The 130,637-nt window shown below is 39.2% G+C and overlaps 1 protein-coding gene and 1 long non-coding RNA gene across 2 annotated transcripts; both read right to left on the bottom strand.

Moving 5' to 3' along the window:
• Nucleotides 1-20,991: 20,991 nt before the first annotated feature.
• Nucleotides 20,992-70,676, bottom strand: UGT8 (UDP glycosyltransferase 8). Its single transcript, XM_045537366.1, has 5 exons — nt 69,748-70,676; nt 30,640-30,782; nt 28,794-28,870; nt 26,212-26,431; nt 20,992-23,180 (listed from the first exon to the last, which is right to left on the bottom strand). Exons 1-5 carry the CDS (start codon nt 70,567-70,569, stop codon nt 22,817-22,819), a joined length of 1,626 nt encoding a protein of 541 aa, XP_045393322.1. The 5' UTR covers nt 70,570-70,676; the 3' UTR covers nt 20,992-22,816.
• A 34,953-nt stretch (nt 70,677-105,629) lies between these two features.
• Nucleotides 105,630-125,031, bottom strand: LOC123627771. The gene is made up of 3 exons (XR_006731481.1): nt 124,992-125,031; nt 116,660-116,725; nt 105,630-105,718 (listed from the first exon to the last, which is right to left on the bottom strand). It is a non-coding gene; the product is annotated as an uncharacterized LOC123627771 (long non-coding RNA).
• Nucleotides 125,032-130,637: the final 5,606 nt, after the last annotated feature.

The following is a 130,637-nucleotide window of genomic DNA, read 5'->3' as shown; positions in this document are numbered from 1 at the left end:
TTTTAACTCTTCTGCTGGCTTATATTATTCTAGTTACAAAGTAAACATTACTATGTAACAGTTTTTGAAAGCTTATTATGTGCCAGGCACTCTGCTAAGTATTTCATAAGCATTATCTCATTTAATTAGGCAACAAACTTATTTGTTGGGTGATAATATTGTCCTTTAAAAATGGGAATGGTGTGTCCCAAAGATTAAATAATTTGCTTAGGTTACACAGTTAGTTACTGTCCAATGTGACAACATTTAAAATATCTTACAAAGAACCAAAAATATATCAAGATAAGGTAAATTAAAATAATTGAAGAAAAATAAATGAAGGAAATTTAGAAATGATAAGCACAGTGGAGTCAGGAGTGGGTTTGGCAGGCTCATTCAAGGCCTTGAAGTGAAATGAAAACCATAAATTTGACTCTAAATTTATCAGCAACCTACACAAAGAAGAAAATACTACCAGTGACAAGATTCACAGCATTCTGGGAAAGTCTAAAATAAAAAAGTTGTTCAGTAATGACATAACTATTACTATTTTCCAAGACCAAGCTCAGAAAACAGTTTCTATTGATTCTATAGGACACAGATTAATTTTTTTTTAAAAATCCCTTGGACCAGTGATATTCAAACTTTATCACTTATAGTAATTATCTATTTTTAATTAATAAACTTTATTTTTAGAGCAGTGTTATGTTCACAGTAAAACTGTGCAGAATGCACAGAGATTTTGCATATAGTCCTGTCCCCAACCCCAACCCAAAGATCCTCCCCACTATTGACTTCTGCATCCCACATTTGGTGCATTTGTTACAATTGATGAACCCAAATTAACACATTATTACCTAAAGTTCATAATTTGTATTAGTGTTCACTCTTGGTCTTGTACATTCATTGGATTGTAACGAACGTGTTATATGACTTGTATAAAAGTGTCATGTGGAGTAGCTCCACCTGCTCTAAAACCCACTGTGTGTGCCTGGTACCCCTCCCCTCTGACCCCTGGCAACCACTGATGTTTTTATTGTCTCCATGGTTGGGTTTTTTTCCCCCCCAGAATGTCATAAAGTTGGAATTATATAGTACGTAGCCTTTTCCGATTGGCTTCTTTCATTTAGTAATATGCATTTACGTTTCCTGCATGTTAATGATCTAACTATAAGTGTAGAACCCTGGGCTTCACTCCCAGAGATTATGTTTTAGTAAGGCTGGGCTAGGGCCAAAGAATGTGCATTCCAGAGGATTCTGATACAGAGGTCTATTTACTGGCTTTTGAGAAATGACTGTTCTAGAGATCCTAATACTAAACCCAGGGTGCTCTTTCCTATAAAACAAGCCATGCTGATGATGATATGCCACATACAATTAGGCAAAGTAAATTATATATGTTACTGATATGGTACAGTTCCAGGACTCAGTTTGCTGATAATGTGGCTATTTAAAGATAGATTTTAGAGTATCTAGGTTGTGAGCTAGAGGCCCAAAGGATAAAATGAGAATGGCACATGTGCTTTGTTTGATCAGCACAGTGTTTTACAAACCAACCAACCAATCACATTTGAATGAATGCCTTTGGGGGGAGGTATGAATGTTATATATAAAAAATGAGGCCAAGCACGGTGGCTCATGCCTGTAATCCCAGCACTCTGGGAAGCCAAGGTGGGAGGATCGCTCGAGGTCAGGAGTTCGAGACCAACCTGAGCAAGAGCAAGACCCCATCTCTACTAAAAATAGAAAAATGATCTGGACAACTGAAAACATACATAGAAAAAAATAGCCGGGCATGGTGGCGCATGCCTGTAGTCCCAGCTACTCGGGAGGCCGAGGCAGGAGGATCGCTTGAGCCCAGGAATTTGAGGTTGCTGTGAGCTAGGCTGACGCCATGGCACTCTAGCCTGGGCAACAGAGCGAGACTGTCTCAAAAAAAAAAAAAAAAAAAAAAGAAATGAGTCTGTGTGTGTATATATAATGTTTTATGTGTGTGTGTGTGTGTGTGTGTGTGTGTGTGTGTGTGTGTGTGTGTGTGTGTGTGTGTGTATACTGAGTCTATGTGTGTGTCTATACACACAAATTCATTGACCTTTGCCTGAGAGATCCGCTAAAGGCATCTGGGTTTTCAACCCCAATTGCAGCAGTGGTTTCCAGATTGTTCATTGCACAGCTTTGGGTTCCACTGATGACATCAGGGCTCCCATCTCAGTTAAATGGGAGTCCCCAGGTTGGACTTCTCTTTTAATTCATTTTATTTACTTGAGTTGTGTGGAAAAATCCCATTTTATGAAAGGGTTCTGCTATGTAAAAAGAAGTTTGAAAAATCCAGATCCAGTCGAATGGATGGATAATGTAATCTTCATGCAGTCCTCTGCTATTATTCATCTCAGCCAAGCTTTTGGAAGCTGTTGAAAAACAGTAAGGTCAAGGGTATACTCTTGGGAAAGACCTTGAGTGTAGTTGCTTTTGCTGCAGGAGTTAAGTGCAGTGCTGGAAGTTTCAATGGGCAGTTGCACTGGGAGTGGGCTGACAACTCTTATAAAAATTAAGAATCCCACTGGGCACGGTGGCTCACGCCTGTAATCCTAGCACTCTGGGAGGCCGAGGCGGGAGGATCGCTCGAGGTCAGGAGTTTGAGACCAGCCCGAGCAAGAGTGAGACCCCGTCTCTACTAAAAATAGAAAAATGAACCTGGCATGGTATGTGTCCCTATAGTCCCAGCTACTCTGGAGGCTGAGGCAGGAGGATCACTCGAGCCCAGGAGTTTGAGGTTGCTGTGAGTTATGATGACACCACTGCACTCCAGTCCATGTGACAGAGCAAGACTCCATCTGAAATAATAATAATAATAGTAATCCTGAAAAGGGCATATGCCTGGCTACAGGGGCTGCTCACTTGTGTTATAAGGCAAAAGAAACACCCAGGGATAAGAATAAGATTATCATCACGGAGCAATTGAGAATGTGCTCTTATAGGGCAAACAAGCGTTTACATCCAAGCTATGATGCAAAACCACAACTTAAATCTTATAAAAATGCTCAAATAACCACGCATAACACAAGATAAGCCTGCCTATAGTAACTGCCACATGGTTTAAGTTATAAATAAAAGTTCTGTCTGATATGATAACTTCCATTTTAGAATATTTTATTTGTAGCGCCTCTTTCTGCCAGGAAATAGATCATTGGAGCTATTTTCTATTAAGACCCCATTAGATCCTCATGATAAAACGAATTCATTTTCGTACAAGAGAATACTTACCCTCCAATTGTCTGTCGCAGGGGAACATTCATCTAAAGACATAAAATATGTATGGAGTGCATTAAACTGGGAGAAGGGAGAGAGGCCAGAGCACAGCCCGATTTTTCTTCCTTTGGAAGGCATCCGACACATCAATAGTCGTTCCTACTGACTTTGATTTGGTCAGTAGTGCTGTGTTACAATGTAAATCTGTATACATTGGTAACCAGTGGATGTTAATCAGTGCCGTGTCATCCTTAATAGTCTTGGTCCATGGATTCAAAGACTGAGAAAACCTCAGGAAAGGCTGTACTCTTGGATTTCGATGGAAATTTCTGGCAGGAAGGGGTACCGAATGCAGCGGCAGTTGATCCTAGAACAGCAAGTGTAGACGTAAATACAGCCTGCAGTTCCTCAAATGATGGCCTGAGATCCGTATTTGTACTAAGCAAGAAAACAGCATGCATTTTAAATTGAAATCTTAATGAATTCATAATTGGGGTGAAATAAAGAGTTATCTTTTAAAAATTCAGTTAAACTAACTATATTCAGACTTATACCTAATAAAAAAATAGTGATAAAAGCAAAGCAATTATGAAACATCATTTAACGGTCTATACAAGCCAGAAGCACTACCGTCACCACCCCACAAAACCCACTGCACAAAACCCAAAACACTGTTTGAAAAGCAAAAGGCAAAATGAAGGAAAAAATGAGTAAACTCTTTGGTTTTGTTGTTTATGTAAAGGAAAACAAAAACTTAAACAGATTCTATATGGATATTAAAGTCTCAGATGTATATTTTGTTCTTGGTTTTATGTTTGTTAGTATTTTATTTTTTGTTTTCATTTTTTTTTTTTTTTTCCCCTGATTGGCTTTGTGCAGGAGACTGGCGTTAGTAGATTTAATCTCACTTCCTGTCATAATAGTCAGGCCTCCAATATGACTGAGATTTATGCTATGAAATTTAACTCCATCAAACCCATAGGAAAACAAAAACATAAGATAATTGATGAGTAAGAAAATTATCAATAGATAACTCTCAAGAGTTTAATGATTTTTACTGCTCTTTTACTTTTTATTAGTACTATTTTCTTTTCTGCATGGATTTAGTGCTTGTCCTTTTAGTGCTTTCTACCTTTTATTACTGCTTCATAGCTTTTATGAATACTATCTTTTTTCTGCATGGATAATAGAGAACGAGTTTCACTTTGGTTTCAACGGGAATTCTTTGTAAAATAGATGTTCCAGGAGAATAAATCTATTGTTTTAAAGAAGTATATCTATATATGATTCATTGCAAAATTCTTATGCCAGTCACCAGTATATGGTTTATGCCATTGTTTAGGTTTCTTTCTGTTATAAGCAATAACAACAATGATGATAATAATAATCCTATATTTAACTTAGATATATGAATTAATGGATTAACTCACACAACTAATAAATCCAATCCATGGTTTCAGGTATGGCTGAATCCAGGAATCCAGAGCTACTGAGTCTGAAGCTCCTGTCCTGTAGGTTTAGCTCCTGCTGGGTGTGTGTTCTGATACCTGCACTTGTCACTTTGGGCAGGAGATGAGTCCCTCACATGGGCTAGCTTGGGTCACACCCAATCCCTCCCACTGGAGGAAAGGATTTTCCTTACTCAGACTACATGGAACCCTGCAGGAAGGAGAGGCGCCATTGTCCAAAGAATGGGGAGGCACGCTGGATAGGAAAACATGTCCACGCACACACAAAGATGCCCAACACACACCGTTTTCAAATTTGTTTTCATTGTGGCTCTTGATATCTCAGTCTAAATTATCAAATTTGTCTGAGTTTTCAGTAAGAATCCGTCAGTCTTGTTGGGCAGCGTCCACATTAATTTCCACTTACGGGAAATCCACGGGCCCGAGGTTCTGATTGTCCCTGACATCAGTGGGTCTTAGAAACATTCGTTGACATTGGCTGTGGTTTACTACGCCAGCACCAATGGCTTTTTTGTATTCTTTTAGTTGTTAAAACACACCTAATTTTGCAGTATTAGACAATCAACCAAACATGGACTCATCTCTACCCTACCAAATTATGGGGAGAAATAATCCACAGTAACTGGTTCTTTTTGCTATGAACAACATACCTTTTAGGTCTTTTTTTTTTTTTTACTTTCTCTCTATGTTGCCCAGGCTGGATTTGAACTCCTGGGCTCAAGCACCTCCTACCTCAGCCTCCCAAGTAGCTGGAATTACAGGTGTGGTGGTGCCGTATCACAAGCAAATGATATCTATTTATTTAGTGATTATAGCCCCATGAACTAAGAAACAAGTATTAGTATTTGCTTGTAGCTAGTTTCCAATACTCAACGAGAACAAAAGGTTACAACTGAAAACTTCTGACATATTTATACAACTATGTTGAAAACTGCAATGCTTTTTGAAGGATCAATATAGACAGATATGAATTTACATGGCTTAAAATTGAATGAATTCTTCAATGTGGAAGATTTCTTAGAAACAGCCTAAATAACTTGTCTCTTCGAAGGAAGTAAACAAGGTTTAATTTGTCTCTCCATTGGATGTCAGTATTGTACCACTAAAAATATCACCAGCATCTTTACCTTGCAAAAAAATAATTTGATACTTTCCTGAGAAACTCAAGTCAAACTGTTTGAAGTAATTTTACCCACAACGTAACTACTGATAGCATTGTTTTTGCCTGGTGTAAATGCCTTTGTGATACGTCTCTTTCAAAAACAACAGAATCCAGTTGGCTCAAAAATGAATGCATTTGAAAAACGACTTGAAAATGTCACTACCACTTTGAATAACCTTCAAAACCATTTATGAGAGGTCAGTCCTCTGGGTTGGTGCACAAGTGAGGATGATTAATTTTTTAAAAGGATAATAATTCAATTTTAAAAGATACACAGTTACTCACCTTGTGTGCTGCAATAGCCTATTTGTTCATTTTGGAGGTGGCTGGCAGGAAGCTACACAATAATTTCTGAAGCTGCAAGCGGAGGTATATATTAAATAGCATATCATAATATATTTATTAAGGACTAATGCAAACCACATTGAGTTATAGGAAGGAAAATGTACTCCCCAGTGCTTAGAATTTACTGAACACCAAGAATTCAAATGAGATTGTTTAGTGAGAAGGAGGAGGAATTTCCATGCCTACCTCCCCAAACAAATAAATCACTGCTTATTTCCTGGGAATGTTTGCAAACCCACTAGGTTTAATGATATGAGTAGTATTTATAACTGAGTTTATATTCATATGTCTTTTCTGCTTTGCTTTTCGAATGTATACTTCAGACTAGGACTGTGAATACCAAATATATGTTCAAGATGTAATACTAGGTGACCGAGGGCAGTTGTCCTTGAATTGTTCTTGTGAGTTTTAAGGCAGCAGCAGAATTGTTCCCCTGCATGGCTTGCTTCTATCCATCCATAAACAACACAAAATAATCCCACGGGAGAGCATCTTCGAAACCATCCCTATTCCACTCCAGGAAAAAAAGGGTCAGTGGACTAAATAGAAAAAGGAAGCCTTTCTTTCCCGGATTTGCCAGGTTGCCATCTGCTTAGGCCATTTTATTGAAATCCTTTTTGTTGTTGTTTTTGTCTGGTTGCTACTTGATAAGATGTTAAGAGACTCACAAACTATGCAACCACGTAGTTTTCCTTGGAAAATGGTGCTACACTGAAAAAGGGAATCTGGGTTTTCAGAAGTCCCTTTGTGATTTATTTGAGATCGAACATATTTAGGGGAGATTTGAACATAATTACATTGAAATGAGCAAAGGAGCATGCAAAATGGAAAAGATAAGACACCTAGACTTGATGTATGAATATCTGGGTATCAGTTTATCAGATGACAAAAACATATTAAAAGTCATAGCCATTCATTCCACTAATATTCATCAAGGTCAGTGATGGTCAAAGCCATGGGGCAGTATAAACCCGAGCAAGACGAAAAATGACCCCTTAAACAAAAGAAAACTCTTGTCAAACATAAAACTTTCATGTGACAAAGTATCAACACATGAGAGTGAAGAAAGCATTATATAATAAATAGTGCTGGAATAATTATTAAAAATTTGGGAGCAAATTAGTTCAGGCAAATATTTCACATCAAACGTGAAAGTTTATTTTTATATGGCTTAAAAAAATGTTACAAATGAAACAGCACACGACTAAGAAATTAAAGCTAAATATTTATCAACATTCTAGAGTGCAGAGGTGACTTTGTAAGTCTGAAAACAAGAAGAAAATTCATAAAGGAAAAGATAGATGAGAAAAAATTTAAATTATTATGCAAAAACATTGAAGGGCAAATAATATAGTAAGAGATATATTTGCCAAATATATCAAAGTTTATGTACAAACTGAAGAACAAATTTGAATACTAATAGACAAGTAAATACATATAAGTATCTTTTACCAAGGAAATAAAAATTGAAATCAAAATGAGATGCAAATTTCACTTAGCAAACAAGCAAAAAGAAAACAAGTTTAATTTCTAATAATGATGTGTTGTAGAAAAACAGGTAGTAGTGATAGGGTAAACTATTGAGGTCTTTTTGGAAAGCAGTTTAACAATACCTAACAAGAACCGTACAATGTTCTTATCCATTGATCAACTGAATGTCAGTTCTAGGGTACTCTCTTAATAAAATAATGCAAACATTGCAGAAATAGAAAACACAAAGATATTCCTGAAAGCATTTTCCATAATAGTAAATAATGGGAAAAATATACAACAAAAAAAATTGATGCAATTAACTTGGCATACTGCAGGTACTCAGTTAATATTTTTTGAATGAATACAAATGAGAACTGGTCACAAAATTTTGACCACATAATTCAAATATTTCATTGCTCATTTACGGTGTAATTAATGCACTGGAGCTAATCTAGTGTAAAGAAAACATATTTCCCTTGAGAAACTATAGTATATATTATTAGGTTCTCTGTTATTTCTCTGTCGGTTCACAGGGCTAAGTCAACAATAGCAAAGTGCAGGCTAAACATTTAATTTAATCAACATAGACACATTAATGTAGGTAAATGAGGCTAAGAAAAATGAGTCTGGATTTTAAACACCTAGAGTAATTAAATTAACTGGATAATTAACGAAATCCCAATTTCGCTTGTACTATGTGGACACAGCCTTGAGAAATATAATTGTGACTTTTTTCCTACTCCTTGGTAGAATTTTATTCCAAAGAGTAAATAAAGCATATAGATGGTCATATAAAAATCAAAGAATGTTGGGATTCAAAGGGAGCCTGGAGTTCACCTAATCAAATATTTTTATTTTAAAAATAAGTTTGAGGCTTAATGATATTAAATAATTTGCCCCAATATCTGTTAGTATGTATTTGTCTGATAACAGATTTTGATGGTCTCTGACACAGTGTTTGTGCTGGAGATAGAAACTTGCTGACTCAAGGTATAAGTGAGTCGATTTATTAAAAGTGTAGATAATTTTGTGCCTTACAACCTAGTAAAAAACAGACTTCATTGTTTGCTAAATTATTTTGCTTAAAACACATATAAATTGGGAACTTAGGTCAGCAAAATTCGCTGCCACTAATTATAAAGACATATTTACTCAGTAATTCAAAAACTATGGATAAATGGTAGTATTTAAAATTGAAAATATATATACAGATTATCTCTTGGTTTTCATTTACATTCTCTTACTAGTCTACATTTAACTTGTTTACCTCTGTAAAGAAAAAAAAACAAAAAAGTCCACATTACTGAAATTCAGCTACAACACGTGAGTATGGTATTTGCACTCAGAACTGGAGCGAGACGTAATTGCAGAAGGAAATATATTTACCATATAAGCCACCCAATAAATTGTTTTAAATTTTACTCTCTGCACACATTTGTCATGATAAAATGTAAAAATCTTCGGTAAAATTTGCTGCTTTGCTTGTCTGTCTTCCCGTTTGATCTGAACCAGTTTTAAGGTATTTTTTCTGGAGAAAATGAAATGTACTAGATTTCTCCATTTTGTCCCAATCTCTAATTTACATCACCGTCTCTCAAGATTATATTCAATATTGACATCTTAGAAACTTCGAAAACGATGAATAAATAAATCTACATTTCGCCACTAGATGTCACCAAAGACCAGCTCATCAAGAGTCATCGACAGACATTTGACCTCTGGATTCTGCCAAAAACACTACTCATTTCTCAGCATCATCAGGAAATGATAATTTCAGTAAAATATTCATCACAATATCTAATTCCTCAATCTTGTGATAATGTGTTTCCATATGCAAAAATGTCTCAGAAGTATGTAGAAATAACTCAAATATATGTTAATAGAGAAGTCACTTTACCAGTTCAAAATTCCTCATAGATGTCGTTGACAGGCATTGACAACTTCAGAGTTATTTTATAATTAATGCATATATATTTTTGTAATACTTATGCATATAATTTCTCTGCAGTTTTCATTAGAAGATAAGCATAGGTTGGCCTCTGATGTGGGGAATTACAGCACTATTTGCAGCTGAAAGTGTTCATGTCATTATAAATATTATGAGCCCCAAGATGGAGAATTTGATAATCAATTTACATGTTTAATTAAATGAAAGAATTTGAATATATACTTTTCATTCATTGTGTTTATTCCCACGAGAAATAATGGAATAATTTGCTTCATAAGGTTTTATGAGCAAACTTCCATGGCTTTGAATAATTTCATTTGATCATCTCTTTTCCTTGATTAGGGTGAGGGTGGTGAGGACCTGAATTGGCATACTTCAAAAAAAGGTCAGGAAGAGAAAATTAATAACAACATAATTTAACTAATCAATACCTTATCTTAAATATGTATATTTTTTCATACTGTGGATCAAATAACACTTTAGGTATAAATATTTTCCCTGAATGTGCTTTGTAGTATCTTTTTTTCAAGATATAATGTAATATAATTAGCACCATTTGTAGTAAGTATTATCAGTCTTCTTTTAAACACTCATTAATTATCCCTTTGCTCTCTAGGACTTGAATGATGTTTTTTTGTAGCTCTTTCAGCTTAAAAATAATCTTTGTGTTTTGGAGAATGCATTGACTATGCCTAGGGTGCAACAGTACCAGCCACTGTTTTTCTGCCACGATTTTCATTCATCTTTATTCGTTGCTGAATCTCAACCACAAATCTCCAGCCAGGCTTTCTTTCCTAAGTTCCATGTCTGTCCATCCAAATGCCTCCTAGATATTCCCATTTGGAGAGCTTAATGGCACCACAAAAATAAAGAATTCCAGAGTGGAATCTGAATAACAAGATTAGATTTAGGTATTTTGTTGTTGTTTGCTATTGCATTTTTTTGTTATTGTATTGTTATTGTATTATTTGTTCTGTTAGATTTTTTTTTTTTTTTTTGCTGAAATCATAGAAAAGAAAAAGATAAGTGTGGATACAAATAGGTTAGAAGTGGCAGGAATATGAAGGAACACCTCTTTATGGGCATTATATTTTTCAGTAAGTAAAAGAAGATCATCTGCTGAAACCAATGAAGGTAAATTGGCAAATTAAAAAAAAAATGCTAGGAGGAAAATGGTGATGGTTTGAGATTGCTAAGGAGAATAGCAGAACGAATAAAATGAGGCGTCCAACTAAGATGCAGATGTTGATTTTTCAGGAGCTCCAGTCCATGTGGCTGTCTGATTTCTGCAGTGTTGTTTATCTATCTAGGTGCAGGAGTTGGAGAGTGGAGAACGGAGGTGGTTGGCTTGATCCAGGATTGTACTTTTGCTACGTGAGTGTAGCAGGAAAGTAGAGGCAATTTTGTGAGTCTACACAATAGAATTGTTCACTTAGAAATCAAAGGCCCAGATTGATTAGCAAAGAAAATATATCCAGGAGGAACCTTCTAGATTAGGAGCAGTTATGAAACTGAACACCAACAGGATGCAGAGGGAATGGGGAATGGGATGATATTAGGAGGCGGAGGACAGAGGGTGGGATCCTAGGGTAGGGCACTGCAGAAGTGGGGACACTCTGGGTGACAAAAAGCCCCAGGTTTGGTGATGACTGAAGGAGAAGGAAGGAATAGGTCAAGGGCTTTGGCAAAACCGAGGACATTTGACAATAATTTATCAGATTCCCCACCTAGTCTTGGAAGAACTTTAAAGATCACAAGTTTAACCTCCTTAAACAGAAAATTATCTTAAGCTATAACTTCCAGTCAATCTTGGCCAAGCAGCTGTAATCCTAAGTGTAAAATAGTAACCCATAATAGAACATTCTCTGTGAGTGATTTGCTTACCTACTCTAAAGCAAGTATAAAAGAAGTCAGTCAGCAGTACTTTTTGTTTTTTATTTAATAATTATTTACATATTTTTTTTTTTTTTGAGACAGTCTCGCTTTGTTGCCCAGGCTAGAGTGAGTGTCGTGGCATCAGCCTAGCTCACAGCAACCTCAAACTCCTGGGCTCAAGTAATCCTCCTGCCTCAGCCTCCCGAGTAGCTGGGACTACAGGCATGTACCACCATGCCCGGCTAATTTTTTCTATATATATTTTAGCTGTCCAGATCATTTCTTTCTATTTTTAGTAGAGACAGGGTCTCGCTCTTGCTCAGCTGGTCTCGAACTCCTGACCTCGAGCGATCCTCCTGCCTCGGCCTCCCAGAGTGCTAGGATGACAGGCGTGAGCCACCATGCCCTGCCTCTTTGTTTATTTTTATTCTTTTCAGAAGAATAAAATAGTTGACATAATTTAGGGAGAAGGAACTTTTGATTCCCTCTTGGACAAAAGAACTTGAGCAAAACTCCTAGAAGGAGGAACAATAGAGGATGTAACAAATGTTCCCTTGGAGTTGACGTCTCAGCTACTTTTCACTGTGGAAGTGTGGGACCAATTTAAATTCACCCACCTCATCTTGTGTTGCTCAGCCGGCTCTATAATCGTAAACTCCCAGACCTGCAGCCAATCCTGGTTTTTAAATCCCCACATAGGACATGCTTATAACTTTGACTCAAAGTGTACAAAAGTAATTCATGTAACCAAAATGTTTGTACCCCTATAATATTCTGAAATTTAAAAAGAAAAAAAACATGCAAATGTAGCTCTGGGATTAATACAGAACCAAAATAATTCAAAAACTCAATATCTGTGCTTGGAATTTGGAATCTGTTAGGTTTACACCATCAGCAGCAGCCTTTCGTGGAAGAAAACCCAAGGCTGTTTGGTTCCCCAGCCTGGTTTTCTCACTTTCTCTCCAAAATGAACAAGGATAAAGAGAAAAAACAGTTTCATTTTCCTTTATCCTCAAAGAGTTAGGAGTGTTGCTTACTGCCAGGGTGAGTTTGTAGCTAATCAAATCTGAGTAAAAGGAGTTATAGAAGGTTCTGTATCTGCAGGGGCCCCACACACAAACCTGAAACTTCCTCTAATTTTATTACTGTACAGCCTGTGTGCTTTGCCCGTTGGCAGAGAAAGGATATTCAATCTGAGACTAGAGATAACTAAGAAATTAGTAGTCACATGCCATGAGTGCTTCCTTACTGTGCTCGGTCCTTCAGCCACGCTGAGGTGTGGTTTGCCTGTCTCTTGCCTTCCACACACCTGGGAAGCTTTAGAAGCACATTTGATTTGAACCTCTGGGGCCTGGGTTTTGTGTTTGGAATGTGTGCTTTTGCGAAATGGAGATTAATAACAGTGTAATAACTGCTAAAGTAAAACCAAAAATTATGGGAAGAAACAAGTACTGATTGGGGTAATGTGCATGGCTACATTTTAACTTTCTAAAAAAATATATATAACATTGTTACTATATTTCCTGCATATTAACTCATCACTATAGTAATTTCCCTTTTTCTACCAAAGACAACATTATGTTGTAACTCATGCACTTCCTTTTAATTCATGACCACCTCGATAATCATAATCCTTACTCCGCCACTGTTATTCTTGAACACTCTGTTGATACTTCTAGGTATTTAGTTTTCTTTACCATAAGTAAAAAAAAAAATGGTTTGTGAATTTTTGCTTTTGCTGAATCCTTTTATTACCAGGATGTACTCTTTCGTATTTTGAGGGAAAACCATTCTCTTTTATTTCCCTCAAACTAGCTAAGAAGCTGTATATATTACAATATTTTGTAGATGTCCTAATCCAAGACCAAGTAAACGTAAGAGCAGTATTATTCTTTTGTCTACCTGCAATTTAGCTTGAATGAAAGCCTTTACGTTATCTCAAATGAACTGTGATACAAGAAGCTTGACACCAACCATTCTGAAAGTTGTGCCACGTAACCAGGTGTTGAACACTCGGGCACATAACAGGCATCTCGGGGAAAGTTACTGGGTAGCGAATGCAAAGCTAATCATGTTTCTCTGTGATAAACTGAAGAGCCACAGGCAGACTGACGTCAGCTAGAAAGCAGGTGTTTTGCCCAGTGGCCACCTCTCCTTGGCCAGGTACAATCCCATCAGGGCAAACTACTTGCAGTTTCCTAATGTGCCACACTCTTACCTAACTCAATGCCTTTGACCCCAGGGTCATGCCTTCCAAAAATTACCTCCGTGTGCTTCTCTGCCTGGTGAACTTCTATTTATTCTTTAAGATTCTACTGAAACAATCCCCAGGTAAAAACTTCCCTCCTCCTTCTGTGCTTCGATGGCACATTGTCTATACCCGTATCACAACACGTATGTATCTCATTGCTTACTGGAACTGCTTGCTTGCTGGCTTTGACCCCTGGATGTCAAGGACGATGATGGGTTTTCCATCCTTGCATCCTCAGCAACACATACAGTGCCTGGCACTTCAGAAACACAGAAAACAATGTTTGTTTGTGTTTTAATAAAGGCAGTACTTAGAGCAGTGAGATCAAGAGCATGACAAGAATCCTGACAAAGGAATATTATTTGGTGCTGTGTTGTAGATGAAAAAACAACATATAATTTTGTGTAAACTAATACATTTTACAGATGACACCCAACTGAAGAGCATAAGATGTCAGTATGTTCAAAATTGATAGCAAAGTGACGTAGACATCTTTTGATATAAAATTAAGAAATCTGGGGCTGGGCACGGTGGCTCATGCCTGTAATCCTAGCACTCTGGGAGGCCGAGGTGGGAGGATCCCTTGAGGTCAGGAGTTCGAGACCAGCCTGAGCAAGAGCAAGACCCTGTCTCTACTAAAAATAGAAATTATATGGACAACTAAAAATATATAGAGAAAAAATTAGCCGGGCATGGTGGCGCATGCCTGTAGTCCCAGCTACTCAGGAGGCTGAGGCAGGAGGATCACTTGAGCCCAGGAGTTTGAGGTTGCTGTGAGTGAGGCTGATGCCACAGCACTCTAGCCTGGGTGACAGAGTGAGACTCTGTCTCAAAATAAATAAATAAAATAAAGAAAGAAAGAAATCTTAGAAAGATAGAAGGTAGGAAGTGAATGTAAGCAAAGTCAGTCAAGGTCTTGAGATAAAAAGACCATTAGCCAGATGGATGTTTTTTTTTTTTTTTATCACAGTTTTAGGAGAGAAAGAAGATCCAATGAATCTATTGAAAACTGCAGTATAAGCAAAGGAGACTATTCCATTACAAATGCTTATATTAACAAATGAGGCAAATAGAAAACAGCGAAACACTGAGTTTACAGTTTAACATAGAAACATCACGAGAATACAGATTACAGAATGATCGTTGTTAAAGGAAATGATCAGGTAATTAGAGTAGAATAAAGAGAGGAGATGAACCAGGTGTTGAGGGAAAGGTGCAACTGAGTTGGGGAAGAGTGGTGCAGCCGAGGTGGGAGCTAAAAATGACCTAGGTGTGTTTGAAGAACAGAAAGGTCAGCCCAAGGACAACATGCTGTTCCGAAGGGTGTAGATGCTTTCGTTGGTACTGAAATTTGAGTTGAATTATACAAAGCTTTTTATTTCCATAGATCTTCAAAACTTTTTCTATGGTGCTGATAACCATGCCAATGGCTATTTAACTTGCCATGAAACAGAGAGCCCTCTAGGAAAAGAGGCATCGGAGCAAGAGCAACTGGAGCGGTATGATGCTTGCAACACGAAGATGTGCTCTGACCTGGAACTAGCAAGAGCATCTGGGCTGACTGGTAAGCGGGTCCCAGGGCTGGAACGTCCATAATGGTCAGGGCACAAGTGGCCCTGAACTATGTTCTCTATGACAGCCCAAAACAAGCAACTCACAGTTTTCAGTTTGTAACTGGAAACCAAAAGGAAAGCTTATAGGACCATCTGAAAAGTAACAATAAACATGGCAACGCATGCTACACACGATGATAATTAGAACAGTAAAACTGACATTCAGTTTAATTGCATGAATAGACGAGTTATGTATGTGGAGGCTATGGAAAGGCATGTGATTTAGTCTCCTTTTGTACCTGCTAAAAATATTTTAGGATGACACTCTTAATACTATTACATTTGAAAACTTGAATATTAGAAAGTGATGAGGTAAGCAGGAAACTACAGGCTACTATTCACTTAATAGAAATAAAAGATTAAAGCAAGATAAATTGCATGAAATCTTTAAGAATCTAAAATATCTCTAAAAACTATACTATTTCCCTCATCTGCTTCTTTTTTTAGTTTGGCTCTGTTGTGTAATTTGAAAACATTTACCATAAATATTTAGAAGCAGTTTCTGAACCAGGGACGAGAGGAACAGCCGACACGCTAGATCTGGCATCTGAAAGCTGATAGATTCATGGAACACACAGCCATGAAATAAAATTCCACACAACCAAATTCCAAATGTATTGACTTTTAAAATTGGAGAATGAAAAATAAATAAATTGCTGTCATTTCCCTCTGATTTAAGAAAATAAATGACAGCCAGCAGAGGGGTGTTCTTCACCTTATGTTGTGGCACAGACCTGAGAGGTGATTCTACCTCCTCCTCCAGTGGTCTAGCAACATTCTCGAGGAGTTCCATTGTCTTGAAAGCAGGATCACTAGAATATCTATGACATAATAGACTCCATGTGCCCATAGATGCCTACATATTGCCAAAGTGTCGCATTTGCCAAATCCCATGGACTTCTCTGGGACCTACTTTCAAGACCCTTAAAAGTCTTTGCTTGATTTTGCCCTTGCCCACCTTCTCTCTGGTGAAAATACATAAGTAAATAAGCATCGTTGGAGGACACACCCATGCAGTTCAGATAAGTCTCCCTAGAACATCGCTGAACTCTGTTCAGCGAATAAAAATACATTGTGAAAAGCATGAAAACCATCTGAGCTGGTTTTTGATCTGAACCTCTTACTGCTGCTTCCTTCCCAGGTGGTCGTTACCTTTGCTGCCCCCACACCTTTCTGTTTGTTGCTGCATGAAGGGACAGTACTGCTGCGATCTGACGTCCCAGATAAGTGTTTGAATACCTGCCCCCCATCTGTACTGGGCTTCTCTGGTTCTAGCAGACAGCTGACTGCAGTTCCAGCATCTTCTGTTAACATTGAGGGTATGAGCAATACTGAGTGAGTGAGTGTCAGAGAATCGGAGCCAGCACACGATTCCTGGTGCAGAAGGATTCTGTGGGCGCACGAATGATGGACGTATGAGGCGGGCTTCCACCAGGGAAAGGAGAAATGTCTACTTTACAAGCTGGTTGCATAAGAATTTTAACTGACCAAGTGGGGGGTAAGAAGGGGTATGCGTGGCTGGATAGTTTGGAGATCACTGAGCCAGATTGCTCATGCAGTGCCACATCCACAGGGTCACACGTAGGAAACGCCATCTGCACATTCATTGCTTCTGATAGACCTTACACCCTAAAGGGCATTCAGCTATGCACGCATAAAAAGAGTTTTTAAAACAGCTGGGTATTTTCTCAATTTGGCCTCTGTAATTTGAAATAGTCGAACTTCCTACTATGTTTACACATTCTGTTAAAACTCCAAAGTGTCATTAGACACACAGGCACAATCTATGCACCATAAACTTGAAAATGGCAGGGGAACTTAGAAAATATCTAACAAAGGTTACTAGAAAATCCAAGAGAGGAAACCGAAAGCTTGGACTCAAGGAGATGGGAGAGAACAGGTAAGGAAGGAAAACAGGTGGTGTAATCTCAGTCGCACGAAATCTGGAACTGGACAGTGACATGTTCAAGCTCAAAATTAATTGTGCTTTCACATATAGTGTAATTGGTATATCCATTCCCTTGGATTCACGAAATTTACTCAGAGGTACCATGTACATTTCTTCCTTAGCTTCATTTTCTTTGAGATCCCAAATGAGAAACTGTTACCTGTTAGTTGTAAGAAAAAAAGTTATTTATACCTACAATTTAAGTAGTTTCAATTTCTCAATCTCAATTTTTTAAAAATTTTAATTAGAAGGTGGAAGTGCAAGAAAGAATATATCCAAAGCAATAGTTTGGTTTTATAACAATTACACTGTATTTATTCCCGATATTTTCACAAGAAGTGTTACAGCAGGTACATCTGACCAAGTTTCTAAAACTTGCTAGTTCTTGTCCTCTTTCTTTAAGAGAAATAAAGTTTTTGTTTCTTAAAATAGACTTGAATAAGTTCACAATACTGCCATTCTTTAAAAAAGCTGAGAAAGCATTTTTTATTTGTTTAAAATTTCTAAGGAATTGTGTGGATAATTTAAATACTAACTCCATACATATAAAGAGTATTTAATATTATACATTGTTTCTCACTTTGATATATAGGTTTAAGCATTTGCTTTTTCTGATGGTCAAAACTTAACTCTGTTGGTATTTTTAAGCACTCTAGGAATCGCCTTCTTACTCATAAATTGAACCTCTTGTTACACCCAGAGGGCAGAATTGGGATTGGAAGCAGAATTGATAATCTTCAAGATATCATAGCCTTGGGCTTTTCTAGATGCCTGGTCTTTGCCAGTTTCTTTGACTTGTCAACAAAAGGCTTAGGTCACCCAGTGATATCACACATCATTGCTAACTTGAAATTTATTGTTGGATGTCATTTATCCAATGTATTCGCATGCCAAAATTGCCATTTTCTGCTAAAAGGAAGGAATGCTCATGGACCTTGGCCAAAGAAATTCATCCATTCAAACACATCACACACGCTAATGCAGTGCTGTGCTAAGTAAAAGAGCAATGAATCCCTTAATTAAAACATTGTCTATTTGGGTAAAGAATCTCAACCAAACTCTTCTTGGTTGCCTTGGTTTTTGTTTATTTTTGCCCTAAATAGAAATATGATCCTAACACTAGGACTCATGTTTAGCAGAATTTACCTCTTAAAAGTGTAGATATTAATACTATATTGACTCAGTGGAACTCAAGTCAATTCTGTTCTTAATAGGCAATGATCACTTACTGTACAAAAAGGGTTACTGAAAAAGCTAAAACTATTTTAATTGTAGATAGAAATTAACATAGGAATAAAACATTTTGGTTTTTTATTATGTCAAAATCTTATGGGGGTACAAATGTTTTTGGTTACATGGATCACTTTTGTTATACTTGAGACAGGGTTATAAGTGTGCCCATCACCCACATAGTGTTCATTGTACCCCCTTAGGTAGGTTTTCACCCATCCTCTCCTCCCCCCTCCCCCCTCCTTGATTTCCACCCAGTTTTACTTCCCTCTGTGCACCTGTGCCCTCATTGGTTAGTTCCAGTGTAATAGCCAAGTATATGTAGTGTTTGTTTTCACATTCTTTAGATACTTCACTTAGGAGAATGGTCTCCAGTTCCATCCAAATGGCTGCCAAAGGCCTTAATTCATCTTTCTTCATGGCTGAGTAAGTACTCCATAGTACACATATACTACATTTTGTTAATCCACTCATGAATTGATGGGCACTTGGGTTGATTCCGCATTTTTGCAACTGTGAATTGTGCTGCAGTAAACATTCGAGTGCAGGTGTCTTTTGATAAAATAACTTCTTTTCTTTTGGGTAAATACCCAGTGGTGGGGTTGCTGATCAAATGGTAGGTCTACTTTTAGTTCTTTGAGTAATCTCCATAGTGTTGTCCATAGAGGTTGTACTAATTTTCAGTCCTACCAACAGTGTTCCTTGCTCTCTGTATCCATCCCAGTATCTATTGTTTTTGGACTTTTTAATAAAAGCCATTCTAACTGGGGTAAGGTGATATCTCATTGTGCTTTCAATTTGTATTTCCCTGAGGATTAGTGATGTTGAGCATTTTTCATATGTTTATCAGCCATTTGTCTATCTTCCTTTGAAAATCTTCTATTCATGTCTTTTGCCCACTTTTTAATGGGGTTGATTTTTTTTTTCTTGCTGATTTGCTTGCATTCTTTGTAGACTCTGGTTATTAGCCCTTTATCAGATGGGCAGCTTGCAAGTATTTTCTCTCATTCTGTAGGTTGTCTATTTGCTCTGCTCGTTGTTTCCTTAGTTGTTCAGAAGCTTTTTAATTTAAGGAGGTCCCATTTATTTATTTTTGTTGTTGTTGTGATTGACCCTGGGGTCGTCTTCAAAATTCTTTGCCTAGGCTGATATCTAGAAGAGTTTTTGCAACATTTTCTTCTAGAATTTTTATGGTTTCATGTCTTACATTTAAGTCCTTTATCTATCTTGAATTAATTTTTGTGAGTGGTGAGAGGTAAAGATCCTGTTTCATTCTTACACGTGACTGTCCAATTCTCCCAGCACCATTTATTGAACAGGGCTTTTCTCCAGTGTATACTGCTATCTGCTTTGTCAAAGATCAGTTGGCTGTATGTGGATGGTTTTATATCTGGGTTCTCTGTTCTGTTCCATTGGTCTATCTCTCTATTTTTGTGCCGGTACCATGCTGTTTTGGTTACTATCATAGTATAGTTACCCTTGGTTACCCTTGTAATATAGCTTAAAGTCTGGCAAAGTGATGCCTCCACATTTTTCCTCTTGCTTAAGGTTGCTTTGGCTATTTTGGTTCCTTCTGATTCCATATGAAGCGTAGAATTATTTTTTCCAGATCTGCAAAAACTGACATTGTTATTTTGATGGGGATTGCAGTGAATTTATAAATCACTATAGGTAGTATGGACATTTTAACAATGTTGATTCTACTGATCCATGAGCATGGTATGTTTTTCCATTCGTTTGTGTTATGTGATTTCTTTCCTCGGTGTTTCATAGTTCACTTTGTAGAGATTGTTCATCTTTTATCTTGGGTCTTTCATTTTTAAACCTTTTATTTTTTAAGTGAAGTCACTCAATTTTAATAGCATTTTGGGATTTGGTGAGTAGCTGAGCTTTGAAAAAAGTCTCTAGCTTTCTTCACCTTCAATCACAAACATTAGCTCTTTCCAATTCTGGACATCCAAATCCTGCCCCTGTGTCTATGTGGAGGGATTATGAGAAGTTGCCACTCTGGAAGAAAAATGTCTTAATTCTCATTTGTGTTTGACATGATAAATGGCGATTCAAATACTTAAATGGTTGCAGAAACTTTCTGAAAAAAAAAATGAATATATATACTTTCTTGAAAACTTTACTTTATTAGAGAATCTAGCCCAAGTGTGGAAAATTTAAAATCACTGTTTATCAAAACTGGCTAACAATAAGCTTACTAGAAAAAAAACAACAATGATCAGTAAATACCTACACTTAACATTCTTAACCCTGGGACAGAATTTTAAGGTCCAGCTTGATGTAAGTTAAATCCCTCGGTTTAATAATATAAAAACAGTCTCACATTTTAATACATTGTTTTCACACTCATATACACATACAAAAGTTGGGAGGCTCGTCTTAGAAACACGTTTATATAATGTGAAATATAATCTGAACAAAAATTTTATTACAACACTTCTCTATTTTAAATCATGTTTATTATTTAAATTTGTATCACAGTGGAGATTAACTTAGGCTTAATCATCCAGTCAGTGCCTACTGTCAACATCATCAAATTCCAAGAAAGTAAAATCAACTCATTCATACACTCCCATTACCACCCCACCACTCATTGCCTGTGTTTTTTTTTCCCTTTTAACGGCAACATTGTGATAAGATTGTGAAAAGGTATAATGTAGGCTTCTATGCATAATACCATTTCTTCAAGTATCAGAGCACAGTACATTTGTCTGCACTGCATTATAGAAAACTACTTGTGACGTTATTTCTATGTATAGGAGAGTGGCTCCTGGTGGGTGCGGAATGACATTGTCACAGTGTATGACAAGGATTTACAGCATTCTAGAATTTTCACAACTTTTCCAAGTTAGTGAATGCCATTAGGTAAATGTTGTACTTGTCTACTCTCAGCTGTCAGATGCGGGATTTCCGACTACAGATAAATAAAGCATACAGGCAACCTATGTAGTGCAAAGGCTAAGTAAACAGAATGACGTGGAATAAACTCAGTGGCCAATTAGTACGTGGTTCAGCAGGGAGGTTCTGATCTGATGTCTGTGGCGTGCATCCCTGTTCTCAAACAAATACTGTCACTATTCCACGTCAGCCACGACAACTGGAAAAGGCTGCTGAGGGGGAAAGTAGGAATTCATCTTCATAAACCACTGGTACGCGATTTCTCTGTTGCTTCTGTATATCATGTAGTCTGATTTGTTAAGATCTCAAACCTCTCTAGACAAAGCAGGTACCAATAAGAATTGCAAATATTCCATTTAAAAGAATTAAAAGTTGGCACCTATGTAACATAGATTATGTGGCCTGGACAATAAAAGGGATGAGGAACATGGTGTTTTTCTTTTAAAGTTAAAATTTTGGAAATGAAACACCTGAACATTCCAAATAGTTACACAAACATTCAAACAATGGCCCTGTTTAAAAATGCCACATAACAATAATCTTCAATACTTTGAACAAAAGTCAGATTTGCATTGTCTTAATTATACATTAACATCATGTTACTCATTAAAATGAAATAGAAAAAAAACTATAAAATTCTTCCATAGGAAAATTATCAGTAGTGGGAAAACAAAAGTAAAATGTGACAACCAATTTATACAATTACTTAATTACATATTTTCCCCTAGAAGTGTCCATGGTCTGTAAGAAAAGGAAAACAAAATCAGAAAAACAAAACAACTAAAACAAAAAGTACAAAAAACTGTGCCATTTATCTTTTCATTTTCTTCCTCTGCATCCAGTTTTGAGGGAAAAATGTTCTTTCATGGTAGCGTTCAGAGTTCATATATATTAAATGCTAGAAGAGAAACATTTGGATCCTATCTTTCTATTTCATTCTTGAACGTGTGTTGTACCCTCAACAAATATAACAAGCAGCCACTAAAAATTCTCTTAATTAGGAGACACGCACACATACACACACAAATCTTATTAAGAAAACGAAACCATTCCTTATCTGGGATACACACACATCAAGATTTAAAACTAAGGTCTGACGTGGTCACTTAGGCGATTTAAATAATTAAGGCTTCTAAAAGGTTCAGTGCCGAAACTCTCTGTATCAGTATTTGAACAAAATGCATTTTTGCATTTTAGGTTTGTGCTTTTATAGCCATCTTAATTCCACAGAATTTCATTAGTAAGATCTGATAAGGGCGTGTTAGGAGTGTTTACTGCTGTTTTACTTTTAGTAGCTGTTAGACTAAATAACAGTGATACAAATTCAATGACTGAACAGATTTGTTCCTATTACCTGGGTTGTTGGCTCATTTCACCTTCTTTTCGTGTTTAATGTGGCCATTTCTTTTGTACTTGCCATTGAGGATCCCATTGTGGTAATGTCCGTTAACTGCGCTATGCTTACTTCTAGACCACAGGCTTTTGATTTTTCTGTAGATAAATTTTGTCACCCGGGACAAGAGGAAGTAAAACAAGGCAGCACCAAGCAAAAGCACAAAGGCAATGTCCAGTAAGAAATACTGACAGAAAGAGATTTGGTGGACCGTGGCCCGCAGGTGCTGGGCTCCATCGTGACGGAGAATGTAGTCTATCCAGTAGACAGTGCGATTGACAGGGTGGCCCGGCTGATCCTTGTGAATTTCCGAAAGTTTCCGGGCTCTCTGACGGTAGCTGTGCGGTGAGGGCAAAACACAGAATGATCATGTTTATACACAGTTCTGTATTTGTGGATCTCTCAATTTGAAAATGGGGAAAATCAACAACGATCCTTTATTAAGCATCTAGCGTGTACGGACATAGTATGTTTCAAGCTCTTAACACTATCTTATGTTAACCCAATAAAAGGAATTTTAAACTAAAGGAAATGAAAATCAGAGACTAAGTTGATTATGAGTAAAAAGTTAAGATTTGAATTCAAGTTTTTCTGACAGCAAACCCTATGCTCTTTTTACTCTATACCATGCATGGTCTTTCTTGCCATTTTTTTTTTTTTTTTTGAGACAGAGTCTCACTCTGTTGCCCGGGCTAGAGTGAGTGCCGTGGCGTCAGCCTAGCTCACAGCAACCTCAAACTCCTGGGCTCAAGTGATCCTCCTGCCACGGCCTCCCGAGTAGCTGGGACTACAGGCATGTGCCACCATGCCCGGCTAATTTTTCTCTCTACATGTATTTTTACGTGTCCATATAATTTCTTTCTATTTTTAGTAGAGACGGGGGTCTCACTCTTGCTCAGGCTGGTCTCGAACTCCTGAGCTCAAAGGATCCGCCCGCCTCGGCCTCCCAGAGTGCTGGGATTACAGGCATGAGCCACCGTGCCCAGCCGCCATATGTTTTTAATTAAGGAGTCTCAACCTGCAAGGGAAGTAAATTGTTTAGATTCTTTTAGAATTCATTAGATTGAAGGATGGAGTAAAATATGCAGAATTTTGTTCTACCACTATTTTTTTAATAATGACATTTAATTTTGTTTCGAGTTAAAATAACATTAAATAATGGCAAGAGAATGAATATTTATTAAACAGATAAAAGGGGGTTGAGAAACACTACTAAGTATGGAGACACATATATGCAGCGTATATTATAGGTATGTATGCATATATGTATAAAGAAATCACTCTCTTAAATGGTTAATTCAAAAACCAGTTAAAGATAATCACAAAAGTGACAAAATGTAAACAATTTAAAAATACGTAACTGCACATTTGTGTGCCAATCTTTGACAAATGACCAAAGCCCCCTTTGCATAAATCCGTGATTGGGGCTTGTATTGTTCAGACCCAAAAAATAATTGCTAACTGGAGAGATTATAAAATGTTACTATCACAGAAGATACAGCTCTTGAGTTGTGCCTCGGAGGAACAAAAGTCTGGATGTGTGAAGCCTCGATAGGCCAAGGGATGAGTGTGGACTAAATCACTGAGGTGGGAGAGTGAGAGTATGCCCAGAAAAAATTCCTTTGTGTGAGGGGTGTCTGTTTAGACATTAGACTGGAAGAAGACGAGTTTTGCTCATGGGTGTTTTGAATGGTAAGATACGTAGCTTAGTTGGAGCCATTAGAGGAGACAGACGGGCTGTCAAGCCAGAAAGGACGATACTGATGGTGGAAAATCCATTCAAAAGACCTCAATAATGGCCCAAGAGAAACTGCCAAAAAATGGTAGTGGAGTTAAACAGACAGTGGGAAATGCTGGGGTAGAAGATTCGGCAGGGGCTAAAAGTGAAGGGAGAGGGAGGAATCGGATGTCACTGCCATGAATGGCTCACAGAGGAGTCGATTTTTTTTTTTTTTTTGAGACAGAGTCTCACTTTGTCGCCCGGGCTAGAGTGAGGCCGTGGCATCAGCCTAGCTCACAGCAACCTCAAACTCCTGGGCTTAAGCGATCCTACTGCCTCAGCCTCCCGAGTAGCTGGGACTACAGGCATGCGCCACCATGCCTGGCTAGTTTTTTTCTATATATATTTTAGTTGGCCAGATAATTTATTTCTATTTTTAGTAGAGACAGGGTCTCGCTCTTGCTCAGGCTGGTCTCAAACTCCTGACCTCGAGCGATCCTCCCGCCTCGGCCTCCCAGAGTGCTAGGATTACAGGCGTGAGCCACTGCGCCCGGCCCAGAGGAGTCGATTAACAGGACACAGACACAGACACACACGACACGGGGCAGGCGGGGAAATGACTGGGGCTGGGGAGGAAGGAAAGGCGAGGTCCACGAAGCAGCTGGGAAATGAAGCTGGCGCCACCCGATCGCAGCACCTGATGAAGAACCAACTAAGGTATTAATGACTCATTTGCTGACACTTTTTTAAAAATAATTTCCCTCCAGACCTACACATTAAGCTTTATCAAACACAAGAACAAATCTGAGCCCCAGTGAACAAAGGTTATCAGGAGTGAGGGAAAGAGCAGGCCCGGGTGCTGACTCCCAAGTGTCTCCTACAGTGACATCGGATGACAATGCAATTAGCAGGCCCATTTTTTCCTCTCCTCAATGCCTCACAACAAAATTGGAGTTATATAATAAACCCAGTTTATTATATTCAAAGAGTGTCAAAACCTCACCCAAATGTTAAGAGGTCACCCTCACCTTGCTCTGTAATTTATCGTGATTTCTAAAATGGCAAAAGAAACCAGAAACTTTCTATGATTCCATTTTGTAAGAAAATGCTTATGGGGTAAAAAAGGCATCTGTAAAACACAGAAATGAAACATGGTGTCTAAGAAAATAAAATCCAACCTTCCATTTTAGCAAGCATGGAGGAGGAGGATAAAAACAATCTTCGTCCTCAGGTACCTTGATGTCACTGCACATAAACAGATTAAAGAGTTCGTTCTGTGGGGACTGTGACTTCTGGCACTGTTGAATAAATGACGCATATGGAATCCAACAGGTTCACTTGGACCTGGATCACTCTGTAGCACACAAGCCCACGAAGCCTCTCTCTGCTTACCTGAGTATCGATAAGGACTTTCATCAGTCAGACCGTTGGTCCTACCTAGGAGAAGGCTCTAAGCCAAACTGCTTACTAACCAGTCCAATTTTACAGAACTCTTGTGTTCGGAGGAGGTCTATGGATCCACTCCACAGATAAGTTCTGAAGCAGAATGCTTGTCCTTTCAGCACAGCTGGCTTTACAATTCAAAATTCCTTCTGATGATATACTGTGATGTATATATTTATCTGCTTTAACAATAACTAAAACCTTACCTGGGATCAGTAATGACTTTCACCAATGCGTCATAGAGCTCTTCCTCAGTGACTGTCTTCCACTGGAGCAATATCCCCATGCCTTTCGCCTGGACTCTGGTCATCGTGTCATAATGGTCTCCAAAGAGTGGGATGCCCACGACAGGGACACCATGATACATAGTCTCAAAGATACTGTTCAAACCACCATGGCTCAGGAAGGCTTTGATATTTGAGTGCCCTAGAGAAAGACAGGAAAGAAAACAACTTACAACATCATTACTCCAGAGGAGAGATTTTCTCCAGAAATAGTGCAGATTAAAAATTAAAAATCGATAATACAATTACCATAGATTTCAGAGACAGGAGTTCTAAAGGCATCATCTCACTGATTCCTGTTCTATGACAATTAAGTTACTTGGTATATACATAACTACCTGACTTGTATATGTCAAGTAAAAGCCATTTATAGGTAGCTGAAATGTATAGCTTTAAGTAGTAATTTTAGAACTTTCTCTTGAACACAATCGCCTGACAAACAGCATGTATTTAAATGGGCAATAATTAATAGGAAGCCAAACAATACCAGAATGGAAACATATGCCACTGAAAGAGATATCTATTTCCTGACTTCCCAAGCATTTATCTATATTAAAGTCAAACACACTTTACTAAAAAAATATGTAAAAATGTAGGGCTGGATTCCAGAAGTCCATGAAGAGTTAATTTGCTTCTCCAGGGAGGAATGTTAAATAATAATCACTATTTATAACATTCAAATTCCATCAGCATCCATGTTTCACAATTTTATGGCTCAGTTTTACATTTTAGGTATACAAACAAGTAGAGACATCCATAAAAATCAGTTGTGAGAGATGGGACATCACGTAACATCTAGTTGCCATGGGAATAAAAGGGGTAATTTGTCAAAATTAATGAGGTAGTTTAAAACCCATTTTTGTTCTCCTAGTAAACAGCCTACATTTCATAAAAGGGATTCAAAGACTTGCATAAGAAGTATAAGAAAAAATGTACTCCACATGGGAAATGAATTATTGGTCATAAAGGAATTAGAGATTGCAGATATACAAATCTTTTAAAATATACACATTCCAGGTACAAAACTACGTGTGTGCATCATGATCCCAGCGGGCATCCCCCCTCTGAAGAGGAGGGGAGTGGTGTGAGGGGAAGACACTGATTTGGTTTCTATTTCCCATCTGGGGGGAATCTTCTGATCATAATTGTAAGCCATTAGAGGACACAAGTGTCATGCCCAGAGTTTACAGGGACATTCATCTTGGAGAAGTCGGAGCACCGAGACAGTGAGGAACTTGGAGGAGCCATGGACTTGGGGGGTGTTGAGCGTGGACCTTGCTTAGCACCCCACAGTAAAAGACAAGCAAACAAACAAAACGCATATGCAATAAAAATTTGGATGCTCCTACGTTGTGTCGCACGGTTGCACTGAATAGCTGACAGTCAAGTTACCTTATTTAAATTTCCTGCTTCGTTTTTACCTTCTATGGAATCTGAAGTCATAATAGTAAAGACACGAAAGATTACAAAACATACAAGTATCAAGAAAGGTAAATTGCCTTGTGTTCTTTTTTCCCCTCAGTTTTATCATTTATAGAATATTTATACTACACGAAAAGAAATTATATACATAAATAAAATTCTTTACTGGTTTTTAGTAGCATCATTGTAGCTTCTAGAAAAATTTTAAAAGCCTATTCTTAAGAGTGCAATTTAAAATTAAAACTACTTTTATATAATATTAGGTGTTAGTATTATGGAATTAATGGTGCTAAATATTGCCAAAATCAATAAACCTTTTTATAATTTCCTTAATAAATATATTAAAGAATGGCATATTTTCCTAGAAATTTAATGACTAAATCTTTACATTTTTTACTATCTATGCTTATTGAACATGGAGTTAAATTAGTTAAATTCAAATATACTTAAAAGATATGCATATAAAAATTATTTTGAGTTGAGGCCTATAATCCCAAGAAATAAATCAAAATAAATAATGCTTCAAAAATGCCTGGTGAATTAGGAGGAAAGAGGCAGATGACCCGATTAAAATTAAAATAAATCAATTGTTCCCCTGGCCTTCTGCTTCTCTTTGGTTTCAGACAAATGAATAATTTCTAATTTCTCTTGGTTCTCAGATAAATCTGTAATAAAGCTATAACCCAAATTTGCATTTTCATTGTTTTAATTTTATTACTTTTACCTGATTAGCCTAATCAGGAATAGCTTTATTCACTACTAATTTATATAGTTTATTAAATATATTTTCCAGATAGTTAAAGTTGGTGACTGGTCTAAAAAATTTAATACATAATCCCAAATGATTACGGTTTTACAATAAGTAAAGATCTGAAATGTCGGCCTGGAATTTAAAAGCTGAGATATTCAATAAAAATAGAATGACCAAAAAGCATCAAAATGCTGGAAAAAAAAAAACCCAGAATGACTATCATAAACTACCTACATATTGTACAATGTTCTCAAGTAAAAAAAAAAAAAAAATCACATTTACATAATTAAAATCTAACAGCCAAGTAAGTACCAAGATGTCACTGACTTACCAAGCAGGTCATTTTGTGGTAACCATTCTATGAGCTTAGTGTTGTTTCCTAGATTCTTTGGTTTGGGTCCAGAAAACCTAAAATGTACAACAGAAAAATAAAATCTTTCAAAAATCAAATCTTATACTATGGGCTCTCTGGTTAAAATATCAGATTTAAAATAAATGTTACATCATCTTTTGTTGATAATCTTAAGAATAAAGCCATGCTTCAGTAACAATAAAAATTTGACTATATTTCCTTTTTAGAGACAGGGTGTCACTTTGTCACCTAGGCTGGCGGGCAGTGACAGTGCACTGCAACCTCCAGCTCCTGGGGTCTCAAGCAATCCTTCCAGCTCAGCCTCCTGAGTGGTTACTAGAGGCATGCACCACCACGCCCAGCTTATTTTTTATTTTTTGTAGAGTCAGGGTCTCGCTTGTTTCCCAGGCTGGGCTTGAATTCCTGGCCTCAGCGATCCTTCTGCCTTGGCTTCTCGAAGTGCTGGGATTACAGGTGTGAGCCACCACACTCAGCCTAAATTCTAATTAAAAAAAAAAAAAACAACTTTCATGGATTGAAGGATGAATAAGAAATGATTTGCTTATACAGAAATCTCATTTTCCACCGGCTCGTTTCACCTGTACACATACACAGAGATGACAAAAAAGCAACCAAACAAACCAATGCCGGAAGTCACTCCCCACCATCACGGAGGAGCTGGAACATGAAGGGCCAGGGAGGCCACCACTAGGCAGCCGGTGGCCCTAATCCTTGCCACCCAGAGCCTGGGCGAGCACACAGGTATTGAAAGAAGGAAGAAAGTACTCTCTATTAGCTTGGCCCCAGAGATGGGAGTTCTGTGGAGCAAAGAACATAATCAGGCTGTTCCCTGTGTCTCATCTTTAAAAGACAAACCATAAACATGCTTAACAATGGAAAGAATGACAAAAGAGTCCGAACTGAGCACACACTGTCCTAAATAAAACAGGAGAGGCGCTTTCTGGGTTAAATCTAAGAGAAGAAACCCAATGAGACTAGAATCTGAAGGGAAAAGTCCTGAGCAGTTAGAATAAAATATGTATCCATTTCGTAGGTCAGACTAATTCTTGTTCAGTTATTACAAAGGGAGAATCTATATTCCTTGCAATGGCTTGAGAGACACTTTATTCTAACTGTGGTAGAAACTGTGGGACCCATGTTTTTCACAACTCTTCCCCTAGAGCCCAACAGTGGTGGTATAAATACGTGCTAAATGAAGTGTTCAGGTCTGATTTTTGAACACCAGTTTGGAAATTCCAGAGACAGACATGTGTTAGTGCCTCCCGAAGGAAGCTGGGATCAATCCATGGGTCGATCTTAACCAATGTTAACTGCTAAGTTACTGTGTTTTTAAAAGCCTGGTTTCTTAAATATATCAAAAGTATTTGTGAAAGAGACAAAGTGGATGTCTAACAGAGTCCATGAAATATTTTACCTATTTATTCCTTCATCCATCATTGTCTACCTCATTCCAAAACTGATTTGAAGGAGTATATAGAAAGGCATACAATTATAACTAAAGTTTTTACCATGACAATAAATAGCAGAGTAACTGAGGGTAGAATATAGAAATGTATCCAACACAAGGATACATCATCCGAAATCATATCTTCTTTTTATGCTATAAGTCACAGGTCTCTTTATCTGTCATAGTCTTATGAATTAATTCCCAGATTTCAATACACTAAGGAACAAAACGAAAAGTCAGGGGCATCCTGCTAATTTTGCCAGGGACTCCGCGTGCTATTCTGTAGTGGGACCTGTGAGCTAACCAATGGGATACTGAAAATCAACAGCAAAGGAGCCACCTGCATTAGTACCTTACCTCCAAATCACCTTCTGAGGCAGCCTCCCCAGGGCTCCTGCCAGTTTGTGAGCGATGTCTTCCGACAGATACTTGACGCCGGCTCCAAAAGATACCAGGACAAAGCCATGCTCAGTAGCACCATTTACCCACCTTTGGAGATCCTGTAAATCGAAACATCGCAGTTAATTTTGTGAAGAACTGCATAGTTCATAATCAGTATCACCATCGACAGCACACAGTTTAAAAAAAAAAAAAAAAACAACTTTAGGTAATTTTCTTAAACAATTAGAAAGATGAGGATATGGTATTTCGCACTAACTGCTTTTGTTTAAAATATTTCATCTGACAACACTAACTGAAACAAGAAGAGCATATGGTTTACTTGGTGAGATCAATACGTAATAACAAACCAAAAAAAAAAAAAAAACAACTCAGTAGCTAATGGCCTAAGTCTCAGACAGAAGTCAAAAAACTGAAAATGATGTTTGATGCATGGTCAGATAAATATGTATGAGGATACAAGCAAAAGACGTGGATTGAATATACGACAAATCAGTCACACTGGCAAAAATCAGTGTCTTTGACAAATTTTGGTCAATATGATTTATTTGTATTGAAAATGAAATCAGTTCACTTTAAGGGACACCACCTTGCTTTATTTTATTCTACAAGCTTGTTTTGTAATGGTACAGCTATAACACAAGGCACAAGCTTGTTTTTAATGGAAAGTCATCCCTTTGAATGAATCTTTGCCAAAGACACTGAGCTTCAATTCCCCATAGGAAAACTAGGAATAATAAAGCCACGGCACTTGGAGGAACATGCTAATTCCACTGTAAGGACAACAAACTTGCTGTCCATTTACACGGACAGCATGATACACCTAGTGCCACAACACAGTCACGAAAGCAGGGACCTGACTCACTCTGTGTGCACAACGTGCAGAGTGAGCTGTCGTGTTACAGCAGCTGAGGGGTACCCCGCAATACGGAGAATCTTCCCAACAGAATCCCTGTGCAGCTTAATTAAGCACTTAAATGGAACATTAAGCCTAAGTTTTCTTTCCTTTTTCCCCTTTCTTTTTATCACATAAAGAAATTTGTGTTACCTTGCTGTATTGCAATCATTCCTAGCAGGGGATGGGGAACCGCATTTTATGCCCCAAATTAAGTAGTGCCGCTATGTGACCAAGAGTGGCGATGGCATAGCTACATCCTTCTAGCTACTGAGTAAAACAGCCTGTAATCATTTGGTAACGAAGAAAAACTGACCAAAACACTTTATAGTCTAAGAGAATCTATTTATGGAGGGTTATACACACTACCTCCAACTTATGATTTTTCAACTTTACGATGGTGGGAAAGCCATACACATTCAGAAGAAATCGTGTTGAATTTTGACCTTTCCCGGGGCTAGAGACAGGCGGTACCCATACTCTGTCTCAAGATGCTGGGCCGCAGCAGTGAGTCTCGGGTCCCAGTGTCGGTCACACCATCACGAGGGTCAGTGACCAATACTCTACAGGGCACTGTGTTGCCAGGTGATTCTGCCCAACTATAGACAAATGCAAAGTGTTCTGAGCATGCTTAAGGTAGGCCAGGCTATGCTATGATGTTGGTATGTTGGGTGTGTTAAATGCACTTCACCTTCAATGCATTCAACTTAACAATGGGTTCATCAGGACATAACCCCATTGTAAGTCAAGGAACATCTGTATATAAAACAAAGAGAGGCTGTATCAACTTTGCATTAAAGCTTTTAACTTATATTCTGCTACATTTACCAAGAACATCACAGGTGCTGACAATTTTATGGTGTTATCTGTGGATTCAAAGTAATGAACAAGAGCAAACTGATTTAAATTTTTAATTGCATGGATGTACGTAAATATAAATGCATGGTAGAATGATTTGAACGCATATGGTGTATTTAAATACCATACATAGCCTTTACTGATGCGGAAGGGAACAGAAAAAAAAATTGTACTCATCATGGCTTCCTTCGGGAAGAGTACTCAGTACCTTTAGAAGAGGGCTCAGAAGGAGGAGTGAGGCCCCAAGGTGATATCCGGACTGCTACTTCCTGGCTGGAGGGGCAAGGCCAGAGCACAGGGAGGGAGGGACGTGACCCTCCCACGATCCCTAACCTTCCCATGTTCGGTGGGATGGATGTTTTATGAGAACATCAAGCACGCTGGGTTTTGGGTTCGGTTGAGGAGGGCGACATTCAGGAGGTGTGAACAATCCAACAGCCAGAGGCTGAAGGGCTGGTAAATTCACTGACCTCATGGCAAAGACTTTGCAAACGGAGCTTCACAAAAAGTATGCCTGGGTCTCCAGTGGGCTGGGAGGTATCTACATGGCCTACGCATACACAGATGGTAGTTTCTGGAATTTAAGACCTCCTCAATTAAAAAGTGCAAACTGACATAATAACAGCTTTTCAAAAAAACCTAATAAATATATGCAATGTAAAAAAAAGTCTCAATTCCAGAAATTTAACACTAAAAAATAAAGGCACTTTAGAATCCTCCTGCCTCTGAGTAAACATCAAATTAAAAAACTGGGCTAAGAAAGTTTATTTACAATAACAACAAAAATCCGTAAAAACCTAAGAGTAAACCTAACAGAAATATACAAAATGTACATGAAAATACATGAAAACTATGCTAAAAGACAAAAAAAGGAAACCTGAATAAATGGAGAGATGTAACACATGCCTGAAGAGGAAATACTAATCTTATAAAATGCTTTTTTATAAAATTTAATGCATTCTCAGCCTACACTCCATGAGGATTATTATGGAACTTGGAAAGATGAGTCTAAAACTCATCTAGACAAAAAAAAAAAGTAGAAAAAAGGACAAGAAAATTTTGAAAAAGCACAGGTAGAGTTTGCTCTTCTGGATATTAAAATGTACTCGAGTCCAGAGCCATTGCAATGAGTCCTCAGCGTTGGCAGAAGGGACTGAACAATGAAGGTGGCCGACAAACTACCATGCAGTTAGGATCTGAGAAACTTCATCAGCAGGGAAAGGAGTCGCCAGCTAACTGATTTAGGAAAAAAACGAGGTTCTATCCCTCCACTAGTATAAATCACAGACGTATGAATGAAAAAGTTAGACTGAATTAAAATATATGAAATACTTGAAGAAAACACAAAAGAATACTTTTATTGCATTTGGGTGGGGAAGGTCTTCCTAGGGCAAGCCACAGACCCCAGAAGTCATGAAGAGAAGATGGTTAGATCTGACTACAAAACAATTAAACTTCTAAAGTATGAAAGACATTTTAAAAAATCAACATAATAATAAACAGACTTGCAAGAATATTTACAACACATAGAATAAAGGATGAATACTACAACAAAATAGTGCAGGGGAGAAAACCCACTAACACTTGGGAAAACAATTCATGGATGGCAACTAAATTGCATAAATATAGAAAGATGCTTCACCTCACGTGACTAACCAGAAAAACACAAATTCAAATTGTTTTCATATAGTCTATACAGTACTCTATTAGATGATGTCAATATACTATCACTTAATTCATTTTACCTTAAATAACTGAATTTGACATTTACCTTTGAAGTATTACTGTTTTATAATTTTCTTTCAATGGTTTTTGTTTATCTGCTAGAAGGACGAAATATCTTTTCTTAAATGGCCTCTGGGTTTATGATTTTATTTAAGCAAGTCTTTCTCACTTCAAGATTATCTTTTAAATGGTCCGTATTTAATTTTAGCAATTTTATAGTATCAGTTCTTTCATGTTTTAAACTTTCATCCACGCATAATTTTCTTTGAAAAGATCTGTCCTGGTGGCAGCATGTGACCCAAACCTACTCCTTTCTCTCCCCCAAGAGTGGGAGCCAGAGGGCTCTAGTGCAGCCAAGAAACCAATAACAAACCCTATGTCCTCTGTGAGCCCCACCACTCTGATGGAAAGAACGCCTGGATGCTGAGAGAATCCTACACAGAGAGGATGAGGGGAGAAGAAGGGGGTGGGTGCTGGGGTTACTTTTCTTGTTCCCAACGCCAACATCAATAGGCATCCTTTCCCATTTTAATGTTTCTGATAAATGAATGTTCTGCCTTGGTAAGGTGGGCTGCAAAGAAAATACTTACTCTGCAAAATCGAGTACATACAGTAATAATGAACATTTTGACACAAAATGTTTTAAAAAAACATCTTGGGACATCAAATGTGATCTCTGCCTACTGCTAAGATAGTTAACCAAGACTTACTAAAAAAAAAAAAAAAAATTACTGGAAATATAAGTCATCATTAAAAAAAAAAAATGCGCCAACCATTGTTTTCACTGATTTGTTTGGCTGGAGGTTTGTGTCAAACCCCAATTCCACAATTTGCTGTATAACTTTAGTTGAGTCGCCTACTCTCTCTGAGGCCCAGCTTCCTCATGTCTAAAAATGCTGATAATACTTTACAGGGACATTGTGAAGATTAAATGAGATTAAATACATAAAAGTGCTTTGTCAAATAAAAACTACCCAGTTCTTTTCCCTAGCCAGAATGTCTGATAAATAATGCATAGATTGTGGACTGAAATGATATCCACTTTGAGAAAAGGAAAAAAAAAAGTCATTCTGCACCAAAATATTTTCACTCAGTTATATTTTGTTCACCATGTTATAGATTCTTCAGAATACAGATGGTTAAAATACATAAATGAGAAGTAGTACAAAAAATATTTTACATGTACCATCAAATCTAGCTGTCAGTTTTGCAGAAAACTCAACTGAATTCCCAGATTGGGGTTTAAGCAACAATTAGCCTAAAGAAGCAATAGAGAGATCAACGTCAAGGTGATGATTCTATTTTTTAAAATCTCAGAAGATGCTTTTATTAACACAGTGAAAGTTCAGGAAAATGAAATAAGCACCTAGAAGGATGTATTCATTTCCACTGAGATTCTGCAGTACTTGCTTTTCTTTCTCATAAAGCTTTTAATTGTTACCAGTTCTTACAATGAAAAGTGGTAAGCAAAATTTGAAACCCTGATTTGACTTTGAAAAGAGTTAAATTTTCAAGGTTCTTAAGACCTTCAAGAAACTGCACATAGGCAGCAAGAATATCCCAAGGATATGATCATGGCAAGGTGCCGAGGTGCTACGGAAGCTAACCACTGGATAGAAAAAAGGACAGAAATACTAAACAAACAGAGGTGAAACTCTCACCAGAAAAGAAAAATATTAGTCCATAATGACATTTAAAGTTTTTTTAGGTTAGACAAGGAAATTGAGAATCCAGAAGTTTGGGGAGAATGGAAGAGATTTGAACATACTTATTTGCCATCGAGAATGAGAAGAGAGGTGTAAAGTAGAGAAAGAAGAGACCCTCAGTACTTACTTATTTTAATAAATTAAGAAAGCTAAGAGTAATCTAAATCCTTAAAAGTATAAACAATAAGCAAATTGCTTTATTTTTCCATTCAGTTAATTAGATAAGTAAGACTGTCTTTTCCCTAGCATGTAAGAGAGTTGATTGGGCACTTTAAAGAAATGTCTCATTTTTACATTCAAGTTTAACTACTAAATTGTGATCTGCCTAGACAAAGTAAAGGCAGGCCTGCCAGCCAGTCTACCTGTCTGCCCACCCTCCTTCCAGAGAAGACTAAAATAGAAACAACCAACACTTTCTTTATGATAATCACAATGTTATATCATAGGGACATAGAGACTGATAAAGAATATTTACATAGCTTCGAAACCTGATCGATTACCAAGGTAAAATTAATAATGTGACAGGGAAGAAGCCTGGGACATAACACCTTGATCAAGTGATCAAAGTGGACGTCATCAATGATGGAAGACGTCGAAACCATGCACCACGTGATTGGATGCAATACGCAGGGCACAGCATTGCTTCTATGACACTGCTGCCGAGGGTGCGTCTCCTGAATCCAATTATGAGGAACATGAAATAAGCCCAAACTGAGGGACAGTCTATAAAACAGCAGACCTATAGTTTTCAACAGCATCAAATTCATGAGTCAAAACAAACAAACAAACAAACAAAAAAAACCACTGAATAAACTTTCAAGGAGGAGTCTAAAGACACATGGCAAATAAAGGCAATGCATGATTCTTAGAGGACACTGTAAGAGAATCTTGCAAAACTTCAAAGAGTTATGAGATTTAGGTGGTAGTCATACATCGTTGTTAATTTCCCAATCCTGATGCTCTGAATTATGGTTATGTAGGAGAACGTCCTTGTGTGTATGAAATGCATACGAATGTGTTGGCGGTTATAACGTATCATATAGGAAAATTACTCTCAGGTGGTTCAAACAGAAAACATCTTAGAACTGTGCAAATTTTCTATAAATGTGCTATTATTTTAAAAAATGTATTTTGAAGAGATTGTTATATTACAAAAGAAAGAAAATAAAAGGAATACAGCTTTCAATTTGACAGTTACACATGAGAAACATGGTTTACAAGCAACAGCCAATACCACCCATGAACAAATACCACTACCTGCAATAAGCCCCCATAACCAATGACGTTTGTTTCCAAACAGCTTACGGGGGCTTCTGTTTGCCTTTAAAAGCTCCCCCTTTCCCGAGCCCCCCCAGATGGGCCTACGGTCCACCCTAGCATGTGTATCCCCAGCATTGCAAACCCTGGCTATTCTTAAATAAACTCTGTTTTGGACAAAAAAAAACAAAACAAAAATACTTCAGAATTTTGGGATGCAAATTAAATCAATAAAATTTTATTTTATTGTGGGAAATAATCTAGATAGTCTATTAATTTTAAGTTTTAAATTTAAACTTCTCACCATCGATTTCAGCATCTGATTAACACACTGAACTGAAAATTAAAAACAAAAACTACATACAGGGAATTGGTAAGTAGTCTACTTGGTAAAAACAATCTAGGGAGATATATAAAGAATTAATCATACCTGAAAATTATGAAGCTGTAGCAAAAGACACAGGAATTATATTGTGAGGCAGGTTGTATTTTCTGCTCTCAGAACCTCCCCATCACGTGGGACTATGTCCACACTCCATAAACCTGGACTATGTCCACACCCCATAAACCCGGGCAGGTTCGTGACTTCTCTGATCAATGGAGTACAAAAGCAATACTATGTGACTTCCAAGGCTAGGTCATAACAAAGCGTACAGGTGCCAGCTGTTTCTGTCTGTCTTGGAACGTTCACCCTTGGTATCCAACCACCACACCATGCTATCAGTGAAACAGTGCAATGCGGAGAGGCCAGGTGCAGGTGTGGCAGCTAATAGACCAACTGAGATTTTAGCGAGCAGCCAATATAAACCACCAAACTTGTGACTGAAAGAGCTTGAAGATGACCCCAGCCACTAGCTCTTGAGTCTCCCAGCTGTGGGTCCAATTTGGAGCACAGAACAGTGGTTCCCACCCTTCCCTATCTGAATTCCAGACCTAGACAGAGTGATTCCCTATCTGAGTCTTGTATAGGCATAGTGAGTGGTTGCTTAAATGTCACTAGGGTGATTTTCCCAGCTCTAGGGACTGGCATGTCTCAATGTATCTTCATTCGGTTCCTCTCTGAAGAGTCACAAATGGATTTTAAAAACAAGACTAAGAGTTCCGCAGGAAGTCCCTGGAATTCTTTACTCAGAAAAGACCAGCAAGAATAGAAAGTTAACAGTCGCCAAACACCTACTTTGTAACCTTAAACACATCAAGTTATCTCTTCAAGGTAAATAGGGAAATGGCGGAGGCCTAATGAGACCAAAGAACCTAGTTCTAAGCCATGAATCTGTGGTCCTCATCAATATTTCAATAGAGAAAATGTTAATATTTACCAGGTATTTTTCCCAAATCATTCTGGTACTCACATTCCTTTCTGAAATCTACTGATATTACCAAAAGGGACAGAGTGCAGGGCCCCTTTTTTAATCTGCAGGCATATTCATTTCATTAATAATTCAATCAGTTAAACAGACTTTTATTGGTCACCTTCTACGTGCCAGGCACTTACTTGGTGCCAAGAATATAAAAGAGCAAGATATGGTTTCCTGCCCAGAAGTTCATAGTCCAACTCAGACTCAAGAGCTTACTGTCAGCTTATGAACATTACCTTTGCCTTATTTCCCCGTGTGCTGGGGAAATGGAGAGTCTGAAAATAAATCTCTGTAAATTATATCCCAGTTTCTCTTGATTTCAGAGTTGAATTTCCAAAGGAATAGTTTGGAGATAAGCAATTAATAGTTGTATGCTAATATTTCTAAACCAATTAGAAATACACACACTCAGTTCAATTAAATAAAGTGGCAAAAAGCCATTGCCAATTAAAGAATCCTTTTGTAAATTAAAGAAAATTTCTCCTTTTCTAATATTACAATACCAATATTTGGTGTTTCCAGAATATAAACCTATAGGAGGAAATAACAGTACATACAGAATTTGGCTAAAACAAGTCTAGTTCATAGCATTTCCAGAGTCGATCACTCAAACAGATCCTTCCAGGCCAATGACGGAATCAGAGTACACCTGAGTAAGCTTCTCCCAAATGCCTAACGCAGTACGTAGACAAAGACCAAAATGTGCAGTAAGATCATATCCTATGACTATGACCTCATGGATGTTTCCACTAACTCAAGTGTTTCTGTCTGGTGAGCATGAATAGTATATATGGTCAAGAAGGCAAGAGAAGTCTTTGACTAACTTTTGTAGGGTGAGTGACAAGACAACCTGTAAAACCAGGAACTGTGCCTTCTCTTCCATCTCACTCCCCATTTCCACAACTATTCAGGAAGTAAACTCCTCTTGTGCCAGAAAGTCAATGACCCAGAAGGGTGTGGGCAATGGTGCGATGATTCTGGGATGAGTAAGTTGGTCATCTCAGGGTAAGCGTTTATAACTGGGGCAGAAACACGCAGAGCCGTGGTCACTGTGCCTGCTAGACTGTGTACTCTTCCGTGTACTGCCTTATGTAAAGGCAATTTAAAAACAAATCTCATTCTCTGCCTGGATAGACAACAGGATGATCAGAATAAGAGAAAAATCCCAGTTAGACCCAGCAAAGACTATATAAATGAAGAATAAGTATCAGTTATCAAACATGGTTGTTTCAGGCTGCTAGGACCCTCAGCCTCCCTCCAGGCACTGCTATGACAAGACCGTTCCTTTCTCACATTATATATGACAGAGTCAGTTCTGTGAACCTAAAATTTGGATTTATCTGCGCTTCTACTATTCTAACACCATGACCTTTTTCCAATAATGCTATGTTCCTAGAGAAGTTTGTAGTAAAGTTATATCTTTGAATAAGCAGCCCAAAATATGCTTTCTCACCAATTTTTTTTTTTTTTTGAGACAGAGTCTCACTCTGTTGCCTGGGCTAGAGTGAGTGCCGTGGCTCCAGCCTAGCTCACAGCAACCTCAGACTCCTGGGTTCAAGTGATCCTCTGCCTCAGCCTCCCGAGTAGCTGGGACTACAGGCATGCGCCACCATGCCCGGCTAATTTTTCTATATATATTTTAGTTGTCCAGACAATCTACTTCTATTTTTAGTACAGACGGGGTCTCGCTCAGGCTGGTCTCGAACTCCTGACCTCGAGCAATCCTCCTGCCTCGGCCTCCCAGAGTGCTAGGATTACAGGTGTGAGCCACCACACCCGGCCCTCACCAATTTCTTTTTAACTCCTGGGCCCTCTCATAAAAGTTCACTGCCTAATCCCAAACAATATGTTTAAAAAGTCTTATTAAGTAATCTCCACTCAATGCCCAGTGCTCATGTTCTCAATATTAGTTTTTTTTTTCCCTAACTTTATTCATGACAAAGATCTTAAAATTTTCATTGGTCCAACGACCAACTGACATCCAAGACCCATCTGTTTCTTACCTCCTACCACACCAGGTCACTCTACACTCTTAGCTGACGCCGTCCCTGCCCACTCTGGTGACTTTGTTCATTTGATTCCCTGCGTGACAGGACTTCCATCAACCCAGCAAAGTGAGCTCAAATGCCACCTACCACAGCAATTCTTGTCTGACCACGCCAAGTTTAAGAATTTATTCTTTATTTCTCCTCTTTGACAGTACTTTATAGCTCTCTTATGGTACTGTTCATATTTGAATGAGTTGTAAAATTATTTGTATACATATATCATCTCCTTTAGGAGACGATAATTCCTTGAATTTCAAGGCACCCAAAACAGCGTACTGTCCATAATTCACGTACATTCAATAAAAATGAGCTAATATTCAGTTTTCATTGTTTTGCTAAATCAAACCAATATAAAAACCCAACTTATAAATGAGTTTCATCCAAAGGTTCATTTGTAAATTGTCTTTTCAGAAATCTATGTGTATTTTCCCAAAATGTTATACACGGTAACTTAGGATAACTGAAGTTATACTTCAGCATTTCAGGTACATTACAGGTTAACTGTTAATTTAAAAGGCATCTGGAAGATGCCTTAAGATCTTTGGGACCACAAGTTCATGCTGTCTACCCCATTCCTGAGAACCAGAGACTGACGGACTCTCTGCATACACTTAACAGCGAGCACCTGGAAGAGCATATGAATGCGAGTTGTGTTTGTAGCAGAGGGCAGGAAGGAAACCCGTATCAGAGCATTCTAGCTTGACAGCAGAGCCATGTATATATGGAAACCCAGCAAGTACTTGCTTTAATCTTGAACTTGTCTTAAATGTCACATAAAATTAAAAGGGCATGTGGTGGGACTTTTATATTTATAAAAGAAGTATGTCTAAAGAAAAAAAAATTAAGTAACATGAGAAAAGGACACTTCAAGTGTTCTCAATTGAGGAAAAATAGAAAGAGTCAAGTGTAACTTGTCAAGTCTTTTCAAGTCAAGCTGTTCACACATTTTCTTGATATACCTAATTTTATTATATTGCTCCAAAGGAAAATTGGTTAGAAAAACTACCCATCAGAATGAAAAACTAGAAAAATAGGTAACAACATATCCCTTCTGAATTAACAGCTATCTGGAAAACATGTGCTGTCAAAGATCTCAAATATCTCATCAAGTTCTAAACATCGGAGTTTAAGATTGGGCAATCTGAGAATAAAATTACAGAAGAAATGTCGAGTCAAGCAGAGATCAGATTTTTCCAGGATCAATCGAGTCGGCAGCTTTTGAAAAGGTTAGTTTCGGGTAGGAAGGTTTATGATACTGAAAACGCCCTTCACAAAAGTCAACAATTGGCTGGGTGCAGGGAGAGAACTGTGGTAAGGGCCTAGCTAAAAATAACAATAATAATTAGTAACTGTCCCTCTGTTTTCTTCTCTATAATTGCCACTCTGGAGCCATATAGCTGGTGGTCATGAAGATTCTTGGCTTTCTCCATAGATCACATCACCTTTGAAACCCAAGAGTAGTTTCTGAGATACCTTCCAGTCTCGCATCCCAGGGGAACAGCTGAGCCCCCAGTCCAGTGGCTCAACCAACTGGTCTTGTGACCCCACCCAAGAACCTGGTCAGCAAAGAAGACAATTTCTACAACCCCATGGTTCCACCCAGAACCCAGCCAATTAGCAGATTCTATTGCCTACACCAAACTGTCTGTAAAAACCCTGTCTCCCAAATTCTTGGGGAGGCGGGTTTGAGAAATTTCTCCCATCTCCCCACTTAGCACTATGGGGAATAAACTCTTTCTCTGCCGTTAACCCTGATGACTTGGCATACTGGCTTCCTCTTGGGCAACAATATCAGAGACGGGATATGGAGGGATGAAAAAGAACTTTTCAGACAAAGGGAACGGCATGTTCAATGGAAAAACGTAGTCACGTAGTCAGAAAGGTGTGGCAGAATAGAAGGAAACCTTGCACATCTCAAGAAGAAAAACCTTTCTTTGGAAAAGCAAGAAATAAATACGAGCTGCTAAAAAATGGGCTCAACAGTTAAGGAAAAGAAAAAAAAAAAGCTCTGAATTTATGAGTTCATCCTGGATTCCTGTTACCTGAAGGTTGATTCTGAAAAACTGAATAAGCCTCAAAATAGATTAAAAACCAACCACCAAAAGTCAAAAACGTCACCAGGAAAGCAATTCTTTTAATGGAACAGGAAACCATAGTCAAAATATTGGACTAAGTATCTCATAAAAAGTAAGAAGGCATGTATATCATTTTTAAATAAAAATCGACAAATTTAACATATTTGTAAGTTGTAGTGGTGAATAGACTGTTTCAAAGAATAAGAGCCTTTAAAAAATAGCTTGCATATATAAGACGGATGGGAGGGTGGGAAATTCTCCAACAAGTGCTATTTGTAACAGGTTCTGGGAGGACATGCAGATGGTAAGAAAAGGGCTCCAAGGCCAGCAATTTCCAGTCATTGTGAAATAATACAACTGCCAAAGCAACAAATGTGACTACACAGCTGGAGTCACTGCAAAGAATGTGACCCCTGGGCAGAGGGGAGTCAGTGACCTGACACAGGCCAGGCCCTCAGGGCAGGTGCAGAACCATTTCAGCTGGGGAATCTCTGCATACCAACCAAGTGTGGTTACAAACCCACCGGCCCAAAACATCGCTGCATTTCATTAGCAGTTCACACGTAATTTTAAATCGGTGTTTATCGAATTTGAAGAATCACACATAATTCAGCACTTCTCAAAGTGGAAAACCACCAGGTATACCAGGGACTGCATACTATAAAGCCCTAAGGCGAATATACTATCCTGAAATGTCCGCTTCAATTCATAAATAAAGTGTAAGTATTTTTTAAATAATCAGACAAACAAAGGGACATCATTGTGGCAGACACTGCTAGTTGCTTGACAATATTCATTTCCTCCACTTCCTTAGTAACAGCTTCCAACTTTTAGCCGGGCACACTGCAGCCCAGGTACAGACTACATTTTCTAGTCTTAGCTGCAGGTGTGTGGATACCTGATTGGCCAATGAGAGAGAAGTACAGTCAGCCTTCCCAGGGCCAGAACCAGCAGGCATCCTGCCGAGGGGGAGGGCCGCACACCAGGGGCTGCGGAGCAGGGTGTTGAAGGAGCCTGGGTCCCCTCCAGACCACCCTGGATCGCCCACCTGAGAACCTCCTTTATGTGACACAAAAATAAACTTCCACTGAGTATGGCTACTTACTCGTTTTCAGTTACGTGCATGAAAACATCATCCAAAGTGATGCAATCACAAAAAAGAATGAAAAACAGGAGACTTTAAATAAATGTCCGTACTTACGATTCACTGTATATGGCTTTCCCAGTATCACCTCGGTGAATGCATTTATTCCTCTGTGGTGTGTAGGTGTGAGAAGCACCGCAATGTAAATTGTTAATATAATACAAACCTCCGGGTCATTTGGTTGCTTTAAAACTAGAATATACTATCCATACTATATCGGCAATCTCCAGTACTGCAGGGAGAAGTTGCATCTGAAAATCCAGTATCATCCCCAGCATCATTAGTTTAAAGAAAAGCTAATATTCTGTTGTCCTAGTCATTTATTTTACAGCTGAAGAAACTGAAGCAAGGTATTAACTGCCAGGGGCAATCAGAAGCGGAGTTAGGATTGAGCTCCAGTTCTGAGTTCCAGCCCAGTGCCCTTCATTCGAAAATTTACCCTGGCCATATGCTCTATGAGATGATGGAGACTATTTTAATTCCTCAGAAGGGTAAAGTTACACAAATTGAAACAACTCATGTTTTTTTATTTGCTCAATGAAAACGATGTCTGTTGTATTATATTCCCCAAAGCTACATTTTTTCCTTCCCTTTCTTTTGCAGTACACTAGAAAAAGGGGGGAAAACAATGATATATATAAAGAAATCCTAATCAATTTTGTAACTGGTAAACACTTTGTATTTCCTATTTATTCTTTTATTTTAAGAAAATTTGCTTTAGTGCATAGCTATTAATTGACCTTCAGCACTGCCACGGGACTTTTACAAAATATGCCAGCTGCTTATCCCTCAGAAATATATTCTTCTTCAATTATGATCCATGACAAAATTGAATTAAATTATATATACCCGAAATCTCATTTTTGTGCCATAATGGTAAGATTTAAAAAAAAAAAAAATCCTTTCCCCCAAATTGTTGCGTACAGCTTAAACCTCATTCATTAAGTACCCTGAATCTGATTTGACTAAAAATATATAAAGAATAAAAAATAGATTATCTGCGTGTCTGAGGTCACATGTAAATGATACTGCTGAACACACATGTTCACACCAGTTACGGCCCTCCTTCCTCAACACAGGCAGGCAGGGCATATTCTTAATTTCTCATACACTTTGAGTACCAGCAAAACACACAAATGTTAGCACATACTGATCCGCTCAGAGTAAGCTCAAAAGCGCTGGAATGGCCTTCCACCCTAGGCAATGAAGAGGAATACAGCAAATCATAACAAGGAACCCTGCATTATATATGAAAGGTCAACTAGGCAAGGACCATAGAACAAAGGCTGAATTAATCGTTGTTTGGATTCTTCGGGATATAAGAAAATCTCCCCGATTGGCAGAGAAGACCCTGAACTGACACCAACCCCCATAAGCCAGAACACTGCATTATCCATGAACTGAAGTATCTGTTTATATTCACAAAATGTCGTCCACAGTTCTGCCAATGGACAAGTGAGAACAAGGAAAAGGGAACGGAAGGATGTAAGGGGCAGAGACAGGGTGACATGCAAGGACCAGCAGACTGAGCTCAAATTCCGTCTTCTGCCAGTCCCTGGCCGTGTAACCGTGGGCAAGCCACTTAGGCTCCCCGGACCCCACGTTCCTCACCTGCAAACTGGAGACAAGAGCAGTCCTTACCCCACAGGGATGGTATGAGGCCTAAGAAAGCTAATTCACAGAAATCGCTTAGAATGGTATATAAAAGCACTCAGTGGGCATTAGCTATTATTATTTAACTGTCATTGTTAAGTAATGACAAAATAGAAAATCAGAGGTTTGTGCTACAGACCCTTGGAAAGGAAGCGGTGGACATCTTTTATAATATCTCAGACACTACGCCTGGGGACTATTTATGGATTAGACTGTACTTCATGTAGTTTATAAATTCTCTGCAAGTTATCAATATGACTTTCTAAAAAGGACAAATTATTTACCACTGAAATTGTCAATCTGTTGCTAGTTGTGTACGGTTTCACAGCCAGAATCACACCTCTAGAATGAAGAGGTCAGAATCAATCCCAGGGATAGTAACAGGTTTCTTTCCCTAAATCAATAGTCACGTTTCAAAACTCCAGAGGATCCTGCTCTGTCTCAAACTCCAGAACTTTTGCAAAAGGCTGTCCCCATGACGGTGGAAATGTATCTCTGCAGGGCAGTGACTCTGACATGAAGCCAGCAAATGACCCAAACAACAATAGGAGCAAGTTTGCCTGAAACAAGTATTTTCATTTCCGGGCATTGAAAAAAACATCACGATCACGAATTGTGAGCATCGAATGGCACAGAGATGTATTTCAAGGAGCCTGCCATGATCTTTTCTCGCCCCTGGTTTTGTGAGAGATTTAAGCCTAATGCCTTATCCAAAGCATCCATTACGTGCAATGAATTGACTTCTCTTGAATGTCCCTGGAAGTGGCACTAGCTCTGTACCTAGCTCTGTATCTTGAGGAGAACAGAGAAAACACTCATTCAAATCATTTTCTGTAGGGCTTAGTTTTCCTGTGAAACCCCGGTTGAAAGAAATAATTTTCTAGAAGTAGCATTTCTCATTAAGATAGAAATTGAGTCACATGGCACTTTTGATGATCATGATGATGGTAAGTCCACTGTTTTACCAAATTGTTTCTATCACATTGATTGGTGTTGAAGTGTTTTATTATGTATATACATATATAGTTCATCTAACGTAGTTTAAATTAGTAGTTATCTTTTTTCACAGATTTTAAACAGATAAAGTTTATGTTTTCCTTTTTTCCAACAAAAGATATCCGATTGCATGCAGGGTCTCTTTTAATTAGCAATAAAAATAAATGCAGATTTTTTTTTCCATAAAAGGCACTTTTGTCATTCATCAATCCCACAGGAATCTTTCTTTAAAAATCGTATCACACATAAATTTTGCCAAACAGTATATCTAAACATATCTGCCAGAAGCACTCCTGAGCTAATTCACTTTGAAAAATCAAAGGTGAATAGATATTCTGCAGTATCTCTTATTATAGATACCAAATAAGGCGACAAAAAGATATTGTGTCCCTGTGCATACATCTGTTTAATTGTTTACATCCGACACCTGCTCAAGAATGTACATTCTTAGAGGAATCTTGTTTCATTCTCTCTTCTCCCAAACCTGGAAGAGACTTAGCTCACAAAAAGTGAGCACTCAATGTATATTTATAAATTAATGGTGTCCTGAAAGATGTAAATTCTACCTATTTCACTTGTATATCTTTGCACAACTCAGAAAATACGTGTGTGATTCATATTAAGGCACAATTCTAACAGATCTAGCCTGTGTAGAATTGTTTTTTTTTCCCCCTGGCAGATGACACTTTAACTTGAGGTCATTGGTATATATCAGGTATCTACCACTTTTGTGTAAGCAGGTTTTCCTACAATGATCATAAGAGAACTTTTCTTCTTATCTCTATTTTTTTATCCTATATAAAACAGGGGCTTTCATTGTAGTTGAGAGTTACCATTTGTGGGCCTTTTTCTAACAATGTGATACATAAGCACACCTACTATTATTTGTGTGTGTAATAGGGCATGAGCAAAATAATTTAATCATGCTGTTTTTGAGGGATCCGGAAAACTCACAAAAAATAGTACTACTCATTTTCACTACTTTTAATGGTTTAGCCTATTTGGATTCTGAATGAACCCTACAGTGTCCAGAAATAGTGGTTAGGAGCACAGGCTTTCAAAAACACCTGGGCTGGATCCTTCACTACATGACTTGGGTGAAGTTACTCATCTTTTCTTACCTGATAAGAAACATGAGGATGCCAATAGTTCTTGTACCTCACAGGATTGTCATGAGGATAACATGGAATGGTGCACACAAAGCACGCAACGCTACGCCCCCTTGTGGTAACCATTCACCAACTGATAACCACTGGCATTGTTTTAAAGGGTCCTTGGTAGTGAAACTCAGTATTTATCCCGATTCAAGACATTTTACCATAGCTTGGTAGTAATTTAATGACCAATATTGTTCATTTATTTTCTCATTGAATTTTCTCTACAATAAACAGTCTGAATCCCCCTGCTCCTAAGTTTCCTGATTTTTTTCAATCCTTAAAGATGGTTAAGAAGTCTACATCTCTGTGCCTTGCATGTAGTGGGTGTTATGATTATTTAATTATAGTAGAAGCTAAAAAGTGCCCGTAAGGAGCTATTAAGCAGATTAGGAATATTCAGACAAAAAGACAAACGAGTAACTAGCAATGTCATGCGTTCCAGCAAAGCTGTACGTGAGAATGATAACCCAAGAGGCAAGTGGGCCATTTTCAGCTGCAGAGGGGCCATGCAGAGACACATGGTCACCACCACCCCATGCAATACAAGCCTTGCGGATACGAGGCACTCAACAAGCATTGAATGAAAGGACATACAGAATTTTAACAGGCATAAAGGAAGGAATAGGACATTTTAGGCAGGAAAAGGATTGAAAAATGCATAGGTCACAAATTATAAATTGTATTTATTCATCCATTCAGTACATGTTTATGGAAGGCCTATACTATTCCAACACCAGGTATACAAATAATGAGTGCTCATTATTTGAAGATTAATTGTTCATTGTTTTCAGTGTAGATTAGACTCAAGGAAAAAGGGCACTGCACCTCAAGGGTGAGGCTTGGGAAACAGGTTAGTAGGATCCGTAATTGTTGACACATGAGGTCACAGCGGTTTGCAGAAAATAAAAGTGGAAATAAAATGGAACAGAAAAATATGGATGACATTTCCAAGGAGGAACAACCAGTGACTGTTGAAACTACAGAAAGAAAGAAGCATTGAAAGAATTTAAGAAATTTGTGTTTCATTTCTGATGTATCATGGCTTTCAACAGATCTAAATAGAATCCTGGACCAGATGGTTTCACAGCCAAATTTTATCAGACCTACAAAGAATTGGTTCACATATTGCAGAAACTGTTTCATAACATCAAGAAGGAAGGAATCTTCCCCAACCCATTCTACAAAGCCAGTATCACCTTGATACCAAAGCCAGGAAAGGACACAACAAAAAAAGAAAACTACAGACTGATATCCCTTATGCATATAGAAGCAAAAATCCTCAATAAAATTCTAGCAAACCTAATTCAGCAGCACATCAAAAAAATAATCCACCACGACCAAGTGGGCTTTATCCCAGGGATGCAAGGATGGCTCAACATACGTCAATTCATAAATGTGATTCACCACATAAACAGAAGCCAAAACAAAAATTATATGATCATCTCAATACTTGAAGAAAAAGCATTCCACAAAATTCAGCACCGTTTTATGATAAAAACTCTTAAAATATGCACAGATGGAACATACCTCAAAATTACAAAAGCTATGTATGACAAACCCACAGCCAACATCATACCGAATAGGGAAAAGTTGAAAGCAATTCCACTCAGAACTGAAACAAGACAAGGATGCCCCCTGGCACCACTTCTATTTAACATAGTGCTGGAAGTCCTAGCCAGAGCAATCAGGCAAGAGAAGGAAATTAAGGGTATCCAAATGGGGAAAGAGGAGGTCAAATCAAACTATTGCTCTTTGCTGACAATATGATCTTATATCTAGAAAACCCCAAAGATTCCGCCAAGAGACTCCTGGAATTGATAAAAAAAAATTCAGCAAAGTCTCAGGCTACAAAATCACTGTACACAAATCAATAGCATTCCTATATACCAACAACAGTCAAGCTGAGAATCAAATCAAGGACTCAATATCTTTTATAATAGTAACAAAGAACATAAAATACCTAGGAATATATTTGGCCAAGGAGGTGAAAGATCTCTACACAGAGAACTATGAATCACCGAGGAAGGAAATTGCAGATGATGTAAACAAATGGCAAAACATATCATGCTCATGGATTGGCAGAATCAACATTGCTACAATGTCCATACTACCCAAAGTGATTTACAGATTCAGTGCAATCCCCCTCAAAATAACAATGTCAGTTTTTGCAGATCTAGAAAAAATAATTCTACACTTCATATGGAACCAGAAAAGAGCCCAAATAGCCAATGCAATCTTAAGCAAAAGCTAAAAATCTGGAGGCATCACTTTACCAGACTTTAAGCTATACTACAAGCGTATAGTAACCAAAACAGCATGGTACTGGCACAAAAATGGAGACATAAACCAATGGAATAGAGAACCCAGATATAAAACCATCCATATATTGCCATCTGATCTTTGACAAAGCAGACAGCAATATACACTAAGGCAAAGAATCCCTATTCAATAAATGGCGCTAGAAAAATTGGATAGCCACATGCAGAAGATTGAAACAGGATCCATATTGCTCACCACTCACAAAAATTAATTCAAGATGGATCACAGACTTACATGTAAGACATGAAGCCGTAAGAATTCTAGAAGAAAATGTTGGAAAAACTCTTCTAGATATCAGCCTAGGCAAAGAATTTGTGAAGACGACTCCAAGGGCAATCACAGCAACAACAAAAATAAATAAATAGGACTTGAATAAATTAAAGAGCTTCTACACAGCCAAGGAAACAATCAACAGAGCAAATAGACAACCTACAGAATGGGAGAAAATTTTGCATGCTATACATCCGTTAAAGGGCTAATAACCAGAATCTACAAAGAACTCAAGCAAATCAGCAAGGAAAATAATCAAACAACTCCATTAAAAATGGGCTAAAGACATGAACAGAAACTTTAAAAAAGAAGATAGACTAATGGCCAATAAACATGAAAAAATGTTCAACGTCACTAATCAGATATGCTTAAAATCTTAGTTTCCTGACCATCTGAGAAACTGATATAAAAACTGCAAATGCATTTATTCATCCAACAGAGATTCACTGAGTACTTACTGTGTATAATGCCAAATATATACTGAGCTCAGCACTATCAGAAAGAAATACAGTTTGAGTGATTTCTCTTTTGTTTGTGAAATAAGACCTTTCTCTAAAACAATGCCCTGAAGCTATTTAATGGCTAGGTATTATTAACCTCTCAGGAAGATGTGACAATATAACATTTTTTTCGAACCCCCACAAACTCCTCTTTATCAGTACCAAAGGGAAAAACCACAAGATGCATGAACAACTTCTCCTTGGTACTACGTGGCTCAGTGCTTTCCCTCCCTCCTCAAGGATATTCCTGCCAAATTTTCCCAACTGTCATTCAAGTAGCTTATTTAGGTACTTTATCCTTCTCCAAACCTGTGTTAATTATTACAATTTAAACTTATGTTTACAGCATTTCTTTCTGTCCTCCTGAACACAGGTGCCTAATTACCTAGAAGCAGCCAACGTCTTACATACAAACATTGTTTTTATAACTTAATATTACATAAAATAGCAAGCACCCAAAAGGCTTTATGTTCAAAGCTCCAAAAGTGATTTCCCATTTCGGAAAAACAAAAGAATCCTCTAAAGATGTAGCCGTTTCAATTTTCGTTCTGACTGAGGCACGATACTGATCAGGGATCACACAGCTGATTTCAGAAGCCCGTAGATAATAATGCACAAAATAAAAGCACCATATTTTGCATTAAGAAGTATTTTTCTAAATGCAAGAGTAAACGGTGTCATTAAATGATTAATTCCACCCTATTTATTTTTCTATGGCTTAGCCCTTTAAAGGGCTCTAAAACAACACGTTATTTGAAACAAATAACATTTTTCTCATCATCAACAGAAAGTCAAATGGCAAACTTAAATCCTGTTGCTTACAATCTAAAACAGCCGGGAGAGAAAAAGGTGAAATAAGTAGAATTTTATTTACTGAAGTGATGAGTGCTGGTTTATTCAGCTGTCTGTGCTGGGTGATTCCACGTACAACCGCTTACTCAAGTGAAAACAGGAATAGGATTCAGGAAGCAAAATATTCACAGCTCAAAAAGACAGTTAAAAGAACAGGTTTAGCTGAACAGTCTTATACTGGAAAGGATACATCAGTAAAATTCTAATCAAAAAACTATAATTATATGTTCATCTTGCTACAAGCTAAGAAACAGCTACTGATCTTTGAGTGCCTGGTACGTGCTGGGCAAGGTATTAGATAAGGTGCTGTACTCACTCTATCATCCCATTTAAACTGCAAAACATCACCGTAAGGTAGGCAGTTTCTCTTAAAAAATGAGAACACCATAATATAAGCTCAGAAGTCTCAATATCTCAAAGACATAAGTGGCTAAAAAAAAAAAAATCCAACCAAGGTTAATGTAGGCTGAAAAAACTCATGATCTTTCAGGCAGACATTGCTGCGTCTGACTTTACTATTAACATGAGGGTCCTGTCAACAGTTTTAACAAGAGGAGACTATTGCTCAGCATACAGGTAGCGCTAACTCCTACCTCTACCATCTAACTGGATAATAAGCCCCCTTTTCTCCTTTTGTTGATGTTTGTTTCTTTCCCTTTAATCTGAATGTCCAAGCACTTAAACTATTAAGTTTCATCTTATAACACTTCAAATTCACTTTTAAAACTATCGAGTTATGTTGGTTTTATTTTCAGTGCACAGGTAGATGGAAAAATACAATGTCTACAAATATTTCCTTTTTCTATCAAAATGCAAAAGATGATGAGAAGACTAATTCAGGCAATGGAGAAATTTAGACTTTATAATTCCTTCAAGTTTAATTGTGTCTGTTTCGGGTTCTAAAAATTTAATAAACAATTTTCTTCTCCATCCTCCTTTTTCACAGTATTTACTACAATCGTTCACCATGTTGGATACTACAGTCACTTTACTACAATGGTTAATGTCTCATTTTATGAATCAATAAATACCAAATAGACTAGGGGTCTACTAATATCATCATAATCCTGGTCAGATAAATATATTTGAATAAACCTATGTCTAACATTCATTGGAATTTGTAGCATCAAATGTTCCTATTTTAACATATTATGAAAATTTTCTAATTCTAGCATTTTTTTTCAGTTTAGTAGTTTGTTTTATTAATAAACTAAAACATAAAAGCTTCTGTGTATTAGTATAGTTAATATTTTTTATTTTTTTTAATTCTAGCATTTTTAATTATGAAATAACTTTCTCATTACTTCTATGAACTAGAATCTATGAATAGGTCATTCAGGGAAATCACCAGACTCAAACTTAACATAATCAAAATTCCAATTATTGCTTTGATTATAGGAATAGGAACAAAGTGAGACTAAGCAAAAAGAAAGACCTCTCACATGGTTGGAGGAAAGGGAGGGAATAAACTATTAATAATAATGCTACACTTTAAGATAATATTATCTGGCCGGGCGTGGTGGCTCATGTCTGTAATCCTAGCACTCTGGGAGGCCGAGGTGGGTGGATCACTTGAGGTCAGGAGTTCGAGACCAGCCTGAGCAAGAGTGAGACCCCCGTCTCTACTAAAAATAGAAATTATCTGGCCAACTAAAAATATATATAGAGAGAAAAAATTAGCCGGGCATGGTGGCGCATGCCTGTAGTCCCAGCTACTCGGGAGGCTGAGGCAGGAGGATCGCTTGAGCCCAGGAGTTTGAGGTTGCTGTGAGCTAGGCTGACGCCACGGCACTCACTCTAGCCCGGGCAACAGAGTGAGACTGTGTCTCAAAAAAAAAAAAAAAAAAAGATAATATTATCTATGAAATATTATCTATTCATAGCAATGCCACCAACAGCAGGGCTTTTGTAGTTCTTTCTGCAGCAACTGATTATCAATTGACAAAGGTTCATTACAAATTATTAAACTTTAGCCTTTCTAAAGGCTATTAATGTTAGATATTAAATTTAGATTTTGCCTGCCAGGTCTTTTTGAACATAGCAACATTCAAAAGTTCAGTAGAACTTCTCTACAGAAAGTACCCTAAGACTGAAAACCATAACTAAAATGCCAAAAAAAACCCAAAGCTTAACTTTTTAAGCTGAGACTAAGGATGTCCTTTCGGTGATATTTCCTAGGGTAAATCTTTGAATTAAATAAAATCCAGCAATATATGACCTTAGGGCAGCATATATATATTTTTAACTTTTAACACAGATACACACAAAAATCTCTTGTTTACCGATTCTGGATGGCAGCTGGGATCAATTTGAGGCAACTCTTATATGTTTATTCCTCCTGAAAATATTATAGAAGTAGAAACCTGAGAAATTTTTCTCTTCTAAAGAAATATCTCTTTACATAAAGACTACGGATCTTAACAGTGAAAATGAAAAAAGCACTATGTCACTAAACTGAAGTCAACGACTGGTGTCGCATGCACCCAGTAAGCAGCCATCACCCGATCCCAGTTCCTTGCCTTCCACACACTGCCCCTCTCCCCCCAGCAAGCTAAGCTGTGTCAGGAAGAGAAGACCAGGTCAGGCAAGCAAGGGAAGCCAGCCTACTGTGTGCCAGGACTTAGCACAATTTAATCCTGTTAATTTTCGCAACAGAATTATTTTTCTCATTTTATGGATAAAGAAGCTGAGGTTCAGAGAAATATTAGTAACTTGCCCAAGGACCTACAACTAGTAATAGTGAAACCACGATTAAAACAACAGGTTTGCCTCGTGTGACAACCTGGGTGCATTCCAGTTCCAAGCGGCCCCCTTAGGTCAGTTCAGACAGAGATGGTTTCCAAAAGGAACTATACTCAGTTGCTATGGGAAAAGTCAAGGGACAAGGAAAAAAAAAAAAAAAAAGGCAAAGCAAAGAAATGGGAAAGATTTCAGGACGTATAATCTTCATTCCAAATTAATTAAAGCCCAGCGAGGACGCCTTTCCAGGCACTGCTTTCTGGACATATAATCCCATTCCAATTCTGCCTCAGTTGCACCTAAGTTTAATGGGCATGTGAATGGCCTTATGTTACACAAGAGAGCCGGGGACATCAGAATGCCCACAAGGTCAGACTTGGAAATGGCAGGTTCTTCTAGTACCATTAAAGGAGGGCATAGTTAGTACACCACTTGGCGTGACATCTGGAATAACGCCTGACAGTGAATATGTATTTCCTAACAGAATTGATGAATGAAGGAAATGAGTAAATGGAGTCTAATAGAGAGAGTCTAAGAGAGTCAGAATTGCTGTCCTTTATTTCCACTGCGAGTTTTCTTTCACAAGTAGAAAGGGCACTGGGATCCCAATCAGCTGGAAAACTTAGAGACTGCATGTAACATCCTTGAGAGCTTTAAGGACGGTGGCATTTTATTCTGTGGCCTCGGCATCTAATGGAGTCCCTTGCCCATGATGGGCACTCAACAAATGTTCCTGAACAAGGGAATGAATAAGCCCAGGATGCGAGTATGAAGGACTGGGCATTTTCTTTAATAAGGATGAAGCAATAATCTCAGCCAAGATCCCCATCAGATTGGGAAAGTGTAGAAATCCTCAGTGAGCTTGGGATGGAAGCTAGAAAATCTGCTGTAAGAGGTATGCAAGAATGACAGATCTGAGTAGGGACAGGCCACAGTAAACCTATAAAGCTTAGCGTAGTCACAAATGACAGAAAATTCATCACCCAAACAAGCAGCTAGTGGCAAGGATTAACTTTCTAGAGAACACTCAGCAAGACCAAATCAGAAGGACCTAAATGTCGGCTGTAACAGCAGCAGGAGGAGGAGGTCCTTGCTCCCTGTCGCAAGAGAGAAGTTTACAAGTTAGAGAGTGTACAGTGTCTCTCACGTGGGGACCTTCAAGAAATTAGTATGGAAAGAAGGAGAAAGGAAAAGAGAGAGGGAGGGAGGACAGATGAATGTCCCAAAATAAGTCACCTGGCCTGCAGCTCTCCTTGCTATTCCTTTCAAAGAGCTTTAGTCACGGGGTTCCCCAGAGGGTCTTGTGATGAGGTGGTGGTCTTCCCTAGTGAGAACTTCCTTAGCTCAGATCCAGAAGTCGGGGATAGAAAACTTACAGCGGAACATCCTTAGGACCCTCATGTAAACAGCTTGCAAAGGACCCTATTCCTTGCTCCCAGGCCTTAATGCCATACTTTTTAGCACACTATGTTCTCCTTCATAGCACTTCTAAATGTCAACTATCAATAATACCATTAGTAGTTTAATGTTTATCTCTCTCATCAGAATCAAGCTTCTTGAGAGAAAAAAAAAATCAAGTCTGTTTTGCTAAATCCTGTGTTCTCAGGAGCTAACACAGTCACTGGATTTAAATGAATAAATGATCTAAAATTTTCCAAGTGTTATTGTCTGATCGGATCATAATGACAAAAGGGCATTTTTCTTCTTGCTGTTTTTAAGTAAAGAAAGCAAGCACATTCTATACATATATGTATATTCTATGATAAAACTGATTTTAAGAAATCTGCCAGAGGTTTAAAGTATATGGTATTAATTTGGCAGGAAAATATGAGTTTACATTATGTTAGCCTATGTTCTAACTTTAGCCCAAACTGTTCATTTTGCAAATGAATAAACTGGCCCTATCCTGAGGAAGTAGTTTGGGATCTCTTCACCTAAGTACAAACACATTTATCTGAAGCCTGTTAGGAACTGCATCATTCTGGGACTTTTAGTCTGCATGACAGCTCAGGCCTACTGTTGACTGAAGTCCCTATAAAAGGTGTTCTGTCCCTTGATTACACAGACATGTATGAGACAGGAACTTAATCATGTTTTGTGGCATTCTGGTAGGTTCATGTCTTCAAGATCTATGACACTCGGTGGTCCGAGAGGACTATGCCTTTTGAGTTACTTATATTCTGTTAATATTTATTCTAGAAGGGTCTCCTCTCTCTTCTGTCAGATTAAATTGTCTGTTTTCCTTGCTTTCAGCAGGCCTGCCTCAAAAATTTATTTGCTGTTTTAATCTCCACGGGCTTTGAAATAAAATAACCAAGCTGTTTAGAAGGTTTATAACTGGAGTAAATTAACTCTGAGTAAAGACAACTTAAGGTTAGCTTTGTGAGTCCAGTATATGAAGGTTAGTTCCAGGACATCTTGGCATTTATTTTGGTCTGGCAAATGTCTTTTTGACTAGTTACTTACTAGCCCTTGGATGACATCCAGATAAATGCGACTTTCAGAAAAATCCTGTTTGTTATTGGAATTAGCAGGAGAAATGGCACCAAAACTCCAGATCTTTGGTTTTCCACTGAACGATTTCTTAAAAATGCAGCTCATCTTAGTAAACGTGCTACATTTTAGTTAATAACGTATACTTCTTGCAAATTCTGCAATAAATCCATCACTTTTAAAATAATGCTCTCTAATTTATAGATACTTAATAATCTATTGATTTTCAATAAATGTTTTTGATATAGACAAAAATACTAATATTCCTCTCCTTTTTACAAATAAGAAAGCTGCATCTGGAAAGTTCAGGTGACAAATCCCACGGTGGCAAAGCCAGTGATTGGCAGACAGGGGACTCAGACTCTGGTCTCTTGACACCAGGACTCTTCTGACGCCTGCTCATTCAGGCATGACAGCATGAATTGGTGGAGCAGAGCTAGCCTACAAAGGCTAAAACTAAGTTTGCCCTTAATGAATGTAAGACAACTACAACTTCATTACTTCTCAAACTGTGTATTTCTAAACGAGGACACATTTTCAACAAAATCTGTACAGTTTAAACATTTTAAATGCATTAAGTGCATTGAAGTATTCTCTGCACACCTTAACTCCTCAGCATGCCACGTGTCTGGCCAATTTTAGTCTCAAACTAGAAACAGGAAAGTCAAATTGACAAGAGAATGTTAAGCGCCGTATCAGGCACGGTGACATTGGCTATTACCTGTGAACTCACGATAACCGTGAGATCTGGGGCCACAAAAAGCTGAAAATGCTGCCTTACGACCTTCCTTGGAAACAGTTTGAGCCTTTAAGAGGATAATCCCCCATGTGTGTGGGCAATAAAGACTGGTATCAGAGACGCCCAGAGTGTGCCTCCCCATCTTCTGGAACCATCGCCTCTCTGCCTTTTACTAACCAGACTAATTAACAGCTGCTACTGATTCTTCTGACTTGTCACTAGACCTCCGATTTCAGCATAAAATATTCACTACACCTGGAAAGGTAATACGATAAATTGCTGTCAGCCATGAACACACAGCAGTGAACGAATTTCTTTGTCCTCCTTCTTCGCTACCACTAACTGCAGCAGAGAGGTTTAGAAACAAGGTGGTTTTAATTTTAAAAAAGAAGGGGATTTTGGAGCACCCCCCACCCCCCCAAAGTTGACTGAGGATGGCAGTTCCCGGCCACAGGGTTCCGATGAGCTGTGAAAGGAATCAGAGGGGAGGGCAGGGGACAGTGGGTGGGGGCAGGGGGCCATCTGTTGAAAGGGAGCAGAATAGAGGAGTGAAAACCGGAATTTGAAGGGCCAAAGACAGACTTAATAATCTTAACCAAGGCTAGCCATATTTTAAAGAGATTATGGAGTCCTGTGAAAAGATGATATTGATACCTATTACTCCTAGCAGATTAAAACATTTTTTAAATATTGCCTGCTTTACACACTCATTACAAACGCCTACTAATGAAACCACTAATGCGTCAAGATTATTTATTTATGTTTCTCAAACAAAAATGGTATTGTATCAACTCCACTGGGTACGCTTTGTCCTGTCTGATTTTCTAATTAGCAATTCTCAGCATGATTAGATGCTAAATACACAGCTGGGTAAGGCTTCAGCTGGTAGGAACCAGTAGTGCCTAATACTGACTTTTAAAAGAGAATAACAGAAGTACTCAAATACTGGATATACAACGCTGGAGGCCCGATTCAGCTGCAAGAAGTAAGGTTATCAATATAAACACTGATTATATACAATATGTGAACAAAGCTAATAGCTATGTAGTATCTGTCATCTCTGTTGAAAAGCTTTGTGGACTAGATAGAAACTAAGCCTAGCCTAAGTAGCTTATTCAGTTGAAGCCACACACAGAATATATTACACATGATTTCCATTAAACTGTAATTTAAAAAGACTTAAAATTTATTACTAAGCAACTCTAGAGGGATACGTTATACCATCTATCTTAAAACATTATCAGAAGCCCATATATGTTTTGAAAAATGAACTTTTTGCATTCAGTTGGAAATAAGCTGTACATAACCTAGCACATATCTTTTTATCTTTACCTAACATTCTTCTTCGTAACCTCTAACACTTCTAAATAGCTGAAAACAACGGAGAGTTTTCTATCTTCATAACAGAAAACTGACCCAAATTACACATCAGCATAAATTTCTACTCTTTAAATCTGTAAAGACCTAGTAAACAAGCCTCATTTGAAGTTTTATTGACAAAGCAAATTACTTAAAATGTAATTGAAATAATTGTAAGTTAAAAATGTTATAATTTTTTAAAAAATTTAACTGTACCAAAATGAAATAAAACCATGCAAAGGCTTGAAGCATTTTCCTATAATTTCAATTTTTGCCTTTTAGACAAACATTTTATAAAGTCTTAGTCACAATTTCTCTATCACAAAAAGCTGAAAGATAGAATTTTTTTAAAAAAGAAACCAAATTATGTATGTGCCTTGATGTGGTTTAAAGTTCTTTTTATTTAATAAAATTACAGTTGAAGAAAAAAAAAAATCTTTCAACAAAAATGGTAATTTGATTATATTCCCTAGGGAAAAATTCACTTTCTGTACTGTGCAAAATAAAATGAAATGATGGCTTGAAGTTTTAATAATTAGTCTTTTATAAAAGAGGTATTACTCGTCTTAATGCTATTTCTAATTATTGCTTATGGTTTAGTAGAAAATCTAAGCTTCACTAGTACATAAATTACAAAGTTGATCCTTTTCCACGCCTGTCCCTTGTCATCATCCTTTGCAAGACTTCACCTGTATGAATTATCAGACGTCTGACTTTGGTTCTCCCAACCTAACTGCGTGAGAAATGAGAATGTTTTAAGAGGAGTCTGTACTTTAATGTTCGCATAGTGCTCAAAATGTTCTCTTTCACACCATCACTGAAGTGGAAGAAACTTTAAAAGCCAGTCCGAGCCCCACCGCTGACCTGCCCACGATCGTGTCATAAAGGCAAGGTGATCTTCCCAAGTGCCATGCGCTCACCTGGCTCCCGGTGAGTGCTCTGTCAACCTTGCCAATGGTCTGACGCCACGGACGTAAGTGGATTGTTAAAGGAGAATATGAATTTAGTCTTTTATTGCCATTTATCTGCTTGGCAACAGCTAAAATTGTTCCAATGACATATGACGAGGGTTTGTGTACCCAACTCAAACAAGGAAACGTCTGATTCAGCAGCAATGATAACAGGTGGGCCTAAAACCCCAATTTTTCTACTTATCCTTTATTTGTTAGGTCATGACATCTCAGAATTCTTGGAGACTCCATCCACCCTCAAACAGTGGATTTGTTGGGGCCTCTAAACTGCTCTGTAATTAATTTCACTTGTTTCTTTCCAGGGCTTTAACAGGATCTCTTGGAAGACAACCCCATATCTGAATACCCAGCCGTGACCTTTTCTATCAATTCCATGCTAACATATTCAAATGTCCATTTGACATCTGCACTCATATAGCCACAGGTTTCTCAAATTCAATATGCCCCAAACAAAACAGTGTATCTTCCCTCAAAAACCTGTTCATCCCCCAGTCTTTCCCATCAAGGAAATGCCATCCACCAGTTGCTCAAGCAGGAAAATCGGTTCAACCCCACCCCTGTCAATTCTATCTCCCAAATGGACTTGGAATCATCTTCTCACCGTCTCGCAGCCACCAACTCACCTCTGAGCTACTGTGACAGCCACCCGACTGATCCTGTCTCCTCTCTTTCTCTCTTACAGTGCTTCCTCCTCAAAACCACCACAGCAATCCTTCCCAAAAGCAGATGCCACCATTTAAAGCACATCTAAAGCCTCAGGAGGAAATCCAAACCCTTTGCGGTGCCCAAGGCCTTGCATGATGCGACCCCTGCTCACCCCTCCAGACTCACCTGAGCCACCCTGCACGGCCCGGGGCCACCAGCTCCTCAGCCCCACTGAGCTTTCTCAGGTCCTCAGAGTGCAAGGTCCTTCCCACTCCGGATGGTGTCTGCCACCTGGGAGGGCCCTCCACTGGCTGGCCCCACCTTCTCCGGAGGCGCTACTCTTATCACCTGAGAAGTCTCCTTGTCTCTATCACTGCAACCTGGCGTTTTTTGTTGTTGTTGTTGTTGTTGTTGTTGTTTTTCCCACAGCACTTCAGCACTGCAATTATGCATCTTATTAACTTACTTACATCTTTAATATTTCCCCTATTAGACTACAAGCAGCACTGAACAAAGAAACCATGACTTGCACTGAACATTGCTAGCTCAGTGCCTGGTACCTATCAGGCACCCGATAAATCTGCGTTAAATGTATAACGAAATGGCTCGCTAGCCTTTGTGTGAGTTGCCATCTCCTTCTGATTTGCAAAACTTCTCCCTGTCACGTGTGAAAAAGTTCTACAAGGACTTTGCGGGGGGGGGGGGGGGGGGGGGGGGGGGGGGGGAAAGAAAATGTCAAGCTGGTTCAGCTGTTCCTCTCCATGGCCTGAAAAGGTAGTCAGAGGATTTAGTTAGCCTCAAGGGTTTAATAATATTTATCAAGACACCTGAGTTGCTTTTCACTGATGAAAGGTCTGGAAATTTGCAGAGTAACAACAACTGTATCTTATTTTTGCAAAATAAATTGGGTAAGTGCATCAGCTTTTAAACTTGAAATTAATAAATTTAAAACATATATATTAAGGCCCATAATATGCAGAATGCTACAGTACTGGGTATGAAAGTTGATGGGAAATAGAAGTTGGCTGACCTGAGGTATCTGCTCTCAAAGAGTTTTGCTTCCTCTTTCTTTCTGAAAGATTTAAAATTTTTTAGAACCTAGTGTTTTTCTCAAATATTTATGGAAATGAAATATTTTCAACTGCTGTACAAGATCTTTTTCTCTAAATCTAATTCAGTATAAAATAATTCAATTCAATAGACATTTATTAAGTAGTTGTTATAGCCAGTGAAGTTTATTTTTACTGTATTATATATACCGGGGGAAAAGAGAGCAGAAGAAAATCAAGGGAAGATAATATGCACACCATGGCACTAACTTTTCCCTCTTCCATTTGAACACGGTAGCTCTACCAAAAAGCCACCCTGTCAAAAGCCACCCACATGAAATACTGTCACTGTAAGTAAATGGCCACTTTCCCAGGGAGTCTCCTCTGAAGCAGACAAACATTGTAGGAAAAAAGATGCCATGCCTGTCCATCTCTCTCTTTTTCTCTCTCATGTCGCATGGCACTTTTATCTCTCACAACACTTTCTAGAATGAATGCTCTGTTAATGAACTAATGAACTGACTATATTTATAGTGACAGAATCAGAATTCTTGAGTATCCTACTAAAAGTGGTTCCTACAAATAGCAATAAATGCTGCTTTACAAAAAACATACCTTGACAAAAAGCCAAAGGCAAATGTTGGAGGTGAATGAAAATGGGAAGAGCTGAAAGATATTAGTTCTAAGGTCCTGACCTATTACGAGCAGGGCCGCACATGGACAGTCTATTTAGATCTGTATTTTAAAGCAAGAGTTGATAATTCCCCAGCATCATCTTAATTTCACAAAAGGGAACTGTAAGGTAATGAGCTATCCAGATATATAATGAAATCCAGGGCTTTTCTAGTTCTTGAAATCTAGATACATGCACATTTATTTTGGTGCATTGACACTGAAAATAATTTTCTAAAATAGAGAAAATCTGTAATTACCAGAAAAAATCTTTCTCATACAAAATATATTACATATGGAATTACAATGTATGGATCACATGGACTGCTGGAGTTTACATCAATGGTTGTCAGAGTAGACAGTCCTCCGACCATTAGCATCACCGGGAAACTTGTCACTGGGCCCATCCTAGACCTACTAAGCGGCCTACAATCACGTATGAACAAGAACATCATGGGACTCTGGTCTACAAAATACTGAGGAACGTGAAGGAGAATACAAAAGGCACAAGGGAATATATGACAAAAACACAGGAAGAAGTCAGGAGAAAGATTGGGTTGGCTGCTGAGTTTGCACCCTGCCTCTTAGAAGAAAATACCAACTTTTTTCTTTTTCTTTTTTTGATATTGCTAGGTTGGCCAGTCTAGTTCATCAGGGCATATGTGCGGAGGAGAATTTGAGTGGCGTCTCTGCTAGGAAGAAAGCCGTCTTTTATTTGCCTCGAGTTCTGCTTAAACTCGCTCAGGACTGAGCAGCACAGAACCAGAGAGTGGTCCGCACGCGACGCTACTCCTGCAATTCTTTCCACCCTAGAACAGATATTTCTGCCAGTTTCCGTGCACTTCTTCAGACCCTCCAGACATTAGGGGCCACCTGTCTCACTCAGCTGTCATCTTCCTTCTCCTTCAGTGAGAAAAAGGATGGAGGAAAGGCAGACACCAGTTTCCAGGTGGAAAGCAGAAGTGCGCACGGTCAGCTGCTCGAAAGAAAGAGGTGAAGCCACAGATACCCCTCCTCACCCCCCCACACCTCTCCCCACTGCCCTGAAACCATCACTCTATTTGCCACGTGGAAAATAAGAAGTTATCAGTGATGCAGCAATTACGGCTCATCGTAAGTTACCAGAGTTATTAATATTACAGCAACAGTAAGAGCAACAACCATCCGCACCAGCCGTTGCCATGGCGCTCCCCAACCAAACCCTCGGGGGTGACCACTGCTGTCCTCATTTTAATGAGGCTTTCTTTATCCAAGAGTCATATGAAGACCAAGATTAAAAGCCAGGACCATTGGCTGGAAAAGCCCCTGTTTTTCCACTTTGCTGCTTTGTACAATAACCTCCGACACCTGGAATGTCGGTGTAAACTATTCCCCAAACAAAACCAGGAAATGGGTGGTTTGTCTCAGCGCCACGGATGCCTCACAAGTTCACGCTCACTCCGTTGTGTCTAAAATCTGCACCCGGGAAGAGATTGGACATTAGCAGTAGCAGTTTCCATTTCAAAAGCAGAACTGTTTGGCTTGGGATGAGAGTATTTGTGAAGACTCTATCATGCCAGAAAACTAGTGCCCATGGCAATTTAACTGAAAAAAAATTGTCATCTGTAAAAATGATCACTTAATATTTCCCTTGAAACTGCCAGTGTTTGAATTAATGCCTAAAAGAGCAATTCTCTAGGGCATAAAGACTTAACAGTGTGGGGGGTTGGGAGGGGTTAAAAATCAGGCCAGGTCCCGCAATGTCAATTACAAACAAGTTTGTTTCACTCTATTTGTATATTTGGGTCTCCTATCGTATCTGGAAGTCCTTGTAAGCCCATAACGCTGGCAGATTCTGCTAACAAGCTGTTTAAAACAACAATGCTGCTTAGAAAATTAACGTTATCAGTGAACTGAACAGTGAGTTATTGATGGTTGAGTTACAGTGCCTGAGTTACTTCCCGGATAGATTCACTTAGCAAGGTAATCTGGTTTCTCACTACAAAATAAAGACGAAATACATGATCAACCTACAAAACTTCTGCAAAAATACCTGCAAGAACATTTTACATAAACGAGTTCCCACTGGGAATCTATCATTTTTGCCCAACTGTCATGTTGTGCTAAATATCTGAGCTCAGAATTAGTAGCTGCAATTAAATTACTAGCCTCTTCCAAACATTACAGTCCTCAATTTTTTGATCTCCACATAGCTAACAACATAGCATAGTATTACTATATCGATGATGACATTCTATAAAAACTATTTGTGAATGATGGTATCCACAATAAGAAACCAACTTATAGACAATATATGTTTTGACTAAGTCAAGCTTATTTAAAAACTGGCATTTTATTTATTTATTGTATTTTTCCATCATATCATATAAGGAGTTTATTTGTGCTCTAAAATAATGAAACATCAACATGCACGTTTCCACTTCATGGGTTGTGAACAACATAGAACTTGGACAGGAAAGCCTTTGGCTTTGGTGCTTCTGTTTCATGGAAAAAAACTGGCATTTTAATCAATATGGTTATAACCCCAACTCCAGCTGTAAATTTCATGAGACAACGTAACTCAGAAATGTATCTGCTACAACACTGGATCCAGCCTTTTAGCTCCAAGGACTCTGGCTCCATAAGCCTAGAAACTTCATTCGTCAGTACTGAAATCAGTTTTCAATCATCCTATGTAATAATAAGTAATGGCTTCTGTGTGAATCAGTGAATACTGAATATGGAAAGCCATGGTTTTGTTTCTGGGATTCATTTTTTTTCCCCATAACCTGACCTGCTAACAAGTGGTGAACCTAATGAATGTGTTGCTCAATCTCTCATTGTTGCCAAGACCTCCCTCTGTGAGGGAATCCTGGCAAATGGCAAAATGACAAACAGCGACTATCTCATGATCTTGTCCCTGTTCCCATGCTCTTTCTTATCTCTGTTTACCTCTTATCTGTATCTCTCCCCAGGACTGTTTCCCTAAGTTAAAAATGTGTCTTTACAACTGTGAAATGAGGATGCCCTTAAACACTCCTAGTGTGGCAATAAAGCACGCCTGAGGGACACTAAATCAGGGCCACGCCACCTCCGGACAACTTTCAGGGCAGCAGAGGCTGGGCTGACTTTCACTGGCATCCCCATTTATGTGCATACTTGGAACAGAGCAGAGACCGGTGTAGTTGAGCAGGTGCAACATTAGAGTAGCTACTTCTAATTCATTAAAATAACTTAGCCTTGGGTTTTTGGTTGCTTAACCAAATGGGATGTTATGCAGACACACGTCTGGAATACACAGATAATGGTTATAATATTAACAACATTACTGCAGTAGCTGAATCACCTATTTTTTTGACTATTTCCGTTTGATGCAGTTCATTTAATATTCAACATCTATCTAGTGCCAACCATTTTTCAGACACTCAGCACACAAAAATGAGTAAAAGTGGGGTACCCACGCTTTACGGCACCCACATTCTGGTCAGGAAGAGAGCCATGTAAAGAAAAAACAATGGTTAAGGTACAAGCTGTTAGGTGCTAGCAGAGTTCAGGACTGTCGAAGCTGACAAGTGTCAGAGGTCAACTGCCTGGTGGGCCAGACCACCTCGGCCAATGGGAAATCACCTAAAAATTACCACCTGAAACATTTTAATTTTAATAACTGACAAACTTCCTACATAAACCTGTACTATTCTGTGGTGGTATTATTGTTACTACCTTCTAATAAAATTACTAAAAGCTACAATCAATCCTTTTAGATGTTATTATTTCATTCACATTTAATATTTAAAGGACTTATTCAAATAAGAACCTCTTTACAGACCTCCTTCTTGACCAAAGTAACAATTTTTTTTTTTTTAAATTTGTATCCATGTTCTCTGTCAGCCTGCAATGACAGAGCAGACAAGCCACTACATGGATATGATCCAACTCGGACCCCTTCCCCTTAATCACACCTGTTCAGACCCAACCTTCTAGGCAGCCAAGACAGTGTGAGAACAGTGGTTCCTCCAGGCACATTTCCAACACGAATTTTACAACGATTCTATTATCCAGGCACACGCTGTGTCTTCACTCCACATTGTAATCAGAACCATTTGCATTTAGGCTGATTTTTATTACTGAACCTCCAAAGCATAAGTCAGAGTCCATCTGATTTCATTTGACTCTCATATGAAGCCCCCACAGTCTTTGAGATGGCAAATAAATAAGATCGCGAGACCACTGTCTCTGCATGCTTTTTTTTTTCTTTTTGGTTTATTTGCACATATTTTATTCCTCCTTTTAAAAAAATGTTTATTTCAAAATATTGGAGGGTACAAGTGTTCTTGTTACATGGATAAAACGTATTATGCTAAAGTTGGAGCTTTCAGTGTCTGCATGGTTTTTGTGCACAGTTGTGTCTACATGACTAGAATGAGTGACAAGGGATGCAAGGCATCTTGACAAAATACCTAACCAAGAGCAAAACAGTCCACATTACATCTGGCTTTGCGACACACTATCTGTGTGGCCTGGGATGAGATCTATCTACCATGTGAGAGAGAAATGAATGGACTATTCGCTATGTCTAGGTTATGTATTTTAAAGGAAAGAATAAATAAAATGGAGCTGAACTAGATGTTCTCTATAAAGTTTCTGTAGCCTGAAACATTATGAAAGCTTCTAAAAAATGTCTTTTCTCTATTTCTTTCATCCTGAGTTGTGAAATTCAAATCCCACTGTCAAATCACCTCTAGACATCTGGAAAACTTAATCCATTCTAATGTAAGACACCAAGACAATTAACAATTAAGCTGTTATTAGTGAATCATGTGCTCTAAGCAGCTACTTGCTGGGCTCCCTTGTTTTAGTGCCACAACCGTGATCTGTATATAATACAGGCATTTGAGAAACTCATTAAACCTTCGAACCATGAAGTATAGTTTATTATCTCAGATAAATCCACTAGAAAAATCTCGATAGGAACACATGTGTTCCTAAGCATATAACACTTCACCAGAGTAAGGAATATCTAAAAGGATAAGGCATTATAATTCTTCAAATTACTCCCTATTCAAGAACTATAGAAGGCACACCGAAATGAAAATAGCCCTTCACACTTACAATCTAACAGACGTTCAATGATAATAATGTACTTACCTATGTCCAGGTATTACATATAACACGTGCACGTGCCATATGTGTGTGTGACCCAATTGGCGCAAAGCAACTGTTGCAAATAAAAAGCATACTTGCAAAATAATCACTACAGAAAGCCCAAAGAGAAAAAACAAATAGGAAAGCCCAGAAAGAAGATTAAGCCGGTGTCAAAGGAGAGATTACGGCAAATCAGTAAACATTCTGAGTAACACCTTACGTGGAGCTCCAGAAACCATTAAAAAGATGTTTTTAAAATAAAACAAAATAGTGACACTACTTAGGACATCAGTGGGCACAGGGATCCATGGGAGACAGTTTGGATCGTAGGAAAAAAAAATTCACATATGTTATGCATCTTATTGAAGGGAGCAGGATAGGAAAAAAAGGTATGACATACTACTGTATACTTAGACTGTGTCATTCAAGTCGCTGTAACTCAAGAAAAATGTACAGGAACTGGAGGGAAAGAAAAGGCAATCAGAACATTCCTTTTCATCACTGACTCAGGCTTCAATCAGGTGACTGAGGAGGAGATGTGGCACTCGGAAAACAAGCGAGGCCGGCAGAAGGCAGTGCTACCCCTGGGAACGGATGAAGACGTGGAGAGAACAACGCTGATTTACATAATATTACAAATGACTCGCGTAAGGTAAGGACAGACTGGCTTACCAAATATTTTAGAAGCTGCTTCTAACATCTGATCGTGGCTACCTTTAGGAAGGAGAGTAATATATTACAAGGTGACTCTGGAAGAGAATATTTAAGCACTCGCAATGAGCTTGGACAAATTCAGGAATGGCTGAGATAAGCTGAGATTAATCCGTATCTGTTACAGTCGATGTCAGGGAGGACAACCGTGCCCTTACGGCCTCTAGCGGCTGCACTGACCTGAAATGCCACAGTGTACAGGCCATCAGTCTGGCCACTTCTGTCTCTCCATGCCACATGGCATACGTCAGGGTGCTGGTTCCTAAATATAAATCTAACGTCTGTATTAGAACAGTCTACGATCATTTATTTCCAATCACCTTATTGCCTCATGAGAAAAGTTGGCCCTGTGATTGTTCTCAACTGATACCTACGTGAGAAAATCTGGATTTACCCTTCATCAAGGCTTTGACAGAATTTTTAGTGCACAGTGACAGAGCTAGAAATAAATGAACGATGGAGCAGAGTTGTTGTGAGTGGCTAATTTCAGAGGTAACAGCAAAAACGGTTTGAATAGAGAAAATCCTACACCAAGCCCTAAGCTTCTTGGTAAATGGCATCAGAGGTTGGGGTTACGCTGCAAAAATTAACCTGAGTGTAGGAAACCCACTACAGTAACAGATACCTTATGACTTCTGCTAGTCTGAGATACCTCATTCAAAAAACAAAAAAAAAAAACCTAGGTTAGAGCACAGAACACTAAGGGATTCACTGATGGCTCAACCAGCAAAAAAAAAAAAAAAAAAATTTAGGTTTGACTCAGAGAACAGACAGATTCTCTTAAAGGGCCATTAATTCCATGTTTGAAAAGAAACTGCAACAGGACACGCTTTCTGTAGAGCGACTGCATTTGCGTACTAAATTACATTGCTCACTAAACTAGCTGGCACCCTACTTTGATCGGAGTTACCACCTCATTTCCATTGTTGGACATTAACTTTCTAGTAGTCAAGACTTCCCAAAGAACCTCTATTTACTTGGTTTACAGTTATTTGAGTTCACTGAACTTAACCTAAACATAGACACCTGTGATTTTGCTACTTGGGATAGAATATAGGGGATGCTGTTTAATGAAGAGCAAAATCACACTCATTAAAACTAGCCAGCTAACTGTATTCTCCTCACATGCTATAGCTATTACTGCTTAATCACAAATCTAGGCCGGGTGTGGTGGCTCACGCCTGTAATCCTAGCACTCTGGGAGGCCGAGGCGGGTGGATCGCTCGAGGTCAGGAGTTCGAGACCAGCCTGAGCAAGAGCGAGATCCTGTCTCTACTAAAAATAGAAAGAAATTATCTGGACAACTAAAAATATATATAGAAAAAATTAGCCGGGCATGGTGGCGCGTGCCTGTAGTCCCAGCTACTCGGGAGGCTGAGGCAGGAGGATCGCTTGAGCCCAAGAGTTGGAGGTTGCTGTGAGGTTGCTGACGCCACGGCACTCACTCTAGCCCGGGCAACAGAGCGAGACTCTGTCTCAAAAAAAAAAAAAAAAATCACAAATCTACTTCCCAGCCAGTCTACAGACCATACGGGAAAGGGGCCTTGTGGCATTACAGAAATGCTCATTCAAAGCAAGAATGTGTTCCAGGGAAGTGGCAAGGCCACAGATAAAGGGCTCTTGGTGGGCTCTGTGTCCCAACTGCTTTTTAGAGTACTGTTAGTTATTGACCTACAACCAATCTGATCTCTTCCAAAAATCACAATTGACCTTCACAGTTTAGAAAAATGACTGAGGAGTTCAGCAAACCTTACTTCTGGCAGCGGGCCGGCCGGCTTGGTCAGGATCCCCCCCACGTACACGACGTTGGGCAGGGTGGGCCGGGGGAACTCGAGCGCCACGTCGGTGCACAGCATCCACAGGCTGGACCCGTGGACCAGGTCGTACATGGACCTCTCGGGCAGCAGGTTGTGCTTTTGCATTATCCTCTCGTATTTGGGAAGGACCAGAAAGCTGACCCCTAATCTGGAAATGAGGTAAACGCCAGTGTTTTTCATCCTTTGCAGCAGGGTCATGCGGTCCGTGAGCAGCGAGTTAAACTCCGGGACGTAGGCCAGCGGGGCAGGGGCCCCCACCTCCGCAGGGTACCAAAGGCCGGTGGAAAATACGGCATATTTGACCCCCAGAACATGAGCTAGCACAAATCCGCACATGTCGTTAGGGTCCACCAGCAGCAGGTCAAACTTCTCCTTCTTCAGGCTCCGGATCAGGGCACGGTTGCCGACCATCATGTCACAGTTCTGCGTGTAGTGATCCAGGATGTCAAACAGCTCGATGGCCGTCAGCCGCCCGGAGAAGATATTCCGCATTTTGGACTGCAGGAAAGCGTCCGAGGTGCTACTGTTGAAGATCCCCGGGTAGCGCTGGAGGCTGTAGTGGTGGGACGGGGCGATGTCCCTGCCTTCCGAGAGCAGGAACACTGCGCGGTGGCCTCTCTCGTGCAGGGCTGAGGCCAGCGTCTTGAAAATGTATATGTGGCTTTCGAACATGATCGGCGGCACGATGATGATTTTGGCGGCCTTCGCCATCCCGACCGCACTCCACAGGAGCATGAAACAGGAAGTGTAAGCCTTCATCGCTGCAATGACAACCAGAAAGCCACTTAGAACAGAATACCACGCTGACCACTCACAACAGTCACGCAGGTCTTGTTCCAAAATACACGATGACCTGCTACGTCGTCTAAAAAGCATCGCTTTTAAAATTACCCTAACATGTGTTGGCATTACCTCTTTGCTTTCGAAAGATCAGTCATTTGAGTATAGAATTGGAAGCAAAGTTGATACGAACTGAAATATATTAAAAATGGATCTGTTTCAGAGCATCAGTAAACTAGATTTTTAAAAACTGGAAATAAAACTTCTATAAGGTTGAATGACAGATAATATCTTTTCTTTCAATAATATCTATGAAACATCTGGTTATCTTCTAATTGAATGTCAATGTTAATCCTAGGAAGAAGATCCTAGGATTTTTGATTTCCAGGTACATCAGCATGTGTGTCTCTCATTTAAATCATCATATTTGAGCTGTTACCTTTCCAGTTAATCCTAAGGTACACCAAAGAACGATTGTTTTAGCAAACAATTCTTTTAAGTGGAACTTCAGTCGTTCTGTAGATAAGATTTTTTTTCCAGAGGAAAAAATAATCTTTAACATGTATTCTCCCTTTACCTAAATACCATAGGTATACTGGCAGTTGATATTTATGTAATTTATATCAATTTGCTAATGCATTCCAGGGCACAACCTAGAAGAGAAACTTTTAATAGAAAAGTTCCAGAGGGTTAAATGTATCTCAGTAAACGCTTATTGAAAGGGAGACTGATGAGTCACCGTGTCCCAGATGAGACTTGCTATGCTGCACCTGTCACTCAGGGCCAAATGGCAAATCAGATGATAACTGTACACTTGAAGGCTGATACTTCTCCTACCCCTTCATGTTAGCAGAGTATGTTTAACAGTTAAAGTCATTACAGTGTGTAAACAGCCCCTAGTCCACTCAGTATAACTAATACTTAAACTGTAAACTAGACCCCAAATGGAGAAAAGATCTAAACAACTGCCCATGCAAACTGGGCATTTTTATTTCAAGGAACATCTCAGAATAGATTTACATCTACATCACCAACTCACTACCTACTTTTACTCATTATCATGTATTAGCCATCCTATCTGCACACATTCTACCATCTAAATACAGATGTAACAACTACACCTTCTCAGCATTCAAATATTTTAAGCAGCCTAAAGAGATCAATAGCAGACAAAATGATTTCTACCAACATCCAGACTGAACTATAAAATACATATACCAGATGCGTTTTTCCTCTCCTACTCCAAGTTTCAAAGTATTTCTAGATAAACTGAAATAATACCATCAAGAATAAATAAAAGTAACGCACATCATAAACATATAGTTAAATGCTGCCTGCATCATTACAAGGGCTTTAAAAATAAATAAATTTGGAGAAGACTCTGTTTCTGTAGCAAAGTTTACTCTATAATTACAAGGTCAATGAAGGAAGAAAATTAAGCAGCCAATCTTGGAAAAAACCTTCCAAGCCTTTATTCTACTGTTCTACCTCACCTACATGGCTCTCCCATGTTGCCTCCTTACAATGCTGAAGAAGAAAAAATTAGGGATTGTACATGGACATGGTATGAATTCCAGGCAGAAGATTTATGCAGAAACAAACATTCCAGCACCGATGGCCCACGGCGGCCACTGCTTGCCTAGGTGACAAGATACACTTAATAATGGCTCAATGGTAGACAACTGCTCTCCCCACTGGGTTTCGGGTCTAGTTGAGAAGACAGTGGGGCCCTTTGTTCACAGTTCCTCACATGGTGACACTATGATGGGGTTGGCTGGGACTCTAAGTGCAGTACCACCCAAGCAATCAACAAAATCATGAATCCCCCCTCACCCATGGCTTTCAAACCCAGAAGGCTGGTGACAACTTAAGAATTCCCCTACTGATTTTATTATTTAACATAACTGTCAATGTTCTATCTAAATGTAATAGGAAATAAATGAGGTGTGAAGACTAGAAAGCAGTAAACAAAATTAAGATTTGGTGCATGCCTGTAGTCCCAGCTACTCGGGAGGCTGAGGCAGGAGGATCGCTTGAGCCCAGGAGTCTGAGGTTGCTGTGAGCGAGGCTGAGGCCACGGCACTCTGGCCTGGGCGACAGAGTGAGACTCCGTCTCAAAAAAAAAAAAAAAAAAAGTTACTGAGGATAAGATTTTCTTCATGGAAAACTCTGATGAATCAGCTAAAATCAAGGCAAACTACTACGAAAGGTCAGATGATTCTTAGTTACCACCCACACACATACACACACACACACACACACACACACACACACACACTCTCTCGCAGCCCAAAAGCTTTAATCAATGGAGTATTATTCAGCTCTAAAAGAAGAAATGAGCCATCAAGCCATGAAAAGACATGGAGAAACCTTGAATGCATATTACTAAGTGAAAGAAGACAATCTGAAAAGTCTCGTGCTGTCTGATTCCAACTGAATGATTAAGTCTGGGAAAGGCAAAAATATGGAGACAGGAGAAAGATTCGTGGTTGCCAGGGGTTAGGGGTGAAGGAAAGATGAACAGGTAAAGCACAGAGCAGCTTCAGGACGGTGAAACGACTCTGTATGGTACTGTAATAGTGGGTGCATGTGGTTGTACCTTTGTCCAAACCCGTTAAGCGTACAGCACCGTGGGTGAACCCTCTTATACACTATGGGATTTGAGTGAGAATGACGTGTCAGTGTAGACTCACTGACTGTAACCGCTCTGCAGCAGGTGGTTCTTGTGGGGGCCAGGAGTAAATGGGAAATCTCTGTACATTTTGCTCAATTTTGCTGTGTACTCAAAACTGTTCTAAAAAATAAAGTTTATTAACTTTTTTCAAATAAGGTCTTTATGCAAGCAGCCCATAATATTTATCTTATAGTTTATTATATAGTTATTTTAGTTTTATTATGATTTATTGTAATTAGATAATATAGTTAGCTATAATATGTAATAATATAATTACGTTATTATAATAGCCCACAATACTATTTATATTTAAAGCAACCTAAAATAAAACTTAATAAAATAAACTAGGCAATAAAAATATGTGGATGAATCAATGCACCACAAACAAATACAATGGCAAATGATATCCTAGAAAAACAACCTGAAACACACATAATAGATATTTAACTTCCATAAACATTCTCCTGAATTCATCAGTGCAGGAAAGGATTGTTACTAATTGCAAACTTTGAAGATATGTTAAATTCCCAGTAACGGGGGATTGGTTAAATTGTCATTCACTGATACAATGCAGGCACTAAATAATCTTGTAAGAAGAATATGGCATAGGAAGACATTCAAGATTCACTACTGACTAAAAATTAAGATAACTAAACATTATATGAAGCATGTACCACTTTGCAAAAGAGATATATGTATACATACATAGGAGCAGTAAACCAAAATAACAACGTATTTCTCTGGGTAGCATGAATTATAAGGAATTTTAACTTTTTCCTACTGGGTATTTACAAAGTAATCCACAGTGGGCATGTGTCACTCCTATGAAATAAAAATGACAAATATAATTTTAAAGTAAGATACGATGAAGAAGTATCTCATTCACAATAACAATAAAGTATATAACATGCCTTTTAAATTACCAAAACAGGATATTTGTTGGCTATACTAACAAGTATGACCAGACATTTTGTCAAGATATATACATAAGAATAATTCCTAAATGTATAGAAATACTATTTTATTTTAATGAAAGACAATATTCTAAAAAAGTCAGTCCTCCCCATATTAGAAATAGTTTGAATGAATTTCTTTCCAATCCCACTGGATGGTTTGTTTTGTTTGAAATTTAAATCGGATTATACTCACATTCACTTAGAATTGTATACACAAGAAGAAGCAATACATTTTTGACAAAGAAACAGTAATAATTTAGGACATCCATGTAAATATTAAAACATATATTGAAGGCACAGTAATTGGAAACTATGGAACTAGCCCAAGAATACTAAATCAAATCAATACCGCAGAGAAAGAAGCCTGTAAGAATTCCTTGAATAAATATAAACATAATACGGGATGAAGGAAGTACCAAATAGATGAGGAAGGAACAACTTACTCAATATTCAGTGTTAAAAATTGGCTCTATATTTGAAAAATAAAATCACTAAATTTTTACCATAGACTATCTCCAAAGTAAATCAAATAGCATAGTGGTAAATGTTTTCTAAATAAAGCCATTAAAAGTGTTGAGCTTTAAATAATTATCTGGAAAGAGAAAAAAATAGGTATAAAGTAAAGAAAAAAATCACCTTTACAAATATTAGATTTGGTTACATAATCATTAAATATTTTTGAAATGTTTAGAACACCTGGAGCATAGTTTCCAGTTCAAGATGGCGGATTGAACAAGCATGGCTCCATTACTTCCCTCCCAAAGCTCTGCTGGAAATTTGAGTAAAGAATAAAAAATGGGGCTGGGCGTGAGGGCTCATGTCTATAGTCCTAGCACTTTTGGAGACCAAGGCAAGAGGATCACTTGAGGCCAGACTGGAAAACCTTGTCTCTACAAAAAAATTAAAAGTTGGATGGGTGCAGTGGCACGCACCCATAGTCCCAGCTACTGAGGAGGCTGAGGCAGGAGGATCCCTTGAGCCCAGGAGTTCAAGGCTGCAATGAGCTGTGATGATACCACTGCACTCCAGCCTGCATGACAGAGTTAAAACCCAGTCTCAAACAAACAAACAAACAAACAAATAAATAAATAGCATATAAAAAGGAATAAATACATAATAGTTCTGAGTATTGGTATGAGAAAACAAGGTATTGGCAGGACTACAGCTGCATGATTGAACAAATGAACAAATTAGATTTTTCTTTTATACAACTGGCATGGATGTTATTTTTAATGATAATGCTCAGCCCTTGCAAAGGCATAACACAGTCGTAAGTAGCTGGTGAAAATGTAAATTGGCGCAAATGCTCTAAAATACAACTGGAACGTTACTTTACATTTACGAAACTACTCCAAATTCAAATACCAACACATATGTACAAACATATTCGCTGCATAAATTTCCAACAGCAAACAGCCAGGAACAACTAAGAATCCAACAGGTGAAGATTAATCAAATGAAGTATAGTATATTTTACAAAGGAATATTACCATAGAACCATCAAAAATGTTTTCAAAAGAATTTTAATGAGAAAATACTTGTAGCATAATACTAAGAAAATAAAAGGCAAATTATGTATATAATATACACATATGTATATATAAAATGATTATAATGACAACAAAGTAAATATCGATCAGTAGTAAATCAGGATTGTCAACTTGAAGGGCTTTCTTTCTCTGCTGATATTTTTTCTGGATTTTTGAAAATTCCTACCAAAAGTATGTAATTTTTGCAGCACACCCATTCAGCCGGTGAACCCCGTGAGTGGGGGCCTTACTCCCACTCTCCCTTTGGAGTAAAACATCAGTCCCTACTTGCTGGTCTCCACGTACCCCCCAAATGATCACAGTCAGCCCTGGGCACCCCCACAACTCTCCTGAGCCCTCGTGAAGGGCACTAACACTTCCCTCTGTTCATGCCAATCAATGCCCTTTCCCAGCACGTATCTGACTGGACTCCTCTGTAACACCAGACAGGACTGACGCCCCCTTCCTCTGAATTCTCTCTTGGCTGCTACTGTTTTACTGTGCTTCACTGCCAAAATCTTGAAGAAAATCCAGAATTTCAAGAATCTACACAAATTCATTTTTGCGCATCAATCCATCCTTTATATTCAAAACCATTTCTATGCCTGTATTCAAGACAAGAAACCAAGAAAATTTTAATAGGTGTGCCCACTCACCACAGGGAAGTCATTTGGCATTTAAATGTGAATTAATTTGGGCAAAGTAACAAGAATATCAGGATATTAGGGTGGCGCTTTACTTAAATGTTGCACATGCAAAACACTCATAGGTAAAAGTGATTCCTCCAAGGCCAAAGGAAGAGAGCTTTTTGTTTGTTTGTTTTGTTTTTCTGGTTTTGTTTTTTGAGACAGAGTCTCGCTCTGTCGCCCTGGCTAGAGTGCAATGGCATCATCACAGTTCACTGCAACCTCAAACTCCTGGGCTCAAGCCATCGTCCTATCTCAGCCTCTGGGTAGCTGGGACTACAGGCATGCGCCACCATGCCCGGCTAAGTTTTCTATTTTTTGTAGAGACAGGGTCTTGCCTTTATTCAGGCTGGTCTCAAACTCCTGACCCTCAAGTGATCCTCCTTCCTCGGCCTCCCAGAGTGCTGGGATTACAGGCGTGAGCCACCCTACTTGGCCCAAAGAAGACTTTTAAACCCTTAGAGCCCCAGAAAAAGAAATTAGATTAGCCACGTTGCTCCTGTGCATACATATCAATGATTCACATATGCTGAAATTTGATACAGGAACACCCCAATATGCCCAAAAAAAGCGGGGCGGGGGGACTACCTTTGGCCACCACCTGACAGGATCATTCTCTGGTTTTTCCTGTTTAAGGTCAGATCATTAATAATCCTGAACTGGAAAGCATTCATAAGGATGAGCCACATAGGGAAAAAATGACAAGCACATACAACATAAACTAGTACAAATGTTTTTGATAGTCTATCATCCCGGCAGCTCAGCAATTCATCATCAGTCGTTTTAAAAAAGAATAAATCAAAATGTTTTCGCAGTAAAGGAGAAACAAAATAAGGGCTAATGGGAAATGGAAAATCATGTCTGTATACGGCGAATCGGGCCATTTAAAAAAACAAAGGGGACGATTTAGTCCAAAGTGGATTATGTGGTCTGCCGAGCTCAATGGATGAGGTTCTCAGTACTTTTAAGTTCCCCTAGCATGTAGTAGTATGTGGGCTACAACAACATGAGCAAATGTACCAATCACAATTGCCACCAGAGGTCAACTTTGGTACTCTACCAAATATTGTTAGAGAAACTTCATCTCACTTCAAAGCACCTTCTACAAGTAAGCCTTGGAAAATGCCATCCAGCCATATAAAAAATAAATATAAATCCAGCAAGATAAATACTGATCGGGCATCATTACTAGAGCTTTTAAGTAAGTTTTACTTTAGAAATCTATTCCTCTATATTCCCCTAGTGTAACCTAAGGTCCACTAAAGTGGGGACTTTAGCAAACTTTGGTGACTGTTTTATTCCCATGGCCTGACCATGTAGTCCGTGTGCAATAAATATTTCCTGAGTGACGGACTGCAACTGCCATCCTGCACCAGGGTGTGCAGACGGACCACGTGCACCTTCACCAACAGCCCTGTCTTCTGCATTTAATTTCAAATGAATGAACCTTCTAATTACATCAGTTGCTCTACCTTTGAACAAAATTATAAATCAAAAGCGTTTGCCTGAGACTCCGAAGTTCCATGCACACCCTGACTACAGACAAAATTTCTGGGGTAATGGGCACTGCAGCTGGAGGAAGAAGGTAGCAAGTCAAAGTCAGATTTCACTACAGCTTTTCCTTGAATCTGGGCTCTGTTTCCATCTTGTTAGATAACTTACACATTCATAGCAACGTTCTAAATGGACCAAGAGAACTGCCGTTATAATCAATAACTACCAGACTATGAAAGGAAACGAGAACTTGTAGGAGGCCGTGCATGGGCACATGGGCAACAGCTGTGGCCTCTGTCGCCCAGTAATGGAATCCTCAACTGTACTTTGGCCCACAGCCAAGAATACGAAAGACCACCTTTCTCAACCTCTCTAACAGCTAGTGTTACTCATATAAATAAGTTCTACTAAATGAGAGGGAAGCAGAAGGGCCGTGTGTAACTTCTAATTCATGCCCTTGAAGGTTCACCGTTCACCTGCCTGAAGGCTGGAATGAGGACATGGTAATGATTAACCCTGGCCCACGCGGGCAGCGGAATAAGCCAGGAAAGATGGAACAACAAAGACACGGGGGTCCCGACACTGTGGGACCAGAATACTGGCCCTGCTTGTCTATGCTCCAACTACCTTTTCCAAGCCACTGTATTGTGAGTCTCTGCTGACAGCACCACAGTCACTTAACCATCCTGTGGTTTTCCTAGAATTGAGGGGAGTGTTCCCATGATGTGAAACTTCCAGTGCTGTAACTGGGCAAGTCTTGGGCAAACTGGGACACGTGCCATCCTATAGTCTGACCCTGTCTCCTAACATACAACTGTCAATAAACAGCAGCTGTTTTTAATCACTATGTGTCCCCCCCCCCATTATAGGCTTTATAAGCATTATCTCATTTTACATTGAGATCATACAAAGGCAAGAACAGTTGTCCCCATTTTACAGATAATGAGGATAAGGCTGAGAGGATAAAAAATTTGGAAATAATCAACAGAGAGAATAGACAACCTACGGAATGAGAGAAAATATTCACAAGCTATACATCTGATAAAGGGCTAATAACCAGGATCTACAAAGAACTCAAGCAAATCACCAAGAAAAAAATCAATCAAACACCACCATTAAAAAGTGGGCAAAAGACATGAACAGAAGCTTCTCAAAAGAAGACAAATGGACATATGAAAAAATGCTCAACATCACTAATCATCAGGGAAATGCAAATTAAAACCACAATGAGATATCACCTTACCCCAGTCAGAATGGCTTTTATTAAAAAGTCCAAAAACAACAGACGCTGGTGTGGATGCAGAGAGAAAGGAACACTTTTACCCTGTTGGTGGGACTGCAAATTAGTGCAACCTCTATGGAAAACACCACGGAGGTTCCTCAAAGACCCACCATTTGATCCAGCAATCCCACTACTGGGTATTTACCCAAAGGAAAAGAAGTCAGTTTATCAAAAAGAGACCTGTACAATTCACAATTGCAAAGATATGGAATAAACCCAAATGCCCATCAATTCATGAGTGGATGAATAAAATGTGGTGTATGTATACCATGGAGTACTACTCAGCCATGAAGGATGACTTAATGCCTTTTGCAACAATCTGGATGGAACTGGAGACCATTATCCTAAGGGAAGTATCTAAAGAATAGGAAAACAAACACCACATGTACTCACTATTAAATTGGAACTAACTAATGAGCACACATGTGCACAGAGGGAAGTAAAACTCATTAGAAATCAAGCAAGAGGGGAGTGGGAAGGAGGAGATAGAAGAAAAACCTACCTAACAGGTACAATGACTACTCAAGCGTTACAAGAATGATCCATGTAACCAAAAACATTTTTACCCCCATAGTACTTAGAAAAAGTAAAATTTGACAAAGATGTCTAAATTAATACACTTTTATTCCATCATAGGAAGAGAAAAAAAGGTAAAAAATATTGTAACTGTGGGCATACTAGGGGAAAACTCAGTTTTATGGCTACAAAATAGCCCATATTTTAAGCATTTCTCTTTCACCTCTAGGCAATACCTGGTGTTCTGAAGTTATTTATGACGGGCTATTTGCAAGTAGACCACTAAAAGCAAGGAATTCCTTAAAATTACATTGTAGAATGGGAATATCTTGATTTGAGGCGTGAGAAGAGATAATTTAGAAAATTAAGGCCACTTGTTGGTTAACATGCCCACCTCCAAAAGAAAAATTGCCTAGCACCTTTAACTAATTAAGAGTGCAATCTGGGTGAAAACCTTACACTGGGAGAAAAACTTAGGGTGGTTGTCAGCCGGTAATAAAGATAGGTAACCCTAGATATTTTAAATCCACCAATTTACTAAATCAATGGTTTTGATTCATTCAGAAAAATTGAAGAAACATATTTATCTGTATGGGAGTGCACAGCTTAACTGCAGAAATAAAACTGAAAACCGCTGACTGCAAAGGAAAAAAAAAATTTGGTTCAATTTCACAAATTTGACAACATATGTTAATCCAAAGCACCCTGTCAGAAGTTTTTGGTCAAAATTTCTAAATCACTTTTGCTTTTAAAATATTGTTTTGTCTACGAAAATCATTTGAAAGGGCGTGATGAAAAATATCCTATTACTAATATTACATATCTTGTACTAACATATCACTTTATGGAAAATAAGATTGATAGAAATCTCTAGAAGTATCACACTGGCAGGCTTTTCTTTATACACATGAAATATTAAAAGGAATACATCATTAACAATACCATTCAAAAAATTCATTTTGCACCTGGGACTTTGAAGCGTGCCAAGTGGTATACAGAGAGACCTCTTGCAGGAGTGGTCAGAGAGAACGCTGCTGCTGCTGCTGTAGCAATTCCAAGCTACCTGCACCTGCCACTTCGTCCGCACTGCGAGTAGCTGCAGTTACCTCTTTCCAGACATCGGTAGTGCAGGTGGTGAAGCCGTAATGGGAAACTCAACCCTATCTGCTTATCAGTGACAGCTGGCTCAGACCCACCTGGGGAGTTTCTCTGCAATCATCAGGTGGGAAGGCAAGATAAAAACAAAAATGTAGAGAGGAAAGGACAAAAATGGGATGATATGGGTATCAACAGACATTGCACTCAATACTTTACATATACGATGTACCCAGTTAAATGCTTGATGATGGTGATTAAATTGAACTATTTAAAACAAGAATTGGATCACCTAATGTAGTGATTCTCAAATTTTAGCGTCCAGAAAAATCACCTTGGATGCTTACTAAAAATTCAGACTCTTGGGTTTCTCCCCAGACTCTACAACAGCCTGTCCGCTGAAGAGACCCTGGAATCTGCATTTTCAGGAAGCAGCCTCTGGAGGTGTTTGTGCGATTCTCCCACTAGACTGACAGCTCAGGATCTAGTACCTGCTACTTATGTGCAGTAACAGAAATACAGGTGAGGAAATGAAGTCAATGTGGGTCTAAAATATCAAGACCTGAATTGGAGCTCAATTGTCCTGGGAATTCAGAAAAGCGTAACGCACAGCCGCAGATCCCAAGCAACTGAGAATAAAGAACTAAACAATCCCAGATAATTTCATTTTAATTTCTAGTTACAAATTACCTGGTCTCTCAGGAGCACACGAACACAGTTTGAGTACTTAATAAGGAGTAAAAAGGCATGGTAGATCCTTTCATTTCCATTGTTTAATAATCAACTTCCTCATTATCACTTAATTATACAAATTATAAGCTAATTTGAAATCTGTATTAGTGTTACTAATATATTTAGATTAGATCATTAAAACCAATCATCGATGCGTATTTAAAATTTTGCTTTTTTGGATATGTACCATCTTTGGTAACCTAAGACTGTCTTTTCAGTTAGCTCACATTTCAAGTAGTTCAAATTATGAACATATTTTAAATGACTTATAATAAGAGGAAACATAAAAATGACTACGGCATGCATCTATGGATCCCCAAATCAGTAGCCTTTGTAACTTAGGCCGAGTCATTTAATTTCTCTGTGCCAAGTTTTCTTCACCTGCCAGGTGAGACTATCAAATTAAGCGATCTCGAATACCTCTTACTATTCTAAAACTTACTGAAAAAAGGGTTTAAGAATAGGTTTAATGAGATTGATATGATTTGGTTCGTGAAAGCAGTTAAGACCAGATCAATGGATACTAAGGGGAAAAATTAAAAGAAACAGAGTTCACCTGGATTTTAAACTTCAGGTTACAGAGAATGTTCAATGTGAAGACAAATTTCATAGAGATCCTGTTAAAATACAAGTCGTGATTCAGTAGATCTAAGGTGGGGCCTCAGGTTATGTATTTCGGAAACGGGCTCTCCAGGGGATGTGGTGAAAGCCCCTTTTATGAATTAATAAAGGGTCGAAAGGTGGGAACTGCGGGAGGGGAAATATACACACGTAACCAGCCGCTGCCCCCAGCCTGCCTTCCTGTACCTGCTCACCCTCAGCAGTCTCATAGCTGACAGCCATGAAGAGTCTTGGCTTCCTTCATTGCTCCCACAGATAACACCACCCCTGTGCGACCCAAGGCTAGTTTCTGAGAGCTCTTTCAGGCCCTGCATTCCAGCGGAAGAGCTGATCCCCCAGACCAGTGGCCCAGGCCAAGGGACTGACTCCCCTGGTCTTGCGACCCCTCTAAAAACTGACTCAGCAAAGAAGACAGTCTCTACAGCCCTACGGTTCTGCCCCGAACCCGGCCTGTTAGCAGACCCAATTGCCTAGCCTTTCGCCTGCCAAACTGTTTTTAACACCCCTTTTCCCCAAATTCTCAGGGGGAGGATGTTAGAATTTCCTCCTGTCTCCTTGCCTGGCACTCAACTTTTTCCCTGCTGTCTCAGCGTCTTGGCTTCCTCCTGAGCAGCAGGCGATGACCCTGCAAGGCTGTGACAGTGGGACACAGCTGGTCACGAGTGGCACTTTGAATAAGCAAGGATGTGCAGGAAAGCCAAGCAGTGGAAGGAAGAGTAGTAAAACGTGATCAATAACAAGGTCAAGCAATCAACAATACTAATAACCTATTGGAAAACAAATGATTTTTTAATCACACATACACACACACACACAAAAATGTGCTTAAAATAATGAAAGGGCCTAATAGACCTAATATGCATTTTCTTTTAACAGACTGATACATGGTAGATGAGCCAATCTTTGGACGTATGGCTACAGTCCAACTCTGCACATTACAATCACCTGGGGAGCTTTTGAAAAATGGAGATGCCTGCAAACCTGCTACCCACAACCTAATTCAATTAAATCAGAATTTCTAGAGCCGAGGCCTAAGTCTTAGAATGTTTTGTTTTTCTTAATGTTCCTGGGGGATTACAGAATTGAGAACTACTGAGCTACCCCTACACAATGTCATAGCAAAATACACAAAAACAACAACTAATTCAACCCATTGGTGTGTTTAAAAAATAAATGGAGGAATGTGTGTTTTCACTGAACTAAAAATATCTGTTTATTTATATTATGTTTATAATATGGTTATATCAATAAGCAAATAATAAGCAAAATACAGTATCATGAGTTTTGGCTATAAAACTAACCAGGACAGTGTTAACCAGGAAAGCATTTTGAAATCTAAACTGAATCTTTCTTTTGTCTTTAAAATGATCAGAAATTTTTTATTACACGAGAAAATGGAACTGACTTGATATTTGTGTCATAGGTCAGTGGGTCTCAAACGTTAGCATGCACCAGAATTACCTGGAAGACTTGATAAAACACAGACTGTCAGACTTGCCCTGATTGTTTCTGGTTCTACAGATCTGGGATGGGCCCAGGAATTTCCATTTCTAACGAGTTCCCAGGTGACGCTGATGCTTCTGTTCCAGGAGCCACATTTTGAGAATCATTGAAAAAGTTAAAGGTTTGCAATTTTAAATGCAAATTTTCCTTTTTAACAACAACAACAACAACAACAAAACACTGGTATGAACACATTTTCAGTCTTTATTGCATGCTTAGTTTTAAAATGCACATATCCTGCAGAATAAGGTGAGCGTTTCTTTTTCTGCAATTCCCCAGGACCAGCGTGGTACCAGTTCTTGCCACGCATCTGCATCATGTGATCAACACTCAGCCGACAATGCGAAAATTCTTTGTTTTCATGCTGATCTCTCATCCTTACACAAATGAGAAAAGTTTCATAAATCATACATCTGAGATCGAGGCATTAAATTCTGACACTATTTTAAAAGAAAGTACTTAAAGCTTTCTTTAAAAAAAAAAACCATACTTGATGGTTTAAAATGTTGATAATTCCCTTTTATCGGGATTTTTATCAGTGAATACAGCAAGTGAATCTGGAGGAAAAATCCAGATCAAACTTTCCTCTTCTGCCACGAAACACACTCACACGTGGGGGAAACAGCTCTTCAAGACACTAACACTTACAGACTTTTAAGGCTACAGAAATGTACTAGAATCACAAAAGGTCGTGGGATTGTTTCCTCTATTTATTAAGAATATCCTTTCTTTAATATCGCTAGTTTAAATGTATTTTTTAACATTATCTATACTAACATTAAAAGTCACAAAATACATTTCTATGTAATGTCTCAAACAAGTTTTGGGGCCAAAATTGGCCAGATATAATCAAAAAACAAATCAGAACAAAAAACAAAATTCTAGGTATTTCCCTACTCACTTCCCTTGAAGTCCTCATAGGTGAATAAATAATAAACTTCTCCATTTTTATCTCATAAAACTCCAGCATAATTACTAAGAGAAGGTGGTGGTAGAATATTAGATAAAAAAACAGCAAAGTTATATTAGTTCCCAGAAAAGACTCTGGTAGGTTCTGTAGAAAGATGCATTTCTTTGATGTTCCTGTATTAACCAGTAAAAATGTACAATTTGTGTCTTGCAAGCATCTAGGATTATGCCACATATTCACCACAATGAAGCAAGTCCAGAGAAGTCCTTTATCTATCATTGTCATCGTTATTAGTCTTGCAAACATAAGATAAATATACGTAAACACTGACAAGTGATGTATTTGTTACAAAATGATACCAAAAATTTGAAAATGTGTTTTCATTTAAAAAATAAATCAGGGTCACAATTTAAAAACCAAAGACAGCTGAGTCCAAACCCTCTGCTTTGTAGAGAAAGGGAAAAGTCTCCACGCAGCGGTTGTCTAGCAGCACGCAGCTAGTTCATAGCTATCCACTGGCAGAGCTGGAACTAGCACTCAGGTTTCCTGGGTCTTAATCGAGTATCTTACCTGTGCCACGTAAAGACTCTCCAAAGTTGTCACTGCCATGTCAGGTAATAGATCAACTTTTTCTTGAATTCTGGGATACACAAATGTAAATGGCAGTCTTTGCAAAACCTTAGCAATGACCTTCTTAAACCTTCAGACATCTATACTATAAAAAATTGCAATGCATTTTGGCTCTAAGGCAGAAGAGTTCTATCACATAACAGATAGACGTATGGCTATCTGTTGAATGAATGGCTGAATTAATTCTTAAATGTTACAGATACTCCCTGTGCAAACCTCCAGGAAATCAACATTCCTGAGTCAAAATATCTCCCCTTCAGTACTCTTTTGGGCAGCGTAGTAGGGGTAGGAATAGGAGAAGGATTGCATTTAAGTAGTATTGAGATAAGCTAAGTCATTTTTGCAGGCAAAAATACGGTCAGAAAGCATAATGCATTTAGGGTCCATATAGAGGCTGGACAAACAACCAGATCCTAGTAATGGGCTGCTTCCTACCCCCTTCCACTCTAACTACATCCCTTCCTCACACCCAATTTGTAAGCCAATCACGAGGATCCTTCCACTGAATTCCCTAGGAAAGGCAGGAGAGTTACCCCCAGAAGGGCAGGCAGGTGTAAGGACAGAGAAACAGCAAGGAGACAGCAGGACAGCCCGAGGACCTTGATTCTGTAAATTGTGCACAGTTTAGAAATTTGTATATTCCAAAGCATATGGTCAGATAAAATCTAATTGATTAAAAAAATACTCTCAATGCCTCAAGAATTATTTAAAACTGGCAAACAAAACCGAAAAGTACCACTTCTTACTAATAGTCTTACTTGTCTCTTCTTTTTCTTTTTTAGAGATGGGTCTTGCTATGTTGCCCAGTTGGAGTGCCGTGGCACAATTATCATACTGCATTAAAGCCTCCAACTCCTGGCCTCCGTTCATCACCCCACCTCAGTCTCAGGAGGAGCTGGGACTACAAGGACACACCATAAATAAACAAAAATGTATTTTTATTCCCATTCTTCTGCTCTGCCCAGAGGGAGATGAAAGGGGAGATATTTTAAATCAGAAAAATTTTGCAATTGCCAAAGGACGAAATAAGCACAGAGTTCCGGGCTGGTGCCCTGACTCCACTGGAATAAAACGTCTGCAGAGGGACAATTAGCACACTTCCTAAGTCACCTTCCTCACCTGTGTCAGTGCTCTCTTCTCCAACTACCACTGTCTCGTGGCATCAGGTATACTTGCATTCAAATGTAAACACTAAATAAAAACTAAATATATTTAATGATTACTGTCATTATTTCCTTTTGTTCACCTTACCTAGAATGACCTGTGAATGTCCCTCCATCTATTAGAAGCCCCAGGCAAATTTAAAAGAAAAACTAAACCATTAAGATTTTATAATAGAGTTCAATGGAACGATAACACAGCCTTTCTACTGTTTTTTTTTTTTTTTGGTGACTGAATGATGCAGCAGACTGTAAGATCCCGGTGCTCCTATATAGAACATTTAATTTAAAAACAAAGTGGGGGAACATCTGAAGTTTGAATGACACAGTCATGGAAAAAAAAACAACAAGAAAAAGCATCAATAGACAAACAGAAAATTAGGGAATTTCCTACCCCGACTGCCTTGTGAGAAACTAAAGATAACATTCAATTATGCTTGAATATCTTATCTCCGATCACTAGTGTTTGTCCAAGGTGGTTTGCCGACAAAAAAGGGGTCAGACCCCGCCCTTTAAGAGCTCACACTCTGCTCATAGGGAGAATGGAACACAATTTAGTGTTCAACGATCATCAATGTATGTAAAAATGAAAGTCACAGAGACTGGGAAGCCACAGTCGGAGGTGGGACTTGAGTGTCGAAACCCCCCAGGCAGGACATTCTCAGTGGGAGGACATCCCAAAGCACATGTCTCCAGGGGTGAAAAGAACCCTGCTGAGGAGCAGGAGAAGACAAACAAAGGTGACCCTAGAGCAGCTGGACAATAAAGAGCCCTGAGAGCCAGGCTACAGATTCTGGATTTCCATGTGAGAACAGACGGCACAGTCAAGTGGCAGAGGCGGGAGGGGACTGGGATCCAGACAGAGGGAAGGTGAGTCAAATGGCAGAGGCGGGAGGGGACTGGGATCAAGACCAAGGGAAGGTGAGAAAGAGGCACTAAGGCCATCGGTGAATTAAGCGATGAGGGACTGCAAAAGACAGCCCGCGGTGAATGCAAAGTATCAAGCAAGGAGGAAGGTCACCACTCAGGAAGCAATGGTTGAATTAGGGACCAGGCCAGATGTAAGAGCGGGTGAACTTCACACCACCGAGGGCTGTCATCGGAAGATGGCTGCAAATGGAGGTGTCAGATCTGAGTTAGGAAGTTGGGCTGGGAACTCTAAGCTCTTGAGAGTGTGTGTAAGAGGCCAGAGCTAGAGAGCTGAGGCTCACCTACGTATAAATAAAAATCCAAGCCGTGAGCATGAACAACCTCACCAAACGAGTGAGAAGAGAGGAGAGGAGAGGCTCCCGGGCAGAAGATGTTCTTTGAAAGGCCCGGAAAGGAAGCACAGGCAGGAGCAGAGAGTAGGTGAGGAGCACGTTCCAGGCGGCCGAGGGGGAGAAAATCTCAACCCAGTGGGACCCGAGCGGAGCATATGGGTGAGGCCTAAAGAGAAGTTATTGAAAGGCAGTTTTGATGGGGTCAAGGTTTCAGCATTTTCAGCAAATGAGGCAGGAGGTAAGCTCTAGTTCAAGCACGTGCTCTAGCAAGAAGCCTGGGCATTAACATCAGCCCCCCAGAGACTGGATTGTTCTGCTAACCCCAAGAGGTTACCTAAGAACGCTGCACCCCCAAGTCATGGTGTGTAAAATGCTACCGGACCACGCTCAGGGGCAGAATGAGCACGAAATGGCGGAGTGTGCGAGAGGTTTGCAGACTACAATAAAGCTGTGTGAAGCTAACGTGTTACTCAGGGAAACTAAGTGGTATTTCTAAGGCAAGGTTCACGGCAGAGACGGTTAACTACATTTTCCCACCAACACTCCTAGTAAACCTCAGCCCTGCCCCGGGATGGTGTCCCCTGTTTTGGATGCTGGAGACCACAGGGATGCTTCCTTTTTTAAACTGAACTCATTCTCGGATCAATCCTATGGTTTCCTGCTGCGACACACCCAGTTTACACAAGGCCCAGACATGACACTGAAACACTGTACTTTTCCTGAGTATTTTTTTTTTTCCACTGCTGTTTTCCCTTCCCTCTCCCCACCTTGCTCTTACTCCCTCTTTCTAACTTACTTCCCCCTCCCAGTTTCCCAAGCTTTCACTTTAATCTCCATTAAGACACATTCTCACCAATGGCTCTCAAGTATTTTCAAAACCGAGGGAAAACAGAGTCGGTGATTAGGTGATTAGCATTAATATTCCTTAAAACAGTTTCACCCTTGACCTTCTCCATAAATTTCACTGTTTTGCCCTTCCTTTAAATAGACAGGCAAACCTGTTGGACTAGTTTCCCTCGGAGCCCTGCTCTCCTGATTGGCCTGGAACAGCAGCCCGGCAGCACGGATGCAAAACCCATGCAAAGCACAAGGGTGGCTTGTCTTCCCCAGAGAACCCACTGGAAAGGCCTGCAGATCCTGCACTAGCCGCAGGCAGACAACAGCACTGAGTCACTCATTCCACGGCCAGTGTGAAAGAAAAACGTTCATTCCTCCTGCGGATTCCTTTCTTCTGAATAACGGGGATGAGGATGAGGATGAGGAAGAATCAGATTAAGCCTTGAGCTTAAGTTTAAAAGTTTACAAAATTCTGACGGATGAGATGATATTCAATATGTGGTACGGAGGTGTGCCCAAGTTTGTAGTTGTTGTTGCTTGTGTGTTTGCTTAAGCAGGTTAGAAAAATTTGAATTTGCAAATTAATCAGCTTAATCAAAATAGGATTCTTTCCATGGAAAGATTTACGTTGATATTGCCTCAAATAGCAAAGTCTCAGGGCATATTTCAAATGCATATTTCAAATTTTAAAATCACTATCTACATTTTTTTACTGTAAAATGTTTCTAACATATAGACAAATTTAAAGATTAATTTAACAAACATCTGTATACTCTTCACCTTTATTTAAAAAGCATATTAAATGTTTGGCCTATTTTCTTAAATTCTATAAATAGGATTCAATATATAAAAACTAAATGGTTATATAGCTTTTTAGGGACTTACCACAGAAAACACAGCACATTTGTAAACTTGATTCTACTTTCTAAGTTTATGAGCACGTATTATTTATGCTTAATATCTCACTTGGAAGAAAATTTAGCCCCATAGCTATTACTCATTAAAGCGAGTTATAGCTAATAAAATAACTAAACTATTATGACTTGTTATCTTGAAAATATTTCAACTATTAAATTTCTTCAAAACAGAATTAAAAAGTATAAAATGATTTTACAAATATTTTCTTCTGTAATATTCCTAAGTTAAGCAAATATTTACCAAATCAGTTGTAAGTGTAAATGTATTTAGTCTACTGGAATACTTTGTAGATGCATTTCTGTTATCTATACCAAGTCAACAGAAACTGATTATACCTTCAAAATAAAACCGACATAGTGATTATTCCAAATTAACAATTCGGGTAAATGGCACAAGGCTACAAGCAAAACATATAGTATCTCTGAAATGTTCCTACTATCTAATCTTTCCATCTAATCTAAATGCTTTAATACTTATATAAATTTCCAGCCAGGCAATGGGAACTGACCTAGGCCGCCCTAGATACACTGCCATCATAAATCCAAAGGTATCATTTTATTTTGGCTGTGTACTCCTAAATTCTTACCTTGGCGTGGCACTCCTGTACAAGTCAATTTCAACTTGTCACTTGTTATCTCTGTCAGGGAAGGCTGAGCATGACAATACACAGTGTAAAACTGAGTCGGTGAATAGACAACGTGGAACTGAAAGAAATCCTAAACTGGAAATCACTTGCACAGATTACTGTGCTTTCAAATAACATAGTAATAAACTATGAGGGACCAGGCACAGTGGGAAACTCAACTCCAAAACAGAGAAGTGCTGAGAGCAAAATGTGTGACTACAGATTTTCAGGTAAAGAACATGGTCAAATGGGTCAAACATTAAAACTACGTACGTAAAATTCGTTTCACCTTAAAAATACGGAACATCTAATTTCATTTTACTCAACAAATGTTTATTGGGAGTCCTAAAAGTTATGTACTATTCTAAAGGCTGTATAAATGAATAATAGGTGGTGAATAATAACAGAATATACAAAACAGACATACTGATTTGAACTGAAAAATATTATTTGTAACCAATTAATCACCTATCTATATGCCTTATAACCAATTAGTAAACAATATGTACTATGCTTAAGTGTTGACTGATTCCCAAACCAATTCACACATTTTCTTAAAATATCCACTAATGACTAGGTAAAAAAAAATTCATGTATATGAAAATACAAACCCAATTTTAAATGTTTTTCTCTAATATAAAGCATCACTTCATCCAAATAGAGAAAATCCTAAGGAAAAAAGGAAAATCCTAAGGTAAAATCCTAAATATTACCATAGTAGACTCAATTAAAATATAACAAGCAAACAAACCTCTACGAATCAGTCCCTCCCCTGTTACAGGTTAATAATTCTCACCTGCATAATACAGTGTTGATTTTGAAGGCATTGTAAGATATGGAAGTGAGTTCTGAGTCATCAAATATTACATTTATTTTGTTAAGTTTTGATACCACCTGTATTATTTTGTTGTTTTGTTTTCAGTTTTTATGAATGAATAATCAATGCCCTTATTAGATAATCTAACTGGAACATATAATACCACGACACTTTAACCAAGACATTAAAAATGTCTAAGATTTGATTCCCAGGTGCTTTTTAAAAAGGTCTACACTATCAGCCCCCCCAGGCTGGCGGAAGCATAGCTTGTCTGGAGAACCCTAACATCTCTGCAGAGCTCTTAGGCAACTCCCACCCTCTCTTCAAGGACTTTGTTCTCCCTTCTCTCTGCTCCTTCAAAATTCTTAATTGCCGCTATTCTACTGGTTTCTAACTCAAAGGGCTAAAAATATGATCAAGTTTTCATCTTAAAAATATCTTTTCAATCACCCTCCCTGAACCCTGAGAGCTAGTACTTCTGAAAGCAAAAGTTACTACGGAGCTCCTAATCATAAATCCAAGTCCTCCTTTCATAAAAACCGGTAGCATGTATTAAACACACACCAGTAGCCTTCTGGGCATCTGCTTCACAGATTTTATCTCACCTGATCCTCACAGTAGTCAAACTTTGAGGTAAGTGCTTTGAACCCCATTTTGCAGATGAAGAAAGGGAACTAAACTGTGAGCCCAAGGTCACAGCTATTTCGGGGCAGAACCCGGACTGTCTGATACTCCTAAAACTCCTCCTCCAGCTACTGAATAGCTGCTCTCCCCTAATTCACCTCCTGCCTCTCTTGTTCAGTACCTTCTCAATCGTCTTTGCTGCTCCCTATTTTCTCTACCCAACTCTCAAATTTCAAAATCTCCTGGGCCTCTATTTCCCTCTTAACTCTTCGTACTTGCCCTGGAAAACCTATCAACTTCCACTGTTTACAATCACCTATATGCTGAAAACTGCTAAGTCAGTCTGTCCATCCATCCATCCATCCGTTTATTTACCTACCAATCTAGCTCAGGGCAACTCTGCTCAGAACTTACGTGCAATGATCCATTGGACATACATCTCCAGATGGATTTTCTACAAGCACTTCATATTGTCTACATCCCAAACTGAGCTCTATCACTCTTCCTTCTCGAATCTGCGTCTCCTTTAATGTTCCTATACCACCTACTCCCACCCCACCACCTAATCAGTCACCTAATCCTAGAGAGTCTACAAACCTGAACATCTTTGTAATCAAACCCTTTTCTCCATCCCACTGCTACCACTTTGATAAAAGTCCTCTCTTACCAAGGTCACCTCAATATCTTCTAAACTGCTGTTCCTGTCTCATGTTCCCCCGATGCATCCTTCTAGATTGCTGAGAGAGGTGTCTTCTCGTCACTCCTTTGTTTAAAACAACCTTGAATAGAAAATAGCCCACACTCCTAAGGATGGCAAACAGCCCTCCATGCTATTGTTCCTGCCTACACCAATTCATCTTTCATGCCACCTTCTGTGAAGCCTCTGGAATCTTCTGCCCCCATGTAGTCACTTCCAAACTCCTGCTCAGGGTACTCCATGCATATCTATCACAGCGCTTGCAGAACGTACAACGCTATACTATACGTATTGAAACCAACTCCTATCTATCTCCCCTCTTAAACACAGAACCCTGCAGGGTCTTAAGTGTAGCACATCCTCCGTGCTGGGCATATCGTATACTTTTAATTAGTATTTGTTGAATAAAACAATGAATGTTTGCAAAAGCTTCAGATTAAGAAAACACAAGTATCAGTATTTTCAAGACCAAGTCAGACGACTTTATGCAAACTGATTTGTTTACGTAGCTCCTCCATAGGTCGGTATGCAAAATAATATTTAAATAATTCACCTAGGCGCTCATGGTTAGCAGGCGTACAAAGTCATGCTTCTGATGCCTGGTTTCCAGGAATATTAACAACATTACATGTAGTTAGTGTGTTTCAGTGTCAGAAATTCGTGTGTAAAATAGCATAGTAAATACATCCCTGAACAAGACAATGTGGGCCTACCGTAAGAAAAATAAACTGCTTCAGCTTTTCAGAAAAGCAAAGAATTTCCAGAAGACTGAACTGTCTGAAATTAAGATATCCTTCTGTAGATCTCATACACATTTTTTTTTCTATAAAAAGCACATGAAAACCTTTTACATAACGGCCATCCTTCTGGGGACCTAAACAGTTCAGCTCACAATCCAGCCCAGAAATAAAGCATGTGGACAGAAAGTGTCTATCACAGGTCCACAGGCTTTATGCTCAGGCAACAGCCCACATCATTTAATGGAACAAGACAACAGATAATATAGCAGCAGGGCCCGCTCGCAGCCTGACAGCCGTAGAAAACGATAGCTGATAACAGAAAGAGGACCCAGAAAAACCATTATAAAAAGAATGGTACTTCTTGTCTCCATTCTAGTATTTCAATCCAGCAGGCTGAGACCATTTACTATCAACAAAAACAGCTCTATACACCTCAACAAATAGCACTATTCAATTCTTTATGAATTGAAGCTCCTAAAGACATCCCTCCCCCCAAAAAACTAACTTATATCCAATATCTTCCAAAGTAACAAGGAAGACAGTAAGATTTAGAAATTGCTTGTTTTAATGGCTAAATTTTTTTTAAGTTTCAGTAATTAATGGTGTGAGGGGTCAGCTATCTACAAAATGTGCTTATGTAAATAAACACAAACCCAGATGATGGCAAATAAATGAGATATTATTACATATTGTAAAAACAATCAAAAGTTCTTACTCTCCAAGCATAGCTTAGAAATTTCCAGGTGTATGCTGGAAAATCTTATGTGAATTAAACAGTACCTATCTCATAAATAGGCATATAAATGATTTTGGAAAAGTTGAGGATTGAGGCTGGGGTTTTCAGCAATATTTAAAAGGTAATTAAGCTGATGGTTGTTCATAAGGGACCATAAAATGCTTTAAATTAAATTATTAAGAAATATGAACTGTCAAACTCTTTCAACAAAGAACGTTATAAAAATATATTTAGTTATAAATATCTTTATTTACTGCGTCAGTTTATTATTTTAATATATGTACCAAGCACAAATATAACAACCTTCTGGAAATTTTAGATTTGAAGAGTTTGAATCTCTATAGTAATATTAATCTGGAAAAAGTCGGAAGCACAGTTTCTGCTCAGTTATGCCCAAACCTCTAATAAAGTACCAAGCTTTTACTAAATATCGAGACTCCGCTTCACCATAGTTTTTAAACACTCCTATAGCACTAGGTCACACAACACTAGATGTCAACTTAAACTTGTTGGTGGCCGGCAAATCAGCCAATACTGAAGCGTTTCTCTCTGGCATTATCTAGAACACTCGCTGAACAGAGACACATTCCTAAAGCAAACCTCCAACTACCCAGAGATCCTGTCTATAAAAGAGAACTGAGTCAGATTTAATTTAATGAACACAAAATCCTGATCTTCCTTACCATGTCACATTGCAGTGCATGACTTCTTAGTTCATTTAAAAATCTCCTGAGGACAGAGTGTGATTACTCCTAATAGTATTAAAATATCGTTTAAAAAGCACTTTCTCTCCTTCCTTCAAATGGCAATACTTTTTTGCCCCCCGTGGGGATACGTGGGAATCCAGCAGGCCAATCCTAAGTGCATACAGATTTTTTTGGACATGAAATTATCATAATTAGAAACAACGGCACACTTGGCATATAGCCCAAACTGCCACACATTTTGAAAACCGAATAGTACAAAGTGCCAGCCTAAGGGGACATAAGATTTTTAGAGTAGTGTTTTGTTTTTTGTTTTTTTTTTAACCTTTTCCAATAGAATCCACCTGAAATAAAAAGCTCTATCTCCATTGCTAACACTGGCTCATCATGGAGGTGACTCTCAGGATCACTCCTGATTTGAAAATGCCACCCCCTCCCTCCCCTTGTGATGGTCCCTTTCGCTGCCGAGAAGGAGAAGGCCCAGTTAGCAAGATCCAACCTTCGTACAGATTGCGCACCCCCTTCCCGCCGCCTGCGGTTGTCCTTTCGTCCCAACGCACCGCACGTGCGTGCGCCCCGCGCTGCGCCCGACCCTGCGGCTCCGCACAGTCCCGGGTCCCCGCCCGCCCGGAAGGCGCCCTCCTGTCCCCGCGCGCCCGGCGCTCACCGCGTCTCTACCTCCCCGGCCACCACACGCTTCCTTAACGCGAGGCCACCCGGTGTCGCCGCCCGGTTGTCGCGGGGGCCACGCTGTACTCCGGGGTCTGGTCCCGTCCCGGCGAGCGCGCCCCGCGGCGGGGACACCGAGCGCACGACAGTCCGGGCGGTCACGAACCACCGCCCCCCGCCCCGTGCCCGTCCCTCCGGGGTCAAGTGCAAGGTCCTCCGCGGGGACGGCGGCGCCCCCGTCGTCACCTCCCTCCGCCTCGCACGCGCCAACGCCAGGGGACCCCCGCGCCGCTGCCCCACGGGAGGGAGGGGACCGCGGGCGCCCGCGGAGGGTCCCCGGGGAGGTCCCCGTCGCACCCGCCACCCCCGGCGTGCCTCCCCGCCCCCACCGCCCACTGTCGCCCCCTCAGCCCGGCCCCGCCGGCCGCGACCCCGGCTCACCTCGTCCCTCGCCGCTCCGCGCGCGACCGTATCCGGAGCGGAGCGGCCCCGTGTAGGCGCCGGCTCAGGTGTCGCCGCCTTGGGCGCTCCGGGCCGTGAGGACCGTGAGGGACGCGCTCTCCCGGCTCGGCGACGCCCTGGCCGCGGCCCCCCGCGGGTCCCCGCGCCCGGCTCGGCGGCCACCACGCGGGCGGCCGCGCGCTCCCCTCACGCCACACGCGTCGCCGCGGGCCGGGGCATGAGAGCGGCCGCGCCTTCGGGCCACGCGCGCGACGCTGGGCGAGGGGCGGCGTGCGGGGACCCGGCTGTCGCCTGCGGGCACCCGGCTGTCGCCTGCGGAGCGGCGCCGGCGGGCGGGCTGGAGCGGCGAATCCTGGGACGGGCACGTGGCCCCGCCCCGTCCCGCCCGCCCTGTCCCCGGCCCCCCCCCCGTCCTCGTCCCCCCCCGCCGGGCACGTCCCCGTCCCCCCCCTCGCCCTGTCCCGTCCCGGTCCCCGTCCCTCGCGGCCACACCGCCGGGTCCCGGGCCCGCCCTTCGCCCTCACGCGGCGCAGCGAGTGCTGCGTGTGGCGACACCCTCGAGCCAAGTCGCCTCGCTGCGCCCGGGTCCCCTCCGGGGTGGCGCTCGGCTGGCGGCCGGGGGCGGCGGGGTTGGCGCGAAAGGAGGAGGCGGCCGCCACCCGGGCCGCCCCGCGCGGCGGCAGCGTCGGAAACGCGGCTCGGGGTCCCGGGACCAGTCGCCTGGGCGGCTGCGCTCGGCGACATCCCTCAGGCCCGCGCTGAAAGGGCCGTCTGTGCTTTGGCTGAGTCTGTGGCGACTTTATTCCGACCGAATCGGTGTTGCCGGCACAGGCCCCTGCCAGGTGGGCGACCTGCCCCGTGGGCGGCTGCCCCAGACCCGAGAGGCCAAGCGCCCTCGGGCGTGCGGTGTAGACCGGCGTGCGGTGTAGACCGCGAGCGTCGCGGGAACCAGGAAAGCCCCGTCGTGTCGTTCAGTGTTGCCCTGAGCCTGCCGGGCATGGTGGTGCCTACGTATGTGCACGTGTGTGTGCACGTATGTGCACGTGTGCATGCACGTATGTGCACACGTGTCTGTAGTGCACGCGTGTGTGTACATATGTGCGCGTGTGTTTGCACACGTGCCCGTGTGTACGTGTGTGCACGCGTGTATGTACGTATGTGCCCATGTGTGTGCACACGTGTATGTACGTATGTGCACGTGTGTGTGTGCACGTGAGTATGCACATGTGTGCCCGTGTTTGCAGTATGTGCACATGTGTGTGTACGTATGTGCCCTGTGTGCATGTGTTTACATATGTGCACATGTGTGTGCACGTATGTGCACGTGTGTATGCACGTGTGTGCCCTGTGTATGTACTATGTGCACGTGTGTATGCACGTATATGTGCGCATGTATGTACACGTGCACCTGTGTATGTACATATATATTTTCTGTATTTGTAGGACATGAACTGCACTGTTTATTGTTTACTGTTTATTGTTTACGTTCCACCTTCCAGAAAAGCAAAACTCATGTGGGTCGTAAATTCCAAGCCAAGACCCAGCCCCGAACACAAATGTCCGAATGTTTAAACGCTGGAAACCAAACAATGCCCAGTGAGGTCATTCTTGCCTTGATCCAAAGAGAGACTCACAAATAGGTTGGAACTATCACTCACTAGAGGAAAAAAATGTCAATTATGTTTTACCATATATATTATTAATGATAAATTTTAAAAATCCTAGCATAGTGCTTTTCTTATTTTATTAAAGTCCATATGCTCAAGAATGTTCACCAATGCACAGATTTTTCAAGTGCTGATTTCCAGAAAGATAATGTACTTTCATTCTTTTCAGATTAGAAATTTGAAAATATTCCTGTGAAAAGCACAAGGAATATTTTCCCAGCCTTTCTACCTGACTTAAGGAGAGTACCATACTCTATGTTTATTTCTTATTTAAATTGCACTAGAAAAACCCAAAATAAAGTGTTAACAGTGTTATGCATCTGCAATTTTAACTGGTAATGGGAAAGTTAGTCAAAGCTTTAGGGGACTGTTAATATTTATTGACATATTTAAGTAGGGATTTTTCTATTAGTGGAGGTAGTCTAGCATAGTAGAAAATGGCCTGTTTTTAGTTGATTTGCTACCTTTCTTGACTGTAGGACTTATTTTTCATAAAGTGTTCTGACAAGACCAAGTTCTTCTAATGCTTTCTTTGCCTTTTATTATAAGGGACGTAGTATTTCTTAAAAACAGTTCTTAGATTCATTTTATTCATCTCACTAGCTCTTTTCCTTTCATCCATCTAGCAAATATTTGTTAAGCGCCCAATTTATGCTCAGTTTTAATAAACTCTGTAGAGAATTTGTTCCCTTAGCTGTCCTCCACCCCAATTATCTCTTGATCCTGCACTTAACAAACTGGGAAAAGAAGTAACTTACAAACATTTAGAAAAAAATATAAGTATATATCATAGTTCATTTAAATGTAATCACAGGTCAAGTGCAAAATAAAGACAATAAGTAGTGGGAGAGAGAAAGAGGAGAGATTAATAGTTGGCTAGACTTGTTAGAAAAAGGGTCATGGGAAAGATTGTCCTTGATTTATATCGTGAAGAACAGGTAGGTTTTTTAGTTCTTCGAGAACTAAAGGAAACTTTGTGTGGGAATAAAATAGTGTATTATTAATTCTTCCTGGACAATTTTTACAAGCCAAATGAGTAAACCTATTCCCTAGGGCACATAATATTAAAATTTAATAGGTAACTTCTATAACTTAAATATGAAATATATTGCTTTGTTCAGTTCTGATTTTCACACTATTTCAATCCAAGTGGACAGTCGAACACCTATAGGTGCCAGCCCTGCTAGACAGTCCAGCCACAAATACCAATGTGGCATGATCTTCTGTCCCTCAAGGAACTCAGTATTGCAAGAAAGAAGATTAATGCACAATTATGAAACTGTACTTTCCAACGAGTACCTGTTGAGCCTTGACTCCACACTCCACTGAGCTCTCTAGAAGGACTGAAAACAAGCATGTGACATCATCCTGGCCCGCGCAAGAAATAGGACGAAACATTCTCACTGTGCAGTCTGAAGATCTTCTTTAATTTGTTCATCGAATACTAGCTTCTTCATTGTCACTAGCATTGCCAAATATTTTGCTTGTAAATTCTTAATTTTTAATTTTCAAAAGTACGTGGTGTGTTTCTTTACTCTTCAAACTTTGCCTGTCTTACTTAGGCCTCACCTGAAGTCTCTCTTCCTCGGAAAATCTCCTCCAAGCCCTGGTTGAGGCTGGCTGTGCATCGCTATTACATCCCTAGACTTCCCCTAACCTAGCTCTCATACTACTTTATTATAATTGTGTAGCTGTGTATCTTCTGCTAAAACGTGTATTTTATAATGACAAGGGCACGGCACATAGTGGGAAAATGATGAAGTACTGAATGACAGTAGATATGCTTTCGAAATCACGCTGTTTGACACGTGCATTCCATGTATGCCACTGCAGATCCAAGTTTCCCAGTTCATAGGTTGAAAACTCATCTACAATATAATCAGAAGCTTTTGCTTAAAAATAATCAAGCCACCCCCTCCGTATATAATGCAAATGAAATGGATAGTTGCCGACATTTGTCCATACTCCAGTGCCTGGCGGTATGCTAAGTAAAAGGGGTTTACCTCCTTATCAAATTTACTTCCCACAACAACTCCATGATGTTAGCATGGAGCCCATTTCATACCTATGGCAAACTGATTTTATCAAGCGTAAGTAGCCAGAGGTCACATAGCTATGAAGTGATGGGGTCAGGAACTAAATATGAGACGATAAGGCCAGTCCCAGCTCTTACCTAGCACGCAGTACTTCTTATCACTATTCTACCTGCACAGGTCATTAACTTATGTCTCAGCTGCAAATCACCCTTCTCCCTTCTGCTGTGGAATTCGGAGGCTGGGGAGCCTCATTTCTGCTTCTCTGGCGGGCTCCATGCTAGTCTCTGCCCAGGGGGGTGCAAGAGGGTGACTGCAAGGCTGGGGGAGGAAGAAGGGGGATGCTCTTTCCTGGCCACTTCCTGTGGGTTTCTTGTAGGCTTCTTCTCTGCTGTGCTTCTGGTGGGCGTCGATCAGCCCTGCATGGTTCCTCACTCTCCCTCCAGCAGCAGAAGTCCTTTCTCCAGCTGCATAAGAATCCAGTTTGCAGTTGCAGTGTGCAGTTGCAGTGTGCAGTTGCAGTATGCAGTTGTCCAGCACTGCAGAACCAGCTTCATCACGCCTCTCTCCTCAGAGCCCCCCACCCACAGGACTCCTCCCCTAATGTCTTAATTCCAATGAATCCATCTCTATCTCCTTGTTCCCCATCCCTAGGGATGGGGGCTGCTTCCTGCAGTTAAAATCTGGAGTTGTCTTTCCTTGATCTAATTAACAACTGCGTTCGTAGGAACAGTCTCTCCTGACTGGACCTCGACCCGTGCAAGATTATACGTGCAGCTATTAAGTGATAAAGTCAGGAACTAGAACTGGGCCGGTCCAACCAACCACAGCTGTTCCCTGGCGTGAAACACCCTTATCACTGTGCTGATCTAGGTGAAGTTCCATTTGCTTGTCATCATTTTCTACATGAATAAATAATAATAGCAGGCATTAGAACAGCAAAGAAGTAAATTAACAAAAACAAGTGTGGCGTTTAGGAAGCGTCAGATTGAAATCTTCTGTTGGGCATGAAATCACACAGACTTCTTTAAAGTCTTTTCAGTTCTAATATAGCCATATAGACAGATAGATGTCTAGCTAGCTAGGGATATGACTGTCATACAGCTAGATAGCCATATACACATAGAGAGCTATCTAGCTAGATAGGTACATGGGGCTGGATTATACAGCTAATATGTGACCACATACAGAGGGAGAGAGACAGGTATCTAGTTGGCTAGCCACTAATTTGGGCTTTGAGATGTTTGATGAGGTGGCCAGAAACATAACCTTTCGCATCTAAAATTAATAACTAGCATGTCCATACTTCTTTCTATCCAGAATAAATTCTATAAAGAAACGTGTGAGTTTATTTTATATTTCCAGGTTTAAAGATACTAGATTATTGTTGCTGCTGCTCCTACTGCTTACACCACTCTAGCTGTAAGTACAATATAAGTGAATCGGTTTTTAAGTTTTCTTTCTTTTTTTTTTTTTTGAGACAGAGTCTCGCTCTGTTGCCCGGGCTAGAGTGCCGTGGCATCAGCCTAGCTCACAGCAACCTCAAACTTTTTCTATATATTTTTAGTTGTCCAGTTAATTTCTTTCTTTCTTTTTTTTTTTTTTTTTTAGTAGAGGCGGGGTCTTGCTCTTGCTCAGGCTGGTCTCGAACTCCTGATCTCGAGTGATCCTCCTGACTCAGCCTCCCAGAGTGCTAGGATTATAGGCATGAGCCACCACGCCCGGCCTCAAGTTTTCTTGTTTTTCTTTTTTTGAGACACAGTCTCGCTCTGTTGCCCAGGTTGGAGTGAGTGCCGTGGCATCAGCCAAGCTCACAGCAACCTCAAACTCCTGGGCTCAAGCGATCCTCCTGCCTCAGCCTCCCGAGTAGCTGGGACTACAGGCATGCGCCACCATGCCCGGCTAATTTTTTATATATATATATATATTTTCAGTTGGCCAGATCATTTCTTTCTATTTTTAGTAGAAACGAGGTCTCACTCTTGCTCAGGCTGGTCTCGAACTCCTGACCTCGAGCGATCCACCCGCCTCGGCCTCCCAGAGTGCTAGGATTACAGGCGTGACCCACGGCGCCTGGCCTCAAGTTTTCTTAATTGGAGAATTTTTAACCAGTGATAGATATGGTTTTCATTTGATCAGCAAATATTTTTAATCATTTGTGTGCAAGGTCCAGTGCCACATGCCAGTGTGACAATGGGAAATAGGACAGTATATGCAGTTCCTGCCCTGCCCTTGCAGCCTAAGGAGGTAGATACATGTTCAACAAGCGACTACTTTGACAAAGTATTCAATTTTATGTCATTTATTTCTGAGCTTTTTGGGTTTTTTTCTTTTTCTTTTTCTTTTTTTTGGTTGGGAGGGGATGAAATGAGAAAATACCTCTTAATATACAACTGGAAGACAGGCATCAAAATTTTAAGATTTTTTTCCTAGCCAATGAATTCATTCTCTCAATCAAGTCCATGAGTCACACGGAAACTTCAGGAAGACCAGAGAGCTACGAAGTGATAATGTGTTGGCGACACTACCTTCCCTAATTTCAGGCCACGTATACAGTCGACTGTATTTGTTGAGTGGCAGGATGCAGTGACATTGCCTTATGAATCATTTCTGCCTTTCTTATATGCAGTTCTCACGAGTCATACACTCAACACTTTGAAAAGCTTTCTTTGGTTTTACTACGGGGTGGCTGGCTTGGTGTCACGCAGCACCCAGTAAGGGAGGAAATGACAGCAGGTGTTAGTATCTACCTCTTGAGCTCCTACAATGCATTGTTGTCTTTGGCTCCACGCCACAGTCTTTAAAGCTGTAGCTGTAATTTTGCTGGACTCGGAATTACACAAAAGACCTCCTAGAAATGCACATTTCTGAACTCCACCTTCAGAGATTCTGACTCATCAGATCTGGGATAGGGTTCAAGAATCTGGATTTTTAAGAGACACTAAAGGTCTGAAGGTTCTGACGCGACTGAATCATCGCTTTGAAGATTAACTAGAGCATCAGAGGGAAGGTGAACCAGGGGCAGATGTGAGAGGAGTTCAGCCTCCGGAACATAATGCGGGTTCTGAAGACATCTTGGGAGTAGATCGCGGTTCTCCAAACTCTCCTGATGAGAAGAATCACCCAGGAACTTTGGGCAACTCACTCTGCCCAACAGAATTACCTGGAGAACATTTAAAACTCTAGACGTCAAGCCACACTGCAGACTGAATCAAAATCTCTAGGGCTCAGCCTGGGCAGGAGTATTTTTTAAGGCTCCCGTATAATTTCAATGTGTAGCCCAGGACTTGAGCCACCGCGCTAGGGCGGCAAGGGCGGCAACCAAGAATCTATGTTTTTAGTATAAGCTCCAGGCAGTCCTTATAAACACAAAATTTGGAAATTATTATATTTGATATATAAATATTCATTTTGAAATATTTAAAGAAAGAACCATCCACTTCATAATACACAGTACAAAGGGGTGGCCTTCTACTTATTGGAACTGATGATTACAACATTCTTTAGCTCAAACTGCCTATCCTTGTCATTGACAACCATATTAAATATGTATATATGTATATACACACACACATACATATATAGAGATGTCTCATATATATACATGTCTGTCTGTCTGTCTGTCTCTCTCTCTCCAGGGTTTTCCAGAGAAGCAAAACCAACAGGATGTATGTAGATATATATGTATGAGGAGATAGGAATTGGCTCACACAGTTTTGGAGCAGAGAAGTTCCAAGATCCTTTGTCTGCGAAGTACAGAACCAAGAAAGCTGGTGGAATAATTCAGTCAAAGCCCGAAGCCTGAGAGTCAGGAGGCAGATGTGTAAGTACTGGTCTGAGTCTACAGGCCAGAGAACCAGGAGTGCCAGCGTCTGAGGGCCAAAAAGTGGATATTTTGGCTGAAGAGGGGAGAGAGTGAATTCATCCTTCGTCTGCTTTTTTTGTTCTATTTGGGCCCTCAACTGATTGGGTGAGGCCCACCACGCTGGGGAGGGCCATCTGCTTTGCTCAGTTCACCAACTCAAATGTTAATCTCTTCCGGAAATATCCATAAATAATGTTTTACCAGCTATCTGAGCATCCTTTAGTCTAGTCAAGTTAACACATAAAATTAACCATCAATAGATAGGTAGGTAGGTAGATAGATAGATAGAAGTATTTGGGCCTTTACATCGTGAAATAAGAACTAAACACAAATGACAAGTTCTTACAATAAATGAGATTTATGACTACTTTACTAACGTAATGAAATATTACTTCCCTGAAAGGTAATTTTCAGGGTGTGGGGTTATATTGCTTGTCCTCGTTTAAACTTCCCATTCATCTCCATCAAGCCCTTCCAAATTCAAAGTGGACCAACTTGTTCCCAAGAAGAAAAAGTACCACCCCACCTTCTAAAATAATTTGCACTGGGACATACTGTGTGTTCTGCCGAGGGTGGCAGAACATACGGAGGTCACCTCTTTAACCCCACCCAGGAGGGAAGAGAGTTACTCATGAATATCTCAACGATACTCAACAACACAGACAGCAGGGTAGCATGGTGTCTTGATTCCAGGAAAGCCTCCATATGATTTCCTCTTGCAGAATCATGAGACATTTAATAAGAACTAGACAACAGAGACCTCTCATCTAGTCCAACTGCCACATTTGAAAGAAGGGTACACCGGGTGAGCAGAGAAATTAACTGGTTGGCCCCCAGTTAGTGCAATAAGTTAGTGCCTGGTTTCCCTGCAGCTGACTCTGAGTCCGGGACTTTTAAACCCTCATACTGTCTGTCTTCTCGTCCGGCTCGCTCACCTTTAGGCTAGTTGTTATTAAATAATCTAAATTCTAGTATTTGGGGGGGAAATCTAACACCCCTCCTTGAGGAAGGAGAGTGCTGAGATGGGTGAAAATCAAACAGATACTACTGTGCCAAGGATGGAACTTCCACTGCGATTCGGAAGGGTTTAAGTCCTTGTGCCCTTTGAATGGCTTTTCTATCTTTTTATCCCAAAGGTCTTTTGGGATTAAGATCGGGGCCTATATGAGAGAGGTAAAGACATGAGCCCTTAGTTAAGTTGTGTTCTTGCCCTTAAAAAGCTTTCGCTTTCCCTCATTTCCCTACCTCTGCCTGTCTTGCTTCTACCACAGCATCTGCGATGTTAAGAAATCATAAACAGGGTATATTTTCCTGAAAATATACCCTGTTTTTCATCCAGGCCAGAAATCCTTCAACTGGCATGTATTCTTTGGTATTCTAGAGTTCCTGATGAAAAACTAAAATTGATTTTAGTGCTTTCTGTAGCTTTTGGATGGCAACCTTTTATCCTAGTACCACTACTCAGTTCCAGTACCCGCGTTGGTGTTCGTGTTCATCGATGTGTTTAATCCAATCAGCGAAGACCAAATAACACAGGACGCTGTAGGTAGAAAACTTCTGTAGCTGTTTCAGTAAAAAAAAAAAGAAGAAGAAGAAGAAGAATTGAGTCAAATAAGACATGGTAGTATAGACTCCATAGTAGTCAGACTCTACTTTTTTACTTTAACTGGATATTTTGCTGGTTTGGATCTACTTCTTTGTGCAAAACAAGTTAAAATAATGTAAGTGGAAGTGGTGCCCCTATGGCTCATGCCAGGAAACACCTATAATTTTCCTCCATTGTGTTCTGCAATCAGCTTGCAGAATTACTTCACCTGTAAATGAACTCATAAATATACAAAAAATATTTTTTTCCCTATTCCAACAGTCATCAAATAAGATACTCTATTCCTATAAATTTTATAATTGCCATGTTACGTTTCTTTAAGTGAATAGATAGTCCTGTATTCTTGTCAACTGAAATCTCATTAAATTATAATTTCTAGATTGTCTGTGGGCAGTCTGATTAAGTATATGATTTTATTATACAGACTTGGCAAACATAGTGATGGCATATAGATTCCCAGTCAAAAGCTCAAGCTTTGGAGTCAGGATGCCTGGATCCAAACCTTAGTCTCTAGAATCTAGATTACTTTACTAGCCAAGTTACTGAACATCTTTCTCTTAATTTCCTGATGTGTAAAATGGTGATAACAACAATTTATACTTCATAGGATTGTTGCGAAGATTAAATTAGTGATACATGAAAAACACTTAGAATATACTTCCTGCACAGTAAATGCTCAAAAGAAGTGTTAGTAGCATCGAAGGTGAAAACAGAAACATTTTAAATCCGATTTTATATCTCTCTATCATTAAACCCTGCACTGGCGATTTGGTTTCAATAAAACAGCATTATTTGTCACATCGAAATGCTTCTGTTAATAATTGTTTATTTGGGGGGTTGTCAATATGTTTATAATGAACTTGTAAACGCATAGGTGACTTTGTGGAACAGTATTTGTGAACAGCTGAAGAAGCTTTAAGGGGACGGTCGGTATTAATAAAATTAAGGAAGACTGATAAAGGGGTTCATAGGTGAAGTCGACGTTTTGGAAGAGAAACAGAGGAAGTTCATAACCCAAGGACCTCACTGCCAAATCCAGGTGTGTCATAAACAGATCCTCTGATGCAAATCAGGTTACCTGTTGAGAACAGATTAAACAAATTCATACAAATCAACCTTTGTCCATTTCCTTAACATGACTTCTTGATTTACTAGGCTTGGGAAGCACCAATATGCCCGATGATCTGCAGCCTTGGAAATTCCCTGGAGCCCTGTGGAATGTTCTCACGATTTTGGCCTCACCTCCTCCTCCGCTGCACGGAGCAGCAGACCCCGCAGGGCTATACGGTGAGGTTGGGAAGAATGGCCTCCCCATCCCATCTCTGCTACTACACAATGCATCTAAAAGACGTGATGTTTCTCTTGGAATTCTGATTAACACATATAATTTCTTTCTAAGGAGAGTGGGAGACTATAAGGAGACAAAGTCAAGTTAACTTTGACAATGACCTGTTGAATTATAAAATAAGAATTTTATACAACATGTTATTACTTAAACAACTTATTTGTATGCCATGCCTTTATTCATGGTGTTTCCTAGAATGCCTTTTTGTGCCTCTTCAGCAGCATTATATTTTATGTCTAAATCCTACCCAACTACCCTGGCTCCAACGAGCCAACTCAGCCACAAAACCGTCTCAGATTTCCTCGGCTAGACATGATCTCTCCCCGATTGCCTTAGACTCTAACTTCTGAGCTTTCCTAGGGGTTAAATTTCTTGAAAGTTTTGTTCTTGGTATGTGTTCATGAATATTTGTTGATTGAATAAATAAGTTGCATAATTAGGTAAAGTAGATGATCTCAGTTTTTCTAGAACCTTGAGTTAAATCCTAGCATTTGGAAATGGAGGCATTCTTTGTAACTTTCTGCTACGTTGAGGTGCTCATATTTCAGCATATCTTTCAGAATACTTCTCTAAATTTCATATCTTTTTCCTCTTCCCCCTATTTCTCTAACTATACTGTTGAACAGTCCTGTTTATTGAACTGGCTAAGTTTGTTCCCTCCTGAGGTGACTTTTACTAGCTATTCCCTGAGCCTTGAATTTCCCTTTCCCAAATTTTCTTTCCCTGCCTGGCTGGTGTTTCATCATCCCAGTGCCAGGCCAGATACCCCTTGCTCAAAGCACACTTGCTCTATCCCCAGTCTAAAGTAGCCCTTTGTCCGTAGAAGCAGTCAATCATACCACCTGGTTTGATTTTCTTTATAGTGCTTATACTAGCTGAATCTATCTTCTCTATTTATTTTTTATCTTGTTTTATTTATTTATTTTCCTTAGTTTATTTTTCTCATTTAAATCTCATGAGATTTAAACCTCCACTAGAGAAAAAAATCTTGTTTGCCTTCTTGGTTGCCGTATAGCCAGCTCCAAGAAGAGTGTTTGGGAATGGAAGATGCTCAAAGCATAACTCTGAAAAGAATAAATGACTTCCAAACAAGCTTTTCTGTATATTTTTAGTGAAAAAGTACCAGGGCACACAAAAGCACATGGTTTTGTTTGCTGAAATTCCACTGGGGAGTTAAACGTACTTAACAGGTTATTTGAACATTAATTATTATCCCAAATTTTTCTATCCCAAACTTTGCTGAATACTTATTAACTCCCTTCACAGCTAATAATTAGTATGTAGCATAATCTATTTTTAATATGGAAACAAAACTAAAGGATATTTTTTTTTTTTGCTGTACGTGTAACTGTCAGGGTGGCAGTCTGCCTTGGCTTGTTGGTGTGCTCTTGGCCAAAGAATGACCAGACACACCAAAGTGTCGAGTCCAGACTATTATCCTGGTCCTCTGACTCCTTGCTTGGAAAAATACCAGCAGGGAGAGACGGACTCACTGACTGACTCCCTCTCTCACTCTGAATGCTCGGATTGTTTCCTTTTATTGGCTCACCCTGGGGGAAGGCTCTTGGGAGGTGTGGGATGTTATCAACATGTTACCAAATGACCCACAGGTGTCCTCAAAATTCCATCTTTGAAAGTCCACCTGGGGGGGGTGGTGAACGGCAATGCAGATTCAAGCTAATGGCATAATAGTCACTCTTAGGTTACTCTAGGTCACTTTCTAAATCCCACCATGCCTGGGCTGGGGAAGTCCCACATGGATAAAGCATGTCCTCCTTCTCCAGGTGTAGCATTTGCTCGGGATAGCATTAAGGGTGGGACAGCACCAAAATGGGGTGCTCACCCTTATCCTTCCCCCAGGTGGAGCAATGAATTGCTCAAGCCAGCACCAAAGCAGGGAACCTTTGTCCCAAGAAGAGCCGGAAAGAAATTATCTGGACAGCTAAAAATACATATAGAAAAAATTAGCCGGGCATGGCAGTGCATGCCTGTAGTCCCAGCTACTCGGGAGGCTGAGGCAGGAGGATTGCTTGAGCCCAGGAGTTTGAGGTTGCTGTGAGCGAGGCTGATGCCACGGCACTCTAGCCAGGGCAAAAGAGCGAGACTTTGTCTCAAAAAAGAAAGAAAAGAAAAGTTGAGTCACTGGTGGACTTTGAGGAGAAGAGTGATACGATTTATTTATTATCACAGATGACAATGATAGCTTCTTACACCTGGAAGGAAGAAACCTTAAAAGATTGTCTCTAGTCCCAGCCTTTTAAATAGGTTTAAACCCAGAGAGCCAACTCTGATTGAGGTGCTTGCTATGTTGGCAAAGAGTCTGAGGCCAAACCCTGTCTCAGCCAGAAACACTTCCCTGGTCAATGAGCAAAGCCTGCCCCAGTGTCAGGACGTTGGTTGCCATGTGTTTAGGTTCCTCATCTAGTCCAACCTCCTTTCTCCCATCTGGACACACTGATCTTCCAACAGGTGACATGACTTATTGACATCATCACCTAATTACTATCAGGACTTCTGAGCCCCAGATTACTGATATTCACTGTATCTCGTTCCTTCCCCTTTTCAGTTTTTACACTTAAAGGCAGTGATCATTACATTTCTTTCCCGGAAACTGAAAAGATATTAAAATAAAAAGTTGTTGTGATGATAAGGAATATCAATGCAAATTTTATTTCCTTACATTTATATAAACTTCCCAGTTTTTTAAAGCACTTTTGTCTTTATCTTCGTTGAAGCTCTGAATGGCCCTATGAATCCTTAATAATCCCATAAAACGATCCTAGAACCATCAACATGCAAAAACCGCCCCTCCAGCCACTCTGAACTGGAATTGCATTTGCCAGTGATTATGGAAGGTTTTTTTTTCTTAAAAAAAACAACAAAAAAACAATTACATCTATACAATTTAGTTTAAAATTATTACTGTAGTTATTGCACAATTTTTACGAAAATATTTCTTAGTGCAAGTAGAGCAAAAAGAAGGAAGGACCAAAGGTACTAAAACGTTCAAGGATAAGCTTAAAACTGCCATTCTTTCTGTGCATTGTGGGGAGAAGGAGGAGGAGTTTGTACTGAGCTCCTGTGATGACTAATGAAATTTTTATTCCTTTCAATAAGAGCTTTAACAATTCGGCTGTGTTATAATGAAATGTCCATTTGTCCGAAGTCTGATTCCTGGCCCATCAATACCTCTTTGTGAGAGGTGCACCCCTAAAGTATGCCTTTGTCTTGAGTGGAATGCAACCAGAGGCGTTTCGTGTAAGGAGTCTCAGTAAAGCAGCCTGACATGAACAATGGGGCCTTCAGAGAAGCTAAAATTAAAATGCGTACATATATTTTTCCGTACCATGTGCCATTCATTACCTGACTAAAACATTATATAAAACAATGGGGAGTAAAACTTCACATTTTAATATGATCCTAGAGAAATGTTTAAAAAAATCCAAATAATAAGTAAAACATTCTCAGCCACGTGTAAAGGACATCTGGAAACTATTTTTTGTTGTTGTGTATGGTTAAAGGACTCCAGTTCAAAACTATCTAATGATTTTAAATCGTCTACGCTTTCCTAGAGATATTTTTGCTTTCATATTCTGATGACAAGTATTCACTTTTTCCCGTTATGTTTCGACTGGAGCTCATGCCAACTGGGATGTCTTGTCTTAACTTTCTTGTTCATTTCCTGTCATTAATATTTAATATTTAGGGAGAACCAACAAAATGTTGGATCCGTATTAAATATGACTTTAGCCACAGTGGCCTCAAATTTCCAAGGTGACAGAAAAGCACCATGTGTTTATAAAGAATCCACAGAGAGCAGAGAATGGAAGCAACATGACAAACATCTTGGGGATTTGCATCACTGTATGTTTTTGCTTTTAACGGGCTATTTTGAGCTGATAACAACTTGACTTTTATCACATACAAAAACTGGACACTTTTACTGCTCCAGTCTCTGCTCCAGGGTCTGGGGCGGGAACAGGACTGGCCAGGTGGCCAGCCACAGGCAGCAGCTGTGTCTGGAGGGTGGGGCCCTGTAGCAGCATCACCTTCTCCAGGTGTCTGTTGGCAGCCCCGGCCGTTGGTTCCATCAGTGGGAAATGTTGCCATGTCCTCTGCAGGGCAGGCTGCTGGGACCATGGTCACAGCCACTGCACGGCTAATACTGGGAGCCTCCGCCCTTCTTTCTTCGTAGATTTCCCCAAATGTCTCAGGGATGTGATCTCTCCAGCAACTCTTTCTGTGTGGTTATTCTCTTGTTTTCTGCTCCACTGTGTTGCTGCAGATTCTTTTTTTTTTTTTTTTTTTTGCAGACAGAGTCTCTGTTGCCCGGGCTAGAGTGCCGTGGCGTCAGCCTTGCTCACAGCAACCTCCAACTCCTGGGCTCAAGCGATCCTTCTGCCTCAGCCTCCAGAGTAGCTGGGACTATAGGCATGCACCACCATGCCCGGCTAATTTTTTTCTATACATATTTTTAGTTGGTCAGATAATTTCTTTCTATTTTTAGTAGAGACAGGGTCTCACTCTTGCTCAGGCTGGTCTCAAACTCCTGACCTTGAGCAATCCTCCAGCCTCAGCCTCCCAGAGTGCTGGGATTACAGGCGTGAGCCACCGCGCCCGGCCTCCTGTAGATTCTTAATTGGACTTTTAAGTCCTTCCAGAGCTACTTCTGTTCAGGGATAGCTGTTCAGTTGTTATGGTGGGAGGGCAAAGGCTGATATTTCATACTCCATCATCTTGCTGACTTTACTCTCCTCAACTATATGTACTATACTTTAGATTGTTTTTTCTCCCTGTTTTTCTTAATAGATTATAAACTACTTCATAAGGATAATATTATACACACACACACACACACACACACGTAGTCAACCACAGTTCCTGGTTAAGTGATAGGCATTCTATAAATGCTTATGGAACAAATATACAAAGAACAGAAGAGTGATCATATTTCTCATTCCCTTTTTTTGTTCCTTTCAGGTCACTTTTGACTATGAGAAGTTCTTGTAGATGAAAAGGAAATAAAAATTCAGGTAATATATCTTTACCACAGTTTTTATAAAAGTGGAAGTGATTCTAAAATGAAGACAAACTATTTGTTGCCTTCATCAATTTACAATAGCTTAGCAACATGCTCCATAAGAATTGGTTGTAGTGAAAAATTATAGCAAGTGACCACTAGCTTGTCTTAGCAGGGTCTTTTGTAAAGCTTGTGTAAAATGTCATGCCAGGCAGAATTGACCTAAGCAAGGAACATGTTTTACTTTCACAGGTAATTTGCTTAGACATTAATAGAATGAGCTGTGCCTACAATTAATGATTTATATCATCTGCAGAAGCTCCCAGACTCCAAAGCTGTCTTTCCTCTACAAACCACGATGTTGAAATAATCATGAATCCTTTTATTCTAATGGTCTATTTATTAGTAGAGATAACACTAGGAGGTTGTCATTTCTCACTTGGTAAAGCCGGCAAGAGTATTCTACTCACTGCTCTGAGAATTCGTTGCTAGAATAGGAGACAAAAGATAGGTTGTGTATTAGAAAAGAGAAATTAACAAAACTAGGGAATCTGAGGTTTATCTCACAGAAGCACTAGCTAGAAAATATATTTGGGACTTTGAGGGACAGTCTCAATCTTGCGGGGCCTCCAACTCGTCCTTTATAAAATAAAAAGTTTATTTCCATAAACCTACCAAAAGAACTCTCTAGACAACTGATTCTTTCTCTGGCTAGAGCTCTAGGAAGATGTCTCTGGGGTGAGTGGGGTTCCTGTGTCCCTGCAGCTTGCTCAGGCTGAGTAAGAGTGACGACAAGAAATAGCAGCATCCCGCAGCTAGACCTCCCCTCTCTTGGATAACATTTCTTCTTGAGTAGAGTGAGTCAAATTTATTCAAATAGTCATGGCCTCCTGATGCCGTGCAAGTTTAGCATATTATTTAAATCATATCACTTGACAGCGTTGCATGATTCAGTACTGGTGTGTCTGTCTTAATGTCCATATGACAAATGACTCATCACACGCGGATACAATGCACAGGATGTTTTGCACAATTTGAATGTAAACACTGTGCTGGATAATATGAATTTTCTCTTTCCAAAGGCCATAGTCTTCATCCACTAGATCCTTAAAAATGTGGTCTTCTTTTTCCTTTTTGTATTACATGACGACAATTGCAAAACAAAGTTCCTAATTAAATAACATTGCTTTAATCCTTATGTCAATCTTTGCTTCTGTCTACAGGAAGCAATTGTTTCATTGTATAGTAGACGGTTTTATAGGGTCATTGTAATCACATCGAAGTTGGAAATTAATATAATCCCAATATTCATTACAAATATTTTGTTTGTTCATTTTTTAAATATGCCTGTATATACATATAAAGCCCTATCAATAATCATGTATTTGGAACACGTACAATTCTGTATCCGATACTTCAACCAATATATTTCATGTGATCTTTCCTAAAGTCAGGAAGATCACTCTGTGAAAGTGTGATTGGACGTGTGACAGTGGAAAACTCATTCACTTTATACGTCATATGATAATTATGTAAATTAGTTGATTATGCTTTGCATTTGCCTTATTTAGGATAAATATTCTCACTGCTCTTCCAGCTACTTTTCACGTTTGTTTATTCTTTCATTTATTCATCTGTCTTAGTCCATGTGGGTCGCTCTAACAAAATACCATCATTGTGATTTTTTTTGTAGTTTCTTTCTAATTTGGTCTTGAGGTCTCTCTCCTGAGAGTGGTATCTACTCTCTAGGAGAGGCCTGGCCCCGTGGAAAGTTAGGTTTGGTGTGTCTGCCAAGTGAGACACAATGAGGAAGTGAAACCAAAATGCATGAAATAGAAGAAACTTACGATTCCTAGGTCCACGAGAGGTCAGCGGTGCCGATAGGGGACTGATGCAAGGTCTAAAGGTGGCAAGAAGCTTAACCAGCAGGTGGGCAGAGAGAGAGAGAACCTGTTGGACGAAGGCTTCATTAAGGTCCGTGGACACCATCCCTTAGGCTTTCCCGTGGGGGCTGTAGGTTGGCTAGTTTAAAGAAAACACATTTGGGGGACTTTCTTGCATGCCTCTAGTGTTGCCCACGAGGCTGCACCGTAGTCAGCAGCTGTAAAATACACTGGCTTTGGGATCAGTGAGATGAGAAGCAAGAGGGCCATATCTCAAGCAACCGCATGGGAGGGCAAGTTTTAACTAGGCCAGAGACGATGGCTCACCACTGGATTCAAACAACTCATGTCAGGCCTACACATGGAAGCTAGGACAGCAACCGAATGCAACAAATTTATGGCAGCCAAAAACGGGGAAGCTTGCAAACAACAGAGATTTCTCTCAGTGTTGGTGGCTGGAAAGTCACGATCATGGTGCCAGTAGATTTACGTCCGGTGAAGGCCATTTCCTGGTTCATAGATGGCGCCTTCTCCCTACATCCTCACGTGGTGGAAGGGACAAGGGACCTTGCTAGGGCTTCTTTCATAAGGCCATTAATCCAATTCATGAGCCCTCTGCCCTCAAGGACTAATCACCTCCCAGTGGCTCCACCTCCTAACAGCAACACATTAGTGATTAAGTTTCAACATATAAATTTTGAGTAGAAAAGAAACATCAATCCATAACACCAGCTTCTTACCATAATCCCAGAAGAAAGTATTTCTATACTCAGATTTTGCAGAAAAGGGAAAAAAGGCTCAGCCATGCTAAGAATTTAAAGATCACACAGCAATAGAAAGATCCAAGATTCAAATCCAAACTGTCAGATACCAAAACCTATGTTGTTCTTTCTAGTCTACCTGACAATTACTATTACTCTAGAAAGTTAAATTATTTTTGCTGACTTAATAAGCAAAGCTAACATTTTTTTTTAGTTTCTTTTATATCACAAGGTTGAAAATTTTTTCCTGTTAACTATTTCTTCACATGACAGTTGTCATGTGTTTTAGTAATTTGTTATTATTGTGATTTTAATGTTTTTCTTACTAACAGAATATATAGATTGAGATATAGACATAAATATTAGTTTTTTGTAATGTACAAAGTAAATTTACATTTTCATTGTTTTAAACTTGTTTGTAAGAGTTAAAATTTAGATGAATTTAACATATTGCATTTTACTTTTTTATTTATTGACATGAACAAATGGAGGCATTAAAAATAGGACAAATGGCAATCTTATATTAGAGAAGACTCCTGTGTACAAGTCTTGTTTTGACTGTAACTACATGACATTATGAGTTGCAGGGCCTATTGATGGAAAGATCTAGAGTGATCAGTAATTATTTGTTTGGAATGCAAACTAACTTTTTATTAAAGAGCATTTTAATTTGAAATAAATGTTCTTATGGGATGTTTTTGCTTTTCTAATCTCAACATTCAGAAACTATATGCCCATATTTTCTGTTAATATTTTGCTTTTGTTATCACAAGTTGGGTCTACAGTTCCCTAATAAATGCTCTTATATGGCTGGGCTTGTTTTATCTTCATCATTTGGTTTTATCACTATAATTTAGTCAATGGAGCTGTGTTTACTCTTCTCAATGAGTCATGTTTCCTTTATGCATTTATTAATATGCTTTACAAAGATTACTTTCACTCCCATTCATGTCTCTGACTAGTTGCCTGAATGCCTTTCGATAAATAGAAACAGTCGTTGGGAGAATTTTCTAGAAATTAGCTTATTAGTTTCCAATAAAGGACAATAAGTACAAATGAACAAAATATTATAGAAAACTGTATTAGTGATGAAAATATCAATAACTTCTAATAGGACATAAATACAGGAATTTAAGGGCTATTTTTTTTCTACTATTGCTATGACTACTAGCTGCTATTTACCGAGCCCTTACTAACTGCCATCTACTGGCTAAATACTCCACCATTATAATTTAGATTTCACGACTCTTAGATAAATATAATGATGAAAATGGGGATTTTTAATGATCATGAAAGGGTTAGGTATTTGATGCAGGCCATGTAGCTAGTGAGTAAGTAGAGTCTGAATTTGAATCCAGTTCCAAATTTATTTGAGTGTAAAACAACTTCAGAAACACCTCTTTCCAACTGTTGGGACAATTGTGCTCCCAGATCACAGTCCCAAAATGTCACCTTAGGTTTTCTAGACTTGATCAGATTTGAGTCTGAATCATTCAAATAAGGCTCATGAGACAAATATAAAGAAATTAAAATGTCAATTTGAATAATGTACAATAAGTATTAACATAAATGCTAAAAGAATTAGACACTTGAAGTCCTTCAACCAGTACATTCTCTCCCGGTAAGCAAGCTACGGGAAAGTGACGTTACAAATAGGGAATTTCTGCGTGCTGAAAGAAAAATCACAACAGGAAAGATTATTTGGGATGAATGCTTAAAGGCATTCTGACATCCATCTTTTCCCACAGAAGATATGTCTGCCAGCTCAGTGCTTGCGACAGGGATCCCTTTTCTTTGGACAGTTCTTGGACATGAATGTGACCATGCCTTCTGTAATTCCATGACTTACAACCAACTTTGCAATGATTGATACTCTATTTATTTAAACCTGTTAAACATTAAAAAATGTAACAGGTGTGAGGGAGAATTTGTCTCTTTGATTTTTATATATTTGCATTTTATGTTGATTTCCATAGAGAAACCTTGTTTTCAGGTGAGTGGGTGAAGAGGTAGCCTGGGATGGGCCACGAGGCTGTCACAGCTATCAAGTGCTACCTGTTACGTAAGAAGTATATTGTGTTATAATAAAAAAAAAGTGAATCAGTGAATAAATAGACTTTTTTTTGATGACCTGGAAATTTCTTCATTATTTCCTATGTTGAGGAAAAATGAAATATAAATCAATTCTTTGGATAGCTTTTCTTATCAGCATCATATAAAATCCTGATACCTGTTACTTTGTATGAGATAATTTTGTTTTGTTTTGGCACTTTGAATAATTGTTACTACATGCTGTAATATAGTGTAATTGATTTCAGTTACACAGTGCTCGGGATATATTTTTTGGCTTTATTTCCTGGTCATAGCTGTAACACAGAACTTACAATTGCTAAACTCTGATAGAGAAAAATCTCTACTCATGTTTACACACCCTGTCATAAATTTCAAGGCTTTAAATTTCCCAGTTTAGTGGGCCCACTCATTTTATAAATCCCTCTGCCACCACCCCTCACGAATTCATAGTTTTTAGAGTCTTCTGCAACCACAGAACATTATATCAAGAGGGAGAAAGGCAGGCAGTGAAAGTATCTGGCTTTGACGTTGATTTTGCCTCTGTTAACCAGGTAAGTGGGAAGAAACAGAAAGAGATGGGGTCAAAACAAATGTGCCTCCAGTAGGACAGGGACAGATGTTTATACCCCAAAGTGAATTTCATCAGTTTAACCTTCCTGATCACCCCTTTATCCGCATTTAATTGTGATTTTGTTTGCTGAATAAAAGAGAAGTTAATAGGGAAAAAAAATAAGACCTTGAGAGTGAGCAGCTTTTGACCTTTGGACGTCTGGAAGAGCAGAGAGTGTAGAAACCTGAAAAGGGGAAGCAGGAGAGGGACGCAGACAGAGAGAGGGACAGTCACAAGACAAGCTTGACAACTTCACTAACTTGCCAAAGTAACAGCTCTCGCCTTGGGGAGGGAGAGGTCTGGAGATGAGCTAGTCTTGGCGCTTACCGGGGTCTCTTTCTCCCAGTTATTCCACACCGGTTGCTCCAATTCTTCCATCTTACTGGCAGCATTCTAAAATGGGAAAATAAATGCATTTACTTAATATAGTGCTTGTTATCATCTAGTCAATATTTCTCCTTGATGAATATTTTTAAGAGTCCATACAAGAATTCCTACTTTAAGATAAAACCTATTGTCAGCAATTTTCCCCTGTGACATTGTAAAATCTTTTCTTAACATGATGTTAATTTTAATTACGCATCTGCATATATATGATGAGTAAAGGGGGGAGTAACATTAATGTTTATGGCTCTCATGAAGATTGCTAGTATTTCTTCATTGACTCGGCACTTAGTTAAATCCTACCAATTTATTCCTTTAAGCAACTCCCTCAGGGCTTACTCCAGTAATCTTTATTACTTTTGTTTGTGAAATATGTTTGTAAAAATATTTCTAATGTGTCTCTATTTTCTTTATCCTTAATATAATGTCATAGAAAATAAAATTTTGCTGGATGCTAGGAAATATTCCAATCTTTTGTGGTATGGTTTTTCTTCATATGTGGCTAAAGCAAGTCACCTCTTTGGAATGCCTTTATCATGTCGCCACTAGACAGAAAATTAAATTAATATATGTGTATATGCAGCTCAGACAAAAGCCCTTGAAGACATTGGCCTGGATGAATAAGGCAAGTTATAGACCCATGCCACTCTAGTATGTTTATTAAAACATTCATATTCTATCAAAAACATAACTCAGCACTTTGCCCAGATAGTGATCATAGAAACTCAGCTCCTTTATAGCCAGTAGGTGGAATCACTGTCGTTTTAGTGTTACCCATTTAAATATTGTTTTTGTCTCCTGTTGATATATGCACAAATTCGTATGCAATATGCTAACTTGCTCTTGCCATGCTTACTGCCATGTAACTTATTTCTTAAGCAAATTACATCGCAACACAATAGGCAGTTCATTTGCAAGCTTGCTTCAAATGCTTTTATTCTTACTCATCCTATGTTCGTGTCTTCATTCGTCTTTTCTCACAAGCACATGTTATTAGGCATGTTTTATCTTCCTTGTGTTCACGCAATGTTTTCTGTGTAGCTCTGTGTTAATGACTGCTACACACGCAAATGTGCATGCGTACAAATGTAAGTTCCTGTCTATAGTCATCTCTACTTATCCCTACAGTTTTTTATAGTTATATTTCTGCTTCAGTTCAAGCCAGAGATACCTTGCTTAGAAAGTCTGCTCATCAACCCAGCAAGTCTATCCTTTGAGTCCCTCTTTTTCTCTGTGCCATCCCTGACCCCAACTAGTTGCTGCTTGTGCCCATCCAAAAACATCACTTCATCATACTGCCTTCTGTAACTTCTCTAAAACGTTCTTTATTATCACTTTAATTGTTTACCCAAGAATTGACTTGTTCCTTGTCCATCCCAGACCCAAGAACGCCAAAGAGAATTTTATTCTCAGGAGGAATCTATTATAGAACAGGGGTCGGCAAACCAGGGCCCATGGGCCAAAGCCAGCCTGCAGCCTGTTTTTACACAGCCCACAAACTAGGAATTATTTTTATGTTTTTAAATGGTTGGAAGGAATTAAAAGAAAATAATATTTCATGACACATGAAAATAGATAAAATTCAAGTTTCGCTGTCCGTAAGTAAAGTTCTATTAGTTTATAGCATGCCCATTCATTTACATGTTGCCGATGGTTGAACGACAACAAGAGAGTTGAGATGCTGTGACAGAGACCAAGTGGCCTGCAAAGCCTGAAATATTTACTAAAAAAACAAACAAACAAACAAAACCAGTTGCCAACCTCTATCTAGAGTATTAGGAAAATGGAAATTGTTGGTCATAGAGGTTAAATGATTTTCCCAAGGCCAAGGGAATTTATTGTTAGGCAAGGGCAGAAACTTTGATTCCCTTATTCACCGGTGGGTACTCTCCTCATTGTGTCATAGGCAGACCACCCATTTAAAACACACAGTTAACCTCATAACTGAAAGACAAGCGGAAACTCCACTTCTCCTGGGTCTCCTACATTTCCAACATGAGTCAGTCGCAAAAGACACTCAAGAGGAGATCGACATTTAGAGACTACAGAAATGGGGATTATCGTACAATGAGTAATTTTATTCTTACTCATCCTATGTTCAAAGAATATTTATATCCTCACCAAACCAGGATTAAAAACAAACCAATGTTACATCTGGTTAAAGAGTTGCATTAATACTCAATCTTCTATATATACATAAACAGGAACATGCAGTATTTGGTTTTCTGTTCCTGGGTTAATTCACTCAGGATAATGATCTCCAGTTTCATTCAAGGTGCTATAAAAAACATTAATTTGTTCTTTTATATGGCTGAGTAGTATTCCATAGTGTGTGTGTGTGTGTGTATCTATATGTAAACACACGCATGCACAGGCACATACTACATTTGCTTTATCTGCTCATCAGTTGATGGGCATTTAGATTTCATATCTTTGCGATTATGAAGTGTGCTGCTATAAACATATGAGTGCAGGTATCTTTTTGATATACTGATTTCTTTTCCTTTGGGTAGATACCCCGTAGTGGGATTGCAGGATAGAATGGTAGATCTACTTTTAGTTCTTTGAGGAATCTCCCACTGTTTTCTGTAAAGGCTGCACTAATTTACATTCCTACCAACAGTGTATGAGTAGTCCCTTTTCACCGCATCCACACCTACATCTATTGTTCTTTGACCTTTTAATAATCGCCATTCTGATTAGAGTAAGATGGTATCCCACTGTGGTTTTAATTTGCATTTCTCTGATGATTAGAGATGTTGAGCATCTTTTTTTATGCCTGTTGGCCATTCATGACTTCTAAATGGGCATTCCACATGTGAAGTCATATTTCAGTGAGGAAACTGAAACAGTCAGAGAGGAATTCCCATGCGTACTCTCAACTAAATCTATAAAATGGCCTTAATCCACATCCGCCTATAACTTTTCAGTGTATTTCCCAACACTAATCTCAGCATAGAGGTTTTTAAAAATCTCTTTAGCACTGAAAAAGCTGAAATCATGCCAAATAGTGGGAGGAAGGTCTACCTTATTCTTATTTCAAAAAACGTTAGCATCAGAATTTAGTTTTAGTTGAGTACGTTGAAACCTGAAATAAAAGACTCTCTTGCAGCTTTGTGTGGCCATGACTTAATCTTTTTCAATGAAATGTTAGCATTGTGCAACATTTTCAGAAAGTCTCCATTTTGCTTTTCTGCTTTCCTTTCTTATTTTTGTGCTACCATGAAAGTGATTTCTGGAGCTTTGGTATCCAACTTAGACTGTGAAGTAACCTTGAAGAAACCACACACAAGATTCACAGACGAGAAAGAGAAAAGCCTGGGCCCTAATCACACTGTGGATATACTTCTACTGCCAAATCAGGAGGGATTTTTCATGAAATTAAAATAAACTTGCATCTTAAGTCACTTTTTTGTTTGTTTTTAATTTTCCCATTACATCCAACAGATCAAAATTCATAAATGCTGCAGTTTTCCTTGTAAATATCAAGAATATGCAATACAAGTTTAAAATTTACCTGGTGACATGGGATGAATATTATATAATATAATGACTTTTTATAAAATGAAACCCGGATTTTGTTCAGTTTTTTTTCAATTCCCCCATCAAAAAAAACTTAAAACCCTGGCAGTTCTTTTTCATTACCTCAATCCTAAAGGAAAGCACTATTTTTCAACATTGTGCTTGCAAGTGTCTAAAATCACAAAGTGAAGGGAAATTGTTTCAGAAAAATTTGAGAGCAGTTGACATAGATTTCCTAGTTAAGCATATTAATATGCTATATAAAATTATTTAGGCAAACTTAAGGAAATATTTTCTTTCATATATGTTATGAAATTATCAATCATATGATACTAATTAAACACAAAATTGGGACTGGGTTTTTCTCAAATTGTATATGTCATTTAGGTTTTTATCAGACAGTTTGGTATAACTATCTAATTCATTTATTTTCATATTTTAACGGATTGGTAAATAATAGCTGTGAAAAATTAGGACTTTGTTTCCTCTTGAAACATGCTTTTTCATTCTACCCTTAATGGCAGGGCATTATTAGAATATAACAAGCATTATCATTTCATAATTCCTGTTTATAAAACACCTATTATATGCCAAGAATATTTAACATACTATTTCATGTTATCTTAATTTGCAACATAGAAGAAAGTTAATAAACATTAGCTGACTTAATTAGTCTTCACAAGAAGGCTTATGCATTCAGATCAACATTTGTCTACTTTATAGGTCAGGGGCCAGCAACCTGGAAGCTCTCCACACCCTGCCCTTTTGGCTTTTTATGGAAGCTTCATTATAGAGTCGTAATTCATTACGTAATTGGCCATTGGCCACTGAGTCAGTCTCTCACCCTGCTCTCCTCATTGGTTGTCTGGGATGTGGCTCAAAGTTCCAATTCTCTAATCACGTGGCTTGGGCAACTAGCACTCACCCTGGTGTTATCTGGGAGGCCCCAGACCACAGTCATCTTATTAGCACACAGAAAGACACTAACTTTGGAGATTCCAAGAGTCTTAGAAGCTGTGTGCCAGAAAACAACAGGAGATAGAAGGTTGGGGTGGGGCAGAGACTAAATATACATTTTTTATTATGTCACATTAACAGTAATTACCCTAGTAGGAAACAAAGTAGTTATTATCTTAAATTTATAATTTGTCACTCTCCTAGAAGAATGTGGGGCACATAGTCAATGTCCAATATTTTTTCAAGTAATTAAATAGCTCAGATCTTTTATAATGACCCTCACTCTTTTCTCATTTCCATAAGCAGCAGGCTGAATTCTGTTTCAAATAAGGTTGTTGCATTTACTCTAAGTGCTTACTTTTTAGCAGAACTTTTATGATATTCAAGAAGGCAGCCGCTTAATTATTGTTGGCTCAATTGTTTTATATTCCCTAGTGGGAAAATTAGCAATATCGCAAATCGAAGCGTTCTCATGGCCGGATCTCTCTGGCTAGTCCAAAACTGTGTCGAATTCGTGTTATATTCACAATCCACATAACTCAAGTAAAGTCATGTCTTTTCCTATTTGGGTTTTCAAAATGAGATCAATGCAATTGGCATGGTGTTCTGTAGGACAGCCCTCATGTACAGGCTGGCATATGCTCTTCTGCTATCTCTAAAGATAAGAAACAAAAACGGAATTTGGGTCGGGTGCGGTGGCTCACGCCTGTAGTCCTAGCACTCTGGGAGGCCCAGGTGCGAGGATCGCTCGAGGTCAGGAGTTCGAGACCAGCCTGAGCAAGAGCGAGACCTCGTCTCTACTAAAAATAGAAAGAAATTAGCTGGCCAACTAAAAATATATACAGAAAAAAATTAGCCGGGCATGGTGGCGCATGCCTGTAGTCCCAGCTACTCGGGAGGCTGAGGCAGGAGGATCGCTTGAGCCCAGGAGTTTGAGGTTGCTGTGACCTAGGCTGATGCCACGGCACTCTAGCCCGGGCAACAGAGCAAGACTCTGTCTCAAACAAACAAACAAACAAACAAACAAAAAACGGAATTTGAAGACATCTTTTGTTTAAGAAGTTGTAGTTTAATTGGTTGTTTGTCACCCATTATATGATATCATTTTTATTTTTGAATTAGCATGTGTTTTGCTGCTTCTTGAAACTTAAAATCCAGTGAAAGCAAACCAAATTTTTGCAATCAATCTTGCATAGGAAAATGGAACATAAGGCATTAATGAGCATATAATATTTAAATCCAGGTGATTAATCATTTGAAAAGGTTAGAAAAGTAAGTTGTAGTAGATATTTAACACATTGATACCCTCTTCTTTATTCATCAGGGTGTTTCTAAACACGTTAGAAAAACAAGCAAAACGATCACAAAATGAAAACATTAATTTTGAAGTTAACTTGAGCAAGTAAAGTGAAGAAAAAATTAAATAGGTTTTGGGATCTATGTTTCTCTGTGTTGTGGTTTCAATATGTGTGGGTAAAAACTTCCCTTTCCAATTATTGAAACTGACTTAATCTATGATGCATTTGTATCACTGACAGAACTAGGATATTTTGAAGGTTATTGATCACTTCTATAACCTTGAAAATAATTAACATAACAAAGAAATAAATTCCAAATATTGTGGATTTTTAAAAGCACCTTTCCCCTTTTCTTTACTTGTTTAGCAAACTTTGTTCTGATTTAGCAGTACTGATGTAAAGTAGCTGAAACAAGCAGCTAATACCATAGAAACAATATCAGGCAAGCTATTTGAGCTTGTTATTAATTGTTAATTGTCTTCTGATCCTTAAACTAGATACCTAAACTGAATAGACCATGATCAGCAAGAGATGCAAAGTGTATGAATACTGTAGGTGCCCAAATGCAAGTGGATTGCTAAATATTTTATTGCTGTCGTAAGTGTCCCTGAAGAATTCTGTTTAATTTTTCTCATATTCTAAAAGAGGTAGTATCAAAAATATTTGTCCTATTACAAGTAGTCAGAGATTAATGTATATACTCATTCAAAATGAATAGGGTTTTTCTGTTTGTCTCAGGAAATTAACCAGAGATTACATTTTATGTACATGTAGGGAAATATATAATTGTATTATAGTTTTATATTTTTGATAATAAAATATTCATAGTCTTCCATTTCAATCTCTCTTTTAACCTATGGATTTTATGTTTAAGGCAAGCCGAATGGTTTACATAGCCTTTTCTCTAAATAGCCTTCGTTATCGTACCTGTGTGTATTTGCCTGCATTCTTACTACTGTGTTTTCACAAATCCTATCCCTTCTAGCTAAAATTTTTCTCATCTGTGAAGCCTCTGCCCTGATATAGATAGATAAATACAACCTCTCTATTCTATGAATTCTCATGCTGCTTTGGACACTGCTTTTATGGCAAGTCTCTCATTCAATTATACATACACTGTTTTTGTATAGTGCACCCTACACTTGACCTTAGTCAAAAGGCCAAGAAGCAGTGATACTTATATAGTGAATCCTTATTTTCTATATTATGTTGAAAAAATTTTGATTTTGGTGTTAATGTCTACTTTTTTAAAACTTTACTAAGCTGCTAATTATGTACTTGGTAGTGGATGTCTGAATGAATGAATGAATAGTAGGAATCTTTTCTTGGGTCTAGGTGACGAAATAGAAGACATTCAATTTGTATAGATCTCCAAGTTAGAAAATATAGCTAGGATTTCAGAACTCAAAACCACCTTAGTAAACTAAAGAAATAAAAACTGACACCCAACAGGCCAAATACAAAGTATTACACTAAAGCAATAACAATAACAATAGCAGGAAGTGAATAAAGTACTAAAAATAATAATTACAGGACAGAAAGTATGAATGAAAAATTGGGCCTGTCATATCTGGTTGGGGCTTTTTTATCACATAATCAGAGTAGATGGATGGAAGCACCTATAATGGAAATTGGAAATTTTGAGGAGGAAAAAAAAAAAAGGAAAGCAAAAGAAAACTTTTTTAAAGATGTGAAACAAAGGATATCTTACAACAAATGATGATTCTCTACATTCTACTGACTGCATAAACATGAAGAATTTTCTTGAAAATGAAATAATTAAATGCAATTATTTATTAATGGTGGGAAATCCTAGTGCCTTCTATAGCAAATTTAAGTTTAGAATTCAATTTTTCTCAAATATTCAAATGAGATTCTGTCCGAAGGGAGAAGAATGACCCTGTCAGATGCAAATTTAGCAGGTGTAGCTACAATCAACTTCATGCTCTTCATTTTATTTACTCTTTCCATACAAATTTTCAGACCTGGCATTATTGAACTTGAAAAGTGTATAATTTGAAAGCTAGGAAAATATAGTGTCAATTTAGTTGTTTGGCTATCTAAGGGTTAAGCAGGAAACCATTATGGAAGGTTGTGTCATCTTTTTTCATTGCTGAAACTTGTTTCTAAAACTTACTTGTGCATTTCATATTTCACAGAGTATAGCACTTGGATATAATTTCACTTTCGTTGAAGCTTCAGAAACTTGAAAGGCATCACTTTTATGAACTCTAATTTTAAAGTCCTGTGTTTTTAGACATTGGACATTTGGGTACAATTCTGTTTAAATGATGGGATCATGTACTTTGGGTTCCAGAGTATGGAGCTTGGATCCTATTAACTATTTCATCATTGCCGTAGGCCCCACAAAAACTCTTCCATGAAAATCCAGATTTAAAAGTGAGAGAATTGCTGCAGTTCGGTGAATGGTGTTTTCAGCTTTGCCTTCCAGGTGGAGACACTGTCCACAGAGAGAGAATTCTGGACACACCACTGACCTGCTTGACTTGGCCTGAGTGTGCCCGGTGGCAACGGCTCTGCTGACGGGCTGCTGCTCCCACTCCTCTGATCTGAGGATTCACTGAGTCCACAGCACAGAGAGCCAATAGCCTCCCTCCTGCAAGGCTCACGCCCTTCAGAGTGATCCCTTTGTCCTCTGGGGCTCATTCAACGGCTTTAGGAAAGTGATAGCGTGAGCAGTAAAAATAGAACAGTGTCCAATCTGCAGAGGGGAAAAAAAAAAAAAGAGTTAGAATTAACCTAAAACAGTGTGGCATTTTGTAAATGCTTTATCTATTTTACTTTTATTTCTTGGTATAGTTATATGAAATTAAAACCTTTAGGACACAGTCATTTTATTTCAATGTTATTTTTATTTATTTATTTATTTATTTGAGACAGAGTCTTGCTTTGTCACCCGGGCTAGAGTGTCGTGGCATCAGCCTAGCTCACAGCAACCTCAAACTCCTGGGCTCAAGCGATCCTCCTGCCTCAGCCTCCCCAGTAGCTGGGAGTACAGGCATGCGCCACCATGCCCAGCTAATTTTTTCTATATATATTTTAGTTGGCCAGATAATTTCTTTCTATTTTTAGTAGAGGTGGGGTCTCGCTCTTGCTCAGGCTGGTCTCAAACTCCTGACCTCGAACGATCCTCCCGCCTCAGCCTCCCAGAGTGCTAGGGTTACAGGCGTGAGCCACCGCGCCCGGCCTCAATGTCATTTTAATTACAGTTCTTATTTCTCTTCTTATTCTCATTCTCTCTCACAAAATCACAAAGGGTTTAAACATTTCTTATTCCCTTTTCGCAACTAACAACATGAAACAAGATGGGAAAAAAAATGACAACTCTTGGGAATTGGCAGCAAATCTAGCTTCTACTCATTCATTCATTGACAACTGCTCTAAAGTATCGCAAAGATAGGAATCAAATGATCTAATGAGCAAACCTTACCTTCCTCAGCCAAGTATGTCAGTATTTATCTACTCACGTGGCGTGCAGTTTATGAGTTTGAAAGTTACTCTTGCAACAAGCACATTTCAGAACAGTATGGGACTATTGTCCCCATATTTTCACCTATGAGGAAACTTAGGGAAATGTTGCCAGTAACTAGTAAGTGATAGAGCTAATACTTTTTAGGCTATCTTAGACAATTAAGAAGTTAAACGATCACGATACTCTTTCAGTGACATATTTCTGTGAATTCATGGAGATAATATATTTTAGGTTCACTTTTGTAGTGATCTAGTCATTCATTTTGATAGTATCTAAGCACTTACTATGATATAGGCACTGTGCTAGCTGGGAAAAGTACAGTTTCTCAAAACATGGTTCTTGGATGTTTGCTAAGGGTCATAAGCAGGAAGTTACAAAGCAGTGTGGTAAGTACTTCTTAATACACGGTGCAATCGTGGTGAACGAGGTGATTGAGAAACATTCTAGGCACAGCAAATTTGAGGGTATTTTGTTGCAGTAATCACCTTCTTGGAAAATGAGAAGCGAATGATACGTGAGGAAATGTAGTGACTGCGTATAAATTATGCTTTCAAGAAATCTGACTGTTAAGCCAAAAAGACAAAAATAAAAATCAAAACCAAGAAGGAGTTTGTGGGTTACAATGACGTGAAGTGTCATGGATTTTTTTTTCCCGATGGAAGCAATGAGCATATTTATATGCTATAAAGAAAAAGCAACACATAAAGCCACGATGGAGCAAAAAGGTGCACTGGATTCATAGTTTTGGTGGTTCTTTTTCTGAGAGAGAAAATGAGATAATGATGATAAAGAGTGGATACTTCAAACTCAGCTGTGAAGCGCAGTCACCTGCTATGGAAAGCCGGGTCGGCAGGAGGTCAGAGGAGAGGGTGGAAGATTGTCTCAGTACCTGTGGGAGCCGGAAGGAGGGCAGGAGCAGATCAAGGGTGCTCACTGCTGATTTGTCCTGAAGGACGCGAGGCAGAGACCGTGCATGGCTATTGCCAGCACTCAACTGATTGTGACACTTTCTCTGGCCCTGCTCAGCAGCAACACAAGCACTGACGGGGTGAGGGGAAGGTAGCTGGTTTGGGCATCAGCAGGACCATAGAGAAGAAATATATGAGGTGAAGGATTTAGGGGGCTGCAGAGAAAGCACGGGAAATTATAAACCTCCCAATGTTTAAAGCACGGAGAAGGAAGTCAACACAAGGAGAAGACAGGGTGACTAAAGGACTCAAGTCAGTCGAAGAGCAAGGATACTGGGAAAAGGAGAACGAGAAAACTAGAAGGGAAGAGGGTTCGATGAATTAAGGGGTCGTGGGATGTTAAAATTCCCGGGTTGGGAAGCTTTCAGATGGTAACCTCTGGCGTGCTACCTTGGGAAAGTGCATTGACCAAAGCAGAGATGGGAATGATTGGATTTGAAGATCACAATGAATGGTGCGACTAGGTGGTTGGATAGAACCTCTGCTTGCATATGGAAATCCTCATTCCAGAAGAATGCAGAAAAATGAGATGGAAGGAAGAATGTAAACCGTGGGCCAAACTTCTCAATGAATGTGGGGAAGAACTGATTGGTCAGCAAAATGACAGAAAGAAGGAAGTTTAGAGGGTTGACAAATTTGGATGCTGTAAGTTTTAAAGGATGAAGGGGTATTTCCTGCGTGAATATAGAAGATAACGATCTAGAACTGGGGATGAGAACCAAGAGAATGTTGCAGTTGCTTTAGGAATTTGGGCCGTGGGACAGTGAATGAGCTTGTTCTTGAAAGGACGACGGAGAAGCCAGGTATTTGGAGGTCAGCCAGTTTTCAGCAAAGGGTCAGAGGAGAAATATATAGAGAAGTTGTCACATGCTTTCATTTGGAATATTACAATATGTGCCTAGGATTTTAAATAGAACCATTTTAAAAGCATTCTGGTGTCCTTTCAAGGTGATTCCTTAAGGATAGAAGTGTAAGTGCATATACTTATCTCTGAATCTCCTGTCCAGGTAGGGATTTGTGTACTATAAACTCCTCGAGCTAAGGGACTGGTCTTTGTTGTATCCTCAGCATTTAATACACAACTTAGCAAATTTTAATAAATTATTGTGTCTGTTGTATAGCTGGCGATCCACACTTATTTGCAGAAGTATATTACCCAGTACACAGATAATGCCTTTCTGTGTTTGTTTCCTGTTTTTTCCTTTGACGAACAAAAAGTGAAAAAGAGCCCGAAGTAGAGGTTTTATTTAGCCTATGTATCCATAAAACTGTGACAGCTTCCCTGTAAATAATTAAATTACTATGAAACAGGGCATTTTTTACCATTTGAAATTGGTGGCCATTTTTCTACCTTTTGAGAACTTTTCATTTCTTTTCATATTATTAATTTATAAATTATAATTTTATGGAAAGAAAAATCCAGTCAGACAAGTGTCATGTTTTTTGAGTCTTGTTTAAGTAAATGCCTGTTATCCAGGCTCACAATGGCCTCCCATATTTTTCTCTTATTCTAATAGCTATTTTTTGTTATAGTGCTGACAGAGGGACGTAATTCAAAGTTAAGTCTAACTGTGCTGCAACAGTAACTTTTAAAAACTTGACTAGACAACCTTAAAAAACTTAAAAGTCAATGTCACTATCAGTGAAAGTTCTAATAAATTCTACAGTTGTACGAAAGGCATTTTTCAGGTTGATAATTTCATGTGTTCAGAAAAATGCAAATAAAATTGGCTATTGAATATTTTTTTCATAACTTGGCTATAAAAATATTCTTCTACTTTCTCTAACACATGCATATATTCACATGTAACTTCAAAGATTACCAATGATATTAATTTTACATACGCTTCTTAGCTAAATATTAGCTATCCTTTAATGAATGTCTATTTTCTTAGGCTCATATTTTGAGATCAGGTATTAATCTTCACTTATTAATTCAACAAGTATTTATAGAGTGCCTACTGTGTACAAGGCAGTATGGTAAAATTTGCTAGGACACAGATTAAATTGACTTCAGATACAAAATGATTGGTTTATTTGTTTATAAAACTGTAGAGGTTCATGACAGAATACTTCAATTTTTTTTTTAAATTACCACAGATAATTCTGAGAACTATATATAAAAATGTCATTTCTTCTGAGTGCTGACAAAGGTTGTTCTTGACAAGATTTGTTCTTTCGGATTTCTCCATTCTCTTATTTCACTAAATCCTGCTCTATTATGCTATTGTATTCACTTGAACTTGGCAGGATGCATTATGCAAATAAGTGCCTGCTTCTTATGTATCAGCAAGTGAGATCTCCAAAATGTCTGTGCTAACTTGCTGATTAAAGTTAACCCTATAGACACTAACTCTCCGTGCAAGAAAGATGTCAAGAGATGTTCTGTATTATTTAGACAAAGTTCTCATTATAAATGTGACAAAACTAAAATGTTACAGAGTATACCGTGTAAAACACTGAAAGATTGAATCTGTGTTTTCCGAGAAAAGAAAGTTCCTTAAACAATTCCATTGGCCTCATCGAGATTAACCATGTAGAAAGTGTTACTACTACTAATAAAGTCATGGATGCCGATGAAGTCAAGGGCAGTTTTAGGTAAACAAGAAGTTAACCAATGTATCTTCAGAACACATTCTAGGCAACACACTCTATACAGCATAATGTAATGAGTGGAAAGCATGTAGACTGCAGGGTGAGCAGAGCTCAGTTCAAATGGAATCAGTCGTGGGGCAAATTACCTCTTGAACTCTGCATTGCCTCACCTGGAAATGCATACTACGTGACCTATTTTATAGTTTAATGCATTTCCTACTTCCTGTATGTTTTGAGTATCTATTAGTTCAATATGAATTTGGTAGAGAATTGCAATCCCTGAAACCTGTGAACATGTTAAAGTACATGGAAAAGGGGAATTAGGGGGGGCTCATCAACAACCTTCAAGCAGGGAGATGATTTTGGAGTAGCTGAGTGGACCAATGTCATCATAAGGATCTTTAAAAGTTTGAAGGAAGCAGAAGAAAGTCAAAGAAAAATTTGATAATGGAAGCTGTGATGTGACGTGAGGAGGACCTGCCATGGCTGACTTTGAAGATGGAGGAAGGGGACCATGACCCAAGGAGCTCGGTCACCTCTGGAAGCTGGAAAAGGCAAGGAAGTGGATTCTCCCCTAGAGCTTCCAGAAGAGAACATGGCTCTGTCAACACCTTGATTTTAGCCCAGTGAGATTTGTGTCAGAATTTTGATGTACAGAATTGTAAAATAAGTTTGTTTCAAATCAAAATATTTTTCAAAATTTGTTACAGGAGCAATGGAAAACTAACACAATGCTGGAATTTCGAGATTATCTTTTAAAACTCAAACAGCCAACATTGTCGGTGAGAACGTCATAGTATTCTTCATAGAACAGGTTTATAAATTAAAATTTAGAGCATTGTATTTGAATAATCAACCTGTGGAAATGTTTTCTATTAGAAATTTTACCATGTACACTTTATAATTATACATACACTTTAGCACTATCTACATTGACTTTGTAACTTATACAGCTTTACAAAGAAGGTTTAAATTTAAATCAAATATGAATGGAGTAAAGGTCACTCTACTAAACTCTCTAAGGATGGTGAGACTTAAATGGACACACCAGTAACTGAGATGGTAGCTACGAGTATGGTTTAAGTCCA

This window comes from Lemur catta, chromosome 26 (assembly GCF_020740605.2).
Source record: "Lemur catta isolate mLemCat1 chromosome 26, mLemCat1.pri, whole genome shotgun sequence".
NCBI lineage: Eukaryota > Metazoa > Chordata > Mammalia > Primates > Lemuridae > Lemur > Lemur catta.
The sequence above is the reverse complement of the archived record's forward strand: the minus strand, read 5'-3'. Positions and strand labels throughout refer to the sequence as shown.

What these genes read in the sequence shown, in the direction of transcription:
- UGT8 (XM_045537366.1), bottom strand. Translation starts at nt 70,569, where the DNA reads ATGAAGGCTTACACTTCCTGTTTCATGCTCCTGTGGAGTGCGGTCGGG. An exon ending in CCTCAGAAGGTGATTTGGAG is followed by an intron (nt 28,871 to 30,639) that starts GTAAGGTACTAA and finishes TGTACATTTTAG; the next exon opens with GTTTTCTGGACCCAAACCAA. An exon ending in AAAGTCATTACTGATCCCAG is followed by an intron (nt 23,181 to 26,211) that starts GTAAGGTTTTAG and finishes CTCACCGCACAG; the next exon opens with CTACCGTCAGAGAGCCCGGA.